The sequence below is a fragment of the Scyliorhinus torazame genome, chromosome 19 (genome assembly GCF_047496885.1).
Source record: "Scyliorhinus torazame isolate Kashiwa2021f chromosome 19, sScyTor2.1, whole genome shotgun sequence".
Taxonomy (NCBI): domain Eukaryota; kingdom Metazoa; phylum Chordata; class Chondrichthyes; order Carcharhiniformes; family Scyliorhinidae; genus Scyliorhinus; species Scyliorhinus torazame.
Genome location: NC_092725.1, coordinates 136171962 through 136316140, shown reverse-complemented (window position 1 = coordinate 136316140; position 144179 = coordinate 136171962). Strand labels below are relative to the sequence as shown.

Sequence of the window (144179 nt, the reverse complement as noted above, 5' to 3'; positions counted from 1 at the left end):
TCACCTCCTTCCGATGGAGCACCGCCTTGGCCCGATTAAAGCCAGCTCTCTTCTTGGCCACCTCTGCACTCCAGTCCTGGTAGATTTGGATCTCCGTGTTCTCCCACCTGCTGCTCCGCTCTTTCTTGGCCCATCTCAGGAAACACTTTCTGTCCATAAAGCGGTGAAACCTCACCACTACAGCCCTTGGTGGCTTGTTGGCCTTGGGTCTCCTTGCTAGGACCCGGTGAGCCCCATCTAGCTCCAGAGGCCTCGGGAAGGCTCCCGCGCCCATCAGCGAATTGAGCATCGTGCTCACATACGCCCCAGCATCGGGCCCCTCCACTCCTTCAGGGAGACCCAGAATCCGAAGCTTCTTCCTCCTCGAACTCTTCTCCAGGTCCTCAAATCTTTCCGCCCACCTCTTGTGCAGCGCCTCGTGTGCCTCCACCTTCACCGCCAAGCCCAAGATCTCGTCCTTGTTACAGCATTCCAAACCTTACGCCATTTCTGTACAGCATGGCCTTCACCTTACTAAATATGGCCCGCCGCTTGGCCAGGTCAGCCCTAACGTCCTGATAAATCCAGATCCGGTGGCCTTCCCAGTTACAATTTTTGGATTGCCTGGCCCAGTGCAGGATTCGTTCCCGGTCCTGGTACTGGTGCATCTTGGCAATTATCACCCTCGGCTGTTCCCCGGTTTTGGGCTTTGGTTGAAGCGACCGGTAGGCTCTGTCGATTTCTGGTGGGTTGGGGAAGCTGTCCCTTCCCACCAGGTTGCCCAGCATTTGGGCCACGTAGTCGGTGAGGTTCCGACCTTCGATCCCCTCCAGTAGGTCCACGATTCGGAGATTTTACCGCCTCAATCGGTTCTCCTGGTCCTCGACATTTTCTTTGCGGCCCCCTGCGTCGCGAGCAGTCTTGCCACCTCATTTTCCAGGGCTACGATCCGGTCACCCTGGTCTGTTGCAGCCCTTTCCAGCTCCTAGATTGTTTCTTCTTGGGTTTCCAGTCGCCTTTCCGCCTTGTCCAGGGCCACCTGCATGGTCACCAGGTTTTCGGCAACCGCACCCTTTATCGCAGCTTGGATGTCCGATTTCTTTTCCTCCTGATCCTCCCTCAATTCTCGAGAGAAACAGCCCCCACCCATCCCCTGGTGTGTGTGTGTGTGGGGGGGGGGGGGGAGGCAGGGGGGAGGGGGAGGGGCAGGGGGGCTTCTCATGTGGCGGGCTGGTCCCTCTCGCTCTGGCGAAGCCCGAATTTCGTTGTCTCGTGCATCGGCCGGTTCTATGGTCTGCTTGTCCAGGCTTTTTCCGCTCCTGGTCTCTACCCATCCTCTGGATTAGCCGCTGTTTGGCATATTTTTCTTCTTCGGTATTTTGGTAGTGGTGTGGGAATGTATTGTGGTGTTAGCGGGTGTTGTTCGGGCAAAAAGAGCCTATTTTTCAGGTTCGTGCATCTCAGGAGAGCCACCTGATGGGCGACTTCTCAGCACGTACCCGGCACCGGAAGTCCCCGCCCGATGTTTGATGTTAGCTGCCTGCCCTTGACAAAGTCCGTCAGTTCTTCCGCGACTACCTCTGGTACGCAACTCTCCAGCTGCTTAGCCTGGGATTTTTCCAGGACTTTTGCATCTCCATTGATTAATGAGATGGGCCTGTCGGACCCGCACTCCGTCAGGCCTTTTGTCCTTTTTGGATGGTCCACTAATCTAACTATTCCTCAAAGCCCACCCCACCCTCCACCCCAGACTGCTAGCCAAGTCCATCAAAATGACATCATGAGCTGTATCCCAGAGCACACTGGATTGAAGAGTGTGCCTGGATCAGTTCAAATAGCAGCTTTCAGCAGGGAGGGATGGGGGGGGGGGTGGGGGGGGGAGTTCAAAACCAAAAGTCTGTGGTTTTAATAATAACCAGGCAGGCCATGCATTAATAGAAAACCAGGATCAAACAAGGATTTAAAAGAGGTTACATTAACCATCAGGGTGCTGGGCCTGGGGAGTCCTTGTGCCTTCTGATCAGAAAATGCAGGCAGGTGATGACAACTTGCAACGAGCAAAGCTTTTTGGTGCACCTCAGCTATTGCTTCTGTCTGGCTCTTGTCTATTTTGTCAGCACGCTGACTTCTCGTCTGCAAAGGGGTTTTGGCTCTGTAACCCTGTGTCGCATAGCTCTAGAGGGGATTAAGGGCGAGGGTCTAGGGCTCACTGATTACCCAAGTCCTTTCAGGAATTATGTTATTTTGACTTTGAGTGGGCCCAACCATTTGCCTGACTTTGAGGGTCTGTGATAAGAGCTGTGTGCAGATGGGGTGAAGCACTAGCCCACTGGCTAGAGGGTTTACAGTGAGACCGTAAGGTTGTGAAGAACAAGAGTTTTTAATTTGGTAACATGTGCATTTGTGACATTTGATAAAGACCCCCAGCTATCTGTGCCTGACATCACCCTAGCCTACCCATGCCCTACAATTCCTTAGCCTTGTGAAACCTCCCACTACGTCTCGGTATCTTCCCAGGCTGCACATTGGAAGTGGAGTTGGTTTGCCACACACTGTTACCTGATGCCCTTGGTGGGCACCCTCTGGAGGGCTGGGACCTGATGGGCCCCGGCCTATTTCCAGGTGGTACTGGTGTTGACCCTGTTCAGCCTGCTGCCCTTGAGGTGCGCCGGCATCAGGAAGGGGGTATTCAGGAGGGCTGGTCACTCCCTGGTTGAAGATGATGCTGGGAGATTGGGTGCTGTGAACCGGTGAGATGGTAGCTTGTTGGTTCCTGGTGACATTCCGGGGTCATGGAAGGCTGAGGTGCCAAGAGGAGACAGGGAGCACTTACTGTTGCTGATCGGAACAGGCCATTCATCTTCTTCCGACACTGCACTCCTGTTCTCTTGGTCATGTGGCTGGCACTGACCAGTGCTGCCAACCTGCGCCGGGCAGCATTCATCACCTTGCCAGAGGTCTCCTGCCAGTCTGAGGGTAGATAGTTGCCCTTCCCTCCTCCATGGCATCCAACATTCTTGTGAAGTCCCCCTCGGTGAATTGTGGAGCTGGCTTCTGGGCTGCCATCCTCCTGGCTTGACCATGAGCAACTGCTGAGGAGCCGTTTAAATGCAGCGACCCCTAGACCGGGTGAATCAGATGCTTGGCACCTCATCTTTCACCTGGGGGGGGAGCGGGGGGGGGGGGGGGGGGGGGGGGTGGGTGGGGGGGGGGGGGGGTGATGCACTATCAATTATGACGAGACGAGAGTAGAATGTAACCGAGGCTTTATTACACAGAGATGTGTGGCCTCCTACAGCAGCTGATGAAATGGCTGCTGTTCGGAGAGCACACACATTTATACTCCGCCTACTGGGCGGAGCCAGCAGGCAGGGATCTACCCCGTACCTGTAGTACAGGGGCCTTACCATAATACCCATATATACAATATAATACAACAGTGGTGACTACCACAGGGGGGAACATTTCAAGTGCCTAAAGATTACCGAGGCCAGCGGGAATCAAACTGATGTCCTCGCGAGAAATGACAATTTGTTGTGAAAATTCCGCCCAATGACTGAAAGTGGTGGATTGATTTGCAAAACACAAAGAAAAAGGAAAGGGAAACAAAAACACTTGTTCTACTTTTATGCTCTTCTTTTTGGCCAACTCCAGAATAGTATTGACAAAAGCTTGAGGGAAGATCTCGTACCGACTCCCCCAGACAGGGATAATACAGGTTGCAGAGAAACTCAAAGAATGGGAAAATCTAACATTTAGTGGGGGAACCTCCCTCTGAATTAAACAGCTGCTTTTCCATGAGGATGCTGACTTCCATTTATAGAACCTAACAGCAGGTAAATCAACTGCATGCCAACTGGTCTGCCAAGCTTAACTTTCAATATCTTTATATATTAATCTTGTATATGCTGATCCCGATGTAGATTCAAATCCTTGTGACAAATTAATTGCGATGCATCCATGAAATAATCTCGCCGCAAGAAAGTTTGGGGTGGCACGGTGGCACAGTGGTTAGCACTGCTGTCCCACAGCGCCAGGGACCAGGGTTCAATTCCGGCCTCGGGTGACTGTCTGTGCGGAGTTTGCACTTTCTCCCCGTGTCTGTCCGCGTTTCCTCCGGATGCTCCGGTTTCCTCCCACAGTCCAAAAATGTGCAGGTAAGGCGGATTGGCTATGATAAATTGCACCTTAGTGTCCAAGAAGGTTAGGTTGGGTCACGGGGGTAGGGTGTGGGTGCTCTTTCCAAGGGCCGGTGCAGACTCGATGGGCCGAATGGCCTCCTTCTGCACTGTACATTCTATGAGAAGCTAAATGAAAGCTGCAACTTTGCATTCTGGGGTAATGGCGTGAGGCCGCAGTACAAACATGCCTAGTCAGAAATCGAACCCGCAGTGAACTTTTACTGGCCCGGTTTCCCTTCCTGCTAGCAAAAGATATACTTTGTTGTTCTGAGGATTAAAGGTGCTAAATAAATGCATGTTCACTCTCCTTAACTGAGTTAGATTTTTGTCATGGGATCAAACTGCAGTGTTGGCAAGTTCAGTGATTTTTAAGTAAGACTTTGCATTTTGGAAAAAAAAATGATGGCTGCAATGGTCCATGAATAAGCATTCAAACTGGGCTAGTTCAAAGAACTGACTTAAATCTCAGCTTTGTTAAGTGTTGGCTCACACTTTTTTCTTGTCAGTGGTGAATTACAGTCCAGGATTTAAATCAAAGTCAGCGTGTCCCCATTTAACCGAAGATGGGAGGAGCAGCGTTGATAGTCTGGATTTGGCCAGGGTTAGATAGAAAGCCATTTGTTCATCTCTATGGTAACAGAGAGGCTGCTGGAGATGGTAGCAACAGAGAAAGAGGAACAGCGCTGTTATGTTACTGAGTGCTTCATTAAGGGAAAAGGTCTATTCCGTCGAGGTTTTGCTCCTGATCGGAGGTGTTGTTATTTTAGAGTTTCACCATTTTAAGAGCTTGACATTACAGATAGGACTGAATAAATTTGCTTTTAAATTGCACAAATCTAAATGAGCTGGGTTGCTTTTCCTCGCCTTCCTCGATAAGATTAGTTATCGTGATCATATTTGGCAAGTGCAAAACAAATATAACAAAATCCAACCCAGTTTTTAATTAAAATACAGTAAATTTAAATTGAAAAACAAAGCCACAATAACCAGAAGGTTCTGGGCTGCAAGAAAACGATTAACATACGATTAACATCCGCACTAAATCTAAAATTAATCTTACCTATCGTGATTTCTTCCACTCGTGCAATATTGCTCTGTTGCCCTGTTCTGAAAGTAAAGAATGGTTAACTTATGTGGAATGTTTGCTTTTATTCTGGTTTCAATTAAGATTGTTGGATCGTAAGCAAGTAATGCTTACATTTATATAGCACCATTCTGGCCCACAGGAGTTCCTAAAGTGCTTGACAGCAAAAACATTATTTTTGAGGTACAGGCTCTGATGTTTTGTGAGAAAACCTCCAGTTTCTCTGCACACAGCAAGATGCCACAGTGGCTGAATAGCCACGACATGTTCCTTTGGCACAAGGAAGTGCTGAGGGTTTTGGTCAAGATTGGTATCATGACCATATGTGGAGATGCCGGCGTTCGACTGGGGTGAGCACAGTAAGAAGTCTCACAACACCAGGTTAAAGTCCAACAGGTTTGTTTTAAATCACTAACTTTCAGAGCACTCCTGAGGAAGGAGCAGTGCTCCGAAAGCTAGTGATTTGAAATAAACCTGTTGGACTTTAACCTGGCATCATGACCGGTACAGGCTTGGAGGGCTGAAGGGGCCTGTTCCTGTGCTGTATTGTTCTTTGACATTAGGAGAACTCCCTGAACTCCTCCAAAAATGTGCCCTGGAATCTTTAACATTTAGCTGAGCAGGGAAATGATGGAGACACTGGGAGACGAATATGTTTGCATCGTGTCAACTGCAGATTTACGTCAGTTCCCTGGGGGGGGAGCAGCCTCACAGATTTCTACTTATGTGACCTGTACTGCCTGCAGCATTCCCCTTCGATCTCATTGACGAAACCCACACAGGCCACGTACGCAGTGACTAATGGCACTGTCTGCCTCCGAGGGATCAACAAAATGTGAAGCAATGCTGTGCAAATATACTGTTCCTTCTTTTGTAAGGGCAACAAAGAGTCAACACAGAGTAGGTCGGAAACACAAACTTACTTTCTTTTACAATTGCTATTATTTACAGCTCTAGCAGCTCCCTCCTGGGTCTTCACTAGTGGTTGCCTTACTGCCCCACTCCACTTATACAAAGCCAAGTATTGGTAAGGGTCCAACGCCCCCTTATCGAGGGAGCTCGTATTCTGCAAGATCCACGGGGTAGTTTAAAAATAAAAATAAATTTTTTTTTTTAAGAGTACCCAATTCATTGCAAAGTGTCATTGACAATGCAGCAGTCCCTCAGCACTGCAATGAAACATCACTTTAGGTTAGGTGCCCAAGTCTTGGAATGTTGCTTCTGACTCCGAGGAAAGAGTCCAGGCTGCTATGTCGCTGTCACTAGACTGAAGGGAATGAAGACAGGAGACTTTGGGGAACCATGCAAAATGGAGACCAGAATATACTGAGGCACCTGGAGTGGTCACTTTATATATCACGGAATCACAGAATTTACAGTGCAGAAGGAGGCCATTCGACCCATCAAGTCCGCAACGGCCCTTTGGATAGAGCACTCCACTTAAACCCACACCTCCACCCAATCCCTGTAACCCAGTGACCCCACCTAACCTTTTTGGACACTAAGGGACTATTTAGCATGGCCAATTCACCTAACAGCATGTCTTTCGGGACTTGTGGAAGGAAGCCGGAGCACCCAGAGGAAACCCACGCAAACACGGGGAGAACGTACAGACTCCACACAGACAGTAACCCAAGCCGGGAATTGAACCTGGGACCCTGGAGCTGTGAAGCAACAGTGCTACCCGATGCCAGGAGATCTGCGATCAGACGGAGAATCCAGCGTCATCAAAAAAACGGGGGTGCCGCTCCATTTGCGATGCTCCAGTCCCAAGTGCTGGTGGAATCGAGGTTTGCGCCCCACGTTAGCGGGAGGATGGAAATGGGTCAATCTGACCCATCTGCATCCTATTAATGGGTTGGACACCGGATTCTCCACACCTTCCGTGATTCTTCAGTCCTCTGGGCCGGGATTCACGTGGGGATGGATTGGTGCAGCTATTTGTCAGCCTGACCCTGGCACGGTGGACCTTGAGTCGGGGTGCCCCCAAAGTCAATCAAAGGACCCCTGCCCCCCCACAATGCCAATCCTATGAACCCCATCTTCAGCAGATCTCCCACCAGACCCTCCACCAGCGACCCCCCATAAAGGAGCCCCGCACCAGAGACCCCCATCGAAAACCCTCCCACCAGAGACCCCCCAATAAGAGAGCCACCATCAGAGACCGCCCCATCGAAAACTCTCCCACCAGAGGCCCCCCCATAAGAGCGCTTCCACCAGAGACCTCCCATCGAAAACCCTCCCAACAGAGACCCCCCCCATGAAAGAGCCCCACACCAGAGACCCCCATGCTAGCCTTCATTGGCCGGGGCATTGAGTATAAAAATTGGCAAGTCATGTTGCAGCTGGATAGAACCTTAGTTAGGCCACACTTGGAGTATAGTGTTCAATTCTGGTCGCCACACTACCAGAAGGATGTGGAGGCTTTAGAGAGGGTGCAGAAGAGATTTACCAGAATGTTGCCTGGTATGGAGGGCATTAGCTGTGAGGAGAGGTTGAATAAACTCGGTTTGTTCTCACTGGAACGATGGAGGTTGAGGGGCGACCTGATCGAGGTCTACACAATTATGAGGGGCATAGACAGAGTGGATAGTCAGAGACTTTTTCCCAGGGTAGAGGGGTCAATTACTAGGGGGCATAGGTTTAAGGTGCGAGGGGCAAGGTTTAGAGGAGATGTACGAGGCAAGTTTTTTACACAGAGGGTAGTGGGTGCCTGGAACTCGCTGCCGGAGGAGGTGGTGGAAGCAGGGACGATAGTGACGTTTAAGGGGCATCTTGACAAATACATGAATAGGATGGGAATAGAGGGATACGGACCCCGGGAGTGTAAAAGGTTTTAGTTTAGACGGGCAGCATGGTCGGCACAGGCTTGGAGGGCCGAAGGGCCTGTTCCTGTGCTGTACTTTTCTTTGTTCTTTGTTCAAAACAGAGCCCCCCCCCCCCCCCCCCCCCCCCAACCATGGTCCTGACTCCTGGCTATTTTCTTGGAGATTGGGTGAGGAATCGCTATTCCCTTGCAAGCAGCTTGTTAAGTAACTTAAATGGTCAATTAAGGTAATCGGGAATTGTTGAGAGGTCAACTAGGAGTTTCCACTTGGCCGAGGCCTCCTGTGGCGATGCCTGGAGGGGACACCAGGCAGCGGGGTTGACCCTCCAGAATTCCTTTGAGGCCGCTACCCTGCCCCACCTGCAGCCTGCCTGGCACGGCTGCGGGCTCAGGTTTCCTGGTTAGGGGATTTCCGCTCCCCCTCTCTGTGGTGGTCAGGTGGTTATGGCCATTTTTAATTTCAAATAGTCTCTCCCTTACCTCCAGTCGCAGGCTGCAGCTCCTTCCAAAGTGAGGGGGGGGGGGGGGGCTGCAATAGGGTCTCACGGAAACCCTACCGTGCAGAAGGAGGCCATTCAGCCCATCTGAAAGAGTACCCTGCTTCAACAAGCCCAGCTAACCTGCACAACTTTGGACTGCGGGAGGAAACTGGAGCACCTGGAGGAAACCCATGTAGACTCGGGAAGAACACGCAGACTCCACAGATAGTCACCCAAGGCCAGAATTGTTCCCGGGTTCCAGATGCTGTGGGGCAGCAGTGCTAACCACTGTGCCGCCCAATTAAAAGAAAACGATGCTGTCTCTTTTACCTGAATGCCTGCCACTGCTGATATGTAACTGTGGGCTAAACAATGCACAGAATAAATGTTCCCTTCCGTCCTTTGGAGAAGTACTTTGGGCGGGATTCTCCCGCAATCGGCGGGATGGCCCGACGCTGGCGCCAAGAACGGCGCGAACCACTCCGGCGTCGGGCCACCTGGAAGTTGCGGAATCCTCCGCACTTCCGGGGGCTAGGCTGGCGCCGGACGGGTTGGTGCCACGCCAAACCGGTGCCGAAGGGCCGCCGTGGTCCCGCGCGTGCGCAGAACCGCCGCCATGTTCTTGCACATGCGCCAGGGTTTCTTCTCCGTGCCACCCATGATGGAGCCCTACAGAGTCCGGCGCGGCGGAGGGAAAGCGTGCCCCCACGGCACAGGCCCTCCCGCAGATCGGTGGGCCCCAATCGCGGGCCAGGCCACCATGGGGGCCCGGAATGGCTCCCCTCAAGGACTCAGGTCGACGGCCTACCAGCCAGGTCCCGCCGTGATGGACCAAGTCCATTTCACGCCGCGGGACTGGCCGTAAACGGGCGGCCGCTCGGCCCATCCGGGCCCGGAGAATTGCCGGGGAGGGGGGGGGGGGTGCTGCGCTGCCAACGGCCCCCGACCGGCGCAGCGTGAACCCCACCCCCGCCCGAAAACCGGCGTCGGAGAATTCGGGAGCCGCCGTTGGCGTGGTGGGGTGGGATTTGCGCCGCCTCCCCGGGGATCCTTTTCGAATCAGGACTGCTTGTTAGTATCACTCCTATGCCAAAAATTCACAATGTGGAAAATAGTGAACTACAAGCTACGTCCTAGCGCTCTGTGTAATTCTGCTGTTCTGTTCTGTTTATATAATTAGTATTTTTTTTATTAGTTAGAATTCAGCAAAAACATTCCAGCCTGCAGACATAGCCATTTATAGTAAGGAAAATGGCTTTTCTCAACTGGGAAATATCCAAACATCCAACATGTGGGAGGGATGCATTTTGCTGGAAAGTTATTTTAATTCTGCCGGAAATATTTGGAACAAGATCTTGTCCTGGTCTTAAGAGCTTTGGTGATGCCACAGAAAACAAATGACGTGAGTTATTCTGAGAATTTCAGGCTCTCTTTTATTCTGTCACGGAATGTCAGGGTTGCTGGCTAGGTCCGCGTTTGTTGGCCGTCCCTAACGGCCCTGGCACCTTCTTGAATTGCTGCAATCCCCACGATGTAGGAACACCCATGGCGCTGATAGGCAGGGAGGTCGCAGGGTTTGACCCAGTGACAGTAAATGAACAGCGACATAGACCCAAGTGTTGTGTGGCTTGGCGGGGAACCTGGGTTTGTTCTCAAGCCTCTGCTGCCCCTGCCCTTCCAGATGCTGGAGGTCACAGGTTTAGAAGGTGCTGTCGAGCGAGGCTTGGTGGATTGCTGCAGTCCATCTTTTTGTACGCCGCACAACACTTCCACAGTGGCGGAGGGGGGTGGGGGGGATGGTGAATACTTATGGTGGTAGATGGGGTGACGAACAAATGGGCTGTTCTGACCAGCACGCCGTCGGTTTCCAGTCCTTCTGCAAAAATAACGATGATCAGAATCAGCGTTATAACCAGATTTTGTTAATTAATTTGAAATTTTACAGAATGATTGCCCGCCACAGGAATATGTGACGGTTCCTACTCATTATGCAACAAACGATCTTAAAACAATCAAGTGTTGCACGTGAACGAGATGAATGTGTGATTACATTATGAATGCAATTTGGCAAGCAAACATTTCCAACGTGCATATAAGAGAGGGAGAGAATCAGAGACATCAAGATTCTGATTTTAAAACAGGACGATGCATGGATGAATTGATTAACCTATATGCAAGGAAGAAATATGTTAATCTGCACAATATCAAGAACATTGCCATTTCCTTCTCACATTAATATATATGTGGTGAAGAACTGAGGTCCAAGCACAGATCCCTGGGGGACACCACTTGTCACATCCCACCAATCAGAGAACAAACCCTTTATTCATACTCCCTGTTTCTTATCTCCCAACCAATTACTAGCACCATGGCACCCTATTATTATTTCCTAAATTATTTTTCACTTTCCTTTTTCCTGTACCAAGTACTATTTCCTTGTTAACCTACTTCGACGTCCTTGTCAATGCTGCCCTGCAAATGGCTGTTCACGGGGACAGATAAGGGACTGGGTTCTCCTCCACCATTCCTCCTGAAATCGGGCAGGGCCTCAATCAAAAACAGGGGGGACAACTAGCCTGTGAGATCCAGCACGGCCCTTTCACCCTGACCTTATTTCTGCTACCCAGACCCCCACCAAGCCTGCTGTGTCCACCTCTTCCTCACTGGTAAGGAGGCTTAGCCTGCATTCCTGGCCCATTTCTTTTGTGCCCACCACTCCTCAGAACCAGCATTCCTTGTTCCCACTATTTTGTACTGTGGTCCTGTTTGAATCTGGCTCTTCGTTTCTCTATCTATCACTTTTCATATTCCCCTTTCTGTCTTTTGTTCTTATCCTTGATTCCCCCTCCTCTGACTCTGTGCACAGGTCCCCATCCACCGGCCATTTTAGTTTAAACCTTGCCCAGCCACTCTAGCAAATAGTTTGCCCAGGATATCAGTCCTGGTCCTGCCCAGGTGCAACTTGTTCAGTTTGTACTGGTCCCACCTCTCTGAGAACGGTCCCAATATCCCAGGAATCTGTAAGTCACGCTTTCACACCATCTCTTCTGCCACGTATTCATCCAATATAAGAGTGGCATGGTAGCACAGTGGTTAGCACTGTTGCTTCACAGCGCTAAGGACCCGGGTTCGATTTCCTGTTTGGGTCACTAACTGTGCGGAGTCTGCACGTTCTCCCCGTGTCTGCGTGGGTTTCCTCCGGGTGCTCTGGGTTCCTCCCACAAGTCCTGAAAGACGTGCTTGTTAGGTGAATTGGACATTCTGAATTCTCCCTCCGTGTCCCCGAACAGGCGCCGGAATGTGGCGATTAGGGGCTTTTCAGTAACATCATTGTGTTAATGTAAGCCTACTTGTGACACTAATAAAGATTATCATTATTATTATGATACTAAACCTTGCTATTTCTACTCTGACAAGCATGTGGCATTGGTTCACGCCACTCCGTCCCGCCGGGACCCCCCCGCCCCGACGGGTACGGGAGAATCCCGCCCCAGATGTGAATCACATTTAAGATATGTGACCAGCGATGGTGAAGTTGCAGAGTGATTTCTTTGTTTTGTCCGGCTAAAATCCCACACTTCTGAGTGTCTGGGAGATGAGGAAATGAGGAACTGAACAGGTTTTTTCAGTCGGTCTTCACAGTGGAAGACACAAATAACATGCCAGTGACTGATAAAAATGAGGCTGTGACAGGTGAGGACCTTGAGAGGATTGTTATCACCAAGGAGGTAGTGGTGGGCAAGCTAATGGGGCTAAAGATAGACAAGTCTCCTGGACCTGATGGAATGCATCCCAGAGTGTTAAAAGAGATGGCTAGGGAAATTGCAAATGCACTAGTGATAATTTACCAAAATTCACTAGATTCTGGGGTGGTCCCGGCGGATTGGAAATGAGCAAACGTGACACCACTGTTTAAAAAAGGAGGTAGGCAGAAAGCGGGTAATTATAGGCCAGTGAGCTTAACTTCGGTAGTAGGGAAGATGCTGGAATCTATCATCAAGGAAGAAATAGCGAGGCATCTGGATGGAATTTGTCCCATTCGGCAGACGCAGCATGGGTTCATAAAGGGCAGGTCGTGCCTAACTAATTTAGTGGAATTTTCTGAGGACATTACCAGTGCGGTAGATAACGGGGAGCCAATGGATGTGGTATATCTGGATTTCCAGAAAGCCTTTGACAACGTGCCACACAAAAGGTTGCTGCATAAGATAAAGATGCATGGCATTAAGGATAAAGTAGTATCATGGATAGAGGATTGGTTAATTAATAGAAAGCAAAGAGTGGTGATGAATGGGTGTTTCTCTGGTTGGAAATCAGTAGTTAGTGGTGCCCCTCAGGGATCAGTGTCGGGCCCACAATTGTTCACAATTTACATAGATGATTTGGAGTTGGGGACCAAAGGCAATGTGTCCAAGTTTGCAGACGACACTAAGATGAGTGGTAAAGCAGAAAGTGCAGAGGATACTGGAAGTCTGCAGAGGGATTTGGATAGGCTAAGTGAATGGGCTAGGGTCTGGCAGATGGAATACAATGTTGACAAATGTGAGGTTATCCATTTTGGTAGGAATAACAGCAAAAGGGATTATTATTTAAATGATAAAATATTAAAACAAGCTGCTGTGCAGAGAGACCTGGGTGTGCTAGTGCATGAGCTGCAAAAAGTTGGTTTACAGGTGCAACAGGTGATTAAGAAGGCGAATGGAATCTTGTCCTTCATTGCTGGAGGGATGGAGTTTAAGACTAGGGAGGTTATGCTGCAATTGTATAAGGTGTTAGTGAGGCCACACCTGGAGTATTGTGTTCAGTTTTGGTCTCCTTACTTGAGAAAGGACATACTGGCACTGGAGGGTGTGCAGAGGAGATTCACTAGGTTGATCCCAGAGCTGAAGGGGTTGGATTACGAGGAGAGGTTGAGTAGACTGGGACTGTACTCATTGGAATTTAGAAGGATGAGGGGGGAATCTTATAGAAACATATAAAATTATGAAGGGAAGATAGGATAGATGCGGGCAGGTTGTTTCCACTGACGGGTGAAAGCAGAACTAGGGGGCATAGCCTCAAAATAAGGGGAAGTAGATTTAGGGCTGAGTTTAGGAGGAACTTCTTCACCCAAAGGGTTGTGAATCTATGGAATTCCTTGTCCAATGAAGCATTTGAGGCTCCTTCATTAAATGTTTTTAAGATAAAGATAGATAGTTTTTTGAAGAATAAAGGGATTAAGGGTTATGGTGTTCAGGCCGGAAAATAGAGCTGAGTCCACAAAAGATCAGCCATGATCTCATTGAATGACGGAGCAGGCTCGAGGGGCCAGATGGCCTACTCCTGCTCCTAGTTCTTATGTAATGCCGCAAATATGGCAGGAAAAGATTCAGGTCTAAAAGCCCCTGTGTATTATTCATCCCATGTTCCAGTAACTCCTGAATTTAATCTGCAATGTATCAGCTGAACCCTGTTAGGCAGCTGTTCATTTTTTTGACTTTGTTCAAAACGTGTATGCCTTTTTTTCGGTTTCCATTAATCGGTGGGATATGTTGCCATCATGCTTGGAGCAGGCAAATGAAAAACATTTGACAGTCAAAACAATTTGTTACACCAGAAGGCCTGTTTATGTAATTCTGTTTTGGCTTTGAAAATGAACTTTGCTGACACAAAGGAAAATTTATTTGACATAGCCTCATCAAATTCAGAAAAATAATGTGGGAAAATTGAAGTAAAATCCTGAGATAAGAACTTTGAAAAGTGCGATATTGCTGTTTTTACTCTTTTGTGGAACCATTTACTTCAAACTATTAATGCCACCTGCAAATCGCTGCAAAATATTGATACAAATTCATTGAATGCTACACAATAGCTCGCCTAAATTAAAAGTTTTGTCATGGAAGTTCCTTGGAAACAGATGCACTAACTTTACCAACAATATAGGTCCCTCTGATATATCTGATGAGAAGCATACAAAACGCAGGAAGTTATTTTTTGATGAAACTAGAGACAATGAAATCAATTTAAAAGGGAAAGAGAATATCATCATTGAGGCCGTCAGTGTTATTTGTGACAGAAAAGTGCTGTAATTACACAGTAGAAGTGAATCTCTGAAGAAAGCTTGATTTATTTTGTGTGAATTTTGACAGAAGTTTGAATGAAAATGCTAAAAGCCTCTGCAGTAAGAAATTAAGTGGCGTCTACCAGGATGGCATGGACACAAAACGTTTTGAAGATGAAGTGAAACAATTCATTCATTTCATCGATAATGTTGAGCTCTGTGCTTCAAAATCACCAGCTGATTTGTACAGAGTTGTGCATGATGGTTTTCAGGCAACCTTTCCAAATGTGTAAACCATTCTGAAAAATGTTTCACAATACCTGTCACAAGTGCTTCCAGTGAACAATCTTTTCCTGTATTGAAAAGAGTTAAAAATTATTTGTGAATTATTATGAGTCAGGAACATTTGACATGTTCAGCAGTACTGACAATTGAAAGAGCATCTACACTGATGTAATTGATGATTTTATAAATAAAAAGTGTCGAACAAAGCTATTTAAATTGCCATGCCAACAAGGGATGAAGCAAGAAAATCTTAAAAATCTGTCTGACTTCCATATTCTCTTGTTTATATTGTTTTCAAAACGGACCACCGCTGGTCTGATATAATGGCTGCAGATGGTAACAAGCTGGTATTTCTAACCATCATCGCTCTCAAGGCTGGACTTCAGAAAATCCTCAAGGATAAAAAATGGAATCCTGCTAAACAGAGTCAAGGAGAGGGTGCCACACTTCTAGAGACTGTGATAGTCACAGACTTCACTCACTGGACACTCCACCCATGTGAATTTCAGACAATAACTTCTTTGATTTTTATGGCAATAACTTCTCTGATTTTATCAGAGAAAGTAAAGATGTTAACTTTTATTTTAGAAACTGAATCAGACTGTGAAATTTGATTTGATTTATTGTCACATGTGCCGAAGTACAGTGTAAAGTATTTTTCTGCGGCCGACGGAAGGTGCACAGTACGTCCATAGTAGACAAAAATAATCGACAGAGTACATTGACAAATGGTACATCGACAAACAGTGATTGGTTACAGTGCGGAACAAGGGGCCAAACAAAGCAAATACATGAGCAAGAGCTCATATATACTGAATGGCATCGCATGCATCTTGTAGATTGGAATATCTGCTCCTGCACTGGACTGGCTATTCTGTCCTGCACTGGCCCGTGCTGCAGTGACCTCAGTGGCTGATTTTTCCATCTCGTTGCTCATCAGCGAGTTCCATGTTTGCTCGCCTCAAAGCTCACACGTCTCAATACTGGCCACCTTTCCCATCATTCTGGCAAGAGGTAGGCTTGGATTTCAGCAATTATCCATCCAGGCATGTTCTTACAAGTGAAACATCAGTGACCGACTTGTATATTTTTGTGGCTCCCGCCTTTGTGTTCTGTGGGGAGAGGCGTGAGGTTGGGGGCGCCCCAGAAATGAAAGTGTGCACGGGGCCCACCAACTGTAAATCTGTCATTGGTTTGATGGGCTTGTTTGAAGTTCTGTTCCCTTACAATGCAACTCAGGATGACCTGACCTCCAATCATCTTTTATCGTGTGAGAATGCCAGATCAGCGATTAGAAACTCACTCGGCAAACATATATTCTTTCAGTAGTGGTATGCATGTTCCAATCTCACCTCATCCTAATTTCATAAAGGTAATTTTTCAACTGACACTTAATGTTCCAACATTTAAATAACGTAATAACCACGCACAAGAAAGTTTTCAGTGAAACGGCAATTTCACAACGTCATTGAATTATGTATGTTGGATTGGATTGGAAGTGTCACATGTACCGAGGTACAGTGGAAATATTTTTCTGCGAGCAGCTCAACAGATCATTAAGTACATGGGAAGAAAAGAGAAGAAAAGAAAATACATAATAGGGCAACACAAGGTAAAAGATTAGAACGAGTACAAGTTAAGTAAAAAGTGGATCTGTTGGGGAGAGCTCGGAGAGAGTCGCCTCGCTCCGGCGCCATCTATGTCTCCTAAAATGAAAGTAAATATCAATAAGGGATAAAGCATTCAAAAAGGAACAAAGGAACAATAAGCCATTAAACCTCTCAAACCTGCTCCACTGTCCAATGAGATTAAAGTTGCTTTGTGCCTAATGCTCATCGACCATGGCTCCGTGGGATTCTCCGGTTCATCAGCCGTGTTTTCCTGTGAGGCGCGCCCCCCAGCGGCAGCGCGATTCTCCCTTCCCGCAGCCGCCCAATGGGGTTTCCCATTGTGGCCACCCCAGACCGTCGGGAAACCCGCGGGTGTGGGTGCGCTGCCGGTGGACCGGAGTATCCCGCCGACGGAGAATTCCGCAGAAGCCCTTCAATGCCCTTAGCTAGCAAGAATCTATTGATTTCAGATTTAAAATCATTAATCGAGCCAGATTTGTGTGGGAAAGGGTGCCACACTTCTCCAATCCTTTGCACAAAGAAGTATTTCCTAATTTCTCTCCTAGATGGTCTGACTGATCTCTCCCTGTCCAAGACTCCCCCATCAGTAGAACAGGTCTCTGTCGATCTATCCTGTCAATTCCTTTCAAAATTCCAAAACCTAAATCGAGTCAAACCTTAATCCATACTCCACTGAATGCAAGGCTAGTTCACGCAGGTAATCACTCCTCATAATCGAATCCTTAGAATCTTGGTAACATTCTTTTGAATCTACACTGCACTCATGAAAAATTATCAAGATGATCTGCATATGGCTGTCGGAGGCCAGGATATGTCTCCATTTTGTAACCAATCATTTATCAAACACACTTCTAATTGCTATTCAACGGTGTCTAATGATCTTGGGACTGAGCTCCAATTTAGGCGAAGTTGAGTTGTTTCCTGTTTCGCACATATGCTAAAAGTTTTGACAGGTATGAGGCTCCAGCTGTGTTAGCTGTGCTTCACAGACGAATCCAAGAAAATTGAGCTCTATTTTAAGGACGTCCAAAAGTGCGTTACAGTCAATTAATTATCTCATGAAGTTGCAATGACTTCAAATGCAAAAAGCAAGGACAGCTAATGGGCACCACAGAACTGAAATGATGTTAAAAACCCACTTGTACTTCTTCAAATAGTACCATGGATTCTTATAAATCCTGACAGCGATGTCTCATTCAAAAAACAAGCCTGGGCGGCAATGCAGCGCTCCTTCAGACGGTTTCGGGGAACCCTTCGAATAACCCTGCGATAAATTTATTAATTTTTTTTTACTTCACTTGTTTTGAAAGTTCCGTTCATGTAAGCAAAAGAAATGTTGTGTCAGTAAAAGTCACGTAGTTGACTTGTTCTGAGGAGAGGTTCAACTTCTTTTAAAAAAATGCTGCATTTGCAACTATATAATGAGACACTTTGGGATTAAATCTGAATCCCTGTATGTATCATTTGAATTTCCTATATTCATTTAAATAACCTACTTTATCTTTTATTTATATATTTTTCGACGAAACTATCAGCAAACTGTTTAGAATTCATGCAATGAAAGGAAAGGTTGCATTTTTGGCAGGTCCTGATAGACAAAACCTAATGACAGCCTAAATGGACCTCTGTTTGTTATCTAAAATTATCCATAGATTATGGTATTTGGCCCCAGATAGGTTTTTAACAAGGCTTGTATCTTTTTAAAATGTGTCCAGCGTGCATGTCCTGTGTGTCACACCTCTTAATGTCACACTTCTGCTGTCACACTTTTACTGTGAGCTGAAAGTAACACAGCAGGAACTCAGGGTGTTGCAGCATTGTGCATCTGGGGTTGTCGTATTAATTCAGAGAGGACGTACGGTAATTTTCTACCGTGGTAATGAAACTGAATTCGATAGATGGCATTAAAGGGACTGGCTGACACCCACCACAAAGGCAGTATCAGAGGGCAGTGTTGAGGTCTGTGTGTGTGTGTATGGGGGAGGGGGGTGGGGTTCCTCTCGCCCCTTAATAAGTCCCTCACAGAACGGCAGCAGAAGCTGCCCTTGGCGCTGGCAGCTTTGGCGCCACTTTTCCCACCCGCTTTGCTAAAAATTGATAAAGTTCCACCCCATGAAGCTGTCACCTGTAACTGACGGGCAAGTTCTTTCAGTGCACAGTTCCGGCAAATTATTTTACATGGCAACCCACGTGTGGCAATTTAAAGGGAACATTACCTGCCACCCTAATTAGTCTGGCCTTTATTTATCCCTACACCATTCATTCTTCATACCTTTATACAAACTAGGGATGGATAATACATTGCACAGTGGTACCACATTCCAAAATCATATCAATGAATTAAACTTCCATCAACTGCCTCCCCGAACAGGCGCCGGAATGTGGCGACTAGGGGCTTTTCACAGTAACTTCATTTGAAGCCTACTTGTGACAATAAGCGATTTTCATTTCATTTCATTTTCACAAGAGTGCCTCCGTTGCACCACTACTGACCGAGCTGGCCAGCTCCTGAAGGACAGAGCTGGACCTGTGGAAGGTGTTGAGGAAACCAACAAGAAGGACCAGCCAACTGGACCTCACCCTCACCAAATGCACAAATGCACTCATGTCACAAATGCACCTGTCCATGACAGTATATGTCGGAACGAATGCCGTACAATCCTTGTGGAATATGAAGATGCATCTTCACACTGAGCATGCCCTGGATTACGTAGGTTTTGTGGCTTAATTACTGTGCTAAATGGGATAAATTCAGACTCAAAACTGGGCATCCATGTGGGCCATTAGCAGCAAAGGAATTCTATTCAGCCAAATCTGTAACCTCAAAGCCAGGCATATCCCTCGCCCATTAACACCAAACCAAGGGATTAACGCTAGCTCAATGAAGAGTGCAGGTGGGCAGCCAGGAGCAGCACTAAGCATATCTACAAAGCTAAGCAATCCCACAACCAACAGAACAGATCAATGCTCTGCAGTCGTGCCACATCCAGTTGTGAATGGTGGTGGGCAATTCAACAACTAATAGGAGGAAGGGCTCCACAAATATCCTCATGCTCAATGATGGGGGAGACCAGTGCAAAAGACAAGGTTGAAGCATTTTCAGTCACCTTCAGCCAGAACTGCTGAATGGATTATCCATCTCTGCGTCCTTCAGACGTACTGAGTATCAGAGGTGGCAATTTTCAACCAATTCGATTCACTCCACAGGATATCGAGAAACAGCTGAGGGTACTGAATGGTGACAAGGCTAAAGGCCCTGACCACATCCTAGCAATAGTACTGAAGATATCTACTCCAGAACTTGGCACACCCTAAGTCAAGCTGTTCGAAGACAGCTATAAATTGGCATCTACTCGACCATGGCATCTACTCATATGGAAAACTCCTATCTGGTCCTGTGCACAAACAGGAGGACAAATACAATTCGGCCAGATTTGTTTCTTGGGGGTAGGTTTGCAGGATTGAAGGAGCTGGGAGCGAAGTATGTGCTGCAGCAGGGGGACATATTTAGATACATGCAGGTTCGAGATTTTGCCAGAAAGGAGATACAGAGCTTCCCGGTAGAGCCAGCCTCCACATTGCTGGAGGAGGTGCTGACGACAGGGGCACTGGAGAAGGCGGTTGTGTCGGCAGTTTACGGGGCTATTTTGGAAAAGGAGAAGGCACCGCCAGATGGCATCAAGGCAAAGTCGGAGGCGGGTATGGAGGAGGGGTTCTGGTGTGAGGTGCTCCAGAGGGTGAACGCCTCCATCTCGCACGCGAGGTTGTGGCTGATACAGCTGAAGGGGGTATATAGAGCACACTTCACAAGGGCGAGGATGAGCCGGCTCTTTGAGGGGTAGAAGATGTGTGTGAACGTTGCGGGGTGGGGGGGGGGGGGGGGGGGTGGGGGGAGATCCTGTGTTGCTAACTTTTGGTTGGTTCAATTAGCTCTGCTTATTACCTTTGCTCTCGAGTCGCCAGGTATCTTTATGATACCGCCACGAGGTTCAAGTTCAAGTAATGATCAATAACTCAATACACCGATTAGTAAGATTCAAATCAAAGCACATTTATTATACACAGTAATTGCTACTCATGCACAAATTCTATGTCTAAGCTACTTCTACAACTAACAGGCCTATACTTAGCTTCGGACTGGCCCACCAGGTCAGGGAAACAAATGGACTTTTGTTCGGGTTCTGAGTCTGTGGGATTCAAAGTTGGTTCGGATTGGTAGCTAGGAGCGCCTACCTCGTAGCGAGCATTGACTTAAGACTTACAGTCTCTCGGTGGCAGCTGCACCGGTCACTGTCAAGGGTTGGTTCGCGTTGCTGAGTGACCCAGTCAAGAAGAAAGATTTGAACTTGAGGCTTAACTTTTATAGTCCCCAGGGGCTTCCTGCCTTTCGGGGCAGACCCCGTACCTGGTTCTAGGTGATTGGACCTTGTTCCAATCGCTTGGTTCGATTTCTCCAATACTGGAGCGGTTCCCTGATCGATGGGCGGTCTTGAGGTGTCCGTTAACCTCTTTTGTGTTGGCTTCTGCTGGCGCCGGGGAGTCTGGCTTAGCTTTGTTTGTCCCAAATGTTGCGATTGTTCCCGGGGATCGCGCATTAGTATGTAGATGGCTGCTACATTATTATGCAGGTGGCTGCTAGTATCGATGCTGTCTGGGATTTTGCAGAGTTTAATACACAGTAACTGGCACCTGCTGGTTTCTGCCTGTGTTGGCTGAATTTCCCTTCAGCCTTTGCTGTTCTCCATTTTAAATCGGGAGTTGGCCAACTCAGGTGGCTGCACACCCTCCTTGTGATCCTAACGCGAAGTGTGAAGGATCACATAACTGTGTTGTTCTCATTCCCTGACCCGGTGAGCACGCTTCTATGGCCTCTACATTGACCATATCTATGCAAAAAAAATGTTTTAACTGACAATTCTGAGGGGTGCTATGTCAAACAGGGACATGCATTACAAAACAAGAAAATCGGAACCTCTAACTACCCTTAATAAACTACACTCACTTAAACATTTCATCACACTATCTTCTTAAACCATACAAACAAAATCATAGCAGTATTATACACATTTTTCCTGGCTTGGCAGTCAAGCTCAGGATTGTACAATTGCTCATGAACATTTCTTTATTTACAACAAAAAACGCAAACGACTGTTCTTTATTATAGATCGCGGGGGTCGGGGGACAGGTCATATCCGAAAGTAGGGGATCTGATCCTATATACCGGGGTGCGAGCACGGTAGGCTCTCCTTCTCCATTTTCTCAGACGAATAGTCTGTACGATGCAGCAGAGTATCGCCAATACCAATCGGGATTCTATCACGTAGGACAGGGAGTACCAGGTTATAAACCTGTCACACCAAGATGGTGTGGTGTCGCTTGTGACTGGGCCCTGGGTACTGTGGGAAAGTGAATCATTAACGGCTGGGGGAGTTGAAGTCAGGGACTTCGCGTTCATGCGCAACCAAATGTCCATTATAACGATGAGCAACGCGGAGGATGTCCTCATGGTTCTTCTTCTTTCACTTTACTTCTCTTCTCTTCTCTGGTCCTGGAGCTTCTGGAGTTCTGTTACTACCTTGTGTTAATATCTCGTACGATAGCCTGTCTGTCCTTTGGTGCCAATTTCTCCCATTATAATTGGTCACTACGTGTGACTCCCTCATTTCTTTTTCAAAAACCGAATTTCAGGACAAGACACACTTACAAATACTGAACCAGTGCGAGCCGTCTCGCAGACTGTGCGGTTTACCATCCAAATGTTTGAGGATGTAAATAGCAGAGGGTTGGCAACCTAAGGGTCACCTGAAACAAAACAAAACTTTTTGAACAAAACTTGCCAAAATGAGGTGCGTATGGGCCGCGACGGGTAAGAGTTGGATGGGGTCCCCGGGTAGGACGGCGACTAATGCCGTGTGTTTCCTACCCGAGCGTAGTTGACCAGAGGGGGGTTCCCAGGCAGGGCGGGTCCCAATGCCGTTTCTCCACTGCCTGAGCAACCGACAAGAACGGGCAAGAAATGTAGTCATCGTGGGGGGTTGCCGTATTGGTTCTTCCTTCGAACCAGAAGGGCAGTTACGAACAGGGGTCTGTGTATCTGTCGACAGACGAGTTCCTCTGAACTGGCGTCTGGGACATTACCAAGTCTCTGCGGGCAAGTTCTCAGAGGTTTCGGCCGAAAGGGAGTGGGGCTGTGGAAAAACAAATTCCGGTCTGACATGCAACATTTAACAGTACATGTACAAACAACATAAAACATGCTGCAGGTTCCATCAGAAAGGACACCGTTTCTCCCAAGCGGTTCCTTTTAAAACATCATCTGGACACCTCAGTTATCGGTTGCGAACAGGGTCGCAAAGGGGTTCTCGTTTTGGGAGTCAGACTCAAAGTCGTCATCTTCTCCCGGGTGCCAAACTCTCGAACGTATCAGGGCGGATAGGGCTGCTTGATGTGATTTTGGATCACTCTCGTCATTCGGGACGAGTCTGTATGAATTATCTCGGTGCCAATAGGTGGTGTCTAGTTCTGTGGGGACGGAATCGGGGTCGTCATTGTAGGTCGGTGGTTGGTGGTGGGGTTTGTTTAGGAAAGTGATTGTGAAGGGATCACGCGAATCGTGGTCAGATTCGCTGGGTGTGGGTCCGGTTGCATGGGGATAGTCGGGAGGCGTGCTGTGGCTATTGTCCGAGTCACAGTCGCTGTCTCTGCTGCTGCAGTATGTGTGTGTTCCGGGGCAGAGTCTAAAGTTTGGGGGTGGAGTAGGGGTTGAGTCCGTGGCTGAGCTGGACCTGTTGGGGGAGGGTAGGGTTACGTTGGCTGTGAGCGGGGTGTGGTGTGCTGCGTCGAGCATGACGTGGTGTGCGTGGTTAGACTGTGTTCCATATGCCTTCATCTGGTTGATATGGAACCACGCAGTCTTTCCATTGGGGTACTTTATTTTGTAGATGGAATGGCTTACTTTGTCCGCAATGGAGTACGGACCCAAGTATTTTGGTGACAGGAATGTGCTGCGTTTGTATACGGAGAGCATGACTTGCTGTCCTACACTGAACTCAGTCGCATCCACTGTCTTATCAAAACAGGCCTTGCTCTGTTTCTTTCTTGAGCCCAATTTCACTGCGGCTGCTAGCTGAGCCGTTTTAACATTCGCCACTAATTGTTCCACTGCTTTCTCGTGTGTGAGGGCCGTCACTTCAGGGCTGGTCAAATCTAAACCTAATAGAAATTCTGTGCCTTTCATGGGGGTCCGGTCATGAGAGTGTGTGGGGTGTAACCTGTAGAAGTTGAAACTGTATTTCACAAAAACATCAGCCAAAAGCGAGGACTGAGTCCCAAGTGGTGTTGTTTTGCTGGACCATTTTTCTGAGGGTGGAATTTAGGGTCCGATTCATGCGCTCCACGATACCACTCGACTGTGGGTGATATGCAATGTGGAATTTTTAGGTAATGCCAAATATCGTGAGGAAGTGGGTGGTGTGGGTTTTTGTCCTTTTAACAGTGATGTCCCGTCCCTGCAAAAGAAGGGTCCATCTCGCAGCTCTTATCTGGCTAACTGTACCGTCCTTGAGTCGTCCGTCCAGTAAAAGTTGGGTGGGGGTGTGTTCCGTCAGGATTGCGATGGGGTTCAGTCCGGTAATGTACGAAAAATACTGTGCTGCTCAGAATACTGCGAGCAGGTGCCTCTCACAGCATCTAAAACTCTGGAGGCGTAAGCCACGGGCCTTAACTGTTCGTGCCGTTCCTGAAGGAGCATGGCCGAAAGGGTACGGTCTGTACTTGCTACCTCTATCGCATAGGGGGAAAGCGGGTCTGGAACTTATAGTGCGGGGGCTGCTATGAGTGCTCTTTTCAACGAGTCCACAGCATCCGTATGCTGCGGAAGCCATTCCCAGGGGGCTCCCTTCTTTAGGAGGTCTGAGAGGGGCGCTGCCTTGCTGGCGAAACCATCAATGTGGTTTCGGCAGTAGCCAACGAGTCCTAAAAACGACCGGAGGGCTGAGACATTCTAGGGAAGGGGCAATTTAGCAATCGAGTCAATCCTTTTATGCTCGATCTCACGTTTACCGTGCGTGATAATTGTACCCAAATATATCACTTTGTGTTCCAAAATCTGGGCCTTTTTGGGGTTAACTTTACATCCAATGGTTTGTAGGAGTTCGGACAGAATCTCGATGTGCTCTTCCTTGGTGTCTGCCTGCAGTAGTAGGTCGTCTACGTACTGGATCAGACATTCGGGGCGAGAGAATTTGGCTAAACCATTTGCCAGCTGTCGGTGGAAAATGGAGGGGGAGTTGTGGAATCCTTGTGGAAGGCATGTCCACGTGTCCTGTTGGTTTTTAAAGGTGAAGGCAAATTTGTACTGGCACGCCTTCGCCAATGGAATGGACCAGAATCCATTACTGACGTCCAAAACCGTAAAGTATCGGGAATTGAGTCCCTGCTTGAGCATGGTCTCGGGACTTGTCGCTACTGTGGGGGCTGCTGCGGGGGTGATTTTGTTGAGTTCCCGGTAATCGATGGTCAGTCGCCATGATCCATCGGGCTTTCTCACTGGCCAAATCGGGGCATTATTAGTGGAGGCTACTGATCTAAGTACGCCCTGCTCTAATAAGCTTTCCATTACCTTTGAGATTTCTCCCTCTGCCTCTTGGGGAAATCCATATTGCTTTTGGGGTCTAGGGTCAGGTCCTGTGATCTGTAGGGAACCAGTCATCCGTCCACAGTCGTGTTTGTGGGTCGCGAATGCTGTCCTGTTCTTTTGCAGAACTACCCTAACCTGCTTGTCTGTGCTAAGCGTGGTCGGGTTAAACCAAAATTCGCCTACTGCGCTAATTTTGTTCGCGTATTCACCTATGTTGAGCGTTGCGGGGGCTCTTGCAGATTTTGCCATTTTCCAGACACACTGGTTGACTGGATCAAATGATAGGTTGTGGGAATTCATAAAATCGATTCCCAGATTGTGTTCTGCTGTGTGGGGCAGATCGACTAAGACTATGGGGTGCTTGGTGGCGATGTTACCGATTTGAATGGTTACAGGGGCTGTGATGTGTCCCTGCTGTGAGTGGCCTGTAAAGCCGCTGAGGGTGATAATGGCTGTAGTCTTTTGAAACATGGTGGAGGAATTTATTGTGGTGCGGGACCCTCCTGTGTCCCATAGAAATTCGATGGGCTGTCCCTGAATTCTTGCTGCAACTACCGGTCGTCCGGACCTATCCCAAAGGGTGTCGCAGACCCAACTGGGGGAGCCCGAACACCGTCAGTCCGTTCCGTTCAGGTCCGTCTGATCCGAACGGGTGCTCACACTATGTATGGGCTCTGTCTTATTCTTACTTAGAGTGCCTGTCTGCTGGGCTCTCTGTGGCTTTCGTGGGGCATTGCATTCCCTTGCAAAGTGTCCCAACTGTGGGCTGTTCTTTCCTTCATTTACCCATGCGGGGTTCTGGTGTGATTTTACTGCTTGTATGTCTGCTTCTGCCTGCTGTTCTTCGGGATTTTTGACTGCGGGTTTGTTTTGTACAGACTGCTCCCAGGTGCGGGACAATCTTTTTACTACCCACTTCTCGTTATGAGCCTCCTCTGAGGGATCATAATTCGCACAAGCTTTTTGTCCTGTTTCTGTGGCATGGGAGATAAGGGTGCGGGTCCATTTGGCCATGTTGTCTGGGGACAAATGGGCGCGGTCTAACTCTCCAAAAACTGCTGCAAAATGGATCCACAGGCGTCCAGCAAACGCTGTGGGGTGCTCGGTTTTCTTTTGCCTGCATCTGTTGAGGCCATCTATGGGGTCACCCTCAGGATTCTTTGCTGCCAGTCCGGATGAAATGATCAGTCGAACACCTCGTTACTTCAACGTATACTTTATTTCACGGCCGGGACTTGAGCACTGTACATCAGAGTGTCTACAGATGCAAGTCGAAGTTAATACAGCAGACAATTACTGACATAATAAAATGACAATGTTTCCTTCCCAAGGACGACCCCTTTAGAGGAGGCCTGAGAAATACAGCATTCTGTGGCTCTCAGCTAAAATATAGTTATCTGTAGAATTAGAAACGATTCCCAAGGCCGTGTTTTGTTACTGCAACTGTCTAGCGCACAAACATAAGAGATAACAAAAATGCCTTGAAATTCCATTCGACCAAAAGTTCTCTTTGACATTTCATTTTCCCATCAAGCCATATTCTCATTCCCCCCTTTTATCATTTCATGACAATTTCTAATCCATAGCCAATCGTCTCAGTCTCTCCCATTCTATCTGTACTTCTATAATTTTCTTACGTTCCTCTGCACTTTCTTTCACATCCATTAACTCTTCAAGGCGCACTTCATGTTGCTGCATTAACTGTTGAGAAATTACTGCTGCACTGACACTTTTACACAAGCATTTCATTAGGAAGCTAAGCATAATTATTACAAGTATTACAACTACCAGGATTATCAATCCATGCACCAGGTAAGACCCCCATGATCTGGCAAATAACCAATCTAACCACCCATCCCTTGATGTTTCATGCAGTTTCTTAACCTCTTTGTGGACATGATCCACGAGGTGAGTGATGTTCTCCGAACTATCGGGGATGTAGGTGCAACATTCCGAACCGATCATGGCACAAGTCCCACCTTTGTTTGCAAGGAGGTAATCGAGGGCCATTCGGTTTTGTAGGGCTACGGTTCTTATTGCCACCATTTCATTATTTATCTCAGTCAATGCTTCAGTGGTGTCGTTTGCTACCTCCTCCAGGATTTTTGCTATCTTCCTTATTTCCTTCATTGCAAGAGCTACCCTAATAGGGGGAAGCAGGATCCCAAAGTATCGTTGCATTTTGGTTATTTCTCTCTTTTGTCGCTTCATCATTTGGTAATGGTCGCCTAAATTGGCGAGGTGGTGTATAAAGGGGACTACATACCCCAGATAACAGGATCCCGTCCAATTCTGTGGCAGCCAGGGATATGCCTTGTGGCCACAAATCAATTACGTCCCATTGTACGAAGTGAGTTTGTCCACATCAAACCCTTCAGCCATCAAGGAGTACTTGATGGTACCTGTCCCATTTGCGTATGGGACGTCCAGTGTACACCCATAAAACTGAGGAGACGTATATACGGGATAGACCTCGGATATGTTGGCCACCACAAATCTGTGCTCGCATTGACTAGCACCTACAAATATCCCTTTAACCACATTCCTTACTAAACATATTATTCCCAGTGGTCTTCCCATGTTGATGGTATTAGTGAGGGTAAGAAACGGAGGCTGGTGGGATTTGTTGTAACTTGGTTGGTACCACATCTCAAAGGTGTTCAGTGGATAGCCCCCCTCTTTCCAAGGTCCTGGGGATATGGGGAGAAACGATAAACTAGAAGCTGTCCCGCCGTCTGGGTGTCTTACAATAGATGCAATTCTTCTCGTCCAGGGGGATTGACGAGTACCATCCTGGTAAATATACCATTCTACTGTTTCTGACAGGTTAAGCGGAACAGGTCTGAGGGGGATCCCTCCCTTAGCATGGGTCGGGATATGTGTACCTACCCAGCAACCAGAAACATTCATGTCCTTTGCGTACACATATGACATATACAGATACGTGTTTACATGTAATTCCCTTTTTTTTCCACAGCCTTACCCTCCCTTGGTCAACGCATCCCAAGGGTAAAGTCTTTTTTTTGTTTCTGCAGCTATAGTCACATTTACAGTTGACCGGATGACAGGGTAGGTTGCCCTTAGTCACTCCACTGATGAGTATGGTCCGATTGCATCGTTGTACGTAGGCCGAACATCCGTCCGCAGGGGTCGCGTTCCAAGGTCCTTCTCCTGGGCCTTGACTGGTGCATTGTAAGGTGTCTCCTCAACAGAGGTGATGAGTCCGTCTTCCCTTGGGGCCACAGGTTCTTCGCTTGGCCTCTCCTCCAGTTTCCAAAAGTCCCAGCAGGGTTACGATAATAAGCGCGGCCTTCATCCCGTGAATGATGCTGAAGTTAGGGCTCGAAACAGAGGGTTATTCTCTATTGCATTTTCACAACCTTACAATGGTGGATGTGGATCCAGGCATTTCTGCCTTCCACTTTTACAGCAGTGGGAGTAGTGAGTAGGACCTGGTGTGGTCCTTCCCATCGGGGTTCTAATCCTTTCCTCACCCAATTACGAATCAGAACATACACCCCCGGATTAATGGTGACAGAACTGGACAAGGGAGGTATCTCCTCATAAGCGGCTCACACCCGTGAATGGAGGCCCTTTAGTACTTTAGTCAAGGCTATCACATAGTTGGCCATTTCAGTGGTCATATGGTGAAACTGTACTTCCTTATGTTTCCCTTGATCCCAAGGAGTACGCAAGGGTCTTCCGTATAAAATTTTGGCGGGACTCAGTCATGTCTTTCCAGCTGGGGTTGCACGTATTTGGAAGAGGGCAAGAGGCAATAATTTGAGCCAAGTGGCTCCAGTCTCTGCCTGTAGTTTTGCCAGTTTTGTTTTTAATGTCTGATTAGCCCTTTCTACCATTCCCGCTGCTTGGGGTCAGTATGCGCAGTGTAATTGTTGTTTTATTCCCAGCTGAGTACAAAATCCCTCATTGATCTGTCCCACAAAATGAGGTCCATTATCAGAGCTTAATCGATATGGAATCCCAAATCTAGGAACAACTTCTCGCATCAAAACTTTTACTACCGTGGAAGCTTTGTTATCTACAGTGGGGTAAGCTTCTGTCCATTTGCTAAGTACATCAACAATAACCAATACATGTTTACAACATTGGCATCTTTCCAACTCAATGTAATCCATCTGGAGTGTCTCAAAGGGACCTTCCGGTAATGGGGTTTTACCCATTTCACAGGGTATTGCTTTACCAGGATTATACTGCTGACATACTAGGCAACGACTGCTAATGTTTTGCGCTATGTCCTGCAGTCTTGGATACCACCAAGTCTTGAGCAATACATCACCCGTAGCTCGCGCACCACAATGAGTTGCAAAGTGAACACATTCGGTGACCCAGGCTGCCAATGCATCGGGCATACAAGTCTGCCCTGCCGGGGTGACCCACAATTTGTTTACAGGATCATAACAACATCCCAATTCTTCCCATAGTCTTTTTACACAAGCAGGAGCGTTCTCCTGTAACTGAATGACGTCAGTGATGGTCGGCATTGGTTTTTCAGAGGGAGACTGACCCTTAGAGCTTTTAGTCTGGCTCATCATTTTTGGTACCACCATGTCTTTTAAGCGAGAAGCCTCTTTGGCCTGGTGGTCCGCCTGCCGATTACCCGCGTCCACCAGTGTTTTGCCTGTCGTATGGGCAGCGCACTTTATTACGGCTATTTGTTTAGGGAGCATTAAAGCCTGTAGTAATTGTGTAACTAACTGTCTGTGGGATATCTGAGTGCCTGCAGATGTAAGAAATCCCCTGTTCTTCCATAATTGACCGAAGTCGTGTGTGACTCCAAATGCGTATCTGGAGTCTGTGGAAATGTTTATTTTCTTATTCTCTCCTAACACGCACGCTCGGATAAGTGCAAATAGCTCGGTTTGTTGGGTGGAGAATGGCGTTTCAAATGCTGCTGCTTCCAGGGTTTCTCCCTGCTGATTAACTATAGCGTACCCTGATAATCTATCCCCCCTTTCGCCGACGGAAGCACTGCCGTCGGTGACAACAGTTAAGTCTACATCGGGCAGGGGAGTGTCAGTGAGATCATCGCGCACGGAGGCTTCCTCTCTGAGGAGCGTCAGGCAGTCGTGGCCCGGCTGTGAGCATTCCGAGGGTGGCTCGGAGAGAAAACTTGCTGGATTGATAGTGGTGCAGTGGCGAAATTGGAGTTTGGGATTATTCAGGAGATAAATCTCGTTTTTGTTCTGCCGAGCCATGGTTAAATGTTGGGTTTAGAGCAGTCCGAGCAGTGCCGTGACAGAGTGGGAACTGTAAACCACAATGTCCTGCTGGAGGGTAAGGTTAGCCGCCGACTGGAGGCTGTTGTAAATAGAAGCAAGGATCTGAGTGCAGGCGGGATAGTCAAGAACTGTCAATTTAAGAGAACTGTCATTATTTTGAATATTGCTTTATTAATTTTAGGAAATTAACATATCTTGTTAGTTGTGCTTTCTTTAATAGAATCGACGAATTCATCTACAGAAAACCTATATGTTTAATAAGTTATTGTGTTTGATATTTTAAAATAAATGTTTAGAATTAGCCTGGGAATTAAACTTCAAACAATGTGGAAGCTGGTTTTAAAAAACAAAACTCAGATTAGAAGCAAATCTATATTCCGAAAGAACAGATCGTTCAAAGACATTTGATAACGGGAATTTGGCAGCAATCCAACTTTTACTCCTAGTCCATTTGAGTGACAAATATTTTTTTTTAAAAAGTTTAGAGGTGCGAATGGCATCATTCCAAGCTATACGCCTCTTTTTGTCTCTGCAAGAAAATTAACCCTTTCAACAAGCTTTTGTGTACAATCCAGAAGATGTCAAAGTGCAGAATGTTGCACTTTCATTCCCAATAATTCTGAAGAAGTTAAAGATTTGGCATTACATATCCAAAAAGAAATCAAAAACTTGATCCACCCCAATTTATCTCTCTCTGGGATAAAATGTGTGGGTGGCTTGGACACACTGGAATGTCCACAATAAGAACAATCTTATTCTCCTGTGTAGCTGTATTCATCATTTACATAACATACCAATGTGCTAAGTGCATAAAAAACTATTCGCTAAACGCAGGGGACCAACTATTAGAATGATTCAAACTAACCCAACTGTACCCCCAATCGATGAATTTGAGCTGAAATACTATTATTGATCAATCAACTGTTTGACTGTATTATTAACATATTGTATAATTTATTAATACTGAATCAGTGGTATTAAATGTGATTAATTTATTAATTATAATAATTATTTTGAAATGCCAGGTTGTTGGGCCCCTGTGGTTGGCAGGGTTGTATGCTATATGGGGAACTTGCCGGACGGGGAACTGGCACTGCGGCTGATAATCGTCTGGGTAATCAGGGAAATCCACCTCTGGTGCCCCCTCTTTTCCCGGGACTAACTCTTGATTCATCTGTGGGAATTGATTAGCACGGGTTTTAGAATGAGTGCGAGTCGCCGGACCTCCTTGCGACGGTGAAGGTGGTGATAGTGGCGGTGGGAGCGGTGGATAAAGGGCTTGAATGTAAGGTGGCGGCGGTCGTAGTGGCGGTGTAACGGTCGGTCGTCCTCTATATTGCCAATTTTCAGGGTCATTCTCATCGTCTCCCTCGGTCAAGGCAAGGCCGGCCATTTGACCGTACGGTCCTGATTTAGAAATGGGGGGTTTTACAGACTTTGGTCTTTTTCTATGGTGGGCACATTCCTTTCTCAAAACCCCCGCAGGCTTAACAATTCCCCCTTCTGTTAATTCAATACCCAATTTTAAAGCGTTAGCCTGCCAATTAGCCAATAAAGATGTATTTTAAAAAAAATTTGGCAGTACTCCCGCCACAACTCAATCAATTTCTTAGCCGTGGAGCTACGGTTATGTTGCCAAATAATCTGCTGTGCCTCTAGAACAGTAGGCAGATCTTTCGGTCCTCCTAGAGACCACTGTCCTTTCCCTAGGTTTTTATGCAATTCTCCCGACAGCTGTCGCAATTGTTTAGAATGTTCCGGATATTGTTCACAAAGAGTTTGAAGCGCGCTTCCACTATCAGAGGTTCTATCTAAAGTATAACCCATTGTCACTTATCCTCAGATGATCCTTGTGGTTACCTGCTTATTTTTGAAAGCGATCCTAAATCGCTTATTCAATCAAGAATTTAAACGGGGTTATCCTGCCCCGTTTCCCAATCAAGAGGCTAAATCAAATTGTTTGAATGTTCCGACAGGGCGCGCAATGGTCAAGCCCTGTTTATTATGTTTCCTTTAGGTGTTATCTGCACCACCATTTAAATTTTATAATATATAATTTGGACAGAGCTATCCGTTCTCCGTAATATTCAATCTGATCAGCCTGAAGTGTCGAACTGTCATGATATTCAAACACACACATCATGATAGACACACCAACAGACAAATCAGAACACACAACACCACAACCAATGACAGAAAGATATAAAAGCACAGACACGACCCCCGGTGGTCAGTAGTAGCTGCAGAGGAGAACCAGGACACATCTGTTGCCAAACACACTTAGGGAGACAGCACGTGCAGAGTATCCAGAACGAACTGTATTATAAGAGTTATAATAAAATAGAGTTGTACCACATACAACTGTGTTGGCTCATCTGTGCACCAGAGCACCCAACACCACATGGTACAGGAGTGGATCGATACCTGCCGGCATACCTCAGTGTACACAGACAACCAGCAGTGCCCAGGCATGATGTACGAGCTCCCGGTTCCGCAGCCGCTCCAGTGCCACGGCGACCTCCGCGAAAACTGGCGGCGATTCCGGCAAATGTTCGAATTGTTCCTGGTGGCAGCTGAACTCCAAGACCTGGATGATAGGGAAAAAATTGAATTTCTCCTCACCATCGCCGGTGCAAGGGCAAGAGAAATATTCAGAAGGTTCAGGTTCTTCAGGAGGCAACAAAGGTACGATTACCAGGCAGTCCTGGGCAAATTCTCCAAGTACTGTGAAGAAAACGCAATCCAATTGGCAAGTAAAGGTAAGAAAAGCTGCAGTACTCACCTCGTGGCTGGGATCCCGGAGCCCGAATTCCCAGAGGCCGAAATCCCGGGCCTGAGAGAAGGCTGGGTCGAGGTCGGCGGCCATCTTGCTAAAGGTATCACGCTAGCACAGTTGCGCGAGCAGTGCGCAGAACCAGAAGTTTCGTTTGCGCATGCGCGAGATGCTGCGCATGCGCAGTCCAGAAAACGGCCATCGGTAAAGGAACAGCGATCTGAGCATGCGCAGTCGCTTCCTACGTGCTACATACCGAGCGTCAGGATGTCAGAGGCCCCAGACTGCACCAATTTAAAAGGGAAACGTCCCAAATCCAATTTAAAAGGGAAACGTCCCAAATCAAAAAAACAAAAATCTGTTAAAGCTGTAAAACAACCTTCCCTCACCTGGAATGACAGCACAGTGCCGCAAATTGACCCAGGAGATGAATTTGACCTCCGAAGAACCCTCCGACAAGCAGTTACCTACGCACAAGCCGATGATTCCGACCTTGAATACTTCGATGACGATCTTTACAGTGTTTCCGGACCTCGCGAGCCCAATGATAGCTCCGTGGTCCTATATGACTATGACTCGGACGAACCTTTCGTGTTGCACATTGGCGGCCCCCACATTGAATCCGACGCAGATGCGGATTCATTTTTCGGATTTGAGGATCTTCAATCCAGCAGATATGACGTTCCAACTTATCAGTACCGGATGATGCTGCAGCCTGACATTAACAGACAGGGAGCGGTGCAAGCACACGGAGAGTGCCCTGCTGCCACACAGAGCGTGGTCCACGTCCCGCTCAACGTTCCCGACTCTATGAAAGAAGACATGCAAGACTCCAGAGTGCAGTCCTCGCATGAACCAGAAGTGACTCCAGTGTCACAAGCTTCCACAGCAAGCTCGTGGACAGACTCCACAATTGCAGAAATGCAAGACTCCAGAGCGCAGTCCTTGCACGAACAAGAAGTGACTCCAGTGTCACAAGCCTCCACAGAGAGCTCGTGGACAGCCTCCACGATAGAAGCAACGCAAGACTCCAGAGCGCAGTCCTTGCACGAACAAGAAGTGACTCCAGTGTCACAAGCCTCCACAGAGAGCTCGTGGACAGCCTCCACGATAGAAGCAACGCAAGACTCCAGAGCGCAGTCCTTCCACGAACAAGAAGTGACTCCAGTGTCACAAGCCTCCACAGAGAGCTCGTGGACGGACTCCACGATGGAAGGAACGCAAGACTCCAGAGCGCAGTCCTTGCAGGAACAAGACTATGAGGGTCTAGCAACCTCTCCTGACCAACCAGCGGCAGACGATGCAAGTCTGCCATGCTCACGTGAACAGCAAGAAGGCTATAACAGCCTACCATGCTCCACTACACAGCAGCATGAACATGACGGTCTCTCATGCTACAATGAAGGGCACAGCGCTGAAGACTGTTCAAGCCCAACTGAAGACAAGCCAAAGGAATCGCCTCGTCCAAGCCCGAAAAAAAAAGGTTTATGCGCTGACATTCAGGATCATTATAGCCGAACAGAGATTAATAATGCTGCACGGCCACAGAAGGATGCTGAGGATTTGCTAACGAAATTAATTGAATGTTTAACTTGCAAGGAGCAGACTGAGAATTGCCAGTGTTTTAGTACGGATCGAAAAAATGGACAAGACATTGATCCTCAGGTAATGGAAATAACACAACCTGAATCATATCTACAGCAGGGACAAATGTCTCCCTTCAACACAACACCGCAAAATCCCAACTTCGGAGACCAGCAGTTAGTCAGTAATGACTCTTCAAACCTTGAGGGGAACATTAATTGCATTGAACCTATACACGCTCCACTGATTATTGAGCAGAACATTGGAGCAAGAATCCTGAGGACACCGACATCGAGTAGCCAGATAACGAATTTAAAACCCACAGCAGTTTCACGTGAACCAAGTGTGCTTTCCACTAATGGTGAAGATGCAGATAAGGTCGACCCGATTATCCATTGTACCACACTAACCCCAGTGATTAAGCAGTTATGTATGGGGAGTATAATGTGGGCAATTGAGAACAGTAAAAGAGAGACTGTGACCATGCCAGTCCCAGCAAAATCAGACCCAGAGACCATGAAGGCATGTACATTAGACAAAGATACATATGAGGCACCTGAGAAGAAAAGTGAAACGGAATGTTCTTTGGAAAATAGTACAATGTCGATAGAAACATTGGATCCTATATTCGAGACCATACCTATGGGAGAATTTGGGAGTAATAAACAAGGTTCTGCAATGTCTGGGGGAAGATTTAAAATTCCAAAGAAGAAAAGCCCAAATGAAGGACAACGGCAAGACAATGACAGTCCACCGACATGGTGTGCACCACCAGATGAAAACTCTGACAATTTACCCAACCCTAGTGAACAGCAAGCTGCTAATGAGGATCTATCCACGGGATGTGAGACGAGTGACGACAGCATCCCACTTCCCATGCAAAAGGTGCAAGGTGACGGACCTCGCCTAGTGCGTACCGAGGCACTCGACGATCACGGTGGGACCACTGACGACTGCGGTGGCGGCGCACCGCTTCCACCCTCGATGGCTCGACCCTCTCCACTGGTTGGTGCATTCCTGCATGTTCCGACTCCAGAAGTGCAGCTTCAGGGAATCTCGGCTGCTTCCAGTGAACCTGTTGGGACTCCGGACGGGGGGCGTCGACGGAAGGCAGACCGGACTCCAGATGGGGAGCAGCCAAGCGCCGACTCTGATTCGCGCACGCCAGACCTTGCTCCGGACGGGCGGTGTCGCGGCCTCGGTGATGGCACGCTCAGGGTGACGGCGGATGCCACGGCGACAGGGAATGGATCGCGTGGCAGTCCCACTGGGTCGGCAGTGGCAACCAGCACCGGCGGTCCAAGATGGACACACCAATTCGCGCCATCGCCAGACGTTGATGCGAGCAACAATTCTCTCTCCAAGGCGACATGCTTCGACGTTTCTCTGCGGAGTCGCCCTTCCGGCACAGCAGGTGGCCGGAACCAGCGTACACGGTCTCGGCCAACTTCCACATCTGGCACAGTCATCGCCTTGCATGATATTAGTGATGGTGCTACTTCGATGGCAACGACCCATCGGCTACAAGATGCCGTCCACCACAAACATAAAAAGAAAAAGACTCCACCTTGTTCCTGGCATGCAGGGCGGATGGATTGGTGCGTAGGCGCAATCAGCGAGCTTTGCGCCGCCTTCCACGCTCGCAACTGAACCGTACGCACACGCCGGATCCTCCACTGGTTCCCAAGGATGACTTCGTGGAGATGCCACGGATCATGCCCCTTCCATCGCCACCAGAACCAAACCACAGCCAAGGCACCACTAACAAAGATGTTGAATGTTATATTTGCACGAATGAAAAAACCAAGCACTGCACGAAGTACAACAAATGGTAAAGTAGAAACTTCGGCAACAGCATCACCTCCAACAGTCCAAGGTGAACCAGTGTGACCCCAAATCTCCACAGCTGAACCGGCTTGAGGACCAGCCCATTCTTGAGGCGGTCACCCATTAGACTGGACTTATAACGCTGTTCATACGTTCAAAAAGTCAAACACTTCTGTATTATAACCTGTTGTTGTTTATTGTTCCAGATATCGTCTGACCAGACCAATGTTCAAGTTTTTTTTTCTCTCGCATCCAAGTTTTGTTATGGTACAACCTTGTTAGTGTGACGCACCCGACATCGCCCCATGTAAATAGTTACGTCATATACACACGCTGTACATAACACACACACACACTCTTCGATGCACTCACGACACAATTATATTTATAACCACGTAGGCACATATCTTTGTAAAAAGGGGGGATGTCATGATATTCAAACACACACATCATGATAGACACACCAACAGACAAATCAGAACACACAACACCACAACCAATGACAGAAAGATATAAAAGCACAGACACGACCCCCGGTGGTCAGTAGTAGCTGCAGAGGAGAACCAGGACACATCTGTTGCCAAACACACTTAGGGAGACAGCACGTGCAGAGTATCCAGAACGAACTGTATTATAAGAGTTATAATAAAATAGAGTTGTACCACATACAACTGTGTTGGCTCATCTGTGCACCAGAGCACCCAACACCACAGAACAAGTCTAGACACCGATTGATATACTTATTTATCGAAAACCACCTTTTATCGCGAAGGTATTAGGCAACCCTAAGGATCATCGTCATTCAATCATCTTACTAATTTGGAGAGGATTCTAACCTCTCACGGGCTATTTACCCAGAGATTTAAGGAGGATTCTAACCTCCCAAGGTTTCCAACCCGGGACTTTAGGAAGGACTCTAACCTCCCAGGGACTCCAACCCTGGACCTTTTAGGGAGGACTCTAACCTCCCAGGGTTTCCAACCCGGGACTTTAGGAAGGACTCTAACCTCCCAGGGACTCCAACCCTTTCAACCCTTATTCGTAACGGGTTCGCTGGACTGTTTTGATTTTGTCAGAGTCTCCTCCGAAACGGAACAGCAGGGCGTGGCCTCACTCGGGACAGCAGAGGGGGAAACCAAGGTGGTAACAAGGGTACTCACGTTTGGTGGCCCATTCCCTCCTCAGCGTCCAAATGTGATCAGTCTGTTACGCCGTCAGGTTCAAGGGAGGCTCCTTGAAATCCCACTTCTGACACCAAAGGAGGATTCTTTGCTGCCAGTCCGGATGAAATGATCAGTCGAACACCTCGTTACTTCAACGTATACTTTATTTCACGGCCGGGACTTGAGCACTGTACATCAGAGTGTCTACAGATGCAAGTCGAAGTTAATACAGCAGACAATTACTTATATAATAAAATGACAATGTTTCTTTCCTAAGGACAGCCCCTTTAGAGGAGCCCTGAGAAATACAGCATTCTGTGGCTCTCAGCTAAAATATAGTTATCTGTAGAATTAGAAACGATTCCCAAGGCCGTGTTTTGTTACTGCAACTGTCTAGCGCACAAACATAAGAGGTAACAAAAATGCCTTGAAATTCCATTCGACCAAAAATTCTCTTTGACATTTCATTTTCCCATCAAGCCATATTCTCATTCCCGGTTATACCCGATCGCGTCTAGGACCACGGTATGCATTTCTGCAAGGGTGCCTCCTCCTACATTCTGTGGTGCTGCTTTACTCTGGCAAAGAAGTGGTGGGGGTCTGAGGTGGGGAGGAACGGTGTGATTTTCTCGCACGCGTCCGTAATTGGGTCACTGTTAAGGGGGTGGTATACAAAAATTCCGTATCGTCCGATGTGGCTGTGCGGTGGGTGGTTACAGGGTTCATTGGAGCCTGAACTATCTGCTCTGTTGGGGGTTGGGACGCTTTTCTCCTTTGGGGCTTTCCCTGCGCACATGTTCCCTGAACATATCTCTGTGCTGTCTCATTTAATTCTTCCCAATCAGGGCCGTCTTCCTCACCTAACTTTGCTCCAAAGGTTTCCTGGAATCCTTTTTGAACTGAAAGCAGAGATTGCAGCTCTGCAATCTGCTTCCGGCACTTTGCGTGGTCCATTGACTTTGTCTTTGCTCCGTGGTGGCAGCATGGAGTGCTCTTAACGCTGCCTTTAGGTCACTACACTGCCTCTGCAATGCTTCTACCTGTTTCTCGGTTTCTTCTCGTACCAGGACTGCACGTTGCTTGTCCTGATAGGCCTTTTCATACTGGGACTGGAAGCTGCTTAAGTGCGCCAGACAAGACTGGTGTGCCCCCTTGGCATCATCCACCTCTCCGTCTTTTGCTGCCAACGTCCTACTTCACTCTGCGTTCTCTTTCTCTACCTCACTAACACCGACCTTGCTCATTCGATGTATGCCTTCTACCTCTTTCTGGGGCGTCCTAACGACCTCCTCTGTGCCTCGCAATTGTGCCAAGCAGGACACGATTGCCATCGGCTTGCGAGCTTTTCCTAAGCTCTTCTTGTGAATCTCGCTCAGGTTCTCCCACCAAGTATGTCCTATACTCTCGGGACCTGTTTCCTCGTTGTTACAGAATTCGCTCCAAAGGGGCCATCCTTTCCCTTTGAGGTACTTCCTGATTTCTTCCTCCCATACGGGACACTGTCCTACTCTACTGCTGCTGGTCGCTGCGACCACAAATTCCTCTGGGTTCATGAGGCGTTGCATTGCCTGCATTGCCATCTTTCTTATCTGAATGCTTCTTTTAAATTTGGAACAAGGGGGGACTAAGGCGGTGCTGGAATTACGGGTACGGCTTTTGCTAATTTCCGAAATACAAACTCCCGACAGTTTTGTCGCAACAAAAATCTATCGGTATTACCTTATCGCCTTGTTAGTTACGCATGCATACACACACTTCCGAATTATGAGGATTGATCAGAACTGCTTGAACACTTGTGGTTTTCTGTTCCCAATTGGATCTCTAATTTAAATTTTTGGGTTCTCCCGGAGTGGTGAAGCCACTTCTAGTTCGGATCCCACCAGAGTCGCCAGTAATATGTTGCTAACTTTTGGTTGGTTCAATTGGCTCTGTTTTATAACCTTTGCTCTCGAGTCGCCAGGTATCTTTATGATACCGCCACGAGGTTCAAGTTCAAGTAATGATCAATAACTCAATACACCGATTAGTAAGATTCAAATCAAAGCACATTTATTATACACAATAATCGCTACTCATGCACAAATTCTACGTCTAAGCTACTTCTACAACTAACAGGCCTATACTTAACTTCGGACTGACCCACCAGGTCAGGGGAACAAATGGCCTTTCGTTCGGGTTCTGAGTCTGCGGGATTCGAAGTTGGTTCGGATTGGTAGCTAGGAGTGCCTATCTTGTAGTGAGCGTTGACTTAAGACTTCCGGTCTCTCGGCGGCAGCTGCACCAGTCACTGTCAAGGGTTGGTTCGTGTTGCTGAGTGACCCGATCAAGAAGAAAGATTTGAACTTGGGGCTTAACTTTATAGTCCCCAGGGGCTTCCCGCCTTTCGGGGCGGACCTTGTACCTGGTTCTAGGTGATTGGATCTCGTTCCAATCGCTTGGTTCGATTTCTCCAATACTGGAGCGGTTCACTGATCGATGGGCGGTCTTGAGGTGTCCGTTAACTTCTTTTGTGTTGGCTCCTGCTGGCGCCGGGGAGTCTGGCTTAGCTTTGTTTGTCCCAAATATTGCGATTGTTCCCAGGGATCGCGCATTAGTATGTAGATGGCTGCTACATTATTATGCAGATGGCTGCTGGTATCGATGCTGTCTGGGCTTTTGCAGAGTTTAATACACAGTAACTGGCACCTGCTGGTTTCTGCCTGTGTTGGCTGAATTTCCCTTCAGCCTTTGCTGTTCTCCATTTTAAATCGGGAGTTGGCCAACTCAGGTGGCTACACCTGCAAACCACATTCATATGTTTTGGTCCTGTCCAAAGCTGGAGGATTACTGGGAGGAGGTGTTTAGGGTAATCTCTAAAGTGGTGAACGTGAAACTGGACCCGGGCCCTCGGGAGGCCATATTCGGGGTGTCGGACCTGCCGGGGTTGGAAACGGGTGCGGAGGCAAATGTTGTAGCTTTTGCCTCATTGATTGCCCGAAGGCGGATCCTGTTGGGATGGAGATCAACCTCTCCACTCTGTGCCCTAGCATGGTGGGGGGACCTGCTGGAATCCTTGACTCTTGAGAATGTCAAATTTGAATTGAGGGGAAGGATGGAGGGGTTCTACAATTCATGGGCTTTATTCATTATGCACTTTCGAGAATTGGACTACGTCGAACATTAGGGGTTGGGAGGTTTGAGGCGAGGGGGACTGACTGTGTGTGTTAATGGTTGCAGTGGGTGATTCCTGATTCCTTTTTATTATTTGTTTATGTTAACATGCGGGCTGCTGTTTGGGGTTTGGTGGGAGGATGGGATTGTTGTTATTGATATGGGGATTGACATTGTATTCGTTACTGATTATTGTTTATTGTTGGTGGATGTAAATTTGGGAGAAAATGTGAAAAAGGAGAATAAAAATATTTATTTTTTAAAATCCAATCCAGCCAATTACCGCATCTTCAGCTTGTTTTTGATCCTCAGTTTAGTGATGGAAGGAGTCATCAACAGCACTATCAAGCAACTCTTACATATCAATAACCTGCTCACTGACGGTCACTTTGGGTTATGCCAGAGTCACTCAGCTGCTGACCTCATTACAACCTTGGTCCAAACATTGGCAAAACGGCTGAATGCAAGGGGGAAAGTGACAGTGACTGCCCTTGACAGCAAGGCAGCATTTGACCGAATGTGGCATCAAGGAGACTGAGCAAAATTGAAGATAAAGAAAATGAGGGGGTAAATTCACTACTGGCAGAATCATACCTAGCGTAGAGGGAGATGGTTGCGATTTTTGGAGGCCAAGCAATGTGCTACAGGGGTTCCTCAGTATTGTCTCCTGGGCCCAACCATCTTCAGCCACTTCATCAAGATCTTTCCTCCGTCATGAGGCCAGTAGTGGGAATGTTCGCTGACTCCTCAGATACTGAAACATTCTGTGCCAATATGTAAAATGACCTGGGCAACATTCAGGCTTGAGATGATAAGGCGAAAGTAACATTCGTGTCACAACAAGAATCAGACAATGAGCACCTACAACAAGAATGAATCAATACACCCTCATTGAATTCCCCACCACCAACATCGCGAGGGTTACCACTGACCGGAAACTGAACTGGACCAGCCATATAGATACTATGACTGCAAGAGCAGGTGAGAGACTGGGAATTTTAAAAATAAATTTCCAATTAAGGGGCAATTCAGCGTGGCCAATGCCCTTACCCTGCACATCTTTGGGCTGTGGGGCTGAGACCCACGCAGACATTGGGAATTTTGAGCTGAGTAACTCATCTCCTGATTCCCCAAAGCTTGTTCGCCATCTACAAGACAGAATTCAGGAGTGTGATATGATACTCGCTACTTGTCTGTATGAGTGTGACTCCAACAACAGTTAGGAAACTCAACACGATCCAGGCAAAAGCTGGATCAGCGTCCCATCAATAAACTTTACACATTCATTATCTCCACCATCGATACATGGCAGTCGCAGTGCGTAGCACATACAAGATGGACTGGAGCAACTCACCAAGTCTCCTTCGCAGCACCTTCTGAACTCACAACCTCTACAGCCAAAAAGGACAAATGGCAACAGAGGCAATAAGAGGGGAGGCAGTGGGCTAGTGGCATTGTCACTGGACCAGTAATCCAGAGAGCAGTGGTCTGGGGACCCACGTTCGAATCCCACCAGGGCAGATGGTGAAATTTAAATTCAACAAACACTGGAGTTAAAAGTCTGATGATGACAATGAAACCATTGCCGAGTGTCATAAAAAACCGTCTGGTTCACTAATGCCCTTTAGGAAAGGAAATCTGTCATCCTTCTGACTCCAGATCCACAGTGATGTGGCTTGCTTTTAAAATCACTCTGAAATGGCCTAGCAAGCCAATCAGTTCAAGGGCAACTAGGGGTGAGCAGCAAATGCTTTCCAGCGACACCCATGAAATAATATTTTGTAAATGGGAACATCATCACCTGCAAGTTCCCGTCCTCCAATGCTCACACTATCCTTTTTTTAAATATAAATTTAGAGTACCCAATTCATTTTTTCCAATTAAGGGGCAATTTAGTGTGGCTGATCCACCTACCCTGCACATTTTTGGGTTGTGGAGGCGAAACCCACACAAACATGGGGAGAATGTGCAAACTCCACACAGACAGTGACCCAGAGCCAGGATCGAACCTGGGACCTCGGCGTCATGGGGCAGCAGTGCTAACAACTGCGCCACCGTGCGAAGACTCACACTATCCTGACTTGGAAATATATCGCCAGTCCTTCACTGTCACTGGATCAAAATCCTGGAACTCCCTCCCTAACAGCACTGTGGGTATACCTACACCACAGACTGCACTGATTCAAAAAGGCGGCTCACCACCATCCTTTAAATTAGGGATGGGCTATAAATGCAATGACCACATCCCACAAATGAATTTTTACAAATTTGCACTAATTATTGAAGTTTTTGCTTGAAGGGCTAAATCCTGGCCTCTCCAAAAAGGTTCTGCATGGATTTGATGGACTCTTTTGTCCTTGGTTACAAATAACCAGCTGGGTGTAGAATATGGAGAAAAATCACACCCATTACAGAGCACACCCACTTTTGCATCCGTGAGTTGGCCAGGCAACTATTTACATGTAGTCCTGAAATTGAAAAATCTTCCCTGTTAGGTTTTCTGCGAATAGTAAGTTTTCCTAGAATAGTACGTTTTCCTGGAATAGTTAAGTTTCCCTGGAATAGTAAGTTTTCCCGGCTGTGTTAGCTGAAGGCAGATTCACGTAGCCTGAACATGTGATTTCCCAGGATGCACAGGCAATATTTAGTTCACCCAATCAATAAAATGTCTCTCTTCAGTCGCTAAGATATTGTTTCATTCAATATTAATTAAAGAAAAGATTGAGGAAACATTCATAACGCTTCAATCAACTAAAAGGCTTTTTTATTTGGTTGACGCATATATGGAATGTATTTTTGGAACATTGATGGTGTGTATTGTGTGTGCGTGCAGAGAAAGAGAGACAAAAAAAAAATCGAAAGACTAAAAGTCAAACAAATGAAGTGAGGTCAAGGTTCACACGGGAAGCCTTTGGGCAAGGTTCTGGAACAAGGTTAAAATCCCACTCAGCCTGTCCCAAGGTCTTGGTGTCAGAGGCGTTTCCAAAATATGACAGGGTATTGTTGGTGGATTCCTGCCTCACGTTGTGGGGGAGGGGGGGGGGGGTTTGGGGGGGGAGATTCTGATTGGGCTTTACTATGGATCTGTCAAATAAGATGGCCTGTGGACCAATGGGAAGCTAATACAAATTGAATTTAACATACTTACTTCCTGATTTTGCCAAATTTGGAAATGCTATTGATTGATTAATTTTATTGCTGAATGTGACCTTTTAGATTTTGCATTCCTCTGACAGCAGTTAGCAACACCCTGGCATCCTCTCACAAATGTTGTCATGGTACAGATAGAGAAAAGCCTGTTATGCTGTGGGAGAAAGGAGTCAAGGGGGGGGGGGGGGGGGGGGCAGCGAGGGGACGTTTTAACAGGGTTGAGGTCCAGTGTGAAGATAAAATTAGTTTGGAGAAAAAGAAAATAATTGCTCCCGTGACCATGCTCCAACACCACTGACACCAAGTCGACTCGACCATTTGTTTAGAGGTGTTGCCAATCATTTAAGCTGATAATTGAATGCAAATGAGGGCTTTGTTGCCACATTTAACTTCCATTCTGATTTAATGCCTCCAACATGAATTTTTGAGCGTCGGGAAACTGACTGTTAAAAAGGAAGCAGATTGCAAACGCATTGAGTGTGGGCCTATCAACTTTAGCCAGATGAAGCTTGAGACGTTCAGTACTTGGAGCTCCTTTTGTCAGTTTTCTGTGGGAAATGTTTAGCGGCGAGCTCTCCAGGGGGGTGGGGGGGGGGGGGGGGGAGAGGAGGGGGGACCCTCCTATGTTGTGTTCGGGCTGGGGGGAGGTTGTTTTTTTTGTGGGGGACCTCGGAGATTGGGACAACATTTAAAAAAGCCGCCCCGATCTCTCGCTACAACGGGCAGTTCCGGCGAGCAGAGCTCCCGGTTGTAAAAAACGGGGCCAAGTGCGGCCTCGGCCCTGAGTTTCCCATTTAGGCCCCTTATTCAATGCGAGTAGTATTGAATAGCCATTTGTTTCCCGGCACTGCGAGTGCAGGGAAACACGTGGCCAGACCCGCTCGTACGGGAACTTTGTTCTCTTTTGGGAACCATGATGTGGAGATGCCGGCGTTGGACTGGGGCGAGCTTTTGGGAAGATCACGTCCTAAGTCTCCCAAATGGAAACTTTTGCCCCTTGTCCATTGTACCCTGAAGGCGGCAACGCAGGTCGATTGAGTGGTCAAGAAGGCATACAGCATGCTTGCTTTCATCGGACGGGGTATTGAGTACAAGAGTCGGCAGGTCATGTTACAGTTGTATAGGACTTTGGTTTGGCCACATTTGGAATACTGTGTGCAGTTCTGGTCGCCACATTACCAGAAGGATGTGGATGCTTTAGAGAGGGTGCAGAGGAGATTCACCAGGATGTTGCCTGGTATGGAGGGTGCTAGCTATGAAGAAAGGTTGAGTAGATTAGGATTGTTTTTGTTGGAAAGACGGAGGTTAAGGGGGGGACCTGATTGAGATCTACAAAATTATGAGAGGTATGGACAGGATGGATAGCAACAAGCTTTTTCCAAGAGTGGGGGTGTCAATTACAAGGGGTCACGATTTCAAGGTGAGAGGGGGAAAGTTTAAGGGAGATGTGTGTGGAAAGTTTTTTACGCAGAGGGTGGTGGGTGCCTGGAACGCTTTGCCAGCGGAGGTGGTAGAGGCGGGCACGATAGCATCATTTAAGATGCATCTAAACAGGTATATGAACGGGCGGGGAACAGAGGGAAGTAGGTCCTTGGAAAATAGAAGACAGGTTTAGATAAAGGATCTGGATTGGCGCAGGCTGGGAGGGCCGAAGGGCCTGTTCCTGTGCTGTAACTTTCTTTGTTTGTTCTTTGTCTTTGTTTACTTCTGCTATTCATTTAAAACGTCTGTTTTCCTGACTCAATTAAGCCCGACACACTCCCATGAGCTTGTTTCCCAGTATCTGATGATATGAGTGATTTTGTAAAAATGAAATATTAAGGGCAGGATTCTCTGTCCCCGAGACGCCCAGAATGTGTTCCCCGCTGGGACAGAAAATTGGGCTTCGAGACAAAATCGGCATTGGTGACATGCGCCGGACCCCTCACTGGTGGTATGAACGAGGTCCATGCCGCACGCCAGCGGGAGCATCGAAACAAATGCAATTGAGTCATAATGACCCATTTCCATCTATTTAGCGAGCCCAGTGCCCTATGCTCCGCCCTCCCGTGGATTATCTAGTCCCGTGGCCGGGAATCACGTGGGTGCAGTTGGCATCGCGAAGCTGACATGGTGGCCCTTGCGGTGGGCCATGGGAGCAACCATTGCCCCCTTGGCCCACCGCGAGGTCCACCACGCTGGGGCCACAATTGTAGAGACCATCCTAGGCCAGCCCTCCCCTCTCATACTAGACCCCCCCTCCCAGAAAAGAGACCCCTGTCTGGAAGCTAGAGAGCAGAACATACTGAGGCTGTGGGAAGCATTATAGTTGTACTACTTACCTTACAGCTCCACATGTCCATTCCTTGAAGGTGATCCGCTGTACCTGCACCTGGATCTCACAGATTCACTGTCTGCAATCCATTCATGGCTTTCCAGTTGTGGTTTGTGATTGACAACTAGAAATACCATTTGCTGCTTTGATCTCCCCCATGCTTCAATGGCCTAAGTGGTGAAACCCCAATGCAATTTTTGCAAACATTGTCCACATCCAAAAGATGTAAGTTGCACTAAGTGCATTCCAATCACTTAAGCGTGTGATTTCACTTACCGATCTTTGGTGTGGAGGGGAACTTGGGGGTCGGGGGGAATCCCCCTATTACAGGGGTCTATGGGGGGTGTGCGTGGGTTGTGTCACCCCCGTACTTGGGGGTCGCCTAAATAATCCAGGGTTGGGGGGCTGCCAAGCGGTGTGGGGGCGGTCATGGTCGATTTGCAGTGGAAGGTGGTGGGGTCATGGCCAATGTGTGTGTGTGTGGGGGGGGGGGGCGTAATGGCCGATTTGCAGTGGAAGGGGGTGGGCTCATGGCCAGTATGCCGGGGGGGTGGGGTGGGGTGGGCGTCATGGCCGATTTGCAGTGGAGGAGGTGGGGTCATGGCCAATATGCGGGGGAGGGGGGCGTCATGGATGATTTGCATTGGGCGGGTGTCAGGGCTTATTTGCAGTGCAGGGGGGCTCACGTCGATTTGCGGTACTTGGTGGGGGGGGGGGGGGGACACCGGACTCCGCTATTGTGCTGTCCACTCAGTATGGCAGCCCGATATTGGGAACCCCCCAGGAGTCCCCTCGCATTCTACGCCATGCAGAAATTTGGATTGCAAGGAAGATGGAATTGCATCCTGCTTTACGACCACGAGGGTATTATAAAACTAGTGCAATTCAGCTCCGGTGGGAGAACATAGGGCGGCGGCATTCTCCGTTTCCCCGACACCGATTCCATAATCGCCAATCAGGGGGAGAATCCATTGTTATGACCAAATCGTGGGCGGCACCTGTTTTACGCATGCTGTGCATGCTACGCCTTCTCCAAAACGGCATCATCGCGGTGTGCACCACCCGCTGTTGGGACGTGTCCTGCTGTTCACCGTCTCAGCAACCTCCAATTACACCTATTTGGTGCGAGGCAATCAGTGTAATCGAATGGCCTCATTGCACCCGACCCGGTGACATGACAAGGCCGTTAAATCTCGCCAGAGCCTCTCACAAAATCTCGTGAGAAGCCGCGATCTGGATCTCACCTTCGCTGGGCGAGATAGACTTTTTGTGATTCTATGATGTCGACAAGAGCCACGGGGCACCCTGCCCAGTAAAGCCTGGCAAGGGAGAAGAGAAGATCCTCTGAGGTGAAAGAAAAACAAAGGGTGTCTTGACATCTGCTGTCCTAAGCTCCCCTCCTTTCTTCTTGGCCCCAATTCCCAACCCCCAATCAGATGTCAAAAAAATGTGCCAGCTTAAAGAGAGTTTATTGACATCTAATGTGGGAAGAATAAGTTAGCTCCTTGCACATGAAGTGTTACTTTAATAAGGACACGGGGAGTCCACTCCAAGTAAAACTAAGAACAAGATTTTATTTACAAATGATATATATATATATATGTATATACACTTCCCAATAGACCCCTTGCTTGGTTTGTGCCTTACTGGCCGACCATATATACGCTGGGTGATTGCGATACCCCGCCCCTAGCAGGGGGGCTCGAACTCCACAAGGAGAACGGGAAGGGCAGACATTCCCACCCCGTAGGTCCCGTGCGGATATTACAATTACCAGAATTACTAATGTGGGTTTAGGAGTAACAAGGTAAATTCAAAGGGGTATCTATGGTTAGATGACTGACATCTTTTATTCAAAAAAACAAAGGACAAAAAAAAGTCATGTTCTGATCTAAAATGTACAGCAGAAATTTCAATTAGTCCAAACCATTGGAATATACGATGAGAATATTGCACAGTGCATTATGAAGCATTGTCTTCCGGGCAAATTCAGTCGTCTGGTGTTGTCTGTTAGATCCAGGGATAAAAACAACAACTTGCATTCATATAGCACCTAGAACATAGAACATTTCAGCGCAGTACAGAGCCTTAGGCCCTCGATGTTGCACCCACCTGTGAAACCACTCTAAAGCCCATCTACACTATTCCCTTATCGTCCATACGTCTATCCAATGACCATTTGAATGTCCTTAGTGTTGGCGAGTCCACTACTGTTGCAGGCAGGGCATTCCACGCCCTTACTACTCTCTGAGTAAAGAACCTACCTCTGACATCTGTCTTATATCTATCTCCCTTTAATTTAAAGCTATGTCCCCTCGTGCTAGACATCACCATCCGAGGAAAAAGGCTCTCACTGTCCACCCTATCCAATCCTCTGATCATCTTGTATGCCTCATTTAAGTCACCTCTTAACCTTCTTCTCTCTAACGAAAACAGCCTAAAGTCCCTCAGCCTTTCCTCATAAGATCTTCCCTCCATACCAGGCAACATTCTGGTAAATCTCCTCTGCCCCCTTACCAATGCTTCCACATCCTTCCTATAATGCGGCGACTGGAATTGCACGCAATACTCCAAATGCGGCCGCACCAGAGTTCTGTACAGCTGCAACATGACCTCATGGCTCCGAAACTCAGTCCCTCTACCAATAAAAGCTAACACACCGTCCGCCTTCTTAACAACCCTCTCAACCTGGGTGGCAACTTTCAGGGATCTCTAAAGTAATCAAACGCCCAACATTAAAATGCAAAAGTTGAAACTGAGTAGCTTTACATTTAGACATTGGGACAGATGACCAAAAGCTCGGTCAAAGAGAAGGGTCTTAAAGGGGTGCCTGAAAAGGTTCAAAGAAAATTCGAGAGGGGGAGAGGCTTAGGGAGCGAATTCCAGAACTTGGGGCATTAGCAGCTGAAGACATGGTCGCCATTAGCGGAGCTATTAAAATCGGGAATGATTCAAGGGCCCATAATTAGAGGAGCGCAGATATCTTGGGAGAATTGTGGGCTGTAGGAGATGAGAGGGCTGGTGAGGGACGAGGTCATGAATAGATCTGAAAACAGGGGTGAGTATTTTGAAATGTAAGCACTTCTTAGCCATGACCTGCACCCGGTGTAGGTCAGTGAGCACAGGGGCATTTTCAAGGAAGGCCACAGGCAGAGAATCCACTTCCTCTTCTAGTCAGAGAGATACTTGGCTGTTTGGTAGCTGAGGCAAAGAGAAAATGCTGGAAAATCTCAGCAGGTCTGGCAGCATCTGTAGGGAGAGAAAAGAGCTAACGTTTTGAGTCCAGATGACCCTTTCTCAAAGCTCATTATATAGTAGCTGAGGCAAGTTGGTTCATTCAGCATTCAATACAGCACCAACAAGATATCGATACAAAATTCCTCATCAGGGAAGTGAGTGGTACATTCAAATAGTAAGGTGCAACTTAGAAATTGCAGTAACGAGGAGCCAAGAAAACCCCTCAGCACAATTTACGTTTCAATCAAGATGGAAACCAATAGAAAAATAAACCCTGAATTTTTTTTTTTCCAATTAAGGGGCAATTTAGCGTGGCCCCACCTACCTGCCACATCTTTTGGGCTGTTGGGGTGAGACCCATGCAGACACGCGGAGAATATGCAAACTCCACACGGACAGTGACCCAGCGCCGGGATCACCCTTCATCAAAATGATGAGATTACTGGCAACCCAGGTCAAAGTCTATTTCAAAGTCATTTGTTTGATGGCTGCTCCGGAGTGCACTCAGTTGCTAACTTGCAAATTCCTTGCTCCGGGGAGGGTAGGCCCAAGACAGATCCGACATTGGGCCTCATTTATATGAGAACAGTGAGCTGCAGATACTGGCCGAATGCCCCAGACAGCTGTTCAGCAAAGTCAATTCCATGTTTCCTCCGCTGCCTGACCAGGTAGGCCAATGCCGGAAGGGCCACCTGTTACAGGCACAGTCCTAGATGTCTCTTTTCCTGCGTCTGCTGACATGACAGTAGCGCACTGTCACTGCCACCTACTAAATTAGAATACTAGCCACCCATTGTACACCTGTAAAATATGCCTGATGTCAATCAGTTTCTAGGCCCAACATATCCATGATGCCCATGGCTCTGTGAACCTTGGTGCCACTAGCTTGGTGCACAGACTGCAATTGTTCTTTTCAGAAGCGTTTAGTTAGTGATTAGAATTCATAAACCAGAGTTTCAGGCCACACCTATTATTACCCACTTCTTGAAGGACAGTTCGACCCACCAAGGAGATTGGTGCCAAATCCATACAGGGACTGAACCCCGTGCCATTGGCCTGATCTGAGCCACACCAATTGTCCAGCCTACTGAGCCCACCGGTCTCCCAATGAGTCGGATTGCCTTGACAACGTACACTTCCATCTCAATGTTGTATTGTAGCTATGGTCAGTGATGGTAGGGGCTCCAGTTTCGGTCCATCACACAGCTGACCGGGAATGCCTCCCGCATTTATCGCTTGCCATTGGTGTATGTTGTTAGGATTTTTAGGACGTTGATACCTCTTTGGTTGCGTTATAAATTCAATTTCCCGGGGTGGGGGGGGGGGGGGGGGGAAGGGAGTAGTTTAGGTTAGAGTAGGGGGGTAATAAGAGTGGGGCCTGTACGAAAGGTAAACGGCTTTTGCACTATGTTTATGGTGTCATGTATATTGTTAGTTTTGTTGTTTTTACAATACCTCAATAAAATGTTTATTAAAAAATAAATAAGTGCAACTTCCCTTGCCCATCAAGTCCTGGAGTGGCACTTGAACCCGGAGCTTCCGGCTCAGAAGCAGGGAAGTTGTGCCACAAGACGTCCTTTGTCACTCACTGGGAATTATTTTATGCTCCAAGTCAACTGAAACAATCTGTGATTCTAATCCTGAACTACGAACGTGAGAGAATCCAAATCTAATGCACACGCAATGTGGCATTCAGCACTGAAAACCAGTGGTCGACACACTGAGTGGGTCCCTTCCGTATCCTAGAATTCATTCAAACAAGTTTCTTACAGCTTAATCTATTGCTCCGAGGATCCTATAAAAATCTAAAATGGATGTAATTGCTTTTTGAGTTGCTTTTGATCCTCTGAGGTCAAGCAGAAGAAAAATTGATGATCAGTTCGACTGATCAACGTAACCATGACTTGACTAATGGTGCTCCACATGACAGACTAGCTGATGCTTGCAGAATCCCCAGTGGGAGCCTGTAACAAGCCAGTGGCAGAAAAGTTGTGCACAGTGATCACTTTAAAAAGAAAACTAACATAAGAGTCACCTTCTCAACGTTGTTGCGAATAAATCCTTGTATAAATCAAGTGCCGCTCCTGGCCTGTGCAAGAATGTCCTCCAAGTTCTCTTTCAGCTTGGGCCAACAATTGATCTCCTGGTTAGAAATATTACATCAGAGTATGTACAGCATTCCCTTGCGGTGAATCCACTGCTGCCTCCGTTACTGGGCTTGAGATTCTCCTTTTAGTTTAATCAGCGTCAATTTTTTTTTTAAGCATGCGTTCATTGCTTCACTGCTCCAAACAAATAGTTAGAAAGAGACCATGCAACAAAATTTGAAACATGAATATGAAATTGTCAAAATAGTATTGTGTTGCCACAGTTTGATTTGTCCAAATGATCATTCTCCCCTGTGTTTTGATCCATAATCTTTGACTTGAACGTTTCCATGTGTTCGTGGTGAAACATATCTCATTGCCATAAAGAAGTGGCAAGGAAAATAAATCAATATATTTAAGCAGCATGTAATTTTCTCTGTGTTACAGGTTCGCACCATAATCGACTGGCACCGAACAAACAGTCCTAAAGAATGATGCAAAGCCTCTCAAACCTGGATCCATTCAATAATGTTTCAGCCCCCTGTACTGACGGTGATTATATTGAACAATGCCTTGGCAATCATCCAGAATCCATCTTCAGCGCCAGACTAAGTCAGTCGGGATTATATTCAATGGTGTTTAGAAGAGTGAGAGGGGTTCTCGTAAAAACTTACAAAATTCTAACAGGATTAGACCGGGTAGATTCAGTAAGAATGTTCCACATGGTGGGGGAAGTCCAGAACTAGGGGTCATAGCTTGAGGATCAGGGGTAAACCTTTTCAGACTGAGGTGAGGAGAAATGTCTTGACCCAGAGACTGGTGAATCTGTGGAATTCACTATCGCAGGAAGTAGTTGAGGCCAAAACGTTGTGTAATTTCAAGAAGGAATTAGGTATAGCTCTTGGGGTAAAGGGATCAAGGGATATCCGGGGAAGACGGAATTAGGGGAATGAACTTGATGATCAGCCATGATCATAATGGCCTTCACCTGCTTCTATGTTTCTCAGTGTATTGATACTAATCTCACACAGAGTGCCCTTCAGAAAACTGATAAGAAAATCCACATTAGGCACTACTTTCATGGATTAGCATGAGCTAGGGCCTTTGTTCGCCCTACTTTGTGTGCAGCACATTAACCCAACAACATTAACAAATAGGAAGATCGTTCAATGGTGCAATGCTATTCACATGGCATTAGAAGTTTGTTTCGACTTCCTTCGTATCGATCTCAAATATTACTTTATTCACATAAACTAAGGTGTGGTGATCCTTGCTAATTCAATATAAACCTATCAAAGTGACATTGACCCATTGTGAAGTTATTAGGTAAGATTGCTGCTAATTTTTCCATTACATTTAAATAACCCAAAAATTCATTCAATGATTTGGAAAATTGGTGATCGGTGTTGATTAGAACAAAGTTTCATAAATCCTGCTGGGTGAGAAAGGCAAACTCACTCATTCTTCCACTTGAAGAGAAATGCTCATGAAATTTGGAGATTTATTGAACTAACAGGAGTGACATTTGTGCCAAACTCCTTTCTCCTCTGGCAAAATTACATCATTTACTAATGGAATTTGAAAAGTGGGCTGGGATTTTACAGAGTTCGAGAGAGTGTGCTGGCAGGTCAGTGGGGGGGATGGGGGGTGAAGAACTGGGTAGAATGGTGGGGGGATTGGCATACCATCACCTTCTTGCCATCACTGACAATTACCACAGCAATTTTCTCAAAGTAACTTCATTGCAGTGTTCATGTAAGCCTACTTGTGACAATAAAGATTATTATTATTACCAGGGATAAGGGTAACAGAACGATCTTGTGTCCTTAAACCAATTAAGGCCCTAAAATGGCCACTTAAGGACCACTTCCTAATGCTCCTTTGAAATGTGGGCAGACCTCCAGTCCTTGTGGACTGGGAAGAAAGGCCCTCTTGAACCACAATCCCACAGCTGCCCTCTCCCTTGCCAGGGCCTGCCTGAATGGCCCGCACAAGCGTAGCTTCTGAGGCCTCCTCCACTGCGGGCACTGGTGCCTGTTTGCAGTCATAGCAGTGACCATTTTTCCCTCTGGCGCTGCTGGGGCTGAAGAACGTCTGGCCATCCAATTGACTGACAGCTCTTGGGACAGGACCTCATCCTTAAAAGAGACATGAGCCTGCAGGCAGTTAATTGTCTGCTGCATGTAAAATTGTGTCGGGAGCTCTCACAAGTGGCAGAGCTGGGTTTGCCCCACAACTTTCCAACTCATAGACGGGGCCATAGCAACCATTTAAAATCCCAGCCATGGCGTCAGATGTGGTAAAGCTATATATTACTCCTGTTATTAACCCCCGCTTACCCATTGTCTGTCCTAGTTAAGGGTATCCTCAAAAGTCAAAGAAAGCTCTAAATCATCTGGACATGGATAGTTATGCTAGTTTTCATTATGGTTCTTGTTTCGGCATCACTGTGTCCTACCGGGAGAATACTATAGTTTAATTTTATCATGTTATCGTCACTAAACATCTTTACTTAATGTTTTCTAGCTGTTAACCAAGCTCACTTTTGGAGGTAATTATTTTCATCTTGTACCCCTGAGAGGAACAGGGAATATAGGACTTGCCAATGTCCCCTCTTCCAAGTAATCACGTTGTAGCAATTACACTCCATTGTTTACTCCTGTATTTCTTTGTTATTCTTTGACGTAATATTCCGGAGGATTTAGAAATAAAAGCAGCTCGTTATTACTGCACAAATTTGATTGTTCATTCAGGCATAACTGAGGAAGAGGCAGTAACGAAGAGGTATTGTCACTGGACTAGTAATCCAGAGACCCAGGGCAATGCTCTGGGGACCCGGGTTCGAATCCCACCACGGCAGATGACCATGAAACCATTGTCGATTGATGTGAAAAAACATCTGGTTTTCCAATGTCCTTTAGGGAAGGAAATCTGTCGTCCTTAACTGGCCTGGCCTACACGTGACTCCAGATCCACAGCAATGTGGTTGATTCTTGAATGCCCTCAGGGATGGGCAATAAATGCTGGCCCAGCCAGCGACGCCCAGATCCCATGAACGAATAAAAGATAACAGCAAAGATGAGAGCTAAGATGTGCACCTGGTAGAAAGGTAGGAGCTTGCAGGTGGTCTAATACCATGCCAGTCCTTCTTAATCATATTTCTGAGCTCAATTTTAGCGAAGATCAGGGTGGCTCTCCTTCACCCTCACTGCGACAGAGTTATGTCATTTGTTACAGCACCAGGACAGGCGTATCGTTTGGAAAGGTCGCTGTAGTGCTGAATATCTCTGCCTTCAGAGCATTCCAGGCAGAAACTGATGACATTAGCAACATTAAGTCAATTTGATGTGCACTGCTGTGTGAGGTAGGTCACAGATGTCCTCTCCAGAAAGCACAGTCAATCCATCACCTTTCCAGCGGATGCAACTAAATAAGAGGAAAGCGCTGAACATTCTACTCGTTTCCACATAACTATCATTTTTTAAAATTGTATTCTTTCATGGAATGTGGGTAGCGCTGACGAGGCCAGCATCTGTTGCCGACCCTTAACTGTCCTTGAACTGAGTGGTTTGCGCGGCCATTTCAGAGAGGCAGTTAGAGTCAGCCACACTGCTGTGGGTGTGGAGTCACATGGAGCCAAGGCTTCATTCATGAACCAGATGGATTCTTACAACAACCGTCGACAGCGCTTGTGGTCACCATCACTCAACTTCAGATGTCATTAATTGAACTTGAATTCCACCATTTGCCGTGGTGGGACTTGAACCTGCACCCAACAACCCCCCCGCCCCCCCCCCCCCCCCCACGCTCAGAAAATGGAGCTTGGGCCTCCCTCAGGTGGCATTACCACTATTTCCGCCCATGTCATTAGCAATGGTAAGCACCAGACACAATCTCCATATCATTCACAAATGTTTAAGTAGTAGGAGTAAAAATGGGGAAAAGCGTAATGGACATTTTGCAGGGAAAGAATTGCCATGGCGGAGAAATGGAGTTTTATAGAGCCTGCGGAAACAGTTGGCGAAAGTGCAGCAAAAAAAGGAAAGATGTTTATTAACAAAATTACACGCGAGATACAGTGAAGAAACTACTACATAGCACCAATCAAACCTGCTCTAGGGTGTGCGGACAACCTGCTAACTGGAAAGGATAACTAAAAGGAGCACCTCCAAAGAACACATTGAAGAAAGTAACGAAACAGCAGTCAATACTCAACTGTCTTAAAGAGGCAGTCAGTGACCAACTTCCCCTGGATGAAGAAAAATTTCCAATTGTTTGAGGAGCCTAAACAAATGGGAAACTTATCTCAGCGAGTGAGGTTATTGCACCGTCTCATACGCTTTCACTTCATGGGGACATTTTTGAAGGTGTAATGTCACCATAGTCCCAGATGACCATAGTCTGCTTTCCCCTTTGAGGGGGGAGAGCTGACTGGTGGTGATTTAACCTGAGGATTACCACACCTTAGACGAGGGGGTAAGGTTGAGAAGGCGGGCCAACTGAACTAAACCAAGCCCCACTGAAGATCCGTAGCACCAGGCACATGGCAGTTCGAAAGGTTAACTGGATGACACCATGTATAGATATCAGGAACAGGAAATAAAAGGTGTGTTTTAAAATCATTTGTAACAACTTTAATGCCTTTCACCATTAAGAAAACCAAACCAGATTTCCACTCATTGACTATAAAACGAGCAAGGTTATATGACTTGAAGTATTCAGTAAATGTTGGGCTAGCTAATAACACAAATTTAGGACAGCACAAAAAACATTTGGTCTGCAATTATTGTCTGAACTGCACTCAAGTGAGAAAAAAAATGGTCGTATAAATTTCACAAAGACATTTTTTAGCCAAGTTTCTTTAAAAAGTAAATGTCAATCACATTACTTTATACAAAAGGCAATGCATTTTCTGTAAAGTTTTCTCTCTGAGGCACTGTTTTTTTAAACTTATTTATGAGTAAGGCAATTTGCTAGCATCGTTGTTACTGTTAAGCCCTTTGAGGACTGCAATATTGCTTTGCGTCTTAATCAAGAATAAAACAAGGCTACAATCATTTTGGTTTATTCTAAGAATGTGATGAATTATAAAACATTACATGTTGTGAAAATGTGATTCATTCTACCACACAACATTGGTAGAAATATAGGTAATCATTTTGTTAGTGTGTGAACCAAATGCAGTATGCATTCTGAAAAGCAACGGCTATTTCAGTACTCAAATGGTTAACAATTCCAAAAACCAATTTCAGTTCTTCATAGAATGCAACCATTGCCTTTCCTTACATCACTCAATAAAATGCTGACGCCCTGTATCATTCCTTTTTGACAGAGTCAGTGCTTTTTTCTCCTTCACAGTATAGCCAATACAATGAAAACAGGTACAGTGCAAAACACCCCATAAAGTCATAGTGATAAACAGTAACTAGAAACACAACGAACAAAACAGAACAGCAAACTTTCCAGACTGTGTTTTTCAAAGTGATTTCGTCTGCAAATGGCTCGCTCTGTAACCACGATTCCTCACGCTTACCGCTGCCATCACAAGCCTCACTTGCCTGCTCATTCCCAAGTATTTTCTCATGACATTCCCCAGATTCTGACCCTTCTGTATAGGGATGGATATTAAGAGAGGCATTACTGTTTGGTTCCCTTATCTCATCCTCTTCAATGGGTGTACTAATCAATATGATTGGACCTAAGTGTTTGTGAAGGCTGCATGACTCAGAATTCTGTGGTAATGTCGTATTTCTACATTTGTTTTCTCTTGTATCATTTGAAGTGTGTGGGGTTGAGCTTATTTTGGTAATAGTTTTAGGCCTTACTGCATTTTGATCCATGCTGTCATCTATTTGCACTTGTTGAGTGCCATGGCACATTTCTATCGTTTCAAGACTATGGCCATTTATTGATTCAGGAAATCTATCAGCTTTTTCTCTTTCACTCTCCACAATAACCTCATTGTCTGTCCCACATTCTTGTGTATCAACTGCCTCACACTCCATGCTCGTTTCATGGTCAGCTTCCCCTTTGACTATCTGCTCAGGAGCAGACACAGCTTCCTTTATTGTTTGGGATATACCAGTAACTTTATGTAACTGGGCAAATTCCGTGGAGCTGGATTTGTCTGTCCCACTGAAGTGCTGCAAAATGTTTTTAATGCTCGTTGCTTCTTCTCCCTTAAGTTCTGCTTTTCCCACCTCTGCAGGCTCGTCAGCATCTGGCACACGGTAATTTTGTTGAAAGTCCATTTCTGAAACATTACTGCTCTGTGTAAAGTCAATATCTGTCTCATTCTCACTGCAATGTGCTTTTTCCTCTGCGAGCTCAGCAAGGTTAATAGCCAACTGCTTTGCAATCTCTGCATCTGCTTGTTTAACTTCGCCATTGTCTGTTAGTTTAGGTCCCACGGATTCAAAAATACTTTCAGGAATGCTCTCATTTGTATCAGTGATTTTACAAGAGAGTCTTCCTTCTTGATGATCAGGAAACACCTTCGTTGAATCGGTAACATCTTCCCTAACTTCTGCTGTAATTGTGGCTTCACTTTGATTCTCCACAGCCAATTGAAAATCAGTCAATCTTGGTGCAACTTCTAAAGATTGTCCATAACTACAAGGATATTTTATATCCTCTGAACTTGGTACAGATATTCTTGTACACAGACTTTCCATTGGAACGGCTTCTTCCGCTGTGTTTTTCTGAGAAGTATCTGATACATCCTCACACATTTGTGCACACACTATATTCATTTTGGGTACGACGCAATCACCAAGCTCTGAAACGCCTTTTGCAATTTGTCCATGAGTAATGTGGAGTTGTAAAGGCTGTTCGTGTTTTGACGTTAAGTGGAAAGCCGTGGAAAGTGGAAAGAACTTTGAAATTTCTTCTCCACTTGGCAAATGCGACACGTCTTTCTCTTTTTGTGATATGGATGTGGTCATTCTTCCTTCATCCCCGGTAATTTCAAACAAAGCTGCCTCTATTGCTTCCTTCACTACTGCATCCGCTAACATGCGTGATGGAGTACTAATGCATCGCTCTGCGATTGGTGCGGAGGCTACTGCACCGTCATTTTGGCCGTTCGCAATATTCTTGTTTGTTGAATGAATCTCTGGAATTTGTGCCAGAATCTTACTCGCTTCACAAGGGTCTGGGTCTGGATCTCCCGAAGATCCCTGCAGCACAGGGAATTCCATAGCCTTCGCTGCAGTCTCAATATCTGGCACATTTGTAACTTTCAGCTGTTCACTAGATGCGATTTGGAGACAAATCTCAAGCTCCTTCCCTAGATTATGATGCTTTACCTTATCTGAAGCACCGTGCATAGTAGTATATTGTGTAAATTCTATGATGCCTGCGGTGTCTGTTGCAAATCTTCTGTCATTTGAATACATACCACAAGAATTTTCTTCTTTTGACGAAACTTGGCAGATCACTTCTCTTCCAATTTCTGAATGATGACTAAATTTCTCTTTTGAACTAAGCTCGGGAGCTCGTTTAATTGCATTTTGCTCTTGAATGCTTTCTGCTCCTTCCTTAGTCGAATTAGGTTTTTCGGAAAAATCATCTCCTTGCATTAGACCTTGCAAATTCTCAGCTCTACTGTAATACTTAAGCGGTTCTTGTGTGCCACCTACTTTTGCTCTTAAACTCATTTCTAGCTTTGATGAGATTGAGCTGTGGACGGATGGCTGACGTTCTATATCAGCATTGGCGCGTACTGTAGAACCAGCGATGGACTCGGTTTCATTCTTCAATAATGTATTGCCAGTTAAATAAGCATTTTCACCGCTTCCACTTTCAGCATTAGTCGCCTCTTGCAGAGCGTCTACACAATTTTGTGTATTATTAGGGGGCTCATCACATTTATCTATAGCGCCCTGAATGATTACCAAGTTATCCTGCTCTGTGTTGCTTCCTGAGAAACTATTGCATCCTAGTTCAGGCTCAGCTGATGTATCGATTACGTGCGGTGTAACAGCTTCGCCGCTTTCCTGAGAGAGAGGAAGGCTGCCTTCATGTAGTAAATGTGCTTCATCACAAAACAAATGAAAAGACTGGGTCATTGTGTTGTCATTGCTTGCTACAACATTAGCACTATCTGCTTGTCCTGTTGCAGTTATATTTCCCTCGTGACTCTGTGTTGACAGATTAGAAGTGTTTTTGTTACTGTCTAATCGGAATTTAACCCACACAGATTCATTCTCTTGCTTTACCTCGTTCTCTGTGTAGTCATTTACGCTTGCAAATTTGTTATATTCAACATCTATATCATTCTGTTGACTAATTGGTGATTCACTGATTGCAACGGCATTCTTTTCATTTTCTTCTTTAACGTGCGAGTGCGATCCATCAATAAGTGTTAAATTAGTTTCCTGATCTCTTGAGGTGATCAATGAAATGTGCCATGGAGGATTTATCTGTAAAAATAAATTAATCAGTGACAGTGACAGTTATGCCTCGTTCAAAACTATTTTCACACATTTAATGATATTTAACACATATAAATGCCCACGGGCAGCCATTAAAATAAAAATCTGATGGAATAGATTGATCACTTAAATCAATCGCTGAGTCAAATTACTATGGATGTTTAAGCCTCCTACCAGCCCCCAAAAATAAGAGTTTTGAGAGATTTAAAACTGCAGTCACAAACAAAACATGTTCAATCCCCAACTAACAGCAGAAAACAAATGACTCTGTCATATCAGATATTAATCAAAGCCTATCCAAAGACTAATTTAAACATCCCATAACCTCTTCATCTGGGAAGAGTTACAGAAATGCAGCAAGAAAAAGTTCTCTCACAATGATATCTAACTGATATATGGCACTGGAAAAAAAAACATCAACTGGGCCATTGAATTGGAAAGAAATGCTTTGGCAACCTGAGGAAAAGTCAAAATATCTCATGAATTCCTTTGTCAATTCCTTTGTATTACACGTAATAAAAGAGGAAGAGGAAGATTTGAAACACGAGTTTACTCGATAGAACCTATTCAATGTGATTCAAAACCAAGAGGTTGAATTTAATCCCAGACCGGTTTCAGGTGGGTGGAAGTGGAGTGTCTGCTAAATGCATCTACTGGCACCAAAATGCACCTACTGGCATCAAAATGCACCTACTGGCATCAAAATGCACCTACTGGCACCAAAATGCAACTACTAGCACCAAAATGCACCTACACGCCACCCATCTTTTGCATGTTGACATGGCCAGAAATCAGCAGTGGCCAGTAGTCAGGAGAGAACTTCAGGTGGTTGGAAGTTCAGGTGGTTGAGCGGCGCGGCAGCACAGTGGTTAGCACTGTTGCTACCGACTGTGGCGACCAGGGGATTTTCACAGTAACTTCATTGCAGTGTTAATGTAAGCCTACTTGTGACAATAAAGATTATTATTATTATGAGGTCAACTAGTGGTTAACTAAGATACGGGATGATGTTTGGCATGGCCTCATGGGTGATGAGTTGGTGTGGCAATGGTGTCTGGGTCAGGAGAAGCTGCAGGGAAACTCCCCTATTTTTCTCTGACACTACACAATGAAGTTTACCTTGGGAGAGCCTCTTTGATCTGCAACCCAGCTACTAACCTGTTTCTTCTGGTGGGCAAGCCACAGTGACTATACCCACCCACAGCCCAATTAAAATGCAATCAAGTGTAATTAATGCAATGGCTTCCTTTTTTGCACAGATTCATGCAGTGCTCCAAGAAGAGGAAGGTTTGAAGCATGGGTTTGCTCCATAGAACGTGTTCAATATGATGCAAAACCAGGAGGTTGAATTTAATCCCAAATGGACTTCAGGTGTGTGGGAGTGGAGTGAGTGCGTCAGCAGGATAAAAGGCAAAATGGTTTGGCAAGGTTAAATAAACTGATTATTTTTACCTTCACACCTCTTGTAACCCACACGCGACCCACGGGTAGGACCAATTAGTCTCGCCACGAATCTTGTCGTGGACGAGCTTCCCCGCTGAGGGACAGGAACCCCATCAGCGGAGCAATGGACACCATGTATAAAAGCTCAGCTCAAGTGGGAGCCAAGCGGAGAAGTCCCAACTGGGACCTAGGTACATCGTGTAAATAGTTGTGAATATAAATAAATAACCAGTTTCTCTCCGCCTCTCGAGCGGACTCCTCTGTGGTCACAATATTGGCAATGAGGATAAAGTGGATCCCAAGCTGTCAGTCATTGTGCAACAGTACCAGTTCGACATGGCTTAAAGAACCCCAGTGGAGTCTGTAGCAAAGTTTTTGACATGTCTGAGGATTGCCCTTCTCTTTCCGAAATGCTTTGGGACAGATTGGTCTGTGGTGTAAATTATATGGTGACTCAGCGGAAGTTACTCGCTGAACCCCTGCTGGACACAAAGAAGGCCGGAGAAATCTCTCTGCCGGGAGAAGGTGCAGAGAAGGGAGTGAACGAGATACAGGGAACGGAGATCGATGGTGTGTGACGCGCCCCCTCCCGGCGAATGACACCCCCAAACAAACATGAACCACCAGAATCCCACCCTGGACAGAACACTGCCGAGGTCAGGGCTGAGGATCTAGGACCGCGTTGATTATGCAGGATCTGTTTCCTGAACCAGATGGGAAAGACCCTGGACAATGCGGGGCTTGCAGGCGAAGAAGACACGGGGAGCAGAAACAACCGGGCGAACAGTCCACCCGCCCCGCCACTCCACCAGAGGTAGGCGCCAGCCCAGATTCTGCACCCTCCTCTTCGAATAGCCAAATTGTATCGCGACACATAAAGTTGCCCCTATTAGAACAACCATTCAAGTAAACGGCCATTCCTTGGAAATGAATTGGACACAGGAGCTGCCGCCTCAGTCATTGGCAGGCAAACATTCAAGAAAATCAAGTCAGGAGTACAATGCCTGCTGGTACGAGATATTGCAGCATGATTGGCCACATAAACAGGAAAACCACTGACCATAGCAGAGACCATGATGACCCCTTTAGCAGTACGTTAGATTACCATTGATTATAGTGAAAGGACATGGCCCCAGTTTACGAGGACACAATTGGCTGCAGCGTCTCCAACTTGGTTGGCAGCGAACTTTCCAGACGGGCTCAGGAGGCCTCTACGAGATATTGGAGAAGAACCCCGGGTTTTCCCAGTCCGGATTGGGGAAAATTAAAGGAGCCATGGTGAAAATTCATGTGAACCCTGACATAAAATCTCAATATTTACGGGTTGCCCGGTTCCCAAGCGCTGCTGCCAAGATTGGGCCCAGTAAGAAGTCTTACAACACCAGGTTAAAGTCCAACATGTTTGTTTCGAATCACTAGCTTTTGGGGCGCAGCTCCTTCCTCAGGTGAATGAAGAGGTGGGTTCCACAAGCACATATATATAGACAAAGTCAATGATGCAAGACGATACTTTGAATGCGAGTCTTTGCAGGTAATTTAAGTCTGTGTAGGTCCAGGCGGAGCAAATGGAGAGAGGGATAATCACAGGTTAAAGAGGTGTGAATTGTCTCAAGCCAGGACAGTTGGTAGGATTCCGCAAGCCCAGGCCAGATGGTTGGGGGTGAATGTAATGTGGTATGAATCCAATGTCCCGGTTGAGGTTGCACTCATGTGTGCGGAACTTGGCCATAACTTTCTGCTCAGCGATTCTGCGTTGTCGCGCGTCCTGATGTCCGTTCATCCATATACGGAGGCACTCATGCGCCTCGGCCAATGTTGTCTACCTCATACACTGCAGGAAAGAATGTCCCGAAATGTGGTACATTGGTGAGACCATGCAGGCCCTGCAACAACAGATGAACGGACATCGCACGACAATCACCAGGCAGGAATGTTCCCTTCCAGTCAAGAAAATCAAGGGCAGTCAGCAGTCAAGGGCATTCAGCCTCTGCTCTTCGGGTAAGCGTTCTCCAAGGCGACACCATGTATAAAAGCTCAGTCCAACTGGGGGCTAAGCAGAGAAGTCCCGACTGGGACCTTTATACATCGTGAAAATAGTTGTGAATATAAATAAATAACCAGTTTCTCTACGCCACCCGTGTGGACTCCTCTGTGGTCACAGTAACACCTGACATGTTTCTGCTTGGTGTGTTGGGGGGGGGGGTTAAAAGTGACCTCCAAGATTAAATTTCAACAGTGGAAAGGTTTAATAGATTATTAGGTAACCAATTAGACGCAATTGTACATCATCATGTCCATTGATCAATCATTTGTATCTCAATTTAATCAAACTAAATTATCCAGCTGAGTATTAACTCATAGATCATCAAACCATTTTCTTTGTTACACATTAGAAAATCTGATTTTGTGACTTGTACAGAATCTGATGCAGGTTAAAATTACTGAATGTTTGCCGTAATTGTTATATGAAATGGTTTTTCGTGTACACTTACCCAGGTCGATATTCTACAAGAAAGGAAAAACTTGCATTAATATTGTTCTCTTAATGATCACAGGACACCCATAATGAAGTCCTTTTGAAGTCTGGTCACTGTCCAAATGTAGGGAAATGCGGCAGCTAATGTGTGTTCTGCAGGGTCTCCCGAACAGAAGTGCGATGAGACCCGTTTTGGTGAGTTCATACGAGGGATCAACACAGGGCAACAAAAATGGGAAAGCTCAACTGCTATCCATAGAATCATAGAATCCCCACAGTGCAGAAAGAAGCCATTCGGCCCGTTGAGTCTGCACCGACACTTTGAACGACCACACTACTTAGGTTCAATCCCCCCCCTGTCCTATTCCGGCAACCCTGCCCTAAGGAGCAATTTAGCATGACCAATCCACCTAACGTGCACATCTTTGGACTGCGGTGGGAAACTGGAGCACCCGGAGGAAACTCACGCAGACACGGGGAGAACGTGCAGACTCCGCACAGACTGTCACCCGAGGTCGTAATTGAACTTGGGTCCCTGGCGTTGTGAGGCAGTAGTGCTGACCACTGTGCCACTGTTACATTATGCCAAGGGGATCTTTTATATTCACCAATGAGGGTAGTGGGGACTATTGTTTAATGACTCATCTCATAGAGAGGGCATATCTAGCAATAAAGCACTCCCATAGTGCTGCCCCGGAGTGTCAGCTGTGATTAAGTGCTCAAACCCTGGAATGGTACTTGAACCAACTACATGGTGAGAATTCTGCCACTGAGCAAAGGTTAAATGATGCTTTCTTGGTCCATAAATGGATGATTAATAAACATGAAAATATTTAAAAATTTTGAACATTCACAAGAGCCAGTGATTTCAGTAAACTTAAGCTAACCTATTGTTCAGCAGCAGATATTTGAACAATGTGAAGAAAACAAAGCATAAACTTCTTGAATTATTTAGTGTGAGCTGAAAGTCACATTTAAAACAGGCAGAAATTTGCATAGCTAATATTTTATTTATAATTTCAATATGAAAAGAGGATTAAAAAGGCCATTTCGCCCAAGATGTACCATTTATTTGACAGGCTCATACTGGCGAGAACCTTTAATCAACACACTCTACTCATTTTTATTTGGAATCAAACCTTCGAAGACACTAACCGGTGAAGATGTAAAATTACCATGTTGTAGAAATTTGACTGTACTCTATGTTTCATTGAAGGGCATGCCTCTTGCTGAACAGTGCTTACCATCAAATAACAAAGTACAATTTTGTGTTTTGTATCTAAACAATCGATTGTGGTAGACAAGCGATATCCAAAGTTTGATTCCGAGGAAACTAAGACTGTTTATAGAAATTACCAAACAGCTGGGAGAGCCAATTTGAAAGGTTAATGAATATGAATTGACAGTGGAGTAGACAGTTCTGATCCTTCTTAAAGGAGAGCAATTGAGGATGGAAATACAGGGCAAAACATCATCCAGGGAGAATAATATGGGGACTGGGCAAGACTTTAATACCTCCGCTCACCAAGTAGAAGATTGATTAAAAATTTTGTTTCCTTACTTGAAAAATATGCAACCTAGCAGTTTGGGCGTTAGTTCTGACAAAACAAAAAACCCTCCAAACTCAGTGGGAAAGCTGAAATTTGGGTCAGTTGTATGCAAAATTTGTCAATTAAAGTTTACCAAGAGACAAAGCTGATCATTTCATCCAAATATCTTGGTGCTGGGATCCCAGCTATTCACAATATATATATTAATGATTTGGATGAGGGAGCTAAATGTCATATCTCCAAATTTGCAGATGACACAAAGTTGGGTGGGAGGGTGAGCTGTGAGGAGGATGCAGGGATCCTTCGCCGTGATTTGGACAGGTTGAGTGAGTGGACAAATGAATGGCAGATGCAGTGTAATTTCGATAAACGTGAGGTTATCCACTTTGGTAGCAAAAACACGACGGCAGATTATTATCCGAATGGTCATAAATTAGGAGAGGGGAATGTGCAACGAGACCTGGGTATCGTAGTACACCAGTCGCTGAAGGTAAGCATGCAGGTACAGCAAGCGGTAAAGAATGCAAATGATATGCTGGCCTTCATAGCAAGAGGATTCGAGTAAAGGAGCAGGGATGACTTGCTGCAATTATACAGGGCAATGGTGAGACCACACCTGGAGTATTGTGTGTTGTTTTGGTGTCCTTATCTGAGGAAGGATGTTTGTGCTTTGAGGGAGTGCAGAGTAGGTTTACCAGAATGATTCCTGGGATGGCAGGACTGACGGATGAAAAAGATTGAGTCGCTAGAGTTCAGAAGACTGAGATCTCATAGAAACTGATTAAATTCTAACAGGACTGGACAGGGTAGATGCAAGAAGCATGTCCCTGATAATGGAGGTGTCTGGAACCAGGGGTCGCAGTCTGAAGATACAGGGTAGACCATTTAGGACTGAGATGAGGAGAAATTTCTTCACCCAGAGAGTGGTCGGCCTGTGGCCAAAACACTTTTGGTTTTCAAGTAGCAGTTTGATATGGCAATTGGGCAAAGAGGATCAAAGCATATGAGGGAAAAGTGGAATTAGGCTCTTGAGTTGGATGATCAGCCATGATTATAATGAATGGCGGAGCAGGCCCGAAGGGCCGAATGGCCTCCTCCTGCAAGTTAACTACCGCATTGCGCCCATTGCGTCAGTTAAAATCGACATTCACGCCAGGCGTGAACCAGTTTACCATCTAACCGGCCCGCTCCCAATTGCGAGTTCTGGATCTCGCCCAAATATGGCGAGCATATCATGAACCTCAATTTGCATTAATTTCCATCTCATTCGCGAGATTGAAGTCGAATGCAATGGCGTCCCGGGAATTAATTGACTCCCCAGAGAGAAATCACACAGGCGTTATTTAGTACTGCTTTTCAAAAACGTGAAGCTGGCGCATTGGTTGCTGAGGGGAACTGAGGAGGTGAGTAGCCATTTCCATTTTCGGGCATGCAGCTCAAGGGCGTGGGGGATCCCTCGGGGGGTTCGGCTTGGTCCGGGGGGGGTGGTTGAAGCATTCCAGGTCGGGGATCACCCCTGGGCTGGGGAGGGGGTGTGTAGTGGTGGGGAGGGGGTGTGTAGTGGTGGGGAGGGGGTTTCCGTCCGTGAGGCCTACAAGTCATCTTTAAATATAGTGGAGACCCATGACAGGGGCAACTACAGCTGCTGCCTGTCTGCCCTACCAAACACTTCCAGTAGAGAGCCCTGTTATATGCTGAAGGTCACTTTAACACCCTTTGATTGTGAGCAGCCTCTAGCTTCACAACTGAAGGCTTTTGCTAATGAGGAATTGGCCTTGTTGGTTGTGAGAGCACTTCACAGGAGCAGGTTGTGTTTGCTGCTTGCTCCTGCTGGTGCCTGCAGATTCCTGGAGGCTGCTGCTGCTGTTTCCTTCCTTTTCTGTATCTGGAAAGGATAACTTTTTTCTAAGATACCTGGGCCCTGGAACACTGGGCTCAGGGGAATGTATGAGACCAGAAGGCAATACGGTTTGAAACAAGAAAACGCTGCGGGACCTGGTAGGTGAATTAGACATTCTGAATTCTCCCTCAGCGTTTCCGAACAGGCGCCGCAGTGTGGCGACTAGGGGATTTTCACGGTAACTTCACTGCAGTGTTAATGTAAGCCTACTTGTGACAATAATAAAGATAATTATTGTTATTATATTACTTAATTTAGAAATAAATGTGGCGATGTATTTTAACCTGGATACCCTCGTCAATAGCATGACAGTGGTTATTTTAAAAGGAACGGACATCCTGCATATTCTTCGGGAACAATATGCTCCCATTATATGCCAATTATTAAATCCAGGCATGCATATCCACAAATTAGGTCACAGGTTTTGCTTCACAGGACACATCAACTTCTAGTAAGAGGTGTCACCTTGCCACAGCAAGACAACGTTGTGGGAAAAGGTGACACCGTAACAGCCATTTGCCACTCCAGCAAGGGGAAGAAAACAGATAAATGGGAGTTGCCCAGTCCTGCTATCGGAGAATGCATCAACAGAATGGGATTACATCAAATTACCTCTAGTTTGTTTTGGAAAGGGATCCAGAAATGTCTGATCTCTCTGCCGACAATACAATTGCCTGTTTACGCACCTTAAATTGAGGCTGGTTTGACTTCCAATTTCATATCCCCCCCCACCCCCCACCCCCCTCCAACCACCCCCACCCCACTCAATTTACTACATTACAAATTAAGAAGGTTCAAACTAATGGCAGCATGGTGGCCCAGTGGCTAGCACCGCTGCTTCACAGCTGTAGGGACCCAGATTTAATTCCGGCCTCGGGTCGCTGTCTATGTGGCGTTTGCACGTTCTCCCCGTGTCTGCGTGGGTTTTCTCCGGGTGTTCCCGTTTCCTCCCACAGTCCAAAGATGTGCAGGTTAGGTGGATTGCTTTTGTAAGGGCCACGAAGAATCCAGCACGAGTTTTAAGGATACAAAGTAATAACATTTATTTACTATAACATAAATACATAACAGTAGCAGTAACTTCCCTTGCTACATACTCCTTCCTGCTGGTTCCTGAACTGGCCAGCTTTATTTATACTAGGAGTTTACTAGTGGTTTCTCCGCCCCCCTCATTGGAGAAGCTCATACTCCCACAGGATTGTGGGATAGTCATTAGTTCCCCGCCAATGGTAAGTAGGCAGGTTATAACATCCCTCCCCCCCAAAGTCCAAGGAATCCACCGAAGACCCTGGCGAAGGAGGGCGTCGGACTCGTTTTGGCCGCAGGCCGGACACCATTTCCACGCGGCGCTGGATCAGGCGGCGTGTAACGAGACGGAGACCGGCACTTCCGTGATGAACGGCGCAACGGTTGTACATCCACGGCCCGTGGACCCGAGGATTCCCCCTCTGATGCATCCTGTGTCTCCATCTCGGAGTCAGAGTCTGCTGCCTCCGTCATGTCAGCGTCTCTATCTCCATTCGGTCCCGTAACGACCTGCGCAGGCTTCGAGTGAGGCACCAGTGGAAGATTGTGAGGACTACCTTCCCTTGTCTCTGGTCTCTGCGGCTGTTGAAATGAGCTCCGGGGGCGGGGAATCTTTTGAGGGGATGGTCTTCTGGACCGAACGTGGTCTACATGTTTTCGCTGGAGACGACCCTGGGCTTGCACTTGGTAAGATATAGGGCCCGTTTGGCGAAAGATTACACCAGGAACCCATTGGGCACCACCAGCAAAATTCCGAACGAACACTGGGTCACCAGGCGCAAACTGCCGAATCGGCCGATGCCGAGAAAATCCCTGTCCCTGCCGTTCTTGTGTGCGGCGTACTTTTGCGCCAATGTCCGGGAAAACCATACTAAGGCGGGTGCGAAGTCTCCGGCCCATTAGGAGTTCTGCGGGAGCTACCCCAGCCACTGCATGGGGGGTGGTCCTGTACGTAAACAAAAAGCGAGCCAGTCTCGTGTCCATTGATCCGGAAGACTGCTTCTTTAGGCCTCTTTTGAATGTTTGCACTGCGCGCTCTGCCAACCCATTTGAAGCCGGGTGGTAAGGGGCAGTGCGGATATGGCGGATGCCGTTCATCTTTGTGAACCTCGCAAACTCCTCACTCGTGAATGGAGTGCCGTTATCAGTGACCAGCACCTCGGGGAGGCCATGCGTACTAAATGATAAGCGCATCTTTTCAATTGTTGCGCAGGACGTTGTCCCCTGCATCTTATGCACCTCTAGCCATTTGGACTGGGCGTCAATTAGTAGAAGGAACATGGATCCTTGAAAAGGGCCTGCGAAATCCGCATGCAAGCGCGCCCAAGGCCGCCCTGGCCATTCCCAGTGATGTAGGGGCGCGGCCGGCAGAAGCTTCTGATGCTCCTGGCAAATGGAGCAGTTTTGGCCACCTTCTCAATGTCGGTGTCGAGGCCGGGCCACCAGACATAACTCCGGGCCAACATTTTCATTTTGGTCACGCCTGGATGCCCATTGTGCAAGTCTGATAGTATCAGCTCCTGGCCTTTTTCCGGGACAATCACACGCGTCCCCCACAAGAGGATGCCGTCTTCCACGCTGAATTCTGACAGCTTGGAGGAAAATGCCCGCAACTCGCCTGGGAGCTGTCTATGCTGCCCACCACACAGGACTATGTGCCGAACCTTTGACAGGACTGGCTCCGTCTGGGTCCACTCGCGGATCTGTGATGCCGTGACAGGCAAGGTGTCCATAAAATTTAGGGTTGCAACCACATCACCGGTCGTGGGGGTCGACATGGGGCCGGTCGATAAAGGCAATCGGCTCAGTGCGTCGGCATTTGCTATCTGCGTACCTGGTTTGTGCTCCAGAGAATACTCGTGTGCAGCAAGCAACAAAGCCCAGCGCTGGATCCGTGCAGAAGCAATGGGCGGTATTTGCTTATCCTCTCTGAAAAGTCCCAGCAGGGGCTTATGATCAGTCACGATAGTGAAATGGCGGCCGTACACGTACTGGTGGAAGCGTTTCACCGCAAAAACCACTGCCAGGCCCTCCTTCTCGATCTGCGCGTAGTTGCCAGATTGGGAAGGAACTTCCCGTAATAGTTTACGAGACCGAGAAAAGAACGAAGATGCGAAGTGTCAGTCGGGGCGGGGGCATGTTGAATTGCACGCACCTTCTCTGCGACAGGGTGCAGACCCTCGCGGTCCACCCGATAACCTAGGTAGACTACTTCCTTTGCCTGAAATACGCACTTTGTGCGACGTAAACGGACTCCAGCCTCCGAAAGACGTCGAAGGACAGCCTCCAGATTTTCCAAATGTTCCTGCTCCGACGTCCCTGTAATCAAAACGTCATCTAGGTAGACAGCCACACGTGGTAAACCTCTCAAAATGCCCTCCATAACACGTTGAAAAATTGCGCAGGCAGAGGATACTCCAAAGGGCAACCGTGTATATTCATACAGGCCCGGTGTGTATTAATCGTTACATATGGTCGGGAGGCAGGGTCCAGCTCCAACTGCAGGTAGGCATGACTCATATCTAATTTTGTGAACGAGAGTCCACCTGCAGGTTTCGCGTAGAGATCCTCTATGCGAGGCATTGGCAATCGGTCGAGTCGGGAAACCGTATTCACTGTAAGTTTATAGTCGCCACACAAGCGAACTGTGGCATCTGGCTTCATTACAGGTACAAATGGTGCTGCCCAGTCAGCAAAACGGACGGGCGTGATAATACCCAAACTCTCCAAACAAGTGAGCTCCCCTTCTACCTTCTCGAGCAAGGCGTAAGGCACTGGGCGTGCCCGGAAATAGCGCGGCGTGGCTCCTGGTTCAACTTGGATACGGGCTACGGCCCTTTTTATTTTCCCCAGACCAGGCTGGAATACATCTGGGTATCGTCCTAGCACCTCAGTCAACCCTCCAGAAACTGTTTGGAGGATGTGCTGCCATTGCAACCGCAAATGGCGCAACCAGTCCCGATCCAACAGGCTGGGCCCATGGCCGCGCACCACGATAAGTGGGAAACGCCCCTCCTGGCGTCCATAGACAACAGGGGTCATTGTAGTTCCTGCAATGTCCAGTGGTTCCCCCGTGTAGGTGGCCAACCTGGCCTGTGAGTCGGTTAATGTAAGGGTCTGTATACCCTGCTTGATGCGGTCGAATGTCCTCTGGGCGATCACGGAGACCGCTGCGCCAGTATCCAACTCCATCTCAAGCGGGTGGCCATTGACCCGTACTGTCACCTTAATGGGGGCCACACGGGGAGCTGCCACACAATGCAGCTGCAGGCAGTCGTCCTCCGTCTCCACGTCCTCAGGAGTAGTCGCCGCAGGTTCATCCACATGGAAGGTACGGCCTCTGGGCTGGTCCCAGTTACGGCCCCTGGGCTGGTCCCAGTTTCGGTCAGAACAACGGCGCCTCTGGCGCCCCCAGGATTGCCGTCCGCGACGGGGTCAGCGCCTATAAGTCTGACACGGACATGGCTCCTCATCCATAGGCTCTGGAGAAGGCTCCCTTCGGGGAGGAATGTCCGAGGGCCACTGGCGTCGGTCCGGACGTTGCCTCGCCCAAGGTATCGCAGGAGTGCGGGGGAACGTTTTCGGACGGAAGGGATTCCGCCCCAAGGCATGCACTTCCATTCCCTGTAGCTCCTGTACTCCTCGCTCTGCGCTCTCTCGGGACAATACTATTTGAATGGCCTGTTGAAAAGTCAATGTTGGCTCCGCTAACAACTTTCTCTGGGTGGCCGCATTGTTAATACCGCAAACCAAACGGTCGCGTAACATTTCTGACAAGGTCTCACCATAGTCACAGTACTCCGCAATCCTGCGTAGTCTGGATAGAAAATCGGCAAGGGATTCTCCAGGGGTCCTCTCAGCGGTATTAAACCGGTAACGCTGGACTATCGTGGACGGGGTTGGGTTAAAATGTTGCCCCACTATATTCACAAGTTCATCAAACGTTTTGGTGTCCAGTGCAGCTGGGTACGTAAGGCTCCTAATCACCCCAAACGTATGCGGGCCGCAGGCGGTGAGCAATATGACCACCTGGCGCTCGTTTTCGGTGATATTGTTTGCCCGGAAATAGTAATGCATCCGTTGTGTGTACTGGTTCCAGCTTTCCAGCGCAGCATCAAAAACATCCAAACGTCCGTACAGAGGCATGGTATAATAGAAAACAACTTCCAACCTGTATACAACAAAAATCCAGGGAGGTGGCTTCAGCAGTGTAGACGGCTATTCACTTTAACCTTCGTCACCAGTTTTGTAAGGGCCACGAAGAATCCAGCACGAGTTTTAAGGATACAAAGTAATAACATGTATTTACTATAACATATATACATAACAGTAGCAGTAACTTCCCTTGCTGCACACTCCTTCCTGCCGGTTCCTGAACTGGCCAGCTTTATTTATACTTGGAGTTTACTAGTGGTTTCTCCGCCCCCCTCATTGGGGAAGCTCATACTCCCACAGGATTGTGGGATAGTCATTAGTCCCCCGCCAATGGTAAGTAGGCAGGTTATAACAATTGCCCATGCTAAATTGCCCCTTAGTTTCCAAGTGGGGTTATGGAGATAGGGTGGAGACGTGGGCTTAAGTAGGGTGCCCTTTCCAAGAGCTGGTGCAGACCCGAAGGACCAAATGGCCTCCTTCTGCACTGTAGGGATTCTATGATTCCCATTCCCATGCATTGAGTTCCAGCCCAAAACGCTGTAAACAGAATTGATTCCTTATTTCATAGAATAGAATCATAGAATCCCTACAGTGCAGGAAAAGGCCATTCGGTCCATCGAGTCTGCACCGACACTTCGAAAGACCACCTTACCCAGGCCCAATCACCCGCCCTGTAACCCCAGGGGCAATTCAGCATGGCCAATCCATCTAACCTCCATATCTTTGGACTGTGGGAGCAAACCGGAGGACCCGGAGAAAACTCACGCAGACAAAGGGAGAACGTTCAAACTCCACACAGAGGCTGGAATTGAACCTGGGTCCCGGAGGCTGCGAGGCAGCAGTACACACCAGTGTGCTCCCCGACCGCCACCATTTCATTTCACTAAAGGTGCAGCAAAAAATAAAATTTGGTATTTTGTGTCTCATTGTAAAACACTTTCTGTCTATTTCTATTTTATCTTTGTTTATTTTGGCCATAATGTAATTAGTCGCAGCAATTTCTTGCATTTTCGCCACATGCTGCTAATACCTGACTGGCCCCAAATGGGTCGTTGCCTGTTATTATAAGGCTTGTTTTAATTCAGGCAATCCAGGATTTAATTGGCAAATAGGAAACAGAGGGCAGTTATCAAAGATAATTGTTCTAATTGGTAATCAATGACTAGTCATGCCCCTCCCCTAACCCCCCAGTGATAAGACTTTACACCTTGGGTGTTGAAACGTTGATGAGATTTTTGTTACAAACGGTCTAAATTCAAGGATGACAACATTTCTGGATAAACAGTACGCTCGAGTGAAGGAAAAATCTGCAGGCAATTAACAATTTGGGCAGACTGACAAATAGCATTTCATGCCAAGAAACAGAAGATTATCCATTTGGCTGTAAAAACAAGAAGTATGATTACAAGTTTGAAGGATGTTTTGTTACTGTGGTGCTGCTGGACTATCAATGATTGTGAATTATTTATGATATTGAGCTCATGTCAATAGCCAGTTTACTCGTGAAACATGTCTAAGTAAACTCCGACATTTTGGTTATGATTTATTGGTGGCCTCCACAAATTTGTAAGAGTGTGATGCCACAATAAGAGATCTTGTGGTGACAGCGAGGGGCGTCACTTCCTCTGGGCCAGAAGCTCAAACGGGTTCAAGTCTCACTCTCGCACTTGCTGGCCAAGGAAGGCGTGTACATAATGCAGCCTTTCAAGCTGCGTATTAGCTTGTAAATCCTTCCAACATATGCTGATGGCAGATGGTCAAAGGGCCGAGATTGCTGATCAGCCACGTGATGGTAAGAACATTGGCGCTTCTGCTATCACCATTTATAGTTCTGGTCTGCAACATGCACATAAATTGGCTGGTTGGCCTTTGTGAATCAAGCTGGTGCCAACTGCATAGGTTTCGATTTCTGTTCCACATGGGGTGGATTCGGGACGTGCCTCCTTGCCGTACCCATGATGGAGGTGGCGGTGCCGTGGGTGGGACCTGCCTTCGGATGGAAAATTGAAGAAAAGGGTCTCTCTAAATGATCAAAGTCATTTTTTAAAATGCAAAAAATCTTATTTCAAATTAAAAAGACAGCCTTCATTTTTAAGAAAATGATTTTGGTGAATTGCTGCACTAACAAAAAAGGAGTGATCCTGATTCGAAGGAATGGAGAACTTTAATTTGTTCCACATAGTATCAGCGCCAAGCAATCCCTCATGGTTCATCTGTATGACAAAATCCTCTTTGTTCTGTACCATCATTAAACCTTAAAACAGCTCGAGAAGCACATGCCTAGAGAGCCAGCCTGATAGTTCTACTTCCCATGTTAATCGATTCTTTTTGAATCAGAAAAAGCCAATTTTCCAAACGTGCGCGCCCAGTAGGAGTACCCATTCAGCATATTGGTCTGAGAGTGTCTGCTTTATGTCTGACAGTTCTCTGCAAAAGACTCATATATTTGTCACAAATTGGGTTACAACTGAGTAAAATCATTTTACCTACAGGCAGTACAGTTGACGGAGACTGACGCTTTTGCTGTGTCTAACTGGGATGGAGGGGCTGTTTAGCACAGGGCTAAATCGCTGGCTTTGAAAGCAGACCAAGGCAGGCCAGCAGCACGGTTCAATTCCCGTAACATCCTCCCCGAACAGGCGCCGGAATGTGGCGACTGGGGGCTTTTCACAGTAACTTCATTTGAAGCCTACTGGTAACAATAAGCGATTTTCTTTTCATTTAATTTCATTTCCTTTAAATCAGGGTATATTCGCCCTTCACATCTACCTTTTCAATTCAAAACTGAAATGCTAACCGGAGACTCCAACTCACAACCATAAAGACTCCAGGAGCGAGGATTTGCCACCTCTGCTAATGTTTGATTACTTCACAGTTACCTTTCAAGGTAATGATTTGCTGACTAAGTGTGAGGAGGAAGCACCTGGCTTTGTTGTAGAGAAACCTGAGGGCTGGATTTTCTGGATCTGCAGATCCCTCTTGATTTACGATGCCCAATTTGCACTCGTGAGAAGATGGGGGCAGGAGAGAGTCAAGTTCGCTAACCCCAGACGTAAATCATTGGTGGTCACGGTGGGGCAGTCAACTGCCGAGGGGAGTTGGGTGGAAAGTCTGCCTTAGTTATCTGGGACTTGTTGTATTTATATTAAAGGTAGTTAGGCCCTCTAGCCCTCAACGCTTCACACCCCCTCCACCACTCTCCCTGCTGCTTCCACGGCCGTTCCATGTGCATTCGTCCAGAATCGTTGCGCCATATAATAACGAAGGCCGGAGCTTTCTGGCTGTTCACGTTGGCGGAATCTTCTGGCTGCGCCGACGCCAAATCCCAACTGTCGTGTGTTTCCCAGCGGCTTGCGGTGGATTCAATGGGAAATCCCATTGACAGCGGCGAGACCAGAAGATCCCACCACCAGCCAACGGCAGGTCACCTCCTGCCGCTGGGAAACACACCGTGGGGGAGTGCGTGAAACTCCCCCCCCCTCCCAAAGTGATAAAATACTGAGACAAAATACCCATTCAAATAATATTTTTGAAAAAAAACCCAATTGTTCCTATACCCTATAAGTGTCAATCAGAAAGGGCAATTATAGTATCAATAACAAAAGATTGAAACACTTTACACATTTTGATACTTCCCAAGTAAACTGTCAGACGTTGACAAAAGAGATCACATTTAAAAAAAACTTGCTATAACGACATAAAGATGGCAATCAAACAAAGTAAACATGCCCCTCGGTTGTTTTAAAAAGATAACAACCCCATGTTGAGCTAATGTGAGCCAAAGGCGAAAAAAGGTAAAATTGGGGTCAAAATGTAAATATAAAGCACCATTTACAATGACCAATGAATAAAATTCCGTACCTGTGGGTCTGGTTCTTGTTTACTTTTTTCTTCTTTTTGTTCTGTATTTTTGTCAAAAAGGTTTTCAATATTCCATTGTGAGAATGGGTTTGTTTCCAAAATGGCCGCTCGATTCGCCTGTTGAGCCATGTCTGGGTAAGGTCAAAGCAATATCAGTTACTAAGTTACTAATATAACTTACCATGGGCAGCGATATTATGTCGTAGATAGACGCAGCTTAAAATGGAGCAAAATGTACCTTCAGTATTTGGTAGCATCATACAACCATCATCAGAGGTGGAATCCAGCATCTCTTTGCTTTAAAAAAAAAAGACAATTTGTGAGAACAATATCAGAAGGTTTCTGGAGTAAAATATAACCAGAGCAAACTTCAGTCTAAGGGTGTTATTTAAGCGTGGTTTCCAAAATACATTGTGAGGCCTGGGTTCCTCTCTGCAATCCTACACAATATCAGGCAAGAGACCCATGCTGCAATCTTGGGGACCACTGCTGGCTGACCCCTTCCTTGTCAACTCAGTAAACAGGACAGACTCCAGCTTCCTGGCCCATTTTACTCAGCTGCCACTATTATGGAAGGTCTAATGCAGGTAGGGAATATACAGTGAATGGTAGAACGCTCAAGAGTATTGACAGTCAGAGAGATCTAGGTGTACAGGTCCACAGGTCACTGAAAGGGGCAACACAGGTGGAGAAGGTAGTCAAGAAGGCATACGGCATGCTTGCCTTCATTGGCCGGGGCACTGAGTATAAGAATTGGCAAGTCATGTTGCAGCTGTATAGAACCTTAGTTAGGCCACACTTGGAGCATAGTGTTCAATTCTGGTCGCCACACTACCAGAAGGATGTGGAGGCTTTAGAGAGGGTGCAGAAGAGATTTACCAGGATGTTGCCTGGTCTGGAGGGCATTAGCTATGAGGAGAGGTTGAATAAACTCGGTTTGTTCTCACTGGAACGACGGAGGTTGAGAGGCGACCTGATCGAGGTCTACAAAATTATGAGGGGCATAGACTGAGTGGATAGTCAGAGGCTTTTCCCCAGGGTAGAGGGGTCAATTACTAGGGGGCATAGGTTTAAGGTGCGAGGGGCAAGGTTTAGAGTAGATGTACGAGGCAAGTTTTTTACACAGAGGGTAGTGGGTGCCTGGAACTCGCTGCCGGAGGAGGTGGTGGAAGCAGGGACGATAGTGACGTTTAAGGGGCATCTTGACAAATACATGAATAGGATGGGAATAGAGGGATACAGACCCAGGAAGTGTAGAAGATTTTAGTTTAGACGGGCAGCATGGTCGGCACAGCCTTGGAGGGCCGAAGGGCCTGTTCCTGTGCTGTACTTGTCTTTGTTCTTTGTTCTTTATGATTGTTCCCCAGAACCACTTAGCGGAAAGTGGCTATCGACTAGCTTCACTGGTGGTAAGAGCCCAAACTCAGTGGAGGATGAGACCCATAAAGCGGCTAAGTTTCTCTACCTTGAAGGCTCTTCTAATTCCCCTTGCCGTGGCTGATTTAGCTCAGTTGGCAGGACAGCTGGCTTGCGGTGCAGAGCGAGGGACTTCCGATGGCGTTTGAGTGAGTGGCCGCACATTTGGCTCGAGGTGTTTTCTTCATTCCTTTTCCCCGGTTGCCGGATGGATATTTTGGAGGCAGAGGCAGTGGAGGAAAGTTATACTCCACTGGTGAGGTCAGTGGATGGATTCGAGGACCAGAAGTTGGTTTAGAAGAGCAAGAAACTCTGGGCTGGATTCTCCGTCCCGCCGTGCCAGATTTCTGGTTCAGCACGCTGGAGGGATGCTCCGTTTCGCCGGCTGGTCAATGGGGTTTCCCATTCTGGGACAGGCCCAGACCGCCAGGAAACCCCTGGGCTGCAGGCAAAACGGAGCATCCGGCCGGCGGAGAATCCAGCCCTCTTTGAGTGACACAGGGAAAGATGGCAGAGAGCAAGGGTTGACGGAGCAGCTGGTGGACTTTCTGAGTGAGAAGTTCAGTCAGCAGAGGAAGCTCCGGAGGACCTGGCGGAGGTGGTTGACTTGCTAAAAGCGGGGATCGGCCGTGTGGAGCTGACGCTGGAGACCCGGGCGATCCAGAAGGTGGAGGAGAAGGTGGGGAGGCACGAGGAGCAGCTTACCTTACTAGAAGCGGCTCAAGGAGAAAGTAGAGGATTTGGAGAACCTCTCCTGGAGGCAAAGTTTGAGAATGGCGGGGATACCAGAGGGCATCGAGGGAGAGGACGCAGTCTCTTGTGTAGCCAAAATGTTGGAGCAGCTGATTGCGGAGGGGCCCTTCGACCGGCCCCTCGAGGTTGGTCGGGCGCAAAAGGGCACTGATGAGGAAGCTGCAGCAAATGAGTCGGCGAGGGCGATGGTGGTGAGGCTGCACCGATTCGTAGATAAAGAAGATCTTGCTGTGGCCCAGGTAGAAGCGGAGATGTATCTGGGAGGATAACGGACTCCGGGTATACCAGGACCTGGATGTGGAACTGGCTGAGAGGAGAGCTGGATTCAACCGTGTCGAGGCTGCCCAAGAAGGGGGTGATGTTCGGGATGCTTTGGGTGACCCACAACAGTTACGAATACTACTTTGGAACACCGGTGGAGGTAATGGCGTTCTTGAATGACAAGGAACTGGCAGGAGAGGGAGGACGTTAAAACGTGTGAGGAGATGTTGGTTCTCTCAGCTTTTTTGGTTTTGTTGCTTTTTTCCATTTTGGGTGATGGTTAGGGGAGAACCTCTCTTCTCTCGGGGCGATTTATCTTTTTTGCAGGGTTCTTTGGTGGGGTTTCATGCTGGAGGACCATGGAGGGTGAGTGCACCTTTATCCTCATTGTTATGTTATTTGCACTATGGGAGTGTGCAAGTGGGGGAGGGGTATCTGTTGGGGGGGTGAGATGCTTGGCCCGATGGGCGGGGGCTGCCAGTCTAACTGGGCAAGATAGTTCACGCGAGCGCAGTGGGGGGTGAGCAGGTGGTCAGAGTTTTAGTGGGGGATGCGATTGCTGTCTGTTTAGGGGAGAGGGGGACTGCTGACAGGGTTGGGGCTGGCGAACTGCAATAAGGAGGGAGTTGGTGACGCTGGACATCAGAGGGCAAGCCTGGAGGGTTGTGTGACGCGAGCCTGAGACTGACCCAAGAAGGGTTTTGGTTGATTGGCTGAGGAGGGGAGTGGGGTGCCACCTGACCAGGTTGGTCACATGGAATGTGAGAGGGCTGAATGGATCAGTCAAACGGTCGCCCGCGAGGAGCTTCAAGGCGGATGTGGCATTTTTACAGGAAACACATTTGAAGACTGGGGACCAGACTAGGCTAAGAAAAAGTGGGCAGGGCAAGACTTTCAGGATTGGGCAGCAGGGTAGCACAATGGCTAGCACAGCGGCTTCACAACTCCATGCTCCCAGGTTCGATTCTCGGCTTGGGTCACTGTCTGTGCGGAGTCTGCACGTTCTCCCTGTGCCTGCGTGGGTTTCCTCCGGGTGCTCCGGTTTCCTCCCACAGTCCAAAGGTGTGCAGGTTAGGTGGATTGGCCTTGCTAAATTGCCCTTAAGCGTCCAAAAAGGTTGAATGCGGTTACTGGGTTTCAGGGATAGGGTAGAGGTGTGGGCTTGGGTAGGGTGTTCTTTCCAAGGACCGGTGTAGACTCGGATGGGCCGAATAGCCTCGTTCTGCACTGTAAATTCTATGAGGAAGCAGGGGATGGTGATGCTGATAAATAAGCGGGCAGCGTTTGAGGTGGGGAATATAGTGGGAGACCGGGAGGGGGGGGGGGGGTTGTGATGGTGAGTGGGAAATTGGAGGGGATGTCAGTGGTCCTTGTGAACATTTATGCCCTAAATTGGGATGATGTTGAATTCATGAGGCGGGTGTTGGGGTAGATCTCGGACCTGGACTCGCACTGGCTGATTCTGGGGGGGACTTTAATCCGGTTATTGAGTCGAGATTGGACGGGTCAAGTTTGCAGTCGGGGAGTGTGTCGGCAGTGGCGAAGGAGCTGAAGAGGTTCATGGAGGCCCGTGAACTATGTACACATTTTGGGCTTGAGCGAAGCTGAAGGAGTTCTGGCAGGGGATTGCAGACATAATGATCGAGGTACTGAAGGTGAAGGTTACACATGCCTTAATAAAAATATTTTTAAAAAAAAATATGATGCAGAGTGAGGCGAACAGCGCGGATTCAATTCTCGTACCGGCATGAAGGCGCCACCTCCGCAACCTTGGCCCTCGCCAGAGGTGTGGTGATCTTCCGGTTAAATCAACACCAGTCAGCTTACCCCCTCAATGGTCATCTGGGACTGTGAGGATTTTACACTTTCTTTTTAACTCTTTCCCCTTGCCATCACTTTTGACACGGAAGCACTGCTCCGCCTTGCCACCAACTCCCGCACCCCTGCTCTGTTTCCATGACGTACAATAGCAAGCTCCTTCTTGGTGGTAGGATCCCTGATGACAAGGGCATCGAAACTGTCCTCCCACCCAGGAAAATGGGTTAGGTTTATGGCAGGGTCAAAGGAGCGGGCAGAATTCCGACCCTGCTTCTACTTTGTCCGACAAAGGGGACAACACCATGTCAGAGAATGCTATTGAACCCAGGATACTTTGGGCAACAAGTATAAATACGTACCTGGCTTGGAATCCCAATGCAGTTTTAACCATATGCTGAGTAGCGTGGGTCTAATTGGCTCCCGGTTCAATATGACAAACTCCCTCTAGTACTGGAAATTGATTTCCGCCTCTCATGAATACCAAGCAGAGCACTGCAATCAATGCTGATGACATTTAACATGAATATATCCAGCAAGGAGATAAACTGGCATCTACTTAGTCTGCATTTCAGTTAAACCCCTTCCACTGTTCAAGTCTCAATTGTCTCTTCAACACTCTGTTTCCAATTGTCAGGTGAGGCAGTATTAACTATAAAGCTTCCTGAAAGTCAGCTTGTCAAAATGTAATGGACTTTCAATTAGCCAAATCAGTGGGGAGACGCAGTATCAACCTGGAACTTAGGCTGCTTCTCATTAGCAGTGAAGGAACATATTCATATGCAGTGCCATATAATACCAACAGGTTTATATTTCTTCCCTTATATGATGTGTCAAATATCTGATCTCCGATTTAACTGGGCGGAGTGGTTTTTGCCCCCACGAGGTGGGTGTCACGAGCGGGAATTCATGCTGCTGGCCAGTGAGCTGGTTTGCCAACACCATCCCACACCCAGGGCATTTTCCGGAAGGCAGGACAGGAGCTGGAAGGACCACCCACGTACAAGCAGCCAGAATGTCCAATTCACCGAACAGTACGCCTTTCGGAACTTGTGGGAGGAAACCGGAGTACCGGGAGGAAACGCACGCCAACACTGAGAGAACGTGCAGACACCACACAGACTGCAATCAAAGCCAGGAATCGAACCTGGGACCCTGGAGCTGCAAAGCAACAGTGCTACCCACTGTTCTGCCCTGACCTCCTCTACCAGACACCCCCAAGGACCCCCTCCCCATATGAACCACTGTAATAGGGGGAACCCCTCCCCACCTAGAAAAGGGCCCCCTGCCTGGAAGCTAGGGAGCAGTCCAGACTGAAACAGTGGGAAGTATTATAGCTGTAATACTTAACTTGCAGCTCCACCTGTCCATTCCTCCAAGGTGAGCAACTGTACCTGCCTCTGGTTCCCACAGATCCATTAATCAGCAACATAGTTTTCATGAGTAATGGTCTGTGATTGACAGCTGGTAAAAGCCATCTGCAGTTTTGACCCATTCCTATCCTTTCACAGTTCAGTGGTCTTAGTGGTGAAACCCCAATGTTTGTAAACATTGACCACATCAAAGAGATGTAAGTGCATTCCAAGAACTAAGTGCATTCCAATCACTGAAGCGTATGATTTCACTGCACTGCACCTATGGTGCAATTTTCGTGACTGATGGATTTTTATTTTGGGACACCCCACCTAGGCTCACATCTTTGTTAGCTGTTTCTCCATTCTGCGAAATTCTTAATGTCCTTTTGCAATTTGTTGCATCCTCAGTATTGATTACCCAGCCACCACACATCCCCCTCACAGTCTGGGGCAATCAGAAAATTTAGAAATTCCTAAGTCCAAATTGTTAATGTAAATTGTGAATTGCAATGATCCGAACACCATTACCAGCCCTCCGCCAAAGAATAACTACCCTTTGCTCCCACTCTCTGCATTCTGTCTTGAAGCCAGCCAGCAACTTCTCTCTAACTTTGCACTCTCTAATTTATTCTTTAGTCTATTATGGGGCACCTTCTCCAAGGCCTTCTGGAAATCCAGGTAAATTACATTGATGTGGTGAAAAGCCTGTCAGTCATCAACGATCATCTGCCTCATGGTGCGAGTTTTAAATGCCGCCTTGATGATAAACACTTTAACCTCAGTCTCCTATCATGCCGAAAATAAACTGACCATCATAAACATAGACAATCGATAGTTTGCAGATGACTGCAGTGTCGTTGCCCTCGCTGCTCCAGATTTGCAAACCACTCTCGATCTCTGCACTTCTGCACAGCATTTCCGTGAATGTTGTCAAAACAGAAATCATACGTCAACCCACACCTGGTTAATTAAATATTCCACCTCCCATATAGGTTGAAGGATAGACTCTGGAATATTTTGAAGACTCCTCATACCTTGACAGCCACCTCCTGTTAAAAGATGATCATTGATGAGGAGATCGGAGACCGGTCCATTTGAACCAGCTCAGCTTCCTACAGATTACAGCAGTAAATGTTTGACAACACAGACCTCCGTAAGTCAACAGAAGCCCTACAGTATTGAGTAATTGTTGTCACCACTCTCCTGAACGACAATAAGCCATGGACTATGTATCAGTGACACATAAAAACAGTTCTGGAAAAATTCCATAAGCAATTCCATAAGCCACATCCACCGGATTCAATGGGAAGTCGGCCAAACATGCACCAGTGTCCTACTTGAATTCAGTTCCAAAAGCACTCGGGCAAAGCTGCTCAATCAACTATAATAGACCGGACACTCTTCCCGAGTGGCTGAAAAATGTCTCCCCCACCAGATCCTGTTTCCTCAAAATGGCCCAGTGTTCCCGGGATGACAAAGGAAATGTTTCAAAGACACTCTTGAGTTCGATGTAGAGCATGGCGTCATTGACATTGTTGAGTGGGAGGACCATGCTACCAATCATTCAACAACACCAGGAACCCCTCATTGCACATATCGGCCTGAGCGAAGCTCTTGAATCAGTACCCCCCCCCCCCGACAATTGCAGCCGTATCATCATGAAGCAGTTGCAGGATTGTGCTGACGTTCCTTGGCCATCCAAATCTTTGTGCAGCCACAATTCACAGAGCCTGGTGATTTTACTGAGTCGAATGCTTTGGTCAGTTCGGTGAATGGTTGGCAACCAATCGTGCCAAATGGTGAAAACCTGTCCATCCAGCTGTGTTACACTTGCCAAGGTGGCGGAGGGAAAGCAAAGGAAGCTAGTGCTGCACTACAGATCTCATGACCTTATCGGGCCATCTTGCCCCATGTGCCCAAAACACGTGGGTTGGGAATCGGCCTAATCCGTCAGGTGTTAACCCACGGGAGAAACTCTCAACCCTGAATCAACGTCATCCTCTAACTGACGTTAGCTCGGGCAATACAACCTTTCTTTTCTGGAGAATTCCTCCATTAACTCTTCCCGGGATTATTCTAAAATGCATGGATGTAATTCATCTGGAGCCGGGGTTTTATCCTCGTTTAAGTTTGAATACTTTATTTAATACATTTTTTTGTATTTTAAGTGCGCTTATCGCATTACTCATCAACCAATATCATGTCCACCTGCTCTACCTCCGTGGTGAATCTAAAGCAAAATAATTCATTAATATTTCTGCCATCCTCGACCATTATCTTTCCCGTCGCATCCTTTCCCCTCCCCTAATTGCCAAAAGCCTTGTGTAATGATCGTCTTTATTACTGTCACAAGTAGGCATACTTTAACACTGCAGTGAAGTTACTGTGAAAAGCCCCTAGTCGCCACACTCCGTCGCCTGTCCGGGAGAATTCTGAATATCCAAATTACCTAACAGCATGTCTTTCGGGAATTGTGGGAGGAAACCAGAGCACCCGGAGGAAACCCACGCACACACGGGGAGAACGTGCAGACTCCGCACAGACAGTGACCCAAGCCGGGAATCGAACCTGGGACCCTGGCGTTGTGAAGCAACAGTGCTAACCACTGTGCTACCATGCATGTAAAACATTGGCATGAAAACAATAATAGATCCATACAATTTAACAGGCACATTCGGTATCAGCAACCCATACTGCGAACAGTCATTACAGAACTCTAAGTAGGCCTCTGGGTAAGTCTCAAAATAGATTTCTTTACTTGTTGAAACTTGAGCCTTATCTGAGCTATTCCTGCAGGGAAATTGACAGATGGGTTTTCAGATACTTTCCAGACATGCCCTTTTTTTAAAAAGAATGTTCCTGTGAATTCTGCTGAATACATTTTTGGATCTACGTTGGAAAACGGAGGTTATGAAACGTGATACTTCGCTGCAATGCCATCAATATTTTACGCCGAGTCTCATTTGAGCTTTCCAAAGCATTATGATTTTTCAGCAGCGTTATTTACAAAGCAGCGTGAACGTTACACTCCAGGGGTGTAAAATGAAGTGTAACACTGAACCACAGAAGGCGATATTAAGTAAATGACCAAATGGTTAGTTAAAGTGGAAGGTATTAAAGAGTGTCCGCAAGGGAGTAAAGTGAAGCAGGGGGACAGGGAAGAGTAGGGAAGGAGTTTCAGAGCCTCGAGCCTAGGCAACTGAAGACATGGTCACCAATACTGCGGAAATTATGGGGACAATTTTGCGCCTGGATTCGCCGCATGGGTAAACGGTGCGTGGCCACAAAATCTCGCGAGAGTCGGGGAACGAGATTTTCATCAGCAATTTATTTATTTATTTTTCCCGACTTACCCCACACGGGAACCTCCTAAATAAATACATTTTCATAAATGTTAACATTATTTACGGGCCTGCCCGCCACCATGTTCCCCCACCACTCACTGAATATTCAAAGCATCGACATGACACCATGTCGGCGAGGTTTACAACAGCTTCATAAGAATGAGATTCAGTCAAGGGGATCCTACCAGGAGCGACAAGGCAATGCCCTGGGACTACCCTGGCATAGGTTGGCACTGTCAACTTTGTGGTAACCTGGCAGTGTCAACCTGTGCCATGGATGGGCCCTCTGGGGAGTCCCATTGGAAGAGTTACCGTTATGGGGGTGGGGGGGGGGGGGAAGAGAAAGGGCCAATGCCTTTGAAAAGGGAAAAGACTTGCCAGTGAAAGGAAGGGAGAGAACTTGCCAGAGAGGGGAAGAATGCCTACGATACTGCCACGGTGGTAGGATGCAGGGCAGAGGGAGAGCCCCCAATACCTTCATGGTGGGGAGCGTCCTCAGTGCCTGTGATGGTAGATGGGGGGGGGGGGGGGGGGGGGGAGTTTGACCTCAGCGCTGATTAGGGCACCGTTTGAAGATGACACCTCGATCTCTCATCAGGGTGACGGTGTGAACCACGCCCCCAGATTTCTTCTCGTCAGAGTTGCTGAAGATCTGGGGCTGGATTTTCCGTCCCACCGTGCCATATTTCCGTTACGCCGGCTGGCCAATGAGGTTTCCCCTTATGGGGCAGCCCCACGCCGTCGGGGAAACCCCCTAGGCTGCCAGCAAAATGGAGCATCCCCCCCGCCCCAGCGGAGAATCCAGCCCCTGGTCTGCAAAATGGAGCTGTGCCTCTGAAGAGATACACGGTGGCTTTCAGTCAGAGACTGACACTCTGAAAATTCCACCCAATAAATGAGAATGTGGTTTGGAGGAGATTCCGGAGATAGGCCATCGAGGGGGGGAGGGGGGGGGGATTTGAAAACAAAGATGAGAATTTTAAAGTCAAGACGATGATTGGCTGGGAGCCATTGCTGATCAGTGAGCACCGGGATGAAGGGGAACAGAGCTTGCTGCGATTTATGACATGGGAGGAGCAGAGTTTTGGATGCTCTTCAAGTTTACGGAGGTTAGAATGTGGGAGAGCAGCCAGCAGTGTGTCAGAATAGTTGAGTCTAAAAGTATCATAGACGTGACTAAGGATTTCAGAAGCAGCTGAGCTGAGACAGGGTGAACAAAGTGAAATTAAGCAGTCGGCAAAAATGAGGTCGGAATCTCATCGCGGGATCAAATATGGCAAAAGATTGAGAACAAAACTGGCTTAATGTCAGACTGCTGCCAGGGATAGGGATGGCATCGTTAGATGGGTAACGGAGTTTGGAGCAGAGACCAAAAACAATGGCTCCACTCGTCCTAATATTTTAATAGGAGGGAACTTCTGCTCATCCAGTATCGGATAAGCAGCGTTTAGCAACAGTGGAGGAGTTCAGAAAGGGGGTCATGAGATGCAGCTGGGTGTTAGATTCATAGACGTCTACAGCACAGAAAAGGCCCGAGTGCCCATCATCTATGCTGGGTTGTGCAGTGTACAAGTGAAAATGTTGCTAATGTGCAGCATGTAGATGAGAAATAGAAGGTGGGGGGGGGGGGGGGGCGCAAGCATTGACCCTTGTGGGACACCAGGGTAACCTTGCGGGGGCAGGAAGAGAAGCTATTGCAAGTGATTCTCTCTGGCTTTGATTAAATAGATGAGAATGTAACTAAGTGAGAGCACCACCCCCCCCCCCCCCCCCCCCCCCCCCTGCCGCCTCCCAACCAGCTGGACGGTGGCGCAGAAGCGTTGAAGAAGGATGGGGAGATCAACGATGCCAAAGGCTGCAAAGCAGGTGGGGAAGGATGACGGACATCATTTGTGACTTTGGTAAGAGCAGTGGAAAGGATGGAAAGCCTGATTGGAGGGATTAAAACATGAGAGTTCCAGGAAAATAGGAAGGGATTTGGGAGGCGACAGCATGTTCAAGTCTTTGGACGTGGAAAGGAGGCTGGAGATGGGATGATAATTTGCAAGGATGGGGGGTCAAGAGTGTTTTTTTGAGGATGATTGCAGATTTAAGAGGGGCAACACATAGAACATAGAACATAGAAAATACAGCACAGAACAGGCCCTTCGGCCCACGATGTTGTGCCGAACCTTTGTCCTAGATTAATCATAGATTATCATTGAATCTACAGTGCAGAAGGAGGCCATTCGGCCCCCCGAGCCTGCACCAGCCCCCGGAAAGAGCACCCCACCCAAACCCAACACCTCCACCCAACACCAGGGCAATTTGGACATTAAGGGCAATTTATCATTGGCCAATTCACCTAACCCGCACATCTTTGGACTGTGGGAGGAAACCGGAGCACCCGGAGGAAACACGAGGGCAGCACGGTGGCACAGTGGTTAGCATTACTGCCTCACGGCGCCGAGGTCCCTCGATCCCAGCTCTGGGTCACTGTCCGTGTGGAGTTTGCACATTCTCCCCGTGTTTGCGTGGGTTTCCCCACCACAACCCAAAGATGTGCAGGGTAGGTGTAGTGGCCACGCTAATTGCTCCTTAATTGGAAAATATTAATTGGGTACTCTAAATTTATAAAAAAGGGGCAACACGTGGTTATATTTACAATATTAACAATTCATCCAATGAAAGGTCATCACCCTGGAAATATTCATTTAGGGCCTCTCCCATCCCTTGTGGATCTGCACATAGATGACCTTGTTTATCCTTAAGAGGCCCTACCCTCTCCCTAGTTACCCTTTTACCCTTTATGAATCTGTAAAAGCTCTTTGGATTTTTCTTTGCCTTATCTGCCATGACAATCTCGTGTCCCCTTTTTGCCCTCCTGATTTCTCTCTTGACTCTACTCCGACAAGCCCTATACTCCACTTGATCCCAGCTGCCTATGCATGTCATATGCCTCCTTCTTCCTTTTGACCATGGCCTCAATATCCCGAGTCATCCAGGGTTCCCTCCTTCTACCAGCCTTACCCTTCATTCTAAGAGGAATGTGCTCATTCTGAACCCTAGTTAACGCCTTTTTGAAAGGCTGCCACTTACCAGCTGACCCCTTGCCTGCAAATAGGCACCCACAATCAACTTTTGAAAGTTCCCGCCTTATACCCTCAAAATGTAACTTTTGGACCTGAACTATCATTCTCCATAGCTATCTTAAAACTAATTGAATTATGGTCACTGGTCCCAAAGTGATCCCTCACTAACACTTACTTCACCTGCCTTCTTTATTCCCCAAGAGGAGGTCAAGTTTTGTGGTGTTGGGTGCTCTGAGGTACAGATGAACCAACACGGTTGCGATTGGTACAACGCAGTTTTATTCCAACTTGTGGTTTACAGATCTGTCTTGGTACTCAGCTCGTGGTGACTGTGTGAGTGTCTTTTTAATCAGGTCCTGTCCTTGTCCTGTCTCCAGATCGACTGACCACCAGGTGTCGTGTTTCTTGTCTTATACTGTCTCTGTCCTTGTCTGTGATTGGCTGTCGTGTTATGTGTGCTAATTGGTCTGTTGGTCTGTCTATCATGATGTGTGTGTTTGAATATCATGACAAAGTTTTGTCCCCTCTCTAGTCGGGCCATCCACATATTGAATGAGGAATTCTTCCTGACTACACTCGACAAATTTTTCTCCATCCAAACCCCTAGTGCTATGACTGTCCCAGTTAATGTTGGGAAAGTTAAAGTCCCCAAATATTACCACCCTATTTTTCTTGCAGCCATCTGTAATCTCTTTACATTTTTGTTCCTCAATATCCCGCTGTCTATTTGGGGACCTATAGTACAGTCCTATCAAAGTGATCTCGCCCTTCTTATTTTTCAGTTCTACCCATGCAGACTCAGAGGGCGAACCCTCGGATATATCCTCTCTCTGTACTGCCGTGATACTGTCCCTGAACAAAAACGCAACTCCCCCTCCTCTCCTATCTCCTGTTCTATCTTTCCTTGAGCATCTGTACCCCGGAACATTGAGCTGCCAGTCCTGTCCCTCCTTTAGCCAAGTTTCAGTAATAGCTATAATATCCCAGTCCCATGTACCTATCCATGCACTGAGTTCATCTGCCTTGCCCGTTCGGCCTTTTGCATTGAAATAAATGCAATACAATCTGTTTCTCTGCCTTCCACTTTCTCCTTATTGACTTTTGTTGCTATCCTCTCTTTAATACTTGCGTGACTTTGTGCATTGGTTCCCATCCCCCTGCCACATTAGTTTAAACCCTCCCCAACAGCCTTAATTGAATGTTATTTGATACAGCCAGGCCAACACAGGGCTTTTTTTTTTTGGCTCATCATATTATACTATGAAAGCTGGATTTAAGACCTCCTCCATGTAAATCGTCCTAATTATCTTTATTTCCTCAGCAACATTTAAGGATGGTGTGCGTTGTTTCATTATGAACTGAAAACTAATGACCACGTTCAAACACTATTTTCCATTCCGAAGTGGAATGAAGAGTCTTCAACCTTCAAAGTGCTAGCACTAAAGGAGTGTAACTACAGACTGGCGCCAGTTCCACCTTACACCAGGCACTGAGAATGCAAACCCGCACCAATGCAGTTATGTGTCATTTTACTTGACATAAGATTAAAGGGAAAAGCAGAGGTTAGTCCGTTTGGAGCCCTCACAGCGGTAAGCGGACCATAGTCTCCACATGCTTGGAGATGGAAATAATTGAAGCTGATTGAAAGTGCCTGCAACTTGAGGCTGAAGTTTCCAAGCCCAGTGATGGCAGGCGTGAATGCAGGGGGGGGGGGGGGGGGGGCGCGGTGGAACTGCTCTGTGATGACAGCCCAACGTAATCTGGCCACCGGGGAGCTTTGCATGGGGAAGGAAGGCTGGCAACTACGGCTGCAATTGCACTTGTCAAAGCCCCAATTCCGAGGTTGTTTTGCTGGCAGTTTATTGTTGACACAGTGACCTTCCCCCACCAACATCCCGCTGTACTCAAAAGGCTGCCAGGTCAGTGGAAGTGGCGGCAGGCAGGTGAGTCGCCAGAGCCGTGGTTCCTGTGCCCCAGTGACAGAGCTGCAGCCAGGAAAGATCTCTGTTGAGGCTGGACCCAGTCCAGCGGGAGGGGTTCTGTCTCCACCCCTATGGACTTGCCAGCCTGGATTTTGCTCATTTCTTTTTTTATTTCAGATTTAGAGCACCTGCAGTATTTACTTTTGCTTAAAATTTGGTTTTGAATTCACTCCTGATTACTGGTCCTTATTCCCATATATAGTCAGCCTGACGCAAAGCCACAATTCTTGGTCACCGCATTACAATGTGTGAGTTACTATAAAATATGTGATTTAGGAATTCAATTATTCAATCATCGTATTACTGTATTTCCCAGGCAACATTAATGGCCCTTTTTCCTTTATTTCAATAAAAGTTAAGTTACATTTATTCCAGAAAATCAACTAATAGATTCAAATATTTTTATATTTATGAATGAAATTATGCAGTCCACTGAGGGTGCCTTCATGTTGAGGTAGCCTCATGGTTCTCAACTTGCCTCAGCAATGGTTACGTTGTGGTATTGTCACTGGACTAATAATACAGTAGACTCGGGGCGCGGGGTAGGAATAATTATCTTCCCCGTGGTCCTTGCGGAGTACGAGGTCCCCCGTTAGAGGTAGGGGGTCTCGATTAACCAATGTATAAAACGTTGACCAGTAAGGCACCGCCCAAAATAGGGAACTGGCAGGGATCAACCGGACAGTGTACATATCATGTTGTAAATAAGGCTATGTTTCTTTATTTTACTCAGTGTGGGGCTCCCCATCTTTGAGCATCCCTTAATAAGGCATGTAGTAAGACCATAAGACATAGGAGCAGAATTAGGCCACTCGGCCCATCGAGTCTGCTCCGCCAGTCAATCATGGCTGATATTTTTCTCATCCCCATTCTCCTGCCTTCTCTCCATAACCTCTGAACCCCTTATTGATCAAAAACCTATCTATCTCTGTCTTAAAGACACTCAGTGATTTGGCCTCCACAGCCTTCTGCGGCAAAGAGTTCCACAGATTCACCACACTCTGGCTGAAGAAACTCCTTCTCATCTCTGATTTAAAGGATCGTCCCTTTAGTCTGAGATGGTGTCCTCTGGTTCTAGTTTTTCCTACAAGTGGAAACATCCTCTCCACGTCCACTCTATCCAGGCTTCGCAGTATCCTGTTTCAATAAGATCCCCCCCTCATCCTTCTAAACTCCAACGAGTACAGATCTAGAGTCCTCAACCGCTCCTAGCATGATGAGCTCTTCATTCCAGGGATCATTCTTGTGAACTTCCTCTGGACCCTTTCCCAGGCTAGCACATCCTTCCTTAGATACGGGGCCTAGTACTAGAAATAAGGCTGCATCATGACCATTTCTTGGGCAGTCGATGCCCAAGCCTCCTATTTTGGACAAATCAATTATGGAGGCCTATTGTCATAAAAACCGTAAGTTTCATCAAATAAAATTTCTCATCGCTTCTAGTTATCCGACTTCAGTTTCATTCTAAATTAATAAATTAATGTTACCTTTAGCTCAATTCATTTGATTTTAATTGCTTTGTAACATGTTGGTAGTTAGAGTTAAAAGGCTGGGACTGGATGTACTGCCTGCCCCATTGAAGCCTTGCATTTCGTTATCTGAATAAATCTTTTGAGTTCAAGTCTTCTCGGGACGCCTGTGAATATCATAGAATATCATATCACCCTATCAGGCTGGTTTCACCAAGGCACATTTGTATTTGTAATGCATTAACTTAAAACTATCCAGTGTCATTTATTTTAAAAAGGTTTTACGGCAAAGGCGTTACTCGCAATGCTCTGCACAAAGATGATTCAATTTGAATAACATATATTCTCCCACTTCCTTACATTTTCTGGTGTCATGTAGCACTGCCCGAGTTATCGTGTGTTACGTTATAGGTTTTCAAGGCCTTAGTTTAATTGATCTTTCAACTCTTTGTACCAACATGTTATAATATCTTCAAAGCAATCAAAACAAATTGAATTAAAGGTAAAAATAATTTATTAATTTGAAATGAAACTGAACGAGGATAACTAGAAGCGCAGAGAAATTTTATTTGACGAAAGTTTATGTTTTTTTTGACAATAGGCTTCTTTTGATCACATCAGGATAGTTAATTTAAGACATTAGTAAGTGGAAAAATCACTTTGAACCTGTTTCGACAAACAGCAGTAATGATTATCTTTGAGCGATATTTTGTAAGAAACGGGTCCACATTAAGGGGTTATTTGCTTAAAATGAAAACCTGACTCCCAACTAAATTCAGATTTACTTGCAAAACGGCAACTGTGAAAGATGCAGCGCTGTGTCTTCATGGCTCGTGATTACTTTTGGTTTTAACGGGGTTTCCGATAATATTTTGTGGTCGGAATCTTGTGCTGCTACAAGGGGTTCGGAACATGGCTGGCCAAGAGAGGGCAGGTCATGGTGGACCTATAAGGCCTCATGGGGGTCAGAGGAAGGAAGGTGGATTACGCAGGGACTGTCACATTATTACATTCCTTGTGCCCCAGACACTTTCCTCCGTTTTCAACGTTTCTTAAATCCACCATCAGCAATTAACTTGCTTCACCCTTGCCATGCCAGAGCAAATCTTTAAGAATCTGTAGATGGCTGCCGGATGTGTCTCTTCAACGAAGGACCGTCTCCCTCCTGCATCCGGTTGTGGTAGTTCACAAACCCAAGCAACAGGTTTTCTCCACTGACCAAACCTCTTCTGTCTGCCTGCAATATTCATTGCTTTGTAGGGAAGCCGGTAACCTGATCTCAAAAATGGCTTGCACTGCCCTCTTCCCCGTGGAAACGTGAAACAAATTAGCCTTGTATCTACGTAGAAATTTGAATGAGCTATCTTTGATCCCAAATCGCTTTCATCTCAGACGTAAATGGACAGTCTACAGCACCACTGATTACAGCCCAGTATCTCCGACATCTTTCTTGAGGATTTTGGGAGACTCTGGGGGGGGGGGCTGAATTCTCCGTTTTGCCGGCAGCCCGGGGGTTTCCCGATGGGGTGGGGTTGCCCCACAATGGAAATCCCCATTGACCAAGCGGTGAAAGGGCGAATCCCGACGGAGTGCCGCACCAGTGGGACGGAGAAACCCGCCCAGGGTCTATTTGTGGTAAAATCAAGAGACTGCTGTCATTGTTTCTAAACATAATTATCTTGTACCTTGTTCTCAATAAAATAATCTAAATCTCCCTTTGCTTTCTAACCATAAAACCACTCAGGCAAATTGCGGAACAGATCATATGCCCACCTTTACTTGCCTTACATTTATACCTATGGACCCAAAATATACCAATCTTACAAATCTCATAATTGTAACAAGTGGTTCAGCCAGGATTAGAAGCTAGCTTATAAAAGCCAGACCTCGGAAAAGGAGGAGTTGAAACGCCACTAGTGACAACAGCACAGGGATGTTTGTTGTGTGTGTGTGTGTGTGTGGGGGGGGGGGGGGGGGGGGGTGGGGGGGGGGGTGGAAGAGATATGTCAAGTATGGAGTTTCCTTCTTAGAAGTTTAGAAATGTTGGGATCCTTTTACTGGGTGGCACCAGTAAAGTCCTGACAAAAGGTCAGGTGCCAATTTTCTTGAGTAGGGAATAGTTGATGATGATACAAAGAAGCTGAAGTGCCAGTGGTTCAAATTTTGTGTCGTTAGCATTGCGAAGGTGCTGTCAGCACACCAGGCCCTGCTCACAAATATCTGCTTTTATTCCTCCAACAGCCCATATGTCTGTGTCGTACTAGAATGCTCTGGGCAGCAAGCAGGCAAAGTGGCAGGAGGTCGAGAGTAATGACTTGGAGCAAGGACATTACCCTCAGTGCACTGTTGCATCCAAGCAAATCATTAGATTGAAACATGTTGAGTCCCTTCCACTTTGCCAATGTTTGCAGATAAAACTCGGTGCTGGATTTAAGCATTCCTATTTACTCTGGTTGTCAGATTACATAAAGATCCTCTGACTACATGCAGATGCGCTGGGGGTGTTCCTTTGATTGTCGTTAGCCACTTGGCAGCACAGTGGTTAGCACTGCTGCCTCACAGCGCCAGGGACCTGGGTTCAATTCTAGCCTCGGGTGACTGTCTGTGTGGAGTTTGTACTTCATCCCCGTGTCTGAGTGGGTTTCCTCCGGGTGCTCTGGTTTCCTTCCACAGTCCAAAGAAGTTCAGATTAGATGGGGTTATGGGATTACGGGGATAGGGAAGGGGGCCGAGGCAGGGGGCTCATTCAGAGGATCAGTGCAGACTCGAAGGGCTGGACGGCCCCCTTCTGCACTGTAGGAATTATAATTTAAGTTAGCTGCAAGGAAATATCTTCTGTTGGAGACGGTTGAGGCAGCTTGTGATGTCAGAGTGTCTTGTGGGATTGACAGAATATAGGCAGGCCCTGAAAACAGTAAAAGGTGGGGCACCTGAGTCTGTCTGACACCGAAGAGAAGTGAGAGCCTCTGGGTGCAAGTGATACAGTGCAGAGATGGAGTGCCAGGTCCATTGCGGGGCGGGGAGCATCCTTTAATCATAATAATCTTTTATTATTGTCACAAGTAGGCTTACATTAACATTGCAATGACTTTATTGTGAAAATCCCCTAGTCGCCACACTCTGGCGCCTGTTCAGGAACACAGAGGGTGAGTTCAGAATGTCCGATTCACCTAACAAGCACATCTTTGGACTGTGGGAGGAAACCGGAGCACCCGGAGGAAACCCACGCAGACACAGGGAGAACGTGCAGACTCCGCACAGACAGTGACCCAAGCCGGGAATCGAACCCGCGTCCCTGGCGCTGTGAAGCAACAATGCTAACCACTGTGCTACCGTGCCGCCCTGGCTTTAACCCACACAGAATATCCCACATACAAGATGAGAAATTTTTACACATGGCACTTTCAGCTCTAATGATCATGGAGAGTGAGGCGGAGGAAGAACTGGGGCTTCAAGATTGGAACCATTGAAGGACTGAAAGGTTGGTAGCAAAAGGGAGCATACAATGGCTGGAATTTTCCAACAGTTCGTTCCTGCCGCCGGGATTTTCCGGTCGTGCCAAGGGTGAACCCCTGCTGCCGGGAAACCCCGTCGACAACAGCGGGACCAGAAGGTCCTTCCGCCGGCCAATGGCGGGCCTCCTCCGCGAAACGCGCAGGTGGGGGAGGGGGAGACAAATCTCACCCAGTGGGTGGGATTCTCCACTCCCGCGCCGAAGTGCCCATGCCGTCGTGAACGCCGTCGAGGTTCACGACGGCGCGAAACGGCCCCTATCCCGACCAATTCAGGGCCCGATAATGGGCTAGGAGCGGGGCCGCGTCATTTACACACGCCAGGCCTTGTCGCCATGTAAAGGCAGCGCTGCATACATGACGAGGCCGCGCCGCATAACTGGCGTCACCCGCGCATGCGTGGTTGACGTCCTCTCAGAGTCTGCCCCGCAAGAAGATGTCAGACGGATCTTGCGGGGCTGCAGAAGGAGGTCCTCCTTCAGAGAGGACGGCTCGATGATCGGTGGGCACCGATCGCGGGCCAGACCCCATTTGAGGCCCCGCAGGCCGCCCCCCCCCCCAGCGTTCCCGCTCTGTTCCTGCCGGCAGTGACCAGGTGTGGACGGCGCCGGGAGGAACCTGCCGTTCTGGCCTGGCTGCTTGGCCCATCCGGGCCTGAGAATAGCAGGGGTTGCGGAGAATCACCATTTTGGGTGTCTCGGGCGATCCTCCGGCCTGCGCCGCGGGGAACTCGGCGGGGCTGTTCTCGCCGCTTGGGAGAATAGGGGGGAGGGCGTCGGACCGGCGCCGCGGGAAAATTCGGCGACCCAGGCGATTCTCCCAACCGGCGCGGGAGTGGAGAATCCCGCCCAGTGTCTTTTGAGTTGTCAGCTTTTATTGAATGCTCATCAGCTTTTCTGATTTTTACAGGTTGACGTGTATGACTGTAGAATTTGCCTTTATGCAAGTAAAATGTGCAATGGTGAAATACAAACAGAATTTGTCACTGACTCACCCAAGGAGAATAAGCGACTTAAAGGAGGAAAAAGCAGTGGAGAGGCGGAAAGGTTCAAGGAGGGTTCAGGCCTTGATAGCTGAAGGTATGGCCACTAACGGTGGGGTGGTTAAGGTTGTGAATGCTTCAGGGGGCAGAATTCGAGGAATGCAGGTAACTGCAAGGGTTATCAAGCTGGGGAAGAGTACAGAAATAGGGATGGACAAGGTCATTGAGGAATACGCCAACAAGGATTGAGAATTTAAAAATAGCGTCAACAATGTTCACCTGCGACCACAGGCCAGGACTTGCTGCAAGTTGGGATAAGGGCAACAAAGTTTAGATAACCTCCAGCCTCTGAAGGATGGAACATGGATGGCTAGCCAGGTGTGCACTAGAACTGTCAGCTGGACAAGTTGGCACGTCACAAAGGCACGGCAGGGAGTTGCACCAGCTGGTAAGCTGAGATGGGAGCAGAGTTGGGCAATGTTAGAATAGAGGGCTCCTAGTGATGGTGTAGAGGTCTTGTGGTGAAGTGGATAGCAGCCTTGCCTCTGAGCCAGAAGCTCTGGGTTTGAATCCCATTCCAGGACTTGACTATGGGGAATACATTCATAACAAGGCCAAAGGGTTTGACCTGTAAATCCTTCAGTACACCTCCGAAAAATGCCCTGGACAGCCATGCTTAATGTGGAGTGGTACCCCTCGAGCTATTGCCTCTGGTGACAGACTCGTGACGTGTTCCAGGAAAAAAACAACTACGGAAACAGACATAAGCATGTGGTTTGTCTGCCTCATGCCCCTCTAGACATAGGAAGAGAATTGAGAGAGATGGAGAGAGTGATGGTATGGATTCAAAACTCATCTTGCGCTCGAATATGGCACCAAGTTTCCGTACAGCTTGGTTCAGCCACAGGCAACTAACAGGAAGAGGGTGGAGTTGGGAAACAGACTTTCGGAGTCCGAACAGTGGCTTCAGAATTTTCAGTAATTAGTTGGAGGAAATTTACGCTTATCCATTACTGGATGCCGGACAAAATACCTGACAATTTGGTAGAGGGATCAAAGGAGGAAGCGGTGAGGTAGGCCTGGGTACTATCAGCGCACGTGTAGAAAATGGATGGTATCACCGAAGGAACAGCATTTTGATTAGAAATGGGAGGTCAAGAATAGACCCTTGGTATCGACACAGGGGTAGGAAGAGAAGACACAAATTGCACAACATCAGAGAAGGGATGTGTATAGTTGTGGTAGAGTTGGCCACTTCATGAGATACAAATATGTGGCAGAAGAGATTTCTGGATGTGGACATTCTTGAGAAGTCCAGGACTGAAATGAACAGCGGCCGACAGTGTGATGATAGAAATTAAGACAGCGATAGAGAAGACGTTGGGGTGTAGCAATAAATCACCAGATCAGAAAAAGATCCAGGGTAAAATGCATATGCGAGACCTGGTCAGGAGTTGCATCAACATCATCCTCTGCTCCTCAGGCTGAAACTGAGGTTACAGCTTTTATGACTTTTGTCGTGCAAGAAGCAATACGTTTTTTGTTGATGTGGTTGGTGGGCAGAGATGCAATGTGGAATAACGGCTGAGATGAAGGTTGGGAATGGGTTCTTAACATTCCTGCATATTACAACGTATTCAGGTTTGATGGAGAAGGCAGAAAAGTGGAAGGGGTAGTATTAAGGATGATGTTACTGTTCCAAAAAAAAAATGATTTAATAAATGGTTCCTAGGTCTAAATCTGCCTGACTTGAGTTGAGAAGAATGGGGGAACTGCTGCTTTGTAGGAGTTTTCTTTATAGAACTCCAAAGCGTGAGAACATGGGTGAAAAACCTTGGACGTCATTCTCCGACCCCCCGCCGGGTCGGAGAATGGCCGTTGGCCGCCGTGAATCCCGCCCCCGCCCCCGCCGAAGTCTCCGAAGGGAGAAAAGTCGGCGGGGCGTTAATGGCGCCGCTGCCGCGGAGAATGTCACGGGTCTGCGCAAGGCAGCCGATTTTCGGCCTGCCGATATTCTCCCTTCCGGATGGGCCGAAGTCCCGTCGACGTGATGACCGTTCACGTCGACGTGAATCAAACCTCCTTTTCATCGGCGTGACCCAGTGCTCCAGGCTCACGCCGACCAGCGAGGAGGTGAGTGACGGCCTGGGGGGTTGGCTCTGGGCAGGAAATGGCGTGGCCGCAGACTGATTGCCTGAGGAGAGGTGTGTCTCGGCTTGTGTGTGTGTGCGGCGGGGGGGGTGGTTAGAGTAGGCTGGGCTCCGGGGGAGTGCCGGGAGGGGGTCCGTGCCGGGGTGGAGGTTGGGGGTTGTGGAGGGGGTCCGTGCCGGGGTGGAGGTTGGGGGGGGGTCCGTGCTTGGGTGGAGGTTGGGGGTTGGGGAGGGGGTCCGTGCCGGGGTGGAGGTTGGGGAGGGGGTCCGTGCTGGGGTGGAGGTTGGGGAGGGGGTCCGTGACGGGGTGGAGGTTGGGGGGGGGTCCGTGCTGGGGTGGAGGTTGGGGGTTGGGGAGGGGGTCCGTGCCGGGGTGGAGGTTGGGGGGGGTCCGTGCTGGGGTGGAGGTTGGGGGTTGGGGAGGGGGTCCGTGCCGGGGTGGAGGTTGGGGGGGGTCCGTGCTGGGGTGGAGGTTGGGGGTTGGGGAGGGGGTCCGTGCCGGGGTGGAGGTTGGGGAGGGGGTCCGTGCCGGGGTGGAGGTTGGGGAGGGGGTCCGTGCCGGGGTGGAGGTTGGGGGGGGGTCCGTGCTGGGGTGGAGGTTGGGGGTTGGGGAGGGGGTCCGTGCCGGGGTGGAGGTTGGGGAGGGGGTCCGTGCTGGGGTGGAGGTTGGGGGTTGGGGAGGGGGTCCGTGACGGGGTGGAGGTTGGGGGGGGGGTCCGTGCTGGGGTGGAGGTTGGGGGTTGGGGAGGGGGTCCGTGCCGGGGTGGAGGTTGGGGGGGGTCCGTGCTGGGGTGGAGGTTGGGGGTTGGGGAGGGGGTCCGTGCCGGGGTGGAGGTTGGGGAGGGGGTCCGTGCCGGGGTGGAGGTTAGGGGGGGGGGTCCGTGCTGGGGTGGAGGTTGGGGGTTGGGGAGGGGGTCCGTGCCGGGGTGGAGGTTGGGGAGGGGGTCCGTGCCGGGGTGGAGGTTGGGGAGGGGGTCCGTGCCGGGGTGGAGGTTGGGGAGGGGGTCCGTGCCGGGGTGGAGGTTGGGGAGGGGGTCCGTGCCGGGGTGGAGGTTGGGGGGGGGTCCGTGCTGGGGTGGATGTTGGGGGTTGGGGAGGGGGTCCGTGCCGGGGTGGAGGTTGGGGGGGGGTCCGTGCTGGGGTGGAGGTTGGGGGTTGGGGAGGGGGTCCGTGCCGGGGTGGAGGTTGGGGGGGGTCCGTGCTGGGGTGGGTGTTGGGGAGGGGGTCCGTGCCGGGGTGGAGGTTGGGGGGGGGGGGGCGGGGGGTCCGTGCCGGGGTGGGTGATGGGAGGGCAAATGAGTTGGTCCACCTGGCCAGGTGCCAGCCTCCAACAGTTGGACCCATGCGGTCCATGCCACCTGGCTGGGGGGAGGAGGGGATATGGGCAATGATGACATGTCGTCGTTCCCCTCCCCCCCACCAGGCCGTCATGTTTTCAGACCATCCAGCGATGTTGGCCGCCGTGGTGGCAGCCGCTCATGTCTATGTTGCCCTGGATGAGGAGGATGAGGAGGAGGAGGAGGAGGAGGAGGAGGAGGAGGAGCGTGCCAGAGAGGCGGCGCAGGCTGCCGCAGAGGGGCAGGCGGCAGCCGCCCAGGCTGGAGGGACACCTGACCGACAGGACGAGGAGGGGGAGGAGGACGTCGCGGCCCCACAACAACGGAGGCACCCGAGGGCGCCCCGTGTGTACCGGCCCCGGCAGTCATACCAGGACCTCACGGACCGGGAATGCAGGAGGAGACTCCGGATGAGCCGGGAAACCGTGGCACACATCTGCCACCTGCTGGCACACCTGTCACCGCGTGGCACTGGCGGGGGACACCCTCTCCCCGTGTCCGTCAAGGTTACGGTGGCCCTGAACTTTTATGCAACGGGGTCATTCCAGGCACCGAGTGGGGACCTGTCCGGCATATCGCAGACATCGGTGCATCGGTGCATCCGGGCAGTGACAGATGCCCTTTATGCCATGGCGCACCGCTACATCCACTTCCCCGTGGACCGGGCCAGCCAAGATGCCCGGGCCGTGGGCTTCTCTGCCATTGCCGGGTTCCCCATGGTCCAGGGCGCGATCGATGGGATGCACGTCGCCGTGCGGCCACCTGCAGATAACAGGGCCGTGTTCACTAATAGGAAGGGGACCTATTCGATGAACGTACAGGTGGTCTGCGACCACCGCATGATGATCCTGCACGTCTGCGCCCGTCACCCAGGCAGTGTACACGACTCATTCGTGTTGTCGCGGTCATCCATCCCCGGCATGTACGAGGGACGCCATCCCCGGCTGAGGGGCTGGTTGCTGGGCGACAGGGGCTACCCATTGCGATCGTGGCTGATGACGCCTATACGGAGGCCACGCAATGAGGCGGAGAACCGCTACAATGATGCCCATGTAGCGACAAGGGGAGTGATCGAGAGGTGCTTTGGCGTGCTGAAGATGCGTTTCAGGTGCCTGGACCTCTCTGGGGGCGCCCTCCAGTATCGGTCAGATAGGGTCGGCCGCATCATTGTGGTGTGCTGCGTCCTGTACAACATAGCCCAGCAGAGGGGCGATGTGCCGCAGGCAGAGGAGGGCGGAGTGGAGGAGCAGCAGGAAGAGGCCCAGTCCTCCCCAGATGAGGGGGATGGGGGCAATGGTCAGGGCAGACGGGGTAGACACAGACGGGTGGCTGTCCACCGTTACCGGCTGGCCCAGCGGGCACGGGACAGACTGATAGACGCCCGCTTCACTGACTAGATGGGCGTGGGAATCGGGTAGTATGGCCACAGACCGCACACCATGACAACAGCCGACCACCCACACCCCCCACCCATCCACCCACCCAGCACCCTCACCCCCCTCCCCAACCCCACACACCCCACCCGCATGCACACCACCCCCCCACTCCCAATTGCCGATCCACCGGCGGCACAACGGGCCGGGCTCACCCAGTTGCGGGTGGACGCGTGTCTATCGCAGGCCATGGAGAATGATGACAACCCGCCTCCGATGAGCTCCTGGCTCTACATCGTTGGACTATGTCTGACCCATGGCCACAGTACCACCATCCACCCGGACCATCCCTGCATGCGGCTGTGACACTGCAGCGCACGGTCCCGTCCTCTGCCCGGGGGATGTTGATGGCGGCCCAGGGGGAAGGGGGCAGACTCACCTGGGGCTGAGGTAAGACCACCCCTCACACACACACTTGCGCTCAACGTACATGACACCCCCGCACACTTTGGACGGAGCACAAAGGCAGCTTCGGTAGGTGTAACATTGACTTTAATAACCAAAGGAGTTCATGCACGTGCCCTAGCGCCTAAAACTCATCTGTGCCCTGCACCCGTGCCAACTTACTCAGTGTCTAATTGTTTGGCCTTACGGGCCCTTTGACTACGTCAACGTGGTTCCCCAGACGGTACAGCAGAACTGGAGGTGGACTCCTGTGATTCCTGCCCTCTGACACTGGATCCCTTTGGCGGCCGTTTCCTGGGGCGTCCTGGCCTAGATGGGCCAGGCTGCGGCCCCGGCGACTGGGATGGCGAGCTGCCAGCCTGTCCTGCCCGTTGCCCACCCGATGCACCTGGGACGGAAGGGGGGGAGTCCGAGGTGTCGCGGTGTACCGGGACCTCCCCTACAGAGGGAGCCGGGACGGACCACACCACCTCCTCCTCCCTCGGGGTGCCCGATGGCCCCCAGGCCTCTACATGGGTGGGGGATGCGAACGGACTGGCCATCCGACGCGCCCCCGACATCTGGCGCTGCCAGTCCTGGAGGCCCGTGCTGGTATCGACAGGGGTCTGCAGGTTTGCAGCCATGGAGCCCAGGGGGTTGTCGAACCCTGTCTGCGACAGTGCGACGCCAGCTCGCACATGGCCACTGGCGCCGATGCCCTCAGCGATGGCCTGCTGAGACTGGGCCATGGCCTGCAGAGACTGGGCCATGGCCTGCAGAGACTGGGCTATGGCCTGCTGAGACTGGGCCATGGCCTGCTGAGACTGGGCCATGGCCTGCTGAGACTGGGCTATGGCGTGCTGAGACTGGGCTATGGCGTTGAGCGCCTCTGCCATCTGGCGCTGGCACTGGCTCATGGCCTCCTGTGAGAGGGCAGCCATTTCCTGGGCCACAGACGCCGCCTGCACGGAAGGCCCCAGGCCTCGCAAACCGTTCCCCATGTCTGACACCGTCGCACCCATTGCCTCCACCGCGGACGCCACCCGTGCGGTGTCAGCCTGGGTGGCACGCATGACCGGGACCACTCCCAGCTCCTGGACGCAGGTGGACTCCTCCACCTGCAACCGCAGCCGCCGCAAGCCACCCGTCACCCTATTCGCTCGTCTCCGTGTCGGTGGTTGCATCGGATCTATGTGTGGGTGTGGTAACTGCAGGAACCCGGGATCCATCTGGGCGGCAGATGTTCGCTTGGCCTGGGCTGCCCTCCGACCGCCCGGTCCCTCTGCTGCTCCTACCTCCACCTGCTGTACCGGGACGGCTGTGTTGTGCGCACCAGTGAGTGTACCAGACGCCTCATCACTAAAGTGCCCAACCGTGGTGAGTGTTTCTGCGATGGTGGAGGGTGTTGGTGACAGCAGTGGCGTTGTGTCGTGCTCTTCGTCCCACTCTGAGTCCATGGCACTTTGGGGTGGGGGTTCGTCTCCACCCATCCACTCTGAGTCACTGTCCGGTATTTCGTCTTCCCGGGTAGGGGTGTCCTGGGTAGTGCTGTCCCGGGTAGTGCTGTCCCGGGTAGTGCTGTCCCGGGTAGTGCTGTCCCGGGTAGTGGTGTCCCGGGTAGGGGTGTCCTGGGTAGTGGTGTCCCGGGTAGGGGTGTCCTGGATAGTGGTGTCCTGGGTAGTGGTGTCCTGGCTCGGATGTGACGGGGGCCTGTGGCTGCCCCCCTCATCGCTGGGTGGTCGCTCCCGCACGTGACGGGGGTGTCGTCTCCCTGTTGCTCCAGGTCTCTCCGTCTCCCGTGGTCTCCGAGGGGCATCCTGCGGGCGTCGCATGCTGGAGGGTCCGGGTCTCTCCGTCTCCCGTGGTCTCCGAGGGGCATCCTGCGGGCGTCGCATGCTGGAGGGTGCGGGTCTCTCCGTCTCCCGTGGTCTCCGAGGGGCATCCTGCGGGCGGTCTGCATCTGCGGGGATGGGTGCCTGGACGTTTGGTCCTGCGATACACAATGAAGCATGCATGGTTAGAAATCAGGCAGTGATCAGGTGATACGGGAGAGGGGGATATAGGGGAGGGGGGATATGGGGACGGGCTGTTGGTGGCTCACTTGCTCGTGGGGCCCCGACCTCTGCATCAGCAACCTCCCGGTCCTCAGGTCCGCCAGCCAGTTCCAGGGCCCTTTCCTCGTGTACGGTCAGTGGCCTCTCATCAGCGGGCCCTCCTCCAGTCCTCACATGCTCCCTATTGTTGTGTGCGCGCTTCTCCTGGGGGGGGGGGGGGGGGTGGTGGCAGGGGTAAAAGGCAACAGTGTTAGGCAGGTATATGAATGCACGCCATCGGTTGCGCATGCATTGCAGAGGTTAAGGTTAGGGCTGGATTCACTTGGGGATATGGGGGATATGGGGGAGGGGGGGATATGGGGGAGGGGGGATATGGGGGATATGGGGGAGGGGGGATATGGGGGAGGGGGGAATATGGGGGATATGGGGGAGGGGGGATATGGGGGATATGGGGGAGGGGGGATATGGGGGAGGGGGGATATGGGGGAGGGGGGATATGGGGGAGGGGGGGATATGGGGGAGGGGGGATATGGGGGATATGGGGGAGGGGGGGGATATGGGGGAGGGGGGGATATGGGGAGGGGGGGATTTGGGGGAGAGGGGATATGGGGGATATGGGGGACGCTCACCCTGCCTGCTCTGACGAGGTCGTTCACCTTCTTGTGGCACTGGGTGCCTGTCCGTGGTGTCAGGGCCGCAGCGGTGACGGCCTCTGCCACCTCCCTCCACAGACGCCGGCTGTGGCGTGGGGCAACTCTGCGGCCGTGCCCGGGATACAGGGCGTCCCTCCTCTGCTCCACCGCATCCAGGAGCGCCTCCACATCGCGTGACTCGAACCTCGGGGCTGAGCGACGGCCAGCCATCAAGTCGGGTGTTGCGGTCGGCTGTTCCGGTCGGGTGGGGGGGAGCTGCGCGGCCTTATGAGCCGTCACGCCGTGCAGCGCGTATGACGCTGCACGGCGTGAACCACTGCGCAAGCGCGGATCCCGTTACGTCGCTGCTAGCCCATTTCGGGCCGCAGACTATCGCCCCATTTTTATGACGTGACGCAAGTGGGATTTGCGCCGTTTTTTGCGCCGATCGGCGGAGTTTCCGCCGATAACGGAGAATTTCGCCCCTTGTTGGCAAATTTCAAAGGTATGTAACAAAAGCAGAGTACAAATATTCAGAGTTTTTAATTACTCCAATCTTGACTGGGAAAAGTATAATGTTAAGCGGAGGGGAGGAGAAGAACTTCCTCTATGTGCTTAGACAAACTTTCTTGATCAGTATATCTCCTGTCCAACAAGGAAAGAAGCAGTTTTGACCCTGGTCCTGAGAAATCAAGTAGGGAAAGTGGAGTGTAAGAGAGCATCCAGCTAACAGTGACCACAACACAATCTGATTTAAAGTCATTATGGACAGATCTGGAAATATCGAGAATAAAAGTGCTCAATTGGGGAGAAGCTACTTCCAGTGATTTTAAAAAGGGACTTAGTTTGAAAGGGGTGATTTAAAATGTGTTTTAGATTGAAAAAGACAATTTCAGGGTAAAGCAGTAATGGGACAGTGAAAAGCATTCGGGAAGGAGATAATTCAGACACAAGGCATTTTCCTTTTGAAGGGAAAAGTTAGAGCAGCAAAACTAATATGCCCTGAATGGAAAGGAAATAGAAGTTTAAAACAGAACCGGACAAGGAGGCTTGTGACAAATGGCAAGAGCAAGATTTAGTTACTAACCAGGAAGATTAACAGGAAGATTTCATTTCATTTCAAGATGATGAAAAGTACATGAGGAAATTTAAAAAGTTTATTCAAAAGGCAAAGAGAGGTTATGAGAAACAATTTGCAGGCAACGTAAAATTGAACCCCAACACATTTGTGGAAATATATATGTCAAACTTTTCCAGGCGTCCCCTGCCAGGTGGGATTTTCCAGTCCCACTTCTGGCGACCCTGCCCGCGAGGGGTTCCCCACTGTGGAGGGTATAAACAATGGGAAAACCCCCTCGACCACCTCCACTGCTGCAACACACCGCGGATGGGGAAGGGAAGACACACCAAGTCCGACCTGTAATGTGAAAGTGATTTGCCAGGGAAAATGTTGAGACTATTAAGGACCCAAAGGGAAATCTTCATGTAGAGGCAGAGGACAAGGTATTAAATGAATACTTTATATCTGACTTGACAAAGAAAGCAGATGACATTAACATTACACAGAAGGAGGAGAGGGAGGTTATACTGATAGAGCGTACTAAAAAAGATTATTGTTGCCTAAAGTTTGAAAGTTGCCTAGTCCAAATGGAATGCATCCTAATGCTAAATTGACGAAAGAGGCAAAGGTAAAAATAGCAGAGGAAATGCTCACAAATTTTCAATGATCATTTATAAAAAGGGTTAAAGGGATATGGGGATCAGGTAGGGAGGCGGATTTGAGACCAGGATGTGATCAGCCATGATCTGATTGAACGGTGGAGCAGTACTGAAGGGCTGAATTGCCTATTTCTGCTCATAATTCCTATGTTCCTATTCATCCCTCTGTTTGACTATGGATATTTAACTGTGGTAGTCACCACTAGCTGTATTATATGTATTACGGTAAGACACATATACTAGAGGTACATGGGTAAATCCCTGCCTGCTGGCTCCGCCCAGTAGGCGGAGTATAAATGTGTGTGCTCGCCGGAGCTGCAGCCATTCTGGTTCCAGCTACAGGAGGCACAACATCTTTGCTCAATAAGGCCTCGATTATTCCACTACTCTCGTCTTTGTGGTAATTGATAGTGCATCATTAACAAAGTGCCACACTGGAGGCTTATTAAGAAGGTGGAAGCATGTGGAATTAAGTGAAAAATGTTGATATTGATACAACAATGTCCCAGTGATTGGAAGCAAATGGACAGATGGATATTTTTCAGCGGCGGTTTGCAGTGGCGTTCCCGAAGGATCAATTTGGGTCCATTACTCTCGGTAATTTTTGTCGACAACCTAGACTTGGCTGTCTGAGTATTTTAAAGTTTCAGGTGATATAAAACTTGACAAGTAGTGAACGATAATAAGGATAGTTATGGGCTTCATGGTGATATAGGGAGGTTGGTGAAATAGGCAGAGGTATGGCAGATAGAATTCAATGTGGAGAAGTGTGTGCTGATGCACTTTTTGGGAGGACCAAAATAAAGTCAATATGCTATAAATGGCATACATTTTTGAAAAGTGAAGATGAACAAAGAAATCTTTTTAGCCATGTACAGAATTTTTAAATGTTCGAAAGCAAGTTGTTTAAAAACAATTCGGGCACTTAAAGAGTTTATAAATAGAGGAATACAATACGGTAGCACAGTGATTAGCATTGTTGCTACACAGCGCCAGTGACCCGGGTTTAATTCCCGGCTTGGGTCACTGTCTGTGCGGAGTCTGCGTGTTCTGTCCGTGCCTACGTGGGTTTCCTCCGAGTGCTCCGGTTTCTTCCCACAAGTCCCAATAGACGTGCGGTTCGGTGAATTGGACATTCTGAATTCTCCCTCTGTGTACCCGAACAGACGCCGGAGTGTGGCGACCAGGGGATTTTCACAGTAACTTCATTGCAGTGTGAATGTAAGCCTACTTGTGACACGAATAAAGATTATTCTTCTTCTTATTAAGTAATGAGATAATGCTGAAACTTTATAAATCACTGGTTAGGCCTTCGCTGGAGTATTGTGGACAAATCTGAGCGTCCCACTTCAGGAAAAGTGTTAGAGCAACAGAAAGGTTACAAGAGGAGGTTGACAAGGACGTTACCAGGGATAAAAGCAAAATAAAAATAAGGCATGGCTGCAGGGTTTAGCCATGTGGCTTTTCAAGTCTGCCCCACCATCCAGTGGGTCATAGCTGATGTTGTACTTCATCTCTTCTTACACCATCCCCGTATCTCTTTGTTCCCTTTGTCTCAAACATCTATCAATCTCTGCTGTGAGTATATACTGACTGCCCACAGTCTCTGGGGTAAAGAATCACAACCCTTTGAATGAAGAAATTTCTCCTCATGTCAATCTTAAATGACTGCTCCTTGCTCTGAGACTGTGATCTCTCGTTCTTGATTCCCAAGCTGGAGAAAGCAACTTGCTATCAGCCACCCTGTGAAGTAAATCCCTTAAGACTTTTTTATTAGCTTCAGTGAGATCATCTCTCACATTTTCGAGGTCAAGTCTACTCAGTCTCTCCCCGCATCACAGTCTGGTGAACCACTGTGAACTCGCCCTGAGACAAGTATAACCTCCCTTGGGTAAGGAGGCCAAAGCTGTACAGTGTTCCAGCTCTGACCTCACTCTGCCTCTATAGAACTGTGCTCCAATCCCTTTATACCAAAGGCCAACCTAAAATTCTGCTTTGCTTTTTTTCCCTACCAAAATGGGTAACTACACAATTCCCCAAATGACATTCCATTTGCCATGTTCTTCCCCGCTCATTTAAGCTGTCTATATCCCTTTGCAGCCTCTTTAATACTCCTCTCTGGGCTTATTAAGAAGATGGAAGCATGTGGATTTAAGGGGAAAATGTTGGTATTGATACAACTTATGTCCCAGCAATTGGAAGCAAATGGATAGATGGATATTTTTCAGAGGCGGTTTGCAGTGGCATTCCCGAAGGATCAGTTTGGGTCCATTACGCTCAGTAATTTTTGTCGACTACCTAGACTTGGCTGTCTGGAGCAGTATTTTTAAAGTTTCAGATGATATAAAACTTGACAAGTAGTGAACGATAATGAGTATAGTTATAGGCTTCATGGTGACATCGGGAGCTAGCTTTCCCAGCTAGCTTTTTATAGTCAACAAACTTGGATACGTTACACCTGGCCCTCTCATTCAAGTCATGAATCTAATTTGTAAATAGCGGAGGCCCAAACACCGATCCTTGTGGTATCCTGCTTGTCATCCCGAAAATTATCCCTTTATTCCTACTTCCTATTTTTTGTCCAATAGGGCTGGGTGAAGAATTTCAGTTATGTGGAGGGGCTGGAAAATCTGGGGGCTGTTCTCCTCAGAACAAGGAATATTAATTTCATTGTGGTTTTCAAAATGATGGGAGGTTTTGGTAAAATAAAAAGGGAATAAATATCCCGCCCAGCGAGCGGGTAACAGCCAGAGGTCATAGATTCAAAATCATTGGAAATGGATTTAGTGGGGAAGTCAGAATTTGTTTTCACTCAAGAGTTGTCAGGATCTGAAATAATAATAATGGGCAGCATGGTGCACAGTGGTTAGCACTAGTGCTTCACAGCGCCAGGGACCCGGGTTCGATTCCTGGCTTGGGTCACTGTCTGTGTGGAGTCTGCACGTTTTTCCCGTGTCTGCATGGGTTTCCTCCCGGTGCTCCGGTTTCTTCCCACAAGTCCCGATATGGTGGTTTGGACATTTTGAATTCTCCCTCTGTGTACTCGGATAGGCGCCTGGTGACTCGGGGATTTTCACAGTAACTTCATTGCAGTGTTAACGTAAGCCTACTTCTGACACTAATAAAGATTATTATAAGCATGAAATCTACACTGCCGCTCTAGAACCTGCCCGAAGCAGTGAAGGCACGCAACAAGCTCCACACTGGGACAACTGGAGAAAGGGGTTTTCCGAGTACAGAACCACTTTTTTGGTTTGCACAAAAAGGGACAAAAGAATCAGTCAGCACTTTGTTCTATGCAGTTAGAGCTATTGCTGATGACATAATAGTCAGACTGCGAGTCAATGAGACTTCAAGGGTTGGATTCTCCGATTTGGAGACTATGTCCTCATGCCAGCATGGAAACGGTGGCATTTTACGGCAGGAAAACTGCCGCAAAACGGCCACCAATTCCCCGTTTTGCTGGGGGCTAGCAGGAAGGCAGCGTAGAGCACCCGGCACTAGCTGCCGAAATGGCCCGGATACTTGCCAAGTCCGTGCCTTCACATGCGTGGCGGTGGGCTGCAGCGGCCGCGCTGTGCTTCACGGCGGATGTCGCTCGTGGACCTGGCCCAAGAAATGTCCCCCGTCTTCGGCCGGCTCGCACGTGCCGGACCACCCCACCACAGCCCTGAATATGACCACTCCTGCCCGCGGACCTCGGCCCTCCGACTGTGGCGGTGCTGGACTGAGTCTGCAGCCGCCACGCTGAGTTCCCAACGGGTGAGACCACACATACCCCATGCCATCGGGAACTCGGCTGGTCGGGGGCGGAGCGTCGGGGGGGGGGGGGGGCCTCCGGCAATGGTCTGAGACTGTGGATACTTGAGTACGCCGATTTGGAGGGGTCGGCGCATCGCGAAGCGGCGCCCCTTCCCCCAATTCTGTTGGGAATTTGGATTCTCTGGCCTATCGCCAAACGCGATGACGGCGACCGGAGAATCCAGCCCTAAGTTCTTGTGGTGAGGTCCTCCAGTCATTTGATTCATATTACAGTTTGCAAAAATCTACTTATAGAATGGGAAACATTTAAAATTGAAAATAAAGACCAGGTGAAAGCATGGATTTGTGCATCAATGATGTAAATTGGAATAATTGGGAGAAAAAAAAAGATTGGGCACTCTAAAATTTTTAAAAATTAGATACGAGGGCAGCTGTTTCAGTCTCATCTGACGAAGTAAAGTGGCTCGCGTACATTATGCTCCGCCATCATCCATTCAGTTATACCGTCCAGGTGGGACTACACTGAAAGTCATAGGGCAACACTTGGCAAAGGTATTACAGAAGAATAGGGAAACCATTGGACTCTTGTACATCATGCAGAACAAAGGATCATTGTTATTAAGCAGTAAGGCATGCTTACACTGGAGGCTGATTTACAAAGTTGATTAGGTTGCTGATCAGCAGAATGGTAGCACATTATGGAATGAATTTCCAAAATTATTTACAGGTTTTGGAAAACTGACCATTGAATACCATGTTACCCTAAGCTGATGCTTAAAGCAGTTTGCCTCTTCACACCGAGCAAGTTCCCCACCCACTCTTGTAAAAAGTCAAGGGTGAAATTTGGCACCATGGGGCTACCTCTCCAGTAACCAGACTGACAAAATGGTGTTCTGGGATGGTTACGGTCCCCAAGCCAAGTGGCGCAACTAAAACTGCATGGACTTGACTCGGCTAAACATGAGATCTACCCGATGGCATCAGTGGATGAGAGTCTTGCTGAATTTGCAAAGGGCCTATTTACCAAATTAGATGTGAACAGCGGTTTTGACAGTGACCTCTGGAGAAAGAATCCAGACTGCAGACAACATTCAGTCATTATTACTTTACTAGATTACAATTTGGAACTGTGTCGTGCCAGAAATATTCCAGAGAACCACTCAAATCTCACAGGCGCAGCGAAAAGATATGCAACACTTGGGAAGGAAGCACAGACAGCAACATGGGCGCGCAAGAAGTTCTCCGACTAAGCATTGAGATTCTGGTTTGAAATTGAAAGAAGACAATCAGTTGTACTTATGAATATGAAGGAGATTGCAAAAATGCTACCTAGAGTTCAGTGCTTCAGACTGAGACTAATGAGGTGTGATTCAGTACCTGAGTATGTTTAAGGGAACAACCAGATTCACTGTACGAATACCAGTTGAAGGAGTCAAAATAGAGGATTTGAAATTCAACAAGGAGGTGGAAATATTTACATCACTCATTATTAAACACCTACCAGCTACTGCAAGGATGCTGCAGGACACAAAACAAGCATGGCAGCAAGACTATGATTGTGTCCAAATAAAGGTATACTGACAGGAAGGATTGCTAGACTGTACTCCTAACAACCCAGTACTACTGTGGGACTTACAACCTCACAATCATTTATTGTCTCCTAGTTTTAATGACATAATAGTTGTTCCAAGAATGATATGGCTCGATATGCTCGAAGAAAAATCATCAAGGTTACTTAAGGTTAGCAAAACGTTGAGCAAGATCCCAACCATTATTGCTCGTTCTACTGACAAACTTATTTAAAAGCACCTCAAGTGTGCAGTGAACTGCTAAGAGCAAAGAGAACAACTGTCACCCTCCACATCAAGGATGTGGGAGCACATGGGAATATATTTATTTGATTTGAAAGACGAGGCACGATCTACCGGCTGTTCACGCCGCCGGGAAATTCCGGTCCCACGGCGGCGCACGGCTTTCCCGCCAGTGAGGGGTGCCGTCAGGGGGAAACCCCATTGACAACGGCGGCGGCGGTAAATCCCGCTGGCGGGCCGCCTGCATCGCTGAAAAGCACGCGATGGGTTGGTCGGCAAATCCTAACCATGGTATTTGATATTGTCATTGATTACTCCAGATGGAACAGATTGCGCGGTATCTCAGAAGAAACAGTCATTCGCTCACTGATGACAGTCTATGCAACACACGGCATGCCGGAAGTTAAAGTGCCACACAGTGGTCCGGAATTTGCTAATTAATAATTGTACAACTTAGTGATGGAATGCGGTTTAATTCACGTGACGAGCTCAGCTCAGTATCCTCAAGCAAGCGGGGAAGCTAAGAGGGGTGTTCGAACCATCAAAGACTCGGTGAAAAATAATGAAGATCTCAACTTAGCCCCTTTTGCTGATCGAACCTCACCACCACAAAATGGACTCTCGCCAACGGTGTTGTTAATGGGAAGAGGATTGAAACCACAACTTCCAGCTCTGCAGCAGAAACTAGAACGGGCAGCATGGTAGCAGAAGTGGTTAGCATTATGGCGTCACAGCGCCAGGGGCCCAGGTTCGAATCCCCGCTGGGTCACTGTCTGTGCGGAGTCTGCACGTTCTCCCCGTGTCTGTGTGGGTTTCCTCCGGGTGCTCCGGTTTCCTCCCACAGTCCAAAGATGGCGGATTGGCCGTGCTAAATTGCCCTTTGTGTCCAAAAAGGTTAGATGGAGTTATTGGGTTACGGGGATAGGGTGGAAGTGAGGGCTTAAGTGGGTCGATGCAGACTCGATGGGCCGAATGGCCTCCTTCTGCACTGTATGTTCTGCACTGTATGTTCTATGTTCTAGAACCAAATATCTCCTCAAATGGCCATGAGGAAGTTATAAAGTGTGAGGAGGAACAGCGACACAAACAAGCACATCACTTCAACTTAAGGCACAGAGCGCAGGACATCAGTGACACAGCATAGAGAGAGAGAGAAATCAACGGAAAGGCACAATAATAGAAAGAGCCCCACAACCAAGACGGGCCAGAAAAATACAACGAGAAACCACAGCACCTTAATATCCTTGGGGAGGAAGCCAATTGAAACTTGGGCTTAATATCCAGATCCAGATGGATATAAGAATCAAGAAACAAGACAAAGTGCAAAAATCGCACAGTACAGAAAGTCCTTGACTTCAAAACTAGATCATAACAAGATCAGGGAGACTACTCCTGTGAAGTCTGAGACTTTGGGGTGAAATGTCAGAGGATGAATATAATTAGATGAACTTGGAACATACAGTGCAGAAGGAGGCCATTTGGCCCATCGAGTCTACACCGACCCTCACTTCCACCCTAAACCCGTAACCCAATAACCGCTCCTAATCTTTTTGGTCAGCATGGCCAATCCACCTAACCTGCACGTCTTTGGACCGTGGGAGGAAACCGGAGCACCCGGAGGAAACCCACGCAGACACGGGGAGAATGTGCAGACTCCGCACAGATAGTGACCCAGCGGGGAATCAAACCTGGGACCTTGGCGCTGTGAAGCCACAGTGCTACCCACTGTGCTACCGTTGGGAGAAAGACTTAGAGTGGGGGGAAGGTGTGGAATAAAGAGTTAACAGAAGCACCTGATGCCGTTGTAACTATGATGTAATGGCACATGTCTAAGTGACAGAGACCTGGAAGGAGGGGGAGTTCAACCTTGTGATTGGTTTCTAAGGTGTATACAGAGCTGTAAATAAATAACAATGACTTTAACAAACTGTAGTCTTGGGTAAGTTACTTGGGGGAAAATGGACAAACTCTGAAGAACCCCACCCCGACCCCGAACACACAAAACATTAACGGGCATTGGCAAAAAGATTCCTTCAACCCAATTATAAGTTGATGCAAGCTACAAGATGATAAAAAAATATATTGACTATTTTCAACCTTTCTATAATTAATGGATACCATCCAAGTCTTCACAATAAACATATATTCTCCACCTAAAGTGACTACAGCTCTATGTTCCTTGACATATATTCTGTCGACTTAATAAACAAAAATCGTCGGGTCGGGGAATCGCCGTGGGGGCGGCGTGAATCCCGCCCCTGCTGACCGCCGAATCTTCCGGCACCAAAAATTTGGTGGGGGGCGGGAATCGCGCCGTGCCGGTCAGCGCCCCCCCCCCGGCGATTCTCTGGCCCGCGATGGGCCGAAGTCCTGCTGCTGTCATGCCAGTCCCGCCGGCGTGAATCAGACCACCTACCTTACCGTCCAGACTGGCGGCGTGGGCGGGCTCCTTGGGGGGGGGGGCGCAGGGCGATCTGGCCCCAGGGGGTGCACCCACGGTGGCCTGGCCCGCGACCAGGGCCCACCGATCCGCGGGCGGGCCTGTGCCGGCGGGGGCACTCTTTTCCTTCCGCCTCGGCCGATGCGGAAGTGACCCCCCGCTGCGCATGCGCGGGGATGACGTCAGCAGCCGCTGACGCTCCCGCGCATGCGTGGACTTCCGCAGGCCGGCAAAGTGCCTTCGGCCCCGGCTGGCGTGGCGCCATAGGCCTTTCCCGCCGGCTGGCGTGGCACCAAAGGCCTTTCCCGCGCCAACCACTCCGGCGCGGGCCTAGCCCCTCAAGGTGAGGGCTTGGCCCTGAAAGGTGCAGAGAAATCCGCACCTTTGGGGTGGTCCGATGCCGGAGTGGTTCCCGCCACTCCATCCCGCCGGGAACCCCCGCCCGCAGGGTAGGGGAGAATCCCGGCCCTTATTTGTTGCATTTTGAAGGAAAGTACTTTTTTGCAAATATAACTTCTTTACTATATAAAATTCTTTATTTTAATGGGAATTTAAGGAAACAATTTTAATTTTACCCATATTGTCAATGTTATTACTTTCACCTACTTATGCACCAACAATAATACTATATCCAGCTCTGCCTCTCCATCTTCTCCCTTCACTATGCTTTCACATCTGCCCTGATATTATAGAATCATACAGCACAGAGAAGACCCTTCGGCCCATCATATCTGCGGCAGTAAAAATAACCACCTAACCATTCTAATCCCATTTTCCTGCACTTGGTCCATAACCTTGGATGCCCTGGGATCGCAAGTGCACATCTAAATACGTGTTCAATGTTATCAGGGTCTCTGCCTCCATCACCCTTTCAGGCAACAAATTCCAAACTCCCAGCATCCTCTGGATAAAAAGGTTTTTCCTCACATCCCCTCTGAGCCTCCTGCCCCTTACCGTAAATCTATGTCCCCTGGTCATTGACTCCTCCACCAAAAGGAAAGGTTTCTTCCTGTCTACTCTATCTATGCCACTTATAATTTTGGACAATTCAATCATGTCTCCCTCCCCTCTGTCTCAAAGAACAAAGAAAGGTACAGCACAGGAACAGGCCCTTTGGCCCTCCAAGCCTGTGCTGACCATGCTGCCCGTCTATACTAAAATCTTCTACACTTCCGGGGTCCGTATCCCTCTATTCCCATCCTACTCATGTATTTGTCAAGATGCCCCTTTAATGTCACTATCGTCCCTGCTTCCACCACCTCCTCTGGCAGCGAGTTCCAGGCACCCACTACCCTCTGTAAAAAAAACTTGCCTCGTACATCTCCTCTAAACCTCGCCCCTCGCACCTTAAACCTATGCTCCCTAGTAATTGACCCCTCTACCCTGGGAAAAAGCCTCTGACTATCCACTCTGTCCATGCCCCTCATATTTTGTAGACCACTATCAGGTCGCCTCTCAACCTCCGGCATTCCCGTGAGAACAATCCGAGTTTATTCAACCGCTCCTCATATCTAATGCCCTCCATACCAGGCAACATCCTGGTAAATCTCTTCTGCACCCTCTCTAAAGCCTCCACATCCTTCTGGTAGTGTGGCGACCAGAATTGAACACTATACTCCAAGTGTGGCCTAACTAACGTTCTATACAGCTGCAACATAACTTGCCAATTCTTATACTCAATGCCCTGGCCAATGAAGGCAAGCATGCCGTATGCCTTCTTGACTACTCCAAGTAGTCAAGAAGGCATACTGTCTCCTCTGCTCCAAGTAAAACAATCCAACTCTATCCAATTTCTCTTCATAACTAAAACTCTACAGCCCAGGCAATATCCTGGTAAATCTCCTCTGCACTATTGCTATTGCCATGGGAGTGTCCCTTTTAAGAAATGTTTTTGTCTCATCACATGGCTTCAGTGATGTCATTGTGTGGGTGGAGCTGGGCTGAGACTCTGAGTTTTACTTTCGCTTTGAGTTTGAACTGGTTTTGTTCTGCACTGGTTGAAAGAAGGTTTTTTTTTTCTCTATCTGCATTTTAAAAGCTGTTTCCAGACTGCTTGATAACTTGGAAAGAAATAACTATTTCTGGAAGAAATTCAAACTTGCTGTTTTGGCAAGGAAATGGGAGGATCCATACCAGGTCGTGAGTGCTGTGTCTGGGCCACACCTTTGAAAAGGGTTTTCTGGTTGATGGGATCTTGTTATTAAATTGGAACAGTTAAAGGGGGAAATTTATGAAGGGTTATACATGGGTTACTGTAGCTGTGTGGGATATTTATATTTGTAGTTGACAAAAATGCTTACTGTGTGTGTTTATAAAAATGTAACTAAATTCATGGAATAAAGCTTGTTTTTGTTTAAAAGGGCTTAAGACCTCTGTGGAATAACACCTGAAAGTCAGGCCCTTGGGCTCGTCGTAACCACAATCTATGAAAAGTTGTAGGTCAGGTGAACTCCATGATATACTTTCTAAACCTTGGCCCATAACACTATCTCATCCCTCCTGTATTGTGGATTCCAGAACTGCACACAAAACTCTAGCTGTGCCTAACCAAAGTTTTATACAGTTCCAGCATGACATCCCTGATCTTAAACCCTATCCCTTGGCTAATAAGGGCAAGTACACCATATGTCTTCTTAACCACTGAATCCACCTGCTTAAGGGACATGCACACCAAGATCCCTCTTGATCCTCGGTCCTTCCCAGAGTCCTGCCTTTTGTCATGTATCACCTTGCCTTGTTTTTCCTGCCCAAATGCATCACCCCACACTTATCCGGACTGAATTCCATTTGCCACTGTTCAGTCCATATGACCAGCCCGTCTATATCCTCCTGGAATCAGAGGCTATCCTCCTCACTATTTCCCACCCCACCAATTTTCGTATCATCCGCAAACGTACCGATCAACCTGCCTACATTCATATCTAAATCATTTATATAAACCACAAATAGCAAGGGCCCCAACACGATCCCTGCGGGGCCTCACTGGACACAGGCTTCCAGTCAAAAAAACACCCCTCACCCACTGCTTTCTGCCACTCAGCCAATTCTGGATCCAATTTGCCAATTACAATCGTTCTCTCTGATTTATATACACACACTGTCCCTCTCACGTGTGAACACTGACACAAAGTATTCATTAGAATCCTACCTACATCCTCCGGCTCCACACGCAAATTACCATTGTGGGGGGCCTATTCGTGAAAGCAGCAGCAGTAAATGTTAAGGGCCTTAGTACTTAGTTTTTAAAAAAATCGAACAAGAGAGAGATGTCAATTGGCAGGATCGTGTGCTACTCCTGCACGATGTGGGGCATCAGTCCCCGAGGACTACATATGTGGAAAGTGTAGTTCATTACAAAAGCTCATCGAATGCATGGATCATTCAAGCAGCAGCTGGAAGCACTGAGGAGCACACAATTAGCTGAAAATGTTATAGATAATAGCTTCAGAGATGTGGTCATACCCAAGGTACAGGAAGGTAGATGGGTGACCCCTATGTGACCCAGTGCAGGGGTCCCCTATGCCTGTCCCCCTATCTAACACGTTTGCCATTTTGGATACTGATGAAGGGGACGGTCCATCAGGGGACAGTAGCAGTAGTGGCCAGAGCGAAGGCACCACGACTAGCCCTATTGCACAGATGGGGGGTACAAAGCATAGAAAAGCAATAGTGGTAGGGGATTCAATAGTCAGGGGCACAGATAGGCGCTTCTGTGGCCGTGGAAAGGCCTCCAGGAGGGTAGAGTGCCTCCCTGGTGCCAAGGTCCTGGATGTCTCTGAGCGGGTACAAAGCATCCTAAAACGGGAGGGAAATCAGACAGAGGTCATTGTCCACATTGGCACAAATGACATAGGTAGAAAGAGTAGCGAGGTCCTGCAATGGCAATTTTGGGAGCTAGGTAGAAGATTAAAAAGCAGGACCTCTAGGATAGTAATCTCCGGATTACTCCCCTTGCCACGTGTTAGTGAGGCTAGCAACAGGGATATACTGCAATTGAACACGTGGCTAAAGAACTGGTGCAGGAGGAAGGGCTTAAATTGTTTGGATCACTGGGAAGTGTTCCAGGGAAGGTGGGGCCTGTAAAAGGACGGGTTACACCTGAACCAATATCCTGGTTGGGAGGTTTGCTAGTATGCTTTGGGTGGGTTTAAACTAATTTGGCAGGGGGGTGGGAATCAAGTCAGTAAGCCACCAAGTGTAGAGACTGGGATCAGGCTGCAGGCTAGCTAAGAGGAAGGGTTGGTTGGGGGAGGCCGATCTCGGTGGGCCTGGAGGTCTGGAGTGTATCTGCTTCAATGCACGGAGTATAACGGGTAAGATAGATGAACTTAAAGCCTTGATTCATGCGCGGAACCTGGATGTGGTTGCTGTAATGGAGACTTGGTTAAAAAAGGGACAGGACTGGCAGCTAAATATTCCAGGAAATAGGTGTTTTAGGTGAGACAGGGAGGAAGGTAAAAGAAGTGGGGGAGTTGCAATACTGGTTAGAGAACATGTTACAGCTGCACAGAGGGAAGAATCAAGTAACGAGGCACTGTGGATAGAACTCAGAAATAGGAAGGGGGCAGTCACTATGATGGGGGTAAACTACAGGCCTCCCCAACAGCCCACGGGAAGTTGAAGAACAGATATGTAAGTTGATTCTGGATAGATGTAGAAATAACAGGGTTGTTGTAGTGGGAGACTTTAATTTTCCTCATATTAACTGGAAATCCCTTAGGGCTAGGGGTCTGGATGATGAGGAATTTGGTAAGTGTGTCCAAGAAGGTTTTTTGGAACAATATGTGACTAGTCCGACTAGAGAGGGGGCTATATTGGACCTAGTTCTAGGGAACGATCCTGTTCAGGTCATGTGGCGAACAGTGACCACAATTCCCTAAGCTTTTGGATACTCATGGAAAGGGACGAGTGTTGTTCTAGGGTTAAGGTGCTAAATTGGGGGAAGGCTAACTAACCAGATTAAGCCGGATTTGGAGGCTGCTGATTGAGAGAGGCTGTTTGAGGGTAAATCCACATTTAGCACGTGGGAGTCTTTTAAGGAGCAGTTGATGGGAGTGAAGGACAGGCATGTGCCGGTAAAAAGGAAGGACAGGAAAGGCAGGATTCGGGAACCATGGATGACCAGGGCAATTGAGAATCTTGTCAAAAAGAAAAAAGATGCATAAGTGAGGTACAGGAAACTAAAAACAGATGAAGCACTTGAGGAATTCAAGGAAAGTAGAAAAGAGCTCAAGCAGGGAGTTAGGAGGACAAAAGGGGGTCATGAAATGTCCTTGGCAGACAGGAGTAAGGAGAATCCCAAGGCATTTTATACGTATATTACGAACAAGAGGCTAGCTAGGGAAAGAGTTGGTCCACTCAAGGACAATGGAGGGGAATTATGTGTAGAACCAAAGGAAGTAAGTGAGGTCCTTAATGAGTATTTTGCATCGGTATTCACAAAGGACAGGTACACGTTGATTGATGGTGTCTCAGAGGTATGTGTAAACACTTTAGAACATGGCGTTATTAAAAGGGAGGATGTGTTAGGTTGTTAAAAAGCATTAAGGTAGACAAATCCCCAGGGCCAGGTGGCATCTATCCCAGATTACGGAGGGAGACAAGAGATGAAATTGCTGGGCCTCTAACATCTCTGTGTCCTCATTGGCCACAGGTGAGATCCCAGAGGATTGGAGGATAGCCAATTTTGTACCGTTATTTAAGAAGGGTTGCAAGGATAATCCGGGTAATTATAGGCCAGTGAGCTTGACGTCAGTGATAGTGAAATTGTTGGAAAAGATTCTCAGAGATGGTGGGCGCGATTCTCCACTCCCACGCCGGTTGGGAGAATCGCCTGGGCCGCCAAAATTTCCGGGGACGCCGGTCCGACGCCCTCCCGCGATTCTCCCAAGTGGCCGGAACGGCCCGGTCGAGTTTCGCAGGCCGGAGAATCGCCCGAAACACCCAAAATGGCGATTCTCCGGCACCCCTGCTATTCTGAGGCCCGGATGGGCCAAGCGGCCAGGCCAAAACGGCGGGTTCCCCCCGGCGCCGTCCACACCTGGTCGCTGTCGTTGTGAGCGGTGCGTGAACGCTGGGGGGGCTGCCTGTGGGGGGGGGGGGGGGGGGGGGCGAGGGAGGATCCTGCACCGGGCTTTACCTGAAATGTGGGGTGGCCCGCGATCGGTGCCCACCGATCGTCGGGCCGTCCTCTCTGAAGGAGGACCTCCTTCCTTCTGCGGCCGCGCTAGATCCGTCCCCCATCTTCTTGCGGGGCGGACTTAGAGAGGACGGCAACCACGCATGCGCGGGTTGGCCGGCGCGCGGATGACGGCCGTTATGCGGCGCCGGCCACGTCATCTATGCGGCGCCGCTTTTACGCGGGTGACAAGGCCTGGCGCGTGTAGATGACGCGGCCCCGATCCTGGCCCATTGTCAGGGCCTGAATCGGTCAGGACATGGGCCGTTCCGCGCCGTCGTGAACCTCGACGGCATTCACGACGGCGCGGCCACTTCGGTGTGGGAGTGGAGAATCCCGCCCAGGATCTATGCACATTTGGAAGTCAAGAGTCCTATTAGGACAGGCAGCATGGTTTTGTACAAGGGAGGTCATGTCTCACTAATTTAATTGAATTTTTTGAGGTGACAAAAATGATTGATGAGGGAAGGGTTGTGGAAGTTGTACATGGACTTTAGTAAAGCATTTGGTGAAGTCCCTCATGGCAGGCTGGTGCAAAAGATTAAATCACATGGGGTCAGAGTTGAACTAGCTGGATGGATTCAGAACTGGGTTGACCATAGGAGACAGGGTAGCAGTGGAAGGGTGTTTTTCCAAATGGAGGTCTGTAACTAGTGGTGTTCCGTAGGGATCAGTACAGAGACCTCTGCTCTTTGTAATATACATAAATGACTTGGAAGAAAACGTAGAGGGTCTGATTAGCAAATGTGTGTGCGCGGATGATACTAAGATTGCAGGAGTTGCAGATAGTGACGAAGATTGTCAGGGATTACAGCAGGCTGTAGATAGGCTGCAAAATTGGGCAGAGAAATGGCAGCTGGAATTTAATCCGGACAAATGCAAGGTGATGCATTTTGGTAGATCCAATTCAGTTGGGAGGTATAAAATAAATGTCAGAACCATCAGGAGCAGAGACAAAGAGAGATCTGGGCATGCAGGTCCATAGATCCTTAAAAGTGGCAGCACAGGTGGAAATGGTGGTAAAAACGCATATGGCATGCTTGCCTTCATAGGACGGGGTATAAAAGCTCGAAAATTATGTTATAGTTATATAGAACGTTGGTTAGGCCACATTTGGAATACTGTGTTGAATTCTGGTCACCACACTACCAGAAGGACGTTGAGGCTTTGGAGAGAGTACAGAAAATGTTGACCAGGATGTTGCCTGGTATGGAGGGTATTAGCTACGAGGAGAGATTAAATAAACTGGGATTGTTCTCCCTAGAGAGACTGAAGCTGAGGGGCGACCTGATAGAAGTTTATAAAATTATTAGGGGTGTATATATAGGGTGAACAGTTGGAGGCTTTTTTCCCAGGGCGAAAATTACAATTATAAGGGGGCACAAATTCAAGGTAAGGGGGGAAAATTCCCTCTTGCACATTCTATATGCCTCTAGGACTTCTGCTGTTCTGCATCCTCGATATCTACCATAAGCCTCCCTTTTCAATGCTGTATTTCCCCAATATCCAGGGTTCACTGGATTTGTTGGTCCCACCCTTTTTCTTGATTGGACAATGATGGCCCTACAATCTCCTTATTTCTTTCTTGAATTCGTCCCACTGTTCTGTCACAGATTTAGCTAAAGGTACCTGCTCAGTCTACTCAGGACAAATCATACCTGATCTAATTAAAATCGCCCTTCCCCCATTTAGAACTTTGATCACAGGCCCATCGTTGTACTTTTCCATAATAATTTTGAATCTAATGGAGTAATGACCACTGTCTGCAAATGTTCCCCCACTGATACTCCAATCACTTGCCCAGCTTCGTTACCGGTCACCGGTCGCAGTGTTCCCAATCGCAGGAAGAAGTGCCAACGGCCACGACCGGCTTTTTAAAATGCCGGCCGCGATCGGCTTTCACGAATGAATGTTGGCAGTCCCGTGTATGTGTGCCCCCTCAGCTGGATGTAGCAGTGCGCAGGCCCGGAGCCCAGTGGAGCAGACCGCCTCCTCTTTACATCAGTGCGCTGTCCCAAGACCAGATTTTTACAAAATCGATGGTGTCGTCCCGCCAGAAGTGGGGGCAGAGAGCTGGTCACGTGCATTGACGCCACGTGCTCTAGGTGCCTCAATGCACGGATCAGAGAATCCATTTTATAGCTGCTAGCAAGCAAGCCACAGGACTATGTGAAGAACTGAAGATGGATCATTTTGTAGTAAAGGAAGAGAGGGCCAGAGACATCGACAGGCCAGGATCTCACAATTGAATCTTCTGGAGAGAGCTTCACAGGAGAGTCCACGGCAGGACAAAGCAGTGCTGGTGTGAGCTGTATCCAGAGCTACGGGGCCTTTGGTGAACAAACAAATTCGGAAGAAACTGAAATCGGGAACAAAGCAGTATAATTTCTTGAGGTATGGCATTGTCAATTGTGCCAGTTCAAATCAGGATGTGAAGCACATGTACGTTACATGCAGGGAAGTACTGGTAAATGAAAGTTTAAAACACTCAAAACTCCAAAGGCATTTGAAGACTAAACATGGCGAGTTTGAGGACAAACCTCTTGCTTCTTTTTCACAGGTTGCAACGAGAATTTAAATAGTCAGCTGAAGTCCTGAGCAGAAATGTAACATTGAATGACTAAGCGAGTGAGATCGTGAGGACCAAGCAGGTTCACCTGTCACATTAGAGGTAAGCTATAATGGTGTGTCGCGAAGGTCAGCCAGCATGGGGTCACGAAGGCCGACCGGCGTTTGTCGCATAGGTCGGGCAGCGTGGGGTCGCGAAGGTCAGCATGGGTCCCGAAGGTCGGCCGGCTGGTAAGAGTGGGTCCCGGGAAAATAGTTTTGTGAAGCACTGTATTAGTCAATCCCAGTGAATAAATCTGCACATCACCCAAACATCAGACAGGAATTTACGTGAGGAGCAATTCATTTGTATATTAAGCAATCAAATGAAAGAAGTGCGAATAAATTAGACATTGGCTCGTATAAACTTCCAAGACATGACATTTGATGGGAATAAAGAGTCAGTCATAGGTGTGTAAAAGAAATAGAGCTAAAAATACTAATCAATTACATAAGAACATAAGAACTAGGAACAGGAGTAGGCCATCTGGCCCCTCGAGCCTGCTCCGCCATTTAATGAGATCATGGCTGATCTTTGTGGACTCAGCTCCACTCTCCGGCCCGTACACCATAACCCTTAATCCCTTTATTCTTTAGAAAGGCATCTATCTTAAAAATGTTTAAAGAAGGAGCCTCAACTGCTTCACTGGGCAAGGAATTCCAGAGATTCACAACCCTTTGGGTGAAGAAGTTCCCCCTACACTCCGTCCTAAATCTACCTCCCCTTATTATATCAATGTGACGAGAAACAGATGCTGGTAACAATGATGAATGTTTTTAAAGAACATGAGAACGTAATAATTGTTGAATGAAGACAAACAAAGAATAATCCAGTCTGCCTTCTACCATCCTGGCAGTTGCACAATTTAATACTGGAGTTATTGACTAATCACAGTAACCAGCGTTATCAATTCGTCTACAATAAACCCAGACATGACACAAAGAAAACCTTATTGGGGCATAGCGCTGTGGACCATAGCTTCAGTTCCGCCTGCTCCTCACAAGCATGCTGCACTATTTATCTTGTTGTGCTATCACTCACAGATTGTGCCCTAAGAGCTTATCTGCTGAATGAAATCCACTTATTTACATTTAACTGAGGCAGTACTAACTTTTGCTCACCAGCTCACCTCGGCTGCTTATTACACTTCTGGCGTGACTTTAATGTTGGTGAACAAATTTCTCATATTAACTCGGGATGCACAGGAGAATTCACACAGCAATCAAAATATGAAGATAAAATGCAGGGGTCGAAAGAATTAAAGCAAGTTGTTTCAAATTACAAAGAGCTAGACTGTTACTGATAAAATCCCTGGGTTGAAAAGGTCTTGCGAAACTGTAAACGTCCATCACTCCACTGATCGTTTTCTAGTTTTACTCATAGGAGTAAATGTACATTATATTTTGCCACTACAATTAGTCCCAAGGTTTTTTGTTGTCTCTTTAAACATTGAAAATGTCTTAACTTTAATTTAAAAAGAGTTTTTTTGTCTTCATTCGTTGTGGTATTTTTGCGTGCTTTGGATCTTGAGGGATCACAAATAAAGCATACTAGACTTTTCCTTTCCTTTGCAGATACCTCAAATAACCCTGCCCCCTCCCCCCTCATGCAAGCAACAGGTGATTAAAGTAAAAACAGCTGATGGCCAGCTGAGGAAGAATTGTGGGAAATCCGGTTTGAATCAAAGAACTATCTAGAAATTACAACATGGAAACTGGCATTGAGCCCAAGCAGCCTGTGCTGGTGTTTAGATTCCACACAAACTGTCATCCTAATCCCTGTTTGCATATCCTTTCCCACCTCCGCCCCCTTCCCCACCGCCCCCTGTCTTTCAACAATAATTGTCTCACAGCCGAAGCCAATCAAGCAATCTCCCAAAGTCAGAGGCAGTCTGCAACTCCTCAGCCAATCAACAGCTTTCCCTCTCCGGCTGGAAATGTTCTCTTTGCTTCAGTATTTCACTTTCCCTTTTAAAGGACTGTGATAACTCTTCACCCTTCACATTCGTCTGAAGTCTCGGACTCTCGTTGGTTGTGGCAAGGCTTAAACAACATTAACGGGCTACAAAGTGAAACCGAGCAGAATCTCCGGCAGCCGTGCACTCCTCCCCGATGAACTCAATGCGATCTATGCTCGGTTGGCCTATGCAAGCTATGCTCAAGATTGGCCTTCTTGAAAGTGAACCCTTGGAAAACGAAGGGTCCTGACGGGGTCCCTGGTTCTGCACTCAGATCCTGCGTGGAGCAGCTGGCAGATGTGTTCGAGGACATATTCAACCTCTCCTTACTCCGTTCTGAGGTCCCCACCTGCTTTAAGTAGACCTCCATCATACCAGTGCCAAAGAAGAACCAGGCAACATGCCTCCACAACTACAGTCCAGTGGCCCTGACATCAGTCGTAATAAAGTGCTTCGAAAGGTTTGTCATGAAGTGCATCACCTCCATACTCCCAAGATGCTTAGATCCACTGCAATTCGCAAACCGCTACAACCGGTCCACAGCAGATGCCATCTCCCTGGCCCTACACTCATCCCTGCAGCATCTCACCAACAAGGACTTCTACGTCAGACTCCTATTCATTGACTACTGCTCCACCTTCAACATCATAATCCCAGCCAAGCTCATATCAAAGCTCCAAAACCTGAGATTTGGCTCCCCAATCTGCAACTGGATCCTCGATTTTCTGACCAACAGACCACAGTCAGGAAGAATAAACAACAACACCTCCTCCACGATCGTCCTCAGTACCAGGGCCCCGCAAGACTGCGTACTTAGCCCCCTACTATACTCCCTATATACAGACACGACTGTGTGGCAAAATCTGGCTCCAACTCCATCTAAACGTTTGAGCCAAACGTTGGAGGCACGATTGTAGTGGGTCGGATCTAGAACAAAGACGAGTCAGAATACAGGAGGGAGATAGAGAACCTAGTGGAGTGGTGTAACACACAACAATCTATCCTCAATGCCAGCAAAGCTAAAGAGTTGGCCATTGACTTCAGGAAGCAAAGTACTGTTCACACCCGTCAGCATCAATGGTACCGAGGTGGAGATGGTTGACGGCTTCAAATTCCTAGGTGTGCACATCACTAACAATCTGTCCTGGTCCACCCACAACGACGCTACGACCAAGAAAGCACAACAGTGCCTATACTTTCACAGGAAACTAAAGGAAATTCGGCATGTCCACATTGACTCTTACCAACTTTTATAGGTGCACCATAGAAAGCATCCTATCTGGCTGCATCACAGCTTTTGATGGCAACTGCTCAACCCAAGACTGTAAGAAACTCCGAGTCCTGAACACAGCCCAATCCATCAAGCGAACCCGTCTCCCATCCATTGACTCTGTCTACACCTCCCGTTGCCTTGCGAAAGCGGACAGCAAAATCAAAGACCCCTCCCACCCGGCTTACTCACTCTTCCAACGGGCAAGAGGTACAAAAGTCTGAGAACACGCACTGACTGATTTTTTTTTTTAAAAACAGCTTCTATCCCGCTGTTACCAGACTCCTAAATGACCCTCTTATGGACTGTTCTGATCTCTTCACACATCTTCTCTACTGAGTAGTCCTACCCTCCTGTACGCTTCACCCGATGCCTGTGTCTATGTATTTACATTGTGTATTTATGTTTGTCCGATGTTTTATTTCCTGTATGGAATGATCTGTCTGAACTGTACTCAGAACAATACTTTTCACTGTACCTCGGTACATATGATATCCCAATCCAATCCAATCCAAGTTGGTTGCAAAGCTGGAGGAAGGTACACAGTGCCTTGGCAATATAAACCAAACACTGGAATTCTAAAGTGGTTCAGAAATAGGCACTGCGCAAAATGCAGGTTTCTAAAGTGGTGAAGGAGGAATTCAGGAGCCTGGTTATATATACCAAGAAATAGAGTACAAAAGCAAGGATATTATGATGCAACTTTAAAAAATAACCTCTGGTATGGTCTCAACTGAATTCTGCTCAAATCTGGGCACTATTCTTTCGGCAGAATGAGAAGGCTTTAGGGAGGCCACAGAAAAGATTCACAAGAATCCACAGAATCCCTGCAGTGCGGAAGGAGGCAAGTCAATAAACCTACCTCGGCCCACTCCCCTATCCTCACAGCCTCACCTAACCTGCACATCTTTGGATCTGAGAATGAGGGACTCCAGTTATGTGGATAGTGTGGAGAAGCTAGGGTTGTTTTCCTCAGAGAAGGTTGGACGGCGATTGGGTACAGCTGCTCAAAGTCACGAGCGGTATCATGCAGTGGATGGAGAGAAATTGTTCCCGTGGGTGGTCAGGTCAAAAACCAGAGGACACCGATTGGCAAACAAAGCAATGGCAAGATGAGAAAAAAAATGAGGGCTTGGGAACAGAATTGCCTGAGAGTGTGGCGGAGGCAGATTCAATTGTGGTTTCAAAAGGGAATTGGATAAGTGCCTGATGAGGTGATTTGTAGGTAGGTCTGGTTGGGTTTGTTATGGGGAGGGGAGTGCTGGGAGAGATCTGTGGGGAGATGATGACAGTCAGGGAACTGATTGCAGTAAGAGTCAGATTGGGTGTAGGGTGTCTAGGGAAGACCAATTGTGGAAAGGGTTTGATTGAGGAATTTTGGCGAGGTCGTTGGTGATCAGTGTCGAGGTCCCGTCATTAAGTAGATGAGCAGATGGTGGTTTGGAGTAGTGTGATAATGAAGGTAGGAGGAATCTGAGCAACTGCAGTTAAAAATAGAACCATTGAAGTTGAGACATGTAGCTATGTTATAATATTTAAATTACTAACTTGCACCATGTCACCAGACTATAGACTGTCCCTCACCTTGGCTTTGTTAAAAACAGACCAGGTTGCGATCCTATTTCATATTTTTAGCCCTTTAGCCTCCCATTCAAAGCATTGGGGCCAAAGGTCCCATTAAAAATCTTAATAATTTAAATACATTAGTGGGCAGCACGGTAGCACAAGTGATTAGCACTGTGGCTTCACAGCGCCAGGGTCCCAGGTTCGATTCCCTGCTGGGTCACTGTCTGTGCGGAGTTTGCACGTTCTCCCCGTGTCCGCGTGGGTTTCCTCCGGGTGCTCCGGTTTCCTCCCACAGTCCAAAGACGTGCAGGTTAGGTGGATTGGCCATGCTAAGTTACCCGTAGTGTCCATAAGGGTTGGGAGGGGTTATTGGGTTGCGGGGATAAGGTGGAAGTGAGGGATTAATGTGGGTCGGTGCAGACTCGATGGGCCGAATGGCCTCCTTCTGCACTGTATGTTCTATGTAACTATGTCTATGAGACTGCATTCCTTAATTTTCTTCCTGGCCTCAGGAAAGTCGGCAAGTGAATGGAGGCAAGAAGAGATTAATTCATAAGGTCAATGCTTTTCTATAATAATCTTTATTGTCACAAGTAGGCTTACATTAACACTACAATGAAGTTACTATGAAAAGCCTCTAGTCACCAGACTCTGGCGCCTGCTCGGGTACACGGAGGGAGAATTCAGAATGTCCAATTCACCTAACAGCAAGTCTTTCGGGATTTGTGGGAGGAAACCGGAGCACCTGGGGGAAACCTACACAGACACAGGGAGAATGTGCAGACTCCGCACAGACAGTGACCCAAGCCGGGAATCAAACCTAGGTCCCTGGCGCTGTGAAGCAACAGTGCTAACCGCTGTGCTACCATGTCGCCAGTGGGGTGGCACATTTTCCAGCACTCCTTGTAGGCCGAGAGGAGCACTCCTTGTAGGCCGAGAGGAGGTGGAGTGTTTCCTGGCTTAACAAGATACCCAATAAACCACCCTCCCTCCCATTATGCAATTGGAATCTCCTACCACCACTGGATGCCACAACCATCTGTTTTTCTTCACCTACCCCGACAAATGGAATCTTACCCTGTGATTGGACCCCACCACCAGCATTACTCTTCCCTCTCTCCACAATTGAATCGTCTTTGATCAGAACACCCCCTCCTCTGCATCTGGACCACCTCCCCATAATCGGATCCCCTCCGGCACTCTTAAATACCAGACCCCTTCAGCCAAAACCCTACCCACCAGAATCTCTCCCAACGGCCCCGTCCCGCCCATCCCCAAATTAAACCAATTTGTTGTGCTTCAGGATTTCCCTAATCAAGCTGGCTGCAATGGGAAAACTACGGTTAAAAATTGCAGGGCACGCGGGAACCCATTCTTCCCAATTTCCTGACCAGAGCCTCCCCACCCATCCCCATCTCTTAGCTAATATGTCTGACTTCCAGTCCTAATACCTCGCAATCTTAAATAGTTAAACTAACCATACCGAGCCTAATATCTCATTTTAAAATCTTATATTCCTGATAAGCCCATCAAAAGCAAATATGCCTAACTCTTTGAGCTCATCCTCATGACTAACTCAATGGTTAACCATTATCACAGTCCCCCTCCACTCTATCCATACTTTTGATACCCTGTATGTTGGTCTTGCCCTTTGACCAATGTTATGGGCTGTAGAAAAGTAGCTTACGCACAAATTCTAAAATACCAAACATAAAGAAAGGTTCAATTTGTACCGTGAGTTTTATATTTCCTTATTAACAATAGTTACTTTTGTCAGCATGAATTATTCCTGGAGCAGCCAACTAGTCTCACCCAGTGCAGAGGAGTGGAGAGATTGCTGACAGTAAATTACAAAGCAATCATTCAGTCAAACAGTTATGTAGCTGAGAAATAATTTAAACTCATTTGTCAGAAAACACAAAAATCCTGCCTTAAACACACTGTGAACCTATCATTATTCACCCAGATTTCCTTAACAATTTTCTTCTCTATAACCTCCACTCTGAAAGAAATAATGAACTTGTATTTATTTATCTTTTTGTTCATTCATGGGATGTGGGCATTGCTCCTGGGCCATTTGTTGCCTATCTCTAATTGCCCTTGAGAAGGTGGCAATGAGCTTTGAACTGCTGCAGTCCATGTGGTGTTGGAACGTTTGCTAGGCTGTTGGGGAGGAACCTTTTTCCATTGCCAGAATTGCCCAAATCACCACTGCACAATCTGTCAATTACTTTTGAAGGGCAGCCCACAGCACAGCCACAGCATGGAGTGGAATCTAATTTCTGCACAGTAATATCCCACAGACCAGCAAATGAGATCATTGGCCCAATGACACCGTTTTTGGTGATGTTGGTTGAGCATAGATTATGATTGGGTGTGGACACAATTAGGAAGCCCACGTCTTCCTGTGACAACATTTCTGTTCGGATTCACACCCAGCAGGAGTGCCTCCAGTGATCAGGGGGCAGAATTTCTGCCAAGCCAATTCAATTTTAAGGTGGTCACAATGCCATCAACATTGAATTGAATAACACAGCTACAGTCAGACCAAAGGTCAAATGTGGGTCTCCAGTCAGCTTAGGTCAGTTACACCTAAGGGAGTCACTAACATTACAGAGATGGTGTGATAGGGGCAAAAGGACAGTACAAACTACAATGCTATCAGAAATGTGGACATTGGCCATCATACAAACTACAATGCTCTCAGAAATGTGGACATCGGCCACCATATCAGTGACAGAGTGAGGCGTTTGTTGTCGCAACACAGGAGGTAGCAATTGTTGCATATTGACCAGATAGTTAATTTTGTTTGAGCGGCAGGGTGGCACAATGGTTAGCACAGCTGCCTCACAGCACCAGGGACCCGGGTTCAATTCCAGCCTTGGGTGACTGTCTATGTGGATTTTGTACTTTGATAAAATCATAGAATTCCTACAGTGCAGAAGTGGGCCATTTGGTCCTTGCACTCGGCACCAATTCTCCAAAGGAGCATTCTACCCACGCCCCCCCCCCCCCCCCACCCCCATCCTATTCCCGTTCCCAGTAACCCTACCCATGGGGCAATTTAGCATGGCCAATCCACCTAACCTGCACATCTTTGGACTGTGGGAGGAAACCGGAGCACCTGGAGGAAACCCACGCATACACGGGGAGAGCGTGCAAACTCCACACAGGTCGTCACCTGAGGCCGGAATTGAACGCCGGTCCCTGGTGCTGTGAAGCAGCAGTGCTAACTAGACATGTGCTCCCCACCCCTTGTGTCTGCATGGGTTTCCTCCGGATGCTCCGGTTTCCTCCCACAGTCCAAAGATGTGCGGGTTAGGTGGATTGGCCATGATAAATTGTCTCCTTGGCGTCCAAAAGGTGCGGGGATTTGGGAGTGGGGGGGGGGGGGGGGTGTGAGCGTGGGCCTGGATAGGATGCTCTCTCAAAGGGGTTGTGGCGGACCCGATGGGCCTAATGGCCTCCTTCTGCACTGTGGGGATCCTATGATCTGGGTGGCATTCGCAAACGAACCCACTCGGCCCCTCCGGCCCGCTCAGCAGAAGACAGAAATGTTGGTGGCAAGACTGGAAGATGATCAGACACCCGAGGGTGTCACACTCTGAATGGGATCGCCATGAACGTGGCAATGTAAAATAGGGAAGCTCTATTGAATGGTGGAGCAGGCTGGATGGGCCGAGTGGCCTGATTTTGCTTCTATGTCTTATGGTGTTAACCCTTTGAGTGCCTGGACAGTGAGGCGGAGTTGGGGGTGGCAATGAGGAGGGTGCCACCTTTGCCAACCGGGCTGGGCAGAGCTTCTCACCTGGGTGCCACCTTTGCCAACCGGGCTGGGCAGAGCTTCTCACCTGGGTGAAGTCTTGAGGCAGCTTTTCAGGTTGCGATCGTCCGCTTCCTCGGGGCCCCCGGGCTCTCCCCGCCCCCGGCTCTCCAGCACGTAGTTGCCGCCCTGGTTGTTGGCCCAGTAGTCGGCGGCCGGGGTCTGGTAGCGGATGGCGAACTCCAGGCGGGCGCCGGGCCGCAGCTCGGCCGCGCCCAGCGCGATTCTGAAGGCGAAGCGGTCGGTCTCGCCGTCGCCGGAGCCGCCCGCGTACTGGGCCGGGATGTCGCGGTGGGAGGCCCAGCCGTCGCCGCTCAGCCGCACCCACACCCGCTTCTCGTAGGCCAGGTTGAGGACGCGGACCACGCCCGCCAGGCAGGGCGCGCCGGGCGGGAACCCCGCCGACTCGAGCTGGACGCGGCGGGCGCGGACCTCCCGCAGCAGCTCGGCGGGGTCGGCCGGCAGCTCGAAGAGCGGCAGGAGCGGCGGGGGGTCGGGCGGGAGGGGGGGGCAGACCCCCGGCACCGGCCTCGCCGCCGCCGCCTCCCCGCCGCCCCAGCGATCAAACTCCCGCACCGACACCAGCTCCAGGCCGAAGGCGTCCGCGAACGACACCTTGCGATTCAGGGCGGGCGGCGGCGGCTCCTCGTCCGAGGAGGAGCTCCGCCTGCGCGGCAGCGGCGAGGACTTAGCCCGTATCCACGCCTCGCCCGGGGCGGGCATCCCGCCGTCCGCCGCCAGCGCGCTTCCCGCCCGCTCCATTCCCGCCCGCCCTCTGCACTGCTGCCTGCGGAGATCCCCCAGCCACTGAGCCCGGCGCAAGGGCTTGGGTTACAGTTGACATTGTAAAAAAAAAGGCAGCCCAGGACTATTAATAGCGCCGCTGACTTGGAAACTATGCCCTCGCCCAGATCTGCTCTCTCCACCCCCCACAACATCAGTGCTGTGTTTTGGCTCCACACACACACACACACACACAGTGCAGGGAGCCCAGCCAAACCTGGCTTCCCGCACGAAAGGAAGCACAAAGTGGCCTGCCGCAACGGAGAAAAGCGGGCCAGGGAATCTGGGCTGAATCGTTGCCTTCCCTGCTCAATGTGGGAGCAAGCAAGCAATGCTCAAAGCAGACCGGCAAACCCTCACTTTAATTACAAATAAGTAACCGCTTATTGTCACAAGTAGGCTTCAATGACGTTACTGCGTCCTAGTCGCCACATTCCGCCGCCTGTGCCGGGAGGCCAGTACGGGGATTGAATCTGGCACCACAATGGAATGAAATGAAATGAAAATCGTTTATTGTCACAAGTAGGCTTCAAATGAAGTTACTGTGAAAAGCCCCTAGCTGCCACATTCTGGCGCCTGTTCGGGGAAGCCAGCTATTTTGCCCATTGTGCTAAACCTGCCCCATTATTAGATTAGATGGCTTTTGTTGAATAGAAGTATCTCACAACGCAAATAACTAAAAATCTTTGCGAATGTTCGGCAGGTCAGGCAGCATCTGCAGAGGGGGCGGGAGGAGACAGTTACTGGTCGCTGATCTATCGGCAGAATTGGTTCTCCGTTAATCCTAATTGTAGGGGACCCAAGTTCTGACAATCCTTCCACTTATAGAGGAAATTAAGTGTCAAAATATGCTGTTGCCCAGTGATGTGAGAGAAACATTCCCAAGACCCTCTCACGCTGCAAGTTTAGTGTGAAGAGATTACAGGTTTGCAACAATACCACAGAAACTGGACTCCGCAACTGTGAAGACAGCAGACTGAGCTTCCATTCCAGCTCTCTGACATTGGGCAGCTGCTGCTGTTTCCGCAATGGAAGTTTGCAATATCGGCCATCAGACTCTGCATCATAGTTGGATCCACAAATGTGCAGAGGGAGTTGGTCACCACACGCGTGCTGGAAGGTGCAGGCTCCAACTTCTGCACAGAGTTCGAGGCTAAGTTGAGACTGAACACCTCAATGATCCTGGAAATTGTTCACATCTTTCAGGGCAGGCTTCCCAATGGATCAACAGGTTTTCATCAACCTTTTATAGGTACATCATCAAAGTCCTCATCTGTAAAGTGAGAAGTCTTACAACACCAGGTTAAAATCCAACAGGTTTGTTTCGAATCACTAGCTTTCGGAGCACTGCTCCTGGAGCAGTGCTCCGAAAGCTAGTGATTCGAAACAAACCTGTTGGACTTTAACCTGGTATTGTAAGACTTCTTACTGTGCTCACCCCAGTCAAATGCCGGCATCTCCACATCACCTGTAAGCTCTGCAGCAGAACCGATGCGTGACTCCCTCCCCCCCCCCCCCATCCCCCAGTGAGCTGGCACTTAAGCTACCCTGACTGCTGGTCATCCACATCCAATGTCCACCATTTGCCTTCCTAATTACTTGCTGTATATGCAAGCTAACCTTTTGTAATTCACGCACAAGGACAATTGGATCCCCGAAATGAATTGAGGGCTATGGAGAGAGAGCGGGTAAATGGAGTTGAAATCAGCCATGATTGAATGGTGGAGTGGACTCGAAGGGGCGAATGGCCTTACTTCCGCTCCTATGTCTTATGGTCTTATGGTCTAATCAACATTCTGGGGATGACCATTGATCAGAAACTGAACTGGACTAGCCATATTAATACTATGGCTACCAGGGCAGGTCAAAGGCTCCCGTAACAGCCTCCCCGAACAGGCGCCGGAATGTGGCGACTAGGGGCTTTTCACAGTCACTTCATTTGAAGCCTACTTGTGACAATAAGCGATTTTCATTTCATGCTATCGCCCAAGTTACAGATGGATTCAGTATCTGAGCGTGAGGCAACAAGTGCAAAACTGAGTGACGATATCTCTCCATCATTACTGTCATCTTGCTGTTGCTCCGCTGTCTGGCTTCCTGCTGACTCTATCTTCATGTAGTAAAGCGGAGGAGAGTTTGGGATGCGAGAAGGAGAATCAGCTATCAGGATACTCTGCTGTACAGGGGCTGGTTTAGCACAGGGCTAAATCGCTGGCTTTGAAAGCAGACCAAGGCAGGCCAACAGCACGGTTCAATTCCTGTACCAGCCTCCCCGAACAGGTGCCGGAATGTGGCGACTAGGGGCTTTTCACAGTAACTTCATTTGAAGCCTTCTTGTGACAAAATGCGATTTTCATTTCATTTCATTTTCATGTAACTAGAGGCATGCCACAGGGATCAGTGCCGGGAGTCAACAACTTTTGAATTATATTAATGTCTTGGATGAAGGGACAGATTGAATGGTAGCCCTATATTCTGATGACACAAACGTAGGTAGGAAAATAAGGTGCAAAGAGAACACAAAACATCTGCAAAGGGATGTAGATAAGTTACAAAACTCGTCACAAATCTGGCAGAACGGTTATACTGGGGGAATATGTGTGGTTGTCCACTTTGGTGGGGAGAACAATCATAGAATTTACAGTGCAGAAGGAGGCCTTTCGGCCCATTGAGTCTGCACCGGCTCTTGGAAAGAGCACCCTACCCAAGGCCAACACCGCCACCCTATCCCCATAACCCAGTAATCCCAACCAACACTAAGGGCAGTTTTGGACACTAAGGGCAATTTATCATGGCCAATCCACCTAACCTGCGCATCTTTGGACTGTTGAGGAAACCGGAGCACCCGGAGGAAACCCACACAGACACGGGGAAGACATGCAGACTCTGCACAGGACAGTGACCCAAGCCGGGACTCGAACCTGGGACCCTGAAGCTGCGAAGCAACTGTGCTAACCACCGTGCTACCGTGCTGCCCCCATGCAGAATGCTCCGGTATTTCGGGGATCCAATTGTCCTTGTGCGTGAATCACAAAAGGTTAGCTTGCATATACAGCAAGTAATTAGGAAGGCAAATGGAATATTAACATAGAAAATAGAAGCAGAAGGAGGCCATTCGGCCCTTCGAGCCTGCGCCACCATTCATTATGATCATGGCTGATCATCAAGTTCAATACCCTGATCCCGCCTTCCCCCCCATATTCCTTGATCCCTTTAGCCCCAAGAGCTACATCTAATTCATCCTTGAAATTACACAACGTTGTGTCCTCAACTACTTTGTGTGGTAGCGAATTCCACAGATTCACCACTCTCTGGGTGAAGAAATCTTTCCTCATCTCAGCCCGAAAAGGTTTACCTCTTATCGTCAAACTATAAGCCATGGTTCTGGGCTACCCCACAATCAGGAACATTCTTTCTGAATCTACCCTGTCTAATCCTATTAGAATTTTGTAAGTTTCTATGAGATCCCCCCTCACTCTTCTAAACTCCAATGAATATAATCCTAACCAATTTAGTCTCTCCTCATATGACAGTCCCGCTAACCCAGGAATCAGCCTGGTAAACCTTCGCAGCACTCTCTCCGTAGCAAGAACATCGTGAACATCTTGTGAGGATGCTGAAGCGTCTCTGTATCCTCACAGCTCCCCCTCACACACAACTTTGTATCATCTGCAAATTTGGAGATAAAACATTTAGTTCCCTCGTCTAAATCCTTAATATATAATGTGAACAGTTGGGGTCCTAGCACAGATCCCTGCGGTACCCCACTAATCACAGTCTGTCAATCAGAAAAAGACCCATTTATTACAAGTTTTTGCTTCCTGTTGGCTAAGCAGCCTTTTATCCATCTCAAGACACGACCCCTAATCCCATGCATTTCAATTTTATATACTAATCTGCGATGTGAGAAATTGTCGAAAACCTTCTGAACGTCTAAAAAGACCACATCCACCGATTCTCCCTGGTCAACTCCACTAGTTACATCTTCAAAGAATTCTAGTAGATTTGTCAAGTATAATTTTCATTTCTTAAATCCATGCTGACTTTGTCCGATTACATCATGGCTTTCCAAATGCTGTACTTTGAAATCCTTGATAATGGACTCCAGCAACTTCCCTACTATTGATGTTAGGCTCACTTTCCAATAACTTTCGAAAATGACCACCAATGGATCTACTATTTCTAGGGCCACTTCCTTAAGTACTCTGGGATGCAAATTATCAGGCCCTGGAGATTTGTCCCCCTTCAATCCCATTAATTTCCCCAAAACCATTTCCTTACTAATACTAATTTTCTTCAGCTCCTCACTAAAATTTGTGCTGCTCAGAACTTCCGGTGCATTATTCATGTCTTCCTGTGCAAAGACAGAAACAAAGTATGAATTTAGTTCCTCAGCCATTTCTTTGTTCCCTGTTATGAATTTCCCCGTTTCCCCGTTTTTGACTGTAAGGGGCCTATATTAGTTTTTATTAATATTTTTCTCTTTACATATCTATAAAAACTTTTACAGTCAGTTTTTATGTTCCCTGCTAGTTTACTTTCAAATTGTATTTTCCCCTTCTTAATCAATCCCTTGGTCTGCCTTTGCTGAAATTTAAACTGTTCCCAATCCTCAGGTCTATTGCTTTTTCTTGCTAGTTTCATAGAATCTACAGTGCAGAAGGAGGCCATTCGGCCCATCGAGTCTGCACCGGCTCTTGGAAAGAGCACCCTACCCAAGGTCAACACCGCCACCCTATCCCCATAACCCAGTAACCCCATCCAACACTAAGGGCAATTTTGGACACTAAGGGCAATTTATCATGGCCAATCCACCTAACCTGCACATCTTTGGACTGTGGGAGGAAACCGGAGCACCCGGAGGAAACCCACGCACACACGGGGAGGATGTGCAGACTCCGCACAGACAGTGACCCAAGCTGGAATCGAACCTGGGACCCTGGAGCTGTGAAGCAATTGTGCTATCCACAAGGCTACCGTGCTGAGTTTGTTTTACTCTTCTTTGTATCTAATACTACCTATAATTTCCCTTGTAAGCCATGGTTTGATCATAGTTCCCTTTTTACTCTTGTGCCAAATAGGAATAAACAACTTTTAGAGTTCATCTATTCCTTCCTTGAATGCCTGCCATTGCCAGTCCACTATCCTTCCTTTCAGTAATGTTTCCCAGTCCATCATAGCCAACTCCTGCCTCATACCATCATAGTTATCTTTATTGAGGTTCAGGACCTTGGTCTCCGAATCAACTACCTCACTATTCACTTTGATAAAAAATTCTACCATATTATGGTCACTCATCCCCAAAGGTTCGCTCATAACTAAATTGCCAACTAATCCTTTCGCATTGCACAACACCCAGCCCAGGATGGCTTGTTCCCTTGCTGGTTCCTCAACATACTGGTCCAGAAAACCATCCCTTATACACTCCAGAAATTCCTCCTCTATTGTACTGTGACTAATTTGAGTCACCCAATCTATATGCAGATTAAAGTCACCCTAGAGTGACTGTAAATTCAATGATAATCTATGATTAATCTAGGACAAAGGTTCGGCACAACATCGTGGGCCGAAGGGCCTGTTCTGTGCTGTATTTTTCTATGTTCTATGTTGTATTTCAAAGAAAGGTTGAGCAGGTTTGTCCTGTATTCTTCTTGGAGTTGAGAGGTGTGAGAGACGCTCCTATTGAAACTTATGAGACTTGTGGAAAAAACATCGACCAAACGACATGGGATTGTGAGGGGGGCATGACAGTGCAAATGTTGAAAGGACGTTTGCCCTCCTGGGGGAATCTGAATCTAGGGGGCGCAGTTTTAAAACAAGGGGTTGTTTATTTAAGATGGAGATGAGGAGGAATGTCTTCTCTCTGAGGCCACTGATCTTTGGAATTCTCGACACGAGAGAGCAGTGGAGGCTGGTTCATTCAAGGTTGAGTTACACTTTTTTTTAATCTAGCAAGGAGTTGAGGGTTATGGGGGGGAATGGAGGGGGCAGCAGCCTGGAAAATGGAGTTATGATCACAATCATCCATCTTATTGCATGGCGGAGCAGATCTGTTGTGCTGAAATGACCTGTTCCTTATTCTGATGTTCTCATGCCCTTGTGTAATTTCCCACCATCAATAATGTAACCCTTGTAATAAATCTACCATTACAAAGCAACTTTTCATTCCTCCATCACACAGTTCAGTCAGATCCAATAACACCCATGATTTCTTGACTCGACATTGTCAAATTCATTTATTCAACTCGACTGCCAATTTTCATTGTAGTTAGATACAAAATCACTGTTTCCTATTTTACAAACTTGTGAAGCAACTTATTCATCCAAATAAAATGCAGCAGGAGAACTGTTTCATTGGTACTTCCAGCATTTGCCTCTGGTATTGGTTCAGACTGGAACAGGTGCAAACTTTCAATAAATACGCATCATAAGTTAATTGCTCGAAGCCCAGTAGGTGCTCTTCCCAAGAAAAGTTGAAAACATGGCAAATTGAGGGGACTTCGGGTGGAGCGATTTGAGGAGAAGACGTGCGCACAAGGTGGCTCCTGCTGGAGACTTGACTTTTGTATCATTTTCTCCAGTGCTACGGGCCTTTAACCGCTCGGAAAAATCCTGAAATTTTCCTGAGCTGGGTTCTCTCTTTTCTGAGATGTCCCAAGGGAGGCAAAGCCGAAAAAGAACTGTTCCGAACCCCATCAACTGATCCTGAAGCCTCTCGGGGATTAACTCTGACCACTCCATTAACGGCCGAAGCTCTCACCAAAATCTTGGTGATCGAGCTCCATAAATACCGACAAAGTTTGTCAGCGGATCTTAAAGGATCAATTAAGGAGACCTTGGCTCCCATCCATTTAGTTCTTGAAACCACCAGCAAAACCGTTGAAGCTCATGGTGCTTCAATTAAGGGCATAGAGATGACATTGTCAACCATAGTGATAGGATCGTCTCCCTTCAGTCTGACCTTGCTTCTGTGGTCGAAGTTAACAGAATATGAACAGCTAAGCTGAATGACCTTCAGAACAGATCCAGAAGACAGAATGTTCGGAGGGGATCGAGGGCTGGACCCCTACTGAGTATTTCTTGGACCTGTTCCACAAGATGATGGGTGAGGATGTACTTCCATTCCCCCCAGAATTAGACCGGGCCCATCGCTCGCTTCGACCTAAGCCTCGCCCTGGAGATCCTTCTCGTGCGGTGATCGCAGGATTTCACAGTTTCAAAGAGAAGGAGTTGGATCTTCGATGGACAAGGGAGCATTGGGATTTAAAGTGGGAGGGCCACTCCATTAGGTTGCACCAGGACATGAGTGTGGACTTAGCTGAGAAAAGAGCCGATTTTAATAGAGTGAAGTCCATCCTGTACAGGAGTGGTGTCAAGTACGGGGTGGTTTGTCCAGCTCACCTTCGAGAGACGTTCCGGGGAAAAGACCACTTTTTGACTCACCGGCAGATGCTGACTCCTTTGTCCAAAAGCACAAGTTACGCTCTATTTAATTTGTTATGTGGCTCTGTGTACGGGCACTTTGTATTTTGCTGCATTTCATGTTCATTATTTGTGTGTATTCTTGGTGCCCTTAATTATATGTGAGAGATTTCTGCTGCTTGTCTCTTACATTAACCTATTTTTCCCTTTCTCTTTTGTCATTATTATCATTTGCAACACGTTTTAGTCGCCAGTATGACATTGTAAGTTAAATAGGTGTTTAATCTCCAGTTGGGAGTCTCCCTGCTATCAAGGTGTGTTAGTTACTGGGAGAGGTATAGGAGGATTTTCTGCAGTTTATAACAATAGTTTTTAAATGAGCTTTGAGTTTGTGTTTAGTTGTGTTTTGTTAATTGTATGCTTTAGGTTAAGTTATTCTTTGCCACCATTCCATTCACTTTTGGGTATGGTTACGCTCAACTGTGATGGCATTTTTGGGGTGGAGGGATTTAGTGTTAGGTTGCTAACGGCGTCTGCTGGTCTCTCTTTGTCGAGTCATCCAGCTGGGCTCGGTGGCTATCCATGGTGTGTCGTTTTGTCTGGTATTAGCTGTCCCTGGTTTAACATCTCTCTTTGGGAATGGCTTACTCTGGTTGGAGGGAGACCTCCAATCCGACTGATTCCCTGGAAAGTTGGGGGTTTGAATGGCCCGGTGAAATGGTTGAGTGCATTCACTCACCTTGAGAGCCGAAACTCTGATATTGTTCTTTTGCTAGAAACCAATTTACACATTAAGGATCAGACCGGGCTATGCAAAGGTTGGGTCGGGTAAGTTTGCCGCTCTCATTTCAACAGCTGGGCCAGGGGCAAGGCTATTCAAATTAATAAAAGAGTCCGGTTCTCCTCTTCTCACATCGTGGCTGACCCCAATGGTCGATATGCAATTGTTTGCGGCTCCCTGTCGAACACTCCAGGAGGTCTGGTCAATGTTTATGCTCCCAACTGGGTTGATATGAATTTCATTGACTCTCTGTTAGCTTTCCTCCCCAACCTCGACTCCCACCAGTTTATTTTAGGAGGCGATCTGAATTGTGCTTTGGACCCTAAATTGGATCGTTCTAAACCCAAAGTTTTTGTCCCATTGGGCATGTCCAAGGCTTTGCAACCTAATGGAGTGGCCCTCCCACTTAAAATCCCGATGCTCCCTTGTCCATCTTTTATGGCTCAGGTGGGGGGGGGGGGGGGGGGGGGGGGTAGATCCCTGGTGCTTTTTGCACCCGAATGACAAGGAATTCTCCTTTTTCCCTCATGTCCACCATGGTTATTCCCGCATTGATTTTTTTTCATTTTAGATCGGGCTCTCCTCCCATCAGCAGTGGCAGCTGAGTATTCAGCAAATGTGCTCTCTGACTACGCCCCACACTTTGTTGATCTATTGCTGGAGTCCGGCTCCACCTATCATCCATCCTGGAGATTGGATACTACTTTGCCGGCCATTAAAACATTTTGCGAGCCCTTGTCCACCTCTATTGGCAACTCCATCAAATTAAATAGGTCTGGCTCAATTTCCCCTTCCGCGTGGTGGGAGGCTCTTAAAACCTGGGGCGGGGGGAATTATTTCTTATAAAGCACATGTGCTAAAGATGAAGAAGTTCAAGCAGCAGAGGCAGGTCACCAATACTCACTCGATCCTACTCCAGAGCTAGATGCAAGTAGAAAAATGTTGCAGACCCAGTTTGAGCTCCTGACCACCAATAAGGCTGTGCGTCAGTACAGCCCTCCAGGGGTATTTTTAATGAATATAGGGAGATGGCCAGTCGTCTTCTGGCTCACCAACTTAAATGTCAAGCGGCCTCTCGTGAGGCCCCAGATACTTAATCCGGGCGAAAACCTTGTTTCTACCCTTTCCAGGTCAATGCAGCTTTTAAATCCTGTTGCTGTGTCCTGCATAATTCCGCGGACAAGTCGGGCATGTCTGCCTTTCTGGACAGCCTGATCAACCCACCTGTAGAAGCAGACAAGAGTTGTGAATTGAACTCCTTATTACGTCGTGACAAGATTTTAAAATGAGGGCAGCACGGTGGCGCAGAGGGTTAGCCCTGCTGCCTCATGGTTCGGTCCCGGCTCTGGGTCACTGTCTGTGTGGAGTTTGCACATCCTCCCCGTGTTTGCGTGGGTTTCACCCACACAACCCAAAGATGTGCAGGGTAGGTGGATTAGCCACGCTAAATTGCCCCTTAATTGGAAAAAATGAATTGGGTACTCTAAATTTTTTTTTTTTTAAAGATTAAAAAATGCTTTGGGCTGATGCAGGTGGGTAGCGCCCCCGGGCCGGATGGTTTTCCTATCGAATTATAGAAGAGGTTCTCAGAGCAGTTCGCACCCTTGTTATTAGATATGTTTATCCTGAGGTTTTTTGCATCCGACTCTCACTCAGCCTCTTGTTCTTTGCACCTTAAGAGTTTGGTTTATACCATCCCATCTCACTTTTAAACGCGGACATTAAGCTGTTTGCTAAGGCTCTGCCGCTTCGGTTGGAGCTTTGTCTTCCCAGGATAAATTTGCAGGATCAAACAGACTTTGTACAGGGCCATCAATTATCAGCCAATATGCGTCACCTTTTAAATTTTATTCTTTCCCCCTCCCCTGCACCAGAGCCTGAGGTGTTAGTATCTCTCGATGCTGAGAAAGCATTTGACAGGGTGGAATGGAATTATTTATTTGAGATTCTCGGGAGATTTGGATTATACAATGTCCCTACAGGCAGCATTCACATGGACACTTTATATTCAGACTACTTTCCCTTGACTACAGGCACCAGGCAGGGCTGGCCACTTTCTCCACTTTTATTACCCTGGCAATAGAGCCGCTCTTTAGAGCCTTGAAAAGGTCTAATCAGTGGAGGGGTATTAATCGAAACGGAATGGAACATCTGGTATCTCTTGATGCAGGTGACCTACTTTAATTTGTTACTGACCCAATTCCTTCCATCGATGGCATAATGAAGACACTTAATACCTTTGGCTCCATCTCTGGCCATAAATTAATTCTAGGCAAGAGGGAATGTTTTGCGGTTAACCCTCCTGGAAGGCGAGCCCATTTAGGCACGTTACCTTTCCACCTTTCTTGTACGAGTTTTCGTTATTTGGGGGAAAGGCACCCCATAATTGGGCCTCACTTCACAGCTTGAATTATTCAAGCCTGATCAACAATGTCAGGATTTACAGATGTGGAACAACCTTCCTCTATCTTTAGCGGGCAGGATTCGAACAATAGAAATGAACATACTCCCTTGCATTTTTCTTTCAATGCCTCCCCAGTTTCCTCCCGACATTCATTTTTATTCAGGTTAATAAATGGATGACTGCTTTTATTTGGATGGGTAAAAATCCCAGAATCCGCAACACTCTGCTACAGAGATAGATGGACAGGGGGCTTGGCCCTCCCAAACCTATTGTTTTATCAATATCCAGTGATTGGGTCCAATGGAGAGGTTCTATTAGAGATGTTCATTTCCTTTTTCAAAGATCTAGACACCGTCTAGGTATGGCAACTTTTCGGCCCAAGATCGCCAGAAACTGCAGAGTGTGGTGAACTCAGCCCAACGCATCACACAAGCTTGCCACCCTCCCATTGATTCTGTCTACACCTCCCGCTGCCTCAGGAAGGCAGACAGCATTGTCAGAGATCCCTCACACCCAGGCTCTTTCAGACCCTTCCATCAGGCAGAAGGTACAGAAGTCTGAAGACTCGCACATCCAGACATAGGAACAGCTTCTTCCCCACAGCTACTAGACTCCTCAATGACTCTCTCTTGAACTGATCTGTTCCCTGTAATAACACTATTCACATCGCCCAATGCAACTCTTGCTCATGTATTTGCTTGTTGGATGTAACCAATCACAATTTGTAGATGTACTTTGTCAATTATTCTTTTTGTCTATTGGGTATGTACTGTGTATGTCCCCTTGGCCACAGAAAAATACTTTTCACTGTACTTCGGTACATGTGACAATAAAATCAATCGATCAATCAATCAATCGGATTTTAGGTATAGTATTTTAGTTAGTTACTTTTTTTTGTTTGTAAAATTACCATTTTTGTGTTATTGTTGATTTTAGATGTAAAACCTCAATAAACTTACTTTGAAAGAAAAAGAAAAAACAAAATGGAAAATTGAAAGCCACTCAATTGCAAAGAAAAATTCTGAAGATGCATTGCGGAAGCTTGGCTCAGACAGAGACCTACGGCACAATGTGGTGAAACGCTGGCATAGGCCTGGTACTGAAAAAATAGAAAACATGGAAAACATGAAAAGCAAGGGAGTGATGGAAGGGAGATGGTGGTGCAGTGTCCCGTACCAGCCTCCCCG

At 48.0% G+C, this 144179-nt stretch overlaps 1 protein-coding gene across 1 annotated transcript; it reads right to left on the bottom strand.

The window, feature by feature from the left end:
* Window positions 1–56279: 56279 nt before the first annotated feature.
* Window positions 56280–132439, bottom strand: LOC140396547 (uncharacterized). Its single transcript, XM_072485285.1, has 4 exons — window positions 131631–132439; window positions 76757–76815; window positions 76519–76649; window positions 56280–60095 (listed from the first exon to the last, which is right to left on the bottom strand). The coding sequence occupies exons 1-4, from the start codon at window positions 132362–132364 to the stop codon at window positions 56988–56990; spliced, it is 4032 nt and encodes a 1343-aa protein (XP_072341386.1). The 5' UTR covers window positions 132365–132439; the 3' UTR covers window positions 56280–56987.
* Between the last annotated feature and the right edge of the window lie 11740 nt (window positions 132440–144179).

Excerpts from the sequence above, each read along its gene's own strand:
- LOC140396547 (XM_072485285.1), bottom strand. The coding sequence starts at position 132,364 with ATGGAGCGGGCGGGAAGCGCGCTGGCGGCGGACGGCGGGATGCCCGCC. Across the intron at positions 76,816-131,630 it reads TGCCTCAAGACTTCACCCAG|CAAAGAGATGCTGGATTCCA; the intron begins GTGAGAAGCTCT and ends TTTTTTTTAAAG. Across the intron at positions 76,650-76,756 it reads GATGCTACCAAATACTGAAG|ACATGGCTCAACAGGCGAAT; the intron begins GTACATTTTGCT and ends GACCTTACCCAG.